The sequence below is a fragment of the Phaenicophaeus curvirostris genome, chromosome 5 (genome assembly GCF_032191515.1).
Source record: "Phaenicophaeus curvirostris isolate KB17595 chromosome 5, BPBGC_Pcur_1.0, whole genome shotgun sequence".
Classification (NCBI taxonomy): domain Eukaryota; kingdom Metazoa; phylum Chordata; class Aves; order Cuculiformes; family Cuculidae; genus Phaenicophaeus; species Phaenicophaeus curvirostris.
The window spans coordinates 31,738,726-31,862,239 of record NC_091396.1 but is presented as its reverse complement, the minus strand read 5'-3'; the positions used below and the strand labels follow the sequence as shown (position 1 = coordinate 31,862,239).

At 39.9% G+C, this 123,514-nt stretch overlaps 1 protein-coding gene across 5 annotated transcripts; it reads left to right on the top strand.

Moving 5' to 3' along the window:
* Positions 1 to 10,420: 10,420 nt before the first annotated feature.
* Positions 10,421 to 106,064, top strand: PCNX1 (pecanex 1). Of its 5 annotated transcripts, none has more exons than XM_069858194.1 (36): positions 10,421 to 10,771; positions 18,951 to 19,159; positions 24,997 to 25,102; positions 28,083 to 28,128; positions 29,053 to 29,142; positions 30,789 to 32,489; positions 45,670 to 45,799; positions 50,281 to 50,465; positions 58,905 to 58,995; positions 60,696 to 60,753; positions 62,766 to 62,983; positions 64,068 to 64,221; positions 64,947 to 64,979; positions 65,986 to 66,157; positions 70,584 to 70,694; positions 71,192 to 71,283; positions 72,537 to 72,646; positions 74,344 to 74,449; positions 76,163 to 76,255; positions 77,755 to 77,905; positions 79,155 to 79,296; positions 80,252 to 80,429; positions 80,823 to 80,931; positions 81,527 to 81,656; positions 82,757 to 82,815; positions 83,632 to 83,847; positions 84,270 to 84,523; positions 85,494 to 85,724; positions 87,083 to 87,183; positions 88,867 to 89,017; positions 90,583 to 90,813; positions 91,181 to 91,455; positions 93,181 to 93,422; positions 94,504 to 94,940; positions 96,318 to 96,458; positions 101,118 to 106,064. In XM_069858194.1, exons 1-36 carry the CDS (start codon positions 10,619 to 10,621, stop codon positions 101,256 to 101,258), a joined length of 7,047 nt encoding a protein of 2,348 aa, XP_069714295.1. In that variant the 5' UTR covers positions 10,421 to 10,618; the 3' UTR covers positions 101,259 to 106,064. The 5 variants fall into 5 exon arrangements, with proteins under 5 accessions (XP_069714295.1, XP_069714294.1, XP_069714297.1 ...); XM_069858193.1 differs by having other exon boundaries at positions 45,667 to 45,799; XM_069858197.1 differs by lacking the exon at positions 10,421 to 10,771 and adding an exon at positions 20,868 to 20,924 and having other exon boundaries at positions 19,082 to 19,159; positions 45,667 to 45,799.
* Positions 106,065 to 123,514: the final 17,450 nt, after the last annotated feature.

Here is a 123,514-nt window from a genome sequence, read left to right as displayed (position 1 = left end):
AAGAAGATGAGGTATTGTAAAGGATAAGCTTTCAGTAATGCAATCTCTTTTTCCTGCAGACTACACAAGGCCAAACATGCTGCCTGTGCAGCCACCTCCTACTGAATTTCTTTGAAGGTCAATCTAGCTCACTGAATTTGAAGGATTTTCTGGAGACATCCTACTGAACATTTTAAGACTGGAGCTGACATTCTTCTATCGCCCCATTAAACTCAGTCCCCTGTAATTTCTTTGTTGTAGTTATGAGCAAATCTGAGAACTTAAGCACTTGTCTCAAAGTTTATGAGATGATGAGATTCAGAGAATCAGGAGATGCAATTACCTAGTGAGAATAGCATCCGACAGAAGCTCCTATCTGGCCTGCCAAACACATAGAAGTCTTTCTGAGAAAGTATGTGTTGTTTAGGTCTGTTGTAAGGAGTAAGGCAGAAGGGAGGCTGGTGAGAATTTGTATTATTAGAAGCTCTGAACTCTTTACTTGTAAGACTCAGATCCTACAGACTTTCTGTGTTAAAAAAAAATCTAGTTGTGTGCAGTTTTCCTGATGTCAATTGAAGTAATAGTTAAACAAACATGCTTTTCAAATATAGCTTGCAAGATTATGCCTGAAGCTTTGACTTCCGGGTTTTTTTTTAAATGTTCTGCTTATTTTCCAATGTATGTCATTTGAATACTTACAAAAAAGCATTTAATTATTTTGCTACCAACATAACTGTAAAGCAGAATTGTATACCAGAAGTTCAAAACAGAGTCCAAGAGTCAAAATACCTCAGCCACCTGTGCTTAATTTTGCTGTTACCACAGTAAGACTGTTTTTCATATGATTTGTGTAACACTCAGTATTGAATTAAGTCTTGGAAGTACATTTTCTACTGCAAAATAGCTTTTTGTGGTTAAAATATTTCTTGCAACAAAACCTCTTCTTTTCATGTCATGTCACATGCTGAAACAATGACAAAAAGATAAATCACTCTAAACCTAATTTTAACTGCTGCAAATTTTCTAATACGTTCACTAATTTCTGTAGTGTTTAGAACACTGTATTTAACAGCTATAGGCATACAGCTTACACATCTCTGATGCAATCTTCTCTGGCATCTCTGGGTTCTATACACAGCATGAAGCAGAGTATAAATCTCTCAAAAAGAGTTGCCCACTCCACCCTTCCTTTGTTTCAAACTCAATTCTGATTTTTTTGCCTTTAGGGTTATTTTTAATGTTAGATCATTTCCATTGTATATTTCCAGAAAAAGTGCGTCCAGGCCATTTTGCAGTCTTCATTGTTCTGGGAAGGCCTATGAAAAGGTGAAGATTATATGTTTCTCCAGCATATGTTGTCAGAAATATGACTGTCACTAGCATCATACAGCTATATCTAATTCCTTTGCTCTGTAACAGTTTTCTCACTGATAGTTTTCATTGCTTAATCCATCAAAGATTTCCCAGGGGCTAAGTATATCTTTCCATGCTGTGGACTAGTAAAAAATGCACCAATGAAATAGACTTATGCTATTAATATGGGCAGTGCTCTGGAACCCAACCTTCAGCCCAGAGCCTGGCAGTTGCACAAGGCATCCATACAAGCAGCCTCAGGAAACATTTGGATGTCTAAAGTTCTCTAAGGATCTGTCCGGAGGGAAGATGCACGAAACTGCTCCACAATGGGCAAAATCCCTCATTCCTAAGGAAGAGATCAGGAAGGAGTTCTGGAAATGCTTGCTGCCCATGGATTCATACTCTCAGAGCATCTCCTATGGATTTTTCCATCAAAGAAACAGACAAACAAGCAGTGTTTATAGAAAAGCCTTTTGTCTGGTTGAGAGTTGGAATGAATCTACCTGCAGTACTGTGAACTCCATCACTACCGTGCTGTTCAGGATTTGTTGTTGATGTGAAGTAGGTAACAATCTTATGTGATAAATAAATACAGAGGAGGAAGGAACAGCTTCCCCATTACCTTGTCTCTGAACCCACAAATAGCTCACTTGCCTAGTACTGACTGCAGACCCTGTCACAGTTTGTACAGATGCTCCTTATGTCAAACATCACTCTGTTTAATGGATCAGGACCTGGGTGATCTGGGTGCTGGCTTTGTCAATGGTTTATGTCATGATCTGGAGTAAATCACTCAATTTGCAACAGTTTCAACACCTATTCAAAGGAATTAAGGATACCTCCTTTACAAGTCTCTTTCATCCACAGATAAAAAAACTATATCCAACAGATGCATTAGTACCCGTGCCACTTGACAGGTAACATGTTGTTCCAAATAAGTGAACCTATTTTAAAGTCTGCTTCTCTTGGCTGTGCATTGTTCCCTACTCAATAAGGTGCCACCACGCCCCTGCTGTTGATAAGGATCATCAGGCCTTACCTGTATGGATGAGGGCAAAGAATTCTCTCAGCAGGTCTTATGGACATAAAGATAAACGTAAAAAGTGAAATGCAGTCTGATGTAAAAACAGGCTGAATACTGTCAGCTCATGCAGCTGAAAGAATATTTGCATGAAAAAACATGCTGTTTGAGAACCTGTGGTGTATCTACATATGCGCATGAGCATATTGGTCTATATACATGTATATGTGTGCTCTGTGTTCACAGGGACTATTTCACTGTGCTACAGCAAAGACCTAGCTGAAAACAGGGGCTGCAAGAAAAGGCTGAGTTGAATGTGTTCCTGTACAGCTACAAATTTCTTTTACAGTAAGAACTTCCTCCTAACTCAGCTTAATATGAAATACTGTTTATGGAGGGTAGGCTAAAACCAGTTGCCCACCGAATGGATGCAACAAATCTATTCAGCCAGCAGGGGAGGGAGAAGATCTTTGTAGCTGCTGTTGTTTTCCTGACAAATAACTATGCCACCTCCAGCTGGCTGTCAAAGACCATTTCTTTAAAATCCATATGTCCTCTCTAATAAAGCTGCCATCACACCTCCTTCAAGCTTCCCTCATTCTGCTGCAGTTATGCCTGATATCTTCTGGTTCATGCGGTGGTACAGCTGTAGGATGATGACTTCCTTAAGGTAATGCTTAGAGAAAACATGGCCTACGGAAAAAGGAAAGATTGTCTGGGACAGCCTGGGTCTGTGCCTCTGTGATTCCTGGAATGTTACTTGCTGGGAAGCTCATACAGATTTTCTTTTTAAATAACCCTTTAAAGGGTTGTTGGAATCCAAGTTACTTTAGATCTGCCATAAAGTGGCAGTATTTCAGGGCACTCCCCCCATATTAATCATTTTCACATTCTGAAATCTGTCAACTGTACCTTCAGGCATTGCCAATTCAAGCAAATACAAAAATAGTAGCCACAACACCTCAGGGCATGATTTCATCAGATCTTATATGCTAAGCAGGTCTTACCTGTTCAGTATTTATCTGAAAGACCTCCAGAGAACAGAAGGAACACATGGAAGGGGCAGATCTTGTGAGGCAGCTGAGATTTCTTGCTGGTATAAATCATAGAACATCTGGGAATTTAAACATTGGTTGCTTAAAAAATAGCACTGCTTCTGCTCTGACTGACCTATATTGGTGCTGAAGCAGCATGTGACTAGAGATGTTACCTTCCAAAAGGGATTTAAAACTGAAATTCTGCAGTTCTTTTCTCAAATTCAGGTTGTTGACTATGGCCACATTCCATCTCAAGGCAATGAATTACATACTGTTTCCAATAGTCTTGAATGTCAAAATTATTCTTCACACCTCCCACTAAAGCACACAGTCACTGCCATATTCCACTTCAGACAAGGCTGTATTCAGTGAGGAGTCTTACATACACAGTTAGCAAAGAGTTGAAATCAGACAGAAACATAAAGTTAGTTTTCTGTTGATTCAGAATGAAGCTGAAATCCAAGAGAGATCTAGGAAAACAGCCAAAGTCTGCAGGGCCTCTCAACTAATCTGCCCAAGTGGACCCTGATACTTTTATGAAATCCAGTTCCATGAAATTGTAGGGGACATATCCCCTACAACATTGTTGCCTTGCAATGACACCAGTTATTCTACAAATTTCCATAGTTCCCTATTCATAAGCCAGTCACCTTAAGACTACTCTCCAAATTCTGCCCACGTTTCCTCCTTGGGTTCCTTCTTTTAGCCTCTTTTCATTACCCAGAAAGTGGTAGGCATTTGATATTTTTTATAATTCTGCCTCTGACAATGTACATTAAACTGAAACCCTCTCCTAGGCAAAGAATGACCAACTGAAAACGCTTAACTTTCTTAGAAAAAAAATGGCTAAAAAGAGCCATAAGAGAGAGGAAGTTTTAAAATTGAGAAGATAGTCTTAGGGACTCATTTGCATGCTGTGGGAGCTTTATAGTTCAGACAGAGACTTTAACAGTGAACAAGGACCTTAAATAGAAATTTATCCCAGCGGCATCCTGAATTGTTGTTTGGTACAAATTTCTTACAGTGAGGCATTGCTGTGCTGTACTTAAAAGAATGTGGTATAAATGTTGCTAAAATACTGTCTGCTGGGTGTTTGGGTAATCTAATTTTAGCCTTGTTTATTATGTTTCATCTCCATGGTGTTTTTAGATAATTCTTGTACTAGTAATGCTAGCAAATTCCTCCTTTTCAGAGAGACCTTGTGGTCACTGGGACACTGATGACGCTTCTCTGTGTGATTTCTACATGGACATGTTCACACAATTAGGTCCTGTAATGTGGAAGTGGATGATGCCGTCACGGGTTTTTTGTAAGAAACACTAATAGAACTGTCTTAAGGAGGAAAATTCATCTTAAAACTGCACTGTCTCTAGCAACGGTACTGCTAAGCCTTTCCAATTGCTTCTTTTCACCCATGCTGAAGCAGCTGCGAGAGGTTAGAATAGTGAGACTGGGGCCCACATATCTGCTGAAGACAAACAGCAGAAAATTGTATAAAGATGATTTCTAGATAAAGAAAGAAAAGGACTGAAGTTGAAGATGCTGTTGTTCTAGCAGCAACTTACAGAAGGTTGCTATCAACAAGTTGGTAAGAATTCTTTTTTTTCTTAGCTGTCATGGGACTTCTTTGTCTGCTTGGATCTATTTTAAATGGTTTTCCCCTTTCAGCACTCCCAGACAATAAGAAACTTATGTAAGTGCTCTTCTTTGGGGCGAATCCTGCTTTGGTCTGCTTATTTTGTCCTGAGAAAAATACACGGCTCAGAGAGCGTATGGAAAAAGCTTACATACTCAAAAGGTGCAGCAAGCAGCTAAGACAAAATGCACAGGCAGGATTAATAGGACTGTGAGCTTTGTGGTTCAGCTACGTGTAGAGAAGTAATTAGCAACCTCCACCCAGTGAATTGATCTCTCTCTAAGCAGCACTGTGAAGCACTGTGGAGACTTATATTAGTCACAGGGATAGCTGCAACACACACCCCTTCAAAAAAAAAAAAGAAATCCAAACCTTTCTTCCCCTTTCTTGGTTTGTGAGGGCAAGAACTATGTTCTCCCACACTGAGAGAGAGGGAACAGTTTGGCCCACCCCACGAACTGTTGCGTAGGGTGTATCCCCAAAGGGCAGGTGGATCCGGGAGTGTTTGGTGCTGTGGCTGTGAAAAAGGTGGGTGCAGGCTGCAACCTGGCACACAGCGGAGGCTGCGAGATGTGCTCTGAGCAGTGAACCTGGGAGCACAGCAGGGAGAGGAGGTCTCCTGCGATGTTGCCTTTCTGCTGGTAAATTCATGCATGGTCTGTACTGAAACTCTAGATAATAGGCATATTTTCCTTGCTGTTTCTAAAGGCCATATTCCAGTTGAGAGGAGGGGTAATTTACAGGAAGGAGTTTCACAGAATAATTTCATTGTGATTCCTTGGTGTGCAAGGCTGAATCTGGTGTGACTTTTCTGTTAGAAAGGGAGTGTGGTCTGTGAAAAGATCTAGCTCTTGATTAATAGTTTGTTTAAAAACTGTGCAAATAGCAGATTAACTGCCATCAGATACTAACATGATGGTAATGTGTTCCGTGGAGTCCTGCAGTTGTCAAAAACCACTGTACTGTAATTAAAAGCAAATCTAGAACAACCTCCTGACAGGTTTTATAAGAAAATGAGCTTTCTCACAGTCAAACCAGGCTAACAAATACTATTGTAGAATGACTCTGTTTTCTATCACCCTTGTAAACAGGCTTATTTCTCAATTCTCACATGAGATAGTAAAATACATTTATCACCATTTATGACAATGTTCCAGATTCAGATAAACCCTATTCTAACCAGGCACAATTAGAAGGGAATGGAAGGAAAAAAAGTCAAGACTTAAAATTATGCAGAGACTCTTAATGCCCAAGTAGCAAGTATATTTTTAACTATTGATTCTTCAGGAAATCAAGACAGGCATGCTTCTCTCCCAGGATGATCAATTATATAGAAAATCGACCTTTGTAATTTTCTGTCTTTCTTTTTGGAGCCCGAGTGGCTGTTTTATCCAGTCCACAGTAAGTAGTATGTGTCAGCAGGTTCCAAAAATTTGGATTGAAATGCTGTTAACTATAGATCCTGAGACAAGGAATCGATAGGAAGAAGTAAATAAAAGTTGGTAGTGAGCCCCCAAGGCCTAGTTTGTCAATCCTCATCTGAAAACAAATGCTGTATCCAGCAAGGAGAGAAGCATTAACCCTCATGATTATCAAGTGAGTAAATCTGTGTTTTTCTTATTTTCTGCTGATTGTTTTATTAGCTCCTTACACCTTGGTATTACACTGTGATGACTACTGTAACAAAAAATTACAAGCAAGTGACATTCATAAGTTTGTTTCTGGACATGAAAAAAATCATTCAATTTAGGCAAAATATTCTTTTTAACTTTCTGTTTCACCTCTTGTCCTAATTATCTAAGTCCTGCTCCCATAAAACCTAGGAATTCTCTTGATAACTAATTTAAAAATTATAATTTTGTGCATCCCACAAAAGATGTCTGGAGGGAAACTGCAGAACTTAATTCCTTTGAATGGGAAGATAAGAGAGACAAAAGTACTACTGATGGTGCAAAGCATGCTGCAATATTATTTTTGGAAATGGCAACATGTTGAAACATTTCTGTGGCAGGTTTCAGTGTTTTGTTAGTGTTCTGGTGAACTTCTGTTCTTGCAATATCGCGCATTAGGAAAAGTGTGCGCATAAGGCTGGACAAGAAATGGTGATTAGTTTATCCATCTGAGCATTTGGTAGAACCTACATTCTACTGTGTGCCACACATAGTATTGCCCTGATTTCGCAAATGTCCTTTTAACCCACTGGATTGTGGCATGAAGTAAAGAAAAATATTGCTGAATACAATTACAAGATTATTCCTCCGTGGCCAAGTCTGAGTCAAACCAGCCATATCTATAATACGATGGCATACCCAAGAAAGCCAATAATATTAATTTGCTACAAAGTTTCCACAATAGCCTGAAGTTGTAAAGAGGGCGCTTGACTGTATACATATGTAAAGTATGTGAGAGAAGATGGAATTAAAGTATTGTCTGGCTGCAATGAGTTACAATTTCAAGTTGGTGTCTGCCTGTGTAATGCTGGCTTCAGTAGCAAATGATTCCTTTGCTTTAGTCTTGGCATACTAAATGGCATGAGAAATGCTGAAAAAAAAAAAAAATTGATCACCAATAATTTGATTTAATGCCCCTTCTCTCAAGTATTTTATCTAATAAATTCTTCACTGATGTCATGCTCTATTTTTATGAGCACAGACTTTTCCTGTACAGAGAGTAATACCCATCCAAAAGAAGTAGTGTAAGACTTAAGTAGAGCACAGAAGATAAGCTAGTTATTTGTTGGATTGCAGAGGTTAGATGCATAGATTGAGTACACTGCTGTCACTTTCTATCCAGATGTGGACTGCTTGTTTCCCTTAAAAGCTAATAATGATTTTTTTTTCCTTACTTCATTAATGAGGCCTGTGACTGGGCTTGGTATCAATTTTACCTTTGGGCATGGATGGATTCCAATAATGTTATTTCCCCATCTCATGTCCTGATGTTTTCAGCCTGTTTTCATTTAAATTGCTAAACAATGAAAATTAATTGTTCTGTGTAGTTTACTGGATGCATTCTAGATCATCCCACAATGAAGGTGTTCTTGAACAGGCCTATCCGTGCTAAACTAGGTTATGCTGTTTTGGATCAGGGCTGAGCCTGTAATATTAATGTTTTTTTCCCTCTGTTTGTTTTTTTGCTTTAACACCCCCCTTCCCCCAGCCCCTCCCAAAGCCTCTGTCACTTCATGGCTGGTCCAATGACTTCTTAGGAGCAGGGCTGGGGAAGCAGCCATAAGCTTTCACAGTGTCCAGCCTCTTGCACAGGGGCACTATTTAATGTGAATCATTATTATGAGGCAGAGGCTAATCTGTCTAGATTTAATCAATGGCTCCTAAACTGAAGCATAGATGTTTTTAAAGCATTTGCTGCAGCCTTCAGACACATTACGAATTAATGTCATTCCTCTTGCCTCACCTTTGTGGAGAAGGTGAGCAGCTTTTATGTAACATTCATAAAACAGCTGCTGGAAGAACTAACACTTCATAATCTTGATCCTTACAGTATCATAGTATATTTCTGGATAATACATCCTGAAAACTTCATCTTTTAAAAGCTGTATTTCTAATTTTACTTTTTAATGGCATTTTGGCAAATGATGTCATTGAAATAGGCTTCATAGGTTTAATTTTTCTGAGCCTACTGTAGCTGGTGAGGCTTGGCTTTATCCCAAAAGTATAAAGGGAACTCCCCCTCCCCATCCATGATAATCCTCTGTAGGTTTTCTCTGTTATTTCTCTGTTCTCTGTTGTTTCTCTGTTTCCATAATCCTTTTTCCTTTCATATCTCAACTCTATTTGACAGTGAAAAACTGCTCCTTGGCAAAATAAGTCTTGTATCTGAAAAGGCACAGTCTGAAACAATGAAGTTAAAAATGGTTTATTTGTTTATTCTGGGGGGAAAGATCCACCACGGATGGGGCTCTGTGTCCATTCCTTCTCCCTGCTTTCCCACAGGGAAACAAAATATAGCTCATCTACATCTGCTTTGAGTCAGTCACTTTTGTCTTCTGGTTTTCCAAGAATAGCCAAATGCTGCCATTGGTTTGCTAACTGTCAGGGAGAAAAACACTGTGGAGACCGTGGCATTAATGCAGTCTCTTGAAAACACCAGCCCAAATGCATGCTCATCATAAGTCACGACTGAGTGCTCGGGCCCTTTCATACCTGCAATTCCCCCGCAGCAGAGACCCAGAAGGTGCTGTTCTCTCATTTCCTATGTGCTGGGCAGGGACAGTAACTGAGTTTCGGGACAGAACCTACGTAGGATCTTCCTGCTACCACAGTGACAGTACCATACTGTGCCCTCAAAGCTACTTTTTTTCCAAATACAACCAGTCGGGTAATTTAATGAGGGATCCTCAGCATTATTCATTCCTGGGGTTGGAAGGAAGGGGTCTCCCCATTCCTCTGCTCAACAGCACTCTCAAAGATCCTTGACTAATCTATCCCTTTCTATCTGATGCATGACTGAGATGTGTTTGTCTAAGAGATCATCTAAAAGATGATCAGAGGGTTGGAGCACCTCCCATACAAGGACAGGCTGAGAGAGTTTGGGTTGTTCAGCCTGGAGAAGGCTCCAAGGAGACTTTATAGTGACCTTCCCGTACCTGAAGGGGGTTACAGGAAAGCTGGGGAGGGACTGTTTACAAAGGCTTGTGGTGACAGAACAAGGGGGAATGGGGATAAACTGGAAAGGGGCAGATTTAGGCTTGATATAAGAATGTCTTCATGATGAGAGTGGTGAGGCACTGGCACAGGTTGCCCAGGGAAGTTGTGGCTGCCCCATCCCTGGAGGTGTTCAAGGCCAGGTTGGACAGGGCCTTGTGCAGCCTGGTCTAGTGGGAGGTGTCCCTGCCCATGGGAGGGGGGTTGGAACTGGATGATCTTGAAGGTCCCTTCCAACCCAACCTATTCTATGATATCAGGGAAAAGTTTTTCACACAAGGAGGTCATCGGGCCCTGGAACAGGCTGCCCAGGGAGGTGGTTGAGTCACCATCCCTGGAGGTATTTAAAAGACGGGTAGAGGAGGTGCTGAGGGCCGTGGTTTAGCGGCAGGCACGAATGGCTGGCCCGGATGATCTAGGAGGTCTTTCCCAGCCCAGTAGCTCTATGACTGCCACCGCCTCCTGCCCCGACACATGAAGGCGCCCGGCGGGGGGCCCCGGAGCATCCCTCGCCCGGGCTGGCCCCTCCCTCCATTTCCCAGGGCGACGGGCGGAAGAAGGCCGCGACCCGCGCCGCGTCCCTCCGCGCCGGCAGATGGCGCTGGCGGCGGCGCCCGGCGGAGCGCCCGCGCGCAGGCGCAGTGTCACGCACCTCCCCCCTCCCCCGCCCCCGTCCCTTCCCCCGGCGGCGGCGGCGGCGGCGGCGGCGCGCGCGCGTCCCCTGCCGCAAGGGCTGCCGGTCCATCGGCGGCGCGGGGGCGGGCGGCCGGCCCGGGGCCCGGACATAAGATGGCGGCGGCGTTGCTGGGGAGGCGGCGGCGGCGATTGCGGCCGTGCGGGCTGTCGCGGAGCGCGGGCGGCGCGCGGCCGTGCCCCGGCTCGCAGGGTGGATAGAGCGGGGCCGCCTCGGCCGAGCGGGGCCGCCATGGGCTCCCAGGTGCTGCAGATCCTGCGCCAGGGCGTGTGGGCGGCGCTGAGCGGCGGCTGGTACCAGGACCCGCACCAGGGCGCCGGGGTCAACGCGCTGCACCTCTACCTGTGGCTTTTCTTGCTCGGCTTCCCTTTCACCCTCTACATGGTGAGAGCGGGGCGGGAAGAGTGGCAGGGGTGGAGAAGGCCGGGTGGGAAGAACGGCGGGGTGGGGAGAGGGGGAGGAGGAGGTGGGGGGGGGGCGGGGAGCCGGCCGGCCCGGTTCAGAAACGGGGCGCGGAGGGGTTTGGGGTTTTTTCGAGCCCTTCGCCTCCCTTTTGCTGTTTACTTCCCTTCGGAGTTGGTGTTAACTCCGGTCGTTTCCACTACAGACCAGGAAAAATGGGTAGTTTCGGACTAATCCATCAGATATAGCCAGTAGCTCTGTTACTTTCTCTTCTGACCTTTGTGCTCGAGGTCTATAACCTGGAAGTTGATTTGGCCGTAGTGGGGTGCTCCGTGTGCTGGCTGGCAGCGCATCTGGACAGTGTTAGTAACAAGAAGATGCTTTGGCTTTATTTTCTCCCTTGTGTCTGGGCTTCAGTGTACTTGGTTTGGTGGGAAAACTCCCGTTGAGTATGTCTTTGTATCTGACGATTCTGTCAAAGCTGTTAAAATACTGATCTTTAAACCTAGGAACTTTCTTCCCATCTGGACTTCAAAACAGATATAGGAGAGGCATGACTGATTGTGAGAGAAGGGGGCAGTTTCCTGTTGGCCAGTGCTTTTATTTCTAAGTTGTGTGTAATTTATGAAATACTCGTATTTCATTTCAGATTTCCCTGTAGAAAAGGGTAATTGTGCTAGGTGCATTGTGACCAGATTTGAGCATTTGCGGTAGAAGGTAACTTGCAAGTCTGCTGGGTCCAGATCCTTTGCCAACTTAAAATAGAAACTACGTTGTGAAAAAAAAGTGACGTAGTGAATGAAACTTGGGAAGTAAAACTCTACGTGAGTGCAGTTGCAGAGACTGAGAGCTTTGGGGTTAGGCATTTGCTTTGTTAAAAAGCAATTTGTAAGATTGCAGTGTGAGACAGTTAATACTAAGAAATAGCTCATGTGGAAGAGGAGGCTACAGCCCTGTATACTGTAGTTTTTAATTCATATTACTGTGTATTGCAAAAAGTAGCTCCAAGGCTTTTTGTTTGAAAATTTTAGGCTTCTGGCAAGGAAACCGCAGGCTGAGACAAACATCATTTAAAACTGGAGTTAATGTAACAGCAGCTAGATAAAACTTTAAACTAAGCAGAACCTCTCTGTAAAAACTGAATCTAGATCTCTGTGGAATCCCACTGAATATGGGAAGAGGAGAGTCCTTTTAGGTCTCAAATGTAACTTTTTTATTTTGGAGAAGAAGACTTTGGCTTTGGCAGACCAGTCTATTTCATTAGTACTGCCTTGCTGAGAAAGCTGTTCATAAAGATGTGGGGAGCTTTGTCATGCATGCACAGGAGACTTTTGAAGCTGGGTGAGGCTGATCCGTACTGCACATAGGTCTTTTGACAAATGATAAATCTGCACCAGCATTTGAGTTTCCTGCTGCTCTTAAAGCAGCAGTTAAGCCTCAGTTTACCATGCTATAGGGTAAACCTTGGTGTTGCTCAAAGCTTTTTCTTTCCCTATGCAAAGGGAAAAGGCAGGCCAAAGACAGGCCAAAGCAAGCTGCTTTGGTTTTGTTGAGGTCTGAGAAATTATCTTCCTTCATAGCTCTGGACAAGTTAAAGATGCAACAAAAGGTGCCAACTTCCCTAAGAATAAGTATGGAGATTAGTCACAAGTTAAAACAGATTGAATCATATTTGGCTGTTTTCCCTCTTTCCACCCTCTGCAGTTTTAAGTGTTGTCTAGACATAAGCTAAACAGGCAGAACCATGATGGTCATCTTAGATCTTTACCATCTCTTAAGCTTGTTTACAGAATAAGAAGCAGTAAATGTAGCATTGCTGTAGGGGCATAGATAAATAAGCAGAACTTGCTTAAAAAGTCTTAGGTAATGATAATCTGAATTCTGAGCATGGCTCACTGGTGTGTAGGAGGGAGTTTCTAAGCTAGCTTTAGATGACTTGTTGCTGGCAGACAACCCTGTGTATTTAAGAAAAACAACAAGATATATAGAAAGACTTAGAATGCTGGCAGATTTTGTATTACTTATTAAACTTCCTCACATAAGGAATTCCAGAATCATAGTGTTGCTTTGATGTATTGGAGCAGCAATAGTTATTCCTAAGTTGATTTGTAGCAACAAAGGCATGAGGATCTCCCAAGAACTGTTTGTAGCTGGCTCTTGAGGCTGAATGCATTTTACAATAAGCTAATCACTTTTTTTCCCAAATGCTATTTAACCCCCAACAGGAATGGAACACTTAATCTCTTTTAGATATGGTAGTTTAGATGCACTTATTGATTAGAGATTTGCTTATTGCACCTTATGTTGCTAGTCTTTTGTCTGTGCATTTCTTTTATTGATCCTGTGTTTTCAGAATGGAATCTAGTAATGGTTGTGGTCAGCAAGTAATACCATAAGTCTGTGTGTTTCTTTGCACGTGTATGCCAAGTGCTGTTATGGTTGATGGGTTTAATGCATGGTGCAAGCAAACTGAAGAAATTGCAGTAGAATTCAGCTAGCCTTTCTTCCTTGATCCTTCATTTGCCTTCTGAGCTTAAGCATGTGAAAGGGGACCTATAGTCTGTGTGACTTGAGACAGATGTACACATAAATGTTTCTATATTGCAGTTCTGGATATTTTTCCCTCCTGTATTTCCTTGTACCTCATGCTTAACCTTTCCTTGTCTGAAGTGTGTCAAAAAGAAAAGTATAGATAATGAAGGAATTGGGGTGTAGAGGAAGAGAAATGTCTGCTTGAGTGAAGCAGCTTCACTTCGTACTTCTGGATCTGTGGTTTGGCAGCATGTGCGCTTTCTAGACTTGTTAAATCTATCCTGTTTGAATATTTGTATTCAGTAACAGACTCAACTGTATTTGTTGATCTGCATATCTGTTGTAAGAACTGATTCCCGTTTTCACTATAATCCAAAGCTCAAGTTGGGAGAAGAAAACATGGGGTGACTGTAACACTAAGCTACAAAATATAGTGGTAGAGTTGAAAAAAATACCCTAAATGCAGAGGCCATGTTGTGCATTAATGTTGGAAGGGGGAGGGGAAGAGAGAAGGCTGCCAAAGCACTTCCCCTAGTCGGACTGCTGTTTCAGCCCCACCACGTGCACAGAAGGGGGTGAAATCTTGACTCCAGTACTTGGAGAACTTTGCCAGTGACTAAAGAGGAGCCAGGACTGTACCTTACGTGGGGTGATGGGTTCATATGTACCTACAGAACTTGCCTAAATGAGCTTAACTTCAACAGACAAAAGTTCATTTAATAGGCACTTGATTTTTCTGACTTGTGTACATAGTTATAGAAGTAGGTCGTATAAATACAGCTTTTAGTGAAGTTTCTGAAACTGGTGTTGTTTCTTAAACTAAGTTTAAGTACTTAAAGTTGAATGTATGATGAGAATCTGTAGTATCCTGCCTTGCTTTAAGCCACGTCTAGTTTCTTAGCTACTCAAGTTTCATTTGTACACCTTGAGGTTTCAGTTATAAACTAAGTGACTTGTAACTGAACATGCTGCCTAATAGCAGCAGTTCTCAAGGCCTTTGGATGTTCATAAACAAAAAATAGTGACAAAACTACATTTGCTATTTCTTGGTCTTTCCTTTTCTCTGATGTTAATAAAAATAAAATACTTGCCTCAGAGGGTTTGAACTTGAAAGCATTTTACAAGACAACTTCTACTGCTTAATGAATGTTTGATATCACTTTTATGTAAGGACTTGCAATCTTGTTTGGTTTGGGAAACTTCACTGTGAATGTTCTTAATGGGTAACACCTACATCTCTGTTTTGAAAAGAATCTAAAAACTTCATTGCATCTCTTGTGTCTAGCTAAAGCTAAATGTGATTAGGAAAGGTCTATATAGTCTTTTTTAATTCATATGCAGCACAGCCTGTGATCAGTGAATCTAGGAGTGCTTAAAACTTTTTCATAAAACATGTACTGTGATACAACTTAGCTGACCTAACTGCCAGCAGCTTTCAGAAAGGACAGTCCCACTCCTCAGCTGTACGTTCCTGTATCTTACGTTTGTCCACATGTATACTATGGATTTCTGAAGTTGTCTTGAAAAGTTTTTAAATTTGGTAAGTTATTCCTGAGGGAGAAGTCCCTTCTCCCTCTGTCTCTGAGAGTACTACTTAACTTCCCTTTAGATTTAGGGCAATGCTTCCAGCTAGGAGTTTAATGGTTGGTTTTGTTCAACTGTTAGATGACTGAAATTTTCAAAAGAACATAGTTGGGGTACATGTTTTTTGTGTGGTCGTGTCTACCTCTTGCCTCTTGTACAAGAACTCAGTTGTGACTGCTGCTGTTTAGTGTATGTTTTCTTTTGGTGCCAACGGAAGTGACTAGATGATGTACAGTAAAATGGGATGTTCTCTGAAATGCTGTTGCAGCTATGGACTTGTTAGCAGACACCAGCTGGCTGCAGGCTCTAACCTGAGGATTTTAGTCTCTTGTGCCCAATACAAATACTTGTGAAAAGAACCAAAATGAGATCTAGCTGTGAATTTGTAGGACTTGAATTTGTATTCTGATTTTGAAGATGGTATTTTATAGAATGCTCAGTTATGATGACGAGAGGTATATGAGGTAAAATGTCAAGCATAGTTTAAAATGGTAATCTCTTTAAAACAGTAATCACTTTTTAACTTGCCATGGTTTATGGAGAGAAGATTCCAAACAAAAGTTGAATGCCTCTGAGTCTGGCCGAGAAACGTGGAAAAAGCACCAGTGATTTAGGTTAAGTTGTAGTAACTCTTGCTGTTGAGACTGGAATGCAGAGGAGTTAGAACTGTAGAATCATAGAATCATTGAGGTTGGAAAAGACCTCCAAGACCATCAAGTCCAACTGTCAGCCCAACACCACTGTGTTGCTAGTACCATGAGTAGCACTGCTCTTCTACAGCATGAGACTTGCTTTCCTGTCTGAATTTATATTTTGTTGGACATGCTAAAACTTCTTAAGTTCCCAGACAATTTGCCCTATTCAGAGAGGAATAACTACTGATAAGTATGAAGAATTAAAAGTAGTGAGTTAGCTTATTTTTATCTTTCTGCAGTGCTGTGGAAATGGAATGTGGGGGGAAAAGCACTCTTTAATTCTTTATTAGTTTTGCTGCAAGTTACATGAGGTGTTTTGGGTTTTTTCCATGCTTGTTCTTAAAGCTTGCCTTTACAGAACAGATTGTGTAGATTTTGGATTCCACAAGATAAACTCGATATGCTGTGTGACATCACTGCTGATGTAGTGAAGGGGAGAAATTGAAGAGCTCTCTAGATAAAGAAGTGTAGGCATCTCTTTTATAGATTGACTTTAGCTTTTATCTGGTGTTAAACTGACTCTTCTGGTAATGCCTTTCGAACACTACGTGCTTGTAAAGGAGGGGATAGTTGAAATTGTTTGTGGTAGCAGACTGCTTAGCAGGTACAGGAAGTGCATATGTTTTGCCAAAGTTAACGGGCTTGCCCTTGCCTGCAGGGAGCTAGCTGCCTGTGAAGTTCTTGGAAGTGGAAGCACTGCATTTCTGGAGGAAACCCTTGTAGCATTGCTTCAGGGGTTGTATGGTTGCCATTACCATAATTGTGGCTCCTGGTTGCTTACTGATGATGCTTTTAAATATCTTTGTTTCCTCCTCCTGAGGTGGTTCTTGATAAGTAAATCCTCCTATCCTTTAGGGTCTTGTCCAACCGAGCACATGAAATCTAAGTTAGAATATCTCAGCTTAGTTTGCCTGTCCTGCTTCATGTTATGTTAGGTGTTAACTTATTTTGAAGGAGAAGGTACGTTAAACTTGATCTCTTTAAGAAAAGAATCCTAATAAGTAACCTGTCTCTTGAGTGATTCAAGACTCAATTATTTATACTTGTTTGGCTTTAGAAATGTTACATTAATTGATTGTTTTTGCTTACTGCCAGAAGGTGAGCAACCAGATGAAGGATTGGTTTTGCTCTGAAGTCAACAGTCAACGCAGTATTTAGAAATGTTCTTTATTTTATACTCTTTTAGTACAGTATTTTGGAGATCTCATCAAATGGTGGTTTTTGCTGAATTCATGGCTTAAATTGCGTGATGAGCACTACCAGTTTTTAGGACTAATAAACTCTTGAAAATGTAGAAATATTGATGTTGTAATCTAATCTCTTAGAAATGGCTAAAACTAGCTTGATGTATAGAGTAAAGGGCTGTCTGCCTTATCCTTCAGTCATGTTCCTTTCTCATTCTGAAGGATGAGACTGAGGCTTTGGTCACCATAAAGACTGTTGTCTTGCAATGATCTGTATAGGGAGGGTGGCTAGGTGTACAAAACAAGCTGGAATTCTCCTTAGGTTAGGACGTCTAAGAAGACAGTTGATTTGCTCTTATCTACTGAATTATGTTTATGATGGGTAACAAATGCTGTTTAATTCCAGTTGTCATAGGTCTGTGTGTGTGTATGTAGCCGACTGAACATGAGCCAGCAGTGTGCACAGGTGGCCAAGAAGGCCAATGGCATCTTGGCTTGGATCAGAAATGGCATGACCAGCGGGTCCAGGGAGGTTATTCTCCCTCTGTACTCGGCACTGGTGAGACCGCTCCTCGAATGCTGTGTTCATTTCTGGGCCCCTCACCACAAGAACGATGTTGAGGCTCTGGAGTGAGTCCAGAGAAGAGCAACAAAGCTGGTGGTGGGGCTGGAGAACAGGCCTTATGAGGAATGGCTGAGAGAGCTGGGGTTGTTTAGCCTGGAGAAGAGGAGGCTGAGGGGAGACCTCATTGCTCTCTATAACTACCTGAAAGAAGGTTGTAGAGAGGAGGGTGCTGGCCTCTTCTCCCAAGTGCCAGGGGACAGGACAAGAGGGAATGGCCTCAAGCTTCTCCGGGGGAGGTTTAGGCTGGACATCAGGAAAAAATATTTCACAGAAAGGGTCATTGGAACAGGCTGCCCAGGGAGGTGGTTGAGTCACCTTCCCTGGAGGTATTTAAGGCACAGGTGGACAAGGTGCTAAGGGGCATGGTTTAGTGTTTGATAGGAATGGTTGGACTTGATGATCCTGTGGGTCTCTTCCAACCTGGTTATGATATACTAAAGGCTGTTAGAAAGACTAGAATGCTTTTCTGTGGAAAGTCGTTATTTGTAGATGAAGACCAGGAGTTAATATATCACTTTGACTGTCTAGGGAAATGGCAAAATTATGTATCTGAATAAAAGGTGAATTAGAAGGGCAGAAGCCTTGAATTGAAATCTGAAGTTTAACTAGTACTCTGAACACTTCTTTTAAATAGCCATTAGGACACACTTTCTCAGTTGCTGAAGTGATCTGTAAAAGCCATGTGAGTCTTGGCTCAGTTGCATGAGAAGTCTCAACTCAAAGTGGAATCTCAAAAGTTGAATTCAAGAATAAGTTTTTCATGTGGCTTCTGGCCACCTTTGACACAGCTGAAGTTCTCTTCTGCCTCTCCATGGACATGTTATGATCTAGCACAAATCTTTGTGTTGTGTGGTCTTGCATGTTATTGTGGACTGCTGCTCAGATGTGCCCATTGCAAATGTAAACAACCATTTTTGTATGCAGATAGGGAATAGTTTGGCTTGTGACAGAGTATCTTGTCATGCAAGAGTAGCTGTTGGAAGCTGACAAGCTAAGTGAAAACATCAATAGTGTGTAGTTAAGGAAGTTCTCTGCTATCTGCCTTGCTGTCAGGCTTGCATCAGTTTTTCCAAAATGGACTTAGTACTGCATACTAGCTCCGAAATAAGGTCTTGTCCTGTACTTTGCGTAGTTTTCAACTTGCTTAAAATCTTCCCATCTCTTTATTTGTAACAACTAATCAAAAATATTGCCTGTGGCACAAAAATCATAATAGCTCTAGGTTGCCTGGTTTAGGTCTCGCATTCCAATAGCCTGGAAAAAGAAAGAACAAGAGTTGAACTTGTTTCTCAAGTTCCAGTGATAGGTCTACTTAGCACGCTGCTATGATGCTTTGGTATCTTTAGTCCAAGCGTTCCTTTTGTCTGTGTTGCTAGGCTTCTAATAATCTCCCCTACAGACAAACTTTGTGTAGTGTGTTTGAACTTTCATTTTCAGTATAATCAATATTTTCTGTATGAAACGGTTAAACTCTAGCTTTATGTGTTCTTAAGGATGTTTGACCTTGTGTTCATTAACTCTTTCTTACTCTCTTTTGAAAGGCCCTTCCTTCTTCCATGATGATAGTAGCTGTCTACTGCCCGGTGATAGCAGCTCTCTTTATCGTTTTGAAGATGGTGAATTACCGTTTGCACAGGGCATTGGATGAGGGAGAAATTGTGGAGAGGAATGCCAGTGAGTGTATGGACAGAGGTGCAAAAACAGAGCAAAGCAATGTTTTGGCCAAGAGGAAGGACAGCAATGGGCCCAGGTAAGATGTCTGCTGATGTTTGTATACTGCTTCAAGTGATAAAAAAAATCCTGTCTTCGTCAGATGTGTAGCTGGAGTGGTGGTTGAAATAAACACTGAGAAATCTAGATGTAGACCTCTGTAGTTCAGCCAGACTTTAAGTCTGGTCTTTAAAAATGAACTTATTTATATATTAGGTGTGAAAATGATGGATTCACGTGAATTTCCTGGTTCCTTCCCCCAAAGGACTTCCAGAACAGTATGGAAAATGCTGGAAGCATTGAAACAATATCATGGAAAATGTGTGCTTATTAGTTCAGTAAATACTTGATGAACATAACTGGTACAAGTCACCTTATTTCAGCAGTGGACTTAGTTTTGAAATTCTAGCTGTCAAAGAGCACATACTACATGCTAGGTCTTTTATCACTAAAAGAAAAATCTGATCAGGCTTCAATTTGCTTCGTTTTGCAAAAGCAAGAGTTGGATACAATGCTTGCTTCCAGTCACAGTATTACTTCAGGAGAGCTGTTGTGTGTATTTGAAAATTCTGGATTTGCTCAGTAATGAAGGTGGTCATTCTGAAGTATAGTCGATAGGAGATGATTCCTTTCCACAGATCATCTTTGCTGTTGCCAGTGTAAAACAAACCCCAGAGATTTTCCTCCTGTGACCAGACTGTTTGGAGAAAGAAGAGGAAAAGATGACTCATCAACAAGGCCAGCCTAACCAGTCTGATGAGACTGTGGATGCGTTATGAGCTCTATTATCAAAGCCTCTGTCTGGTTCCAGATAATTGAGGCCATCTCATGTATGGAATAAATCAACCTTGAACTGTTAGTTCTTAAAGAATTTCTCTTGTCTATGTTTCTGGTACTAGTAACCATGATTACTTTTCAAAGTTTGGGCTCCTGAGTCTTCAAAGGTTGTGTCATTTAAAAACAAACAAACCAACCCCCCAAATAAACCTGAAACTTATGTGGAAACTCATGGTATAAGGACAAGAAGCCTCTTGAGTCCTTTTATCAGGACCCTTAAAGAAGGTGTTGAAATGATGCTCTTTTGCTTCTAGGCTTAGCTTTTTAAAGGACTTTCTTGTGCATATGGTGTAGCTTCTCATGAGTTGGATCTTAAGTTCTTCTCTATCTCCTCTCATCTCTGGTATTGTTAGCAAAAACATCATCTTGGGTTTCTTCCAAGTTGATATGCAGTAACTTCTCGTATCGATCTTTTATGACCTGACTCTTTTTCCATGTTGTGTTTGGTAACTGAACCTGCTGACTTTAATTTTGACTCCAGTTAGATCACCGTATACCTTACTAAAGCTGTATTGAGCGATTTTGGCAGTACGCTTGCCTAAATGTGTATTAATGCTTATTCTGCTTAATAAAATTCATTCAAGTAAACTAGTGGTCTGTTTCAATTCAACCTTTCTAATGCATGTTTTAGATGTGAACCTTGGATTTTTTGGGCTTTTTTTTTTAAAGCCATGTAGCTTTTGCTCCCAGAACTAGCCAAGATTTGGCAAGGGGCTTCTTTCCTCTAGTATTGTGAGTTGCTTCTGGATGGTTCAGAACTTCTGTTTTGTCTAAGGAGCAGTTGACGTGGGACAAGTTACTGCATTATAATTATTTGTAAGCTCAGAAGTAGAGGTTAGTTTGATGCTGCGTGTCCTGCTTGCCAACTAAAGTTCCATTAACTTTTACATGATCCTTGTTCCCACTTTCAGGTCTCTTAACTAGAACTGGGAACAAGGTCAATGCAGAAATTACGGAGGTACTTTTTGGTAAGTGGGATGTACAGTATGTACTAATCTTTGCTTGGAAGCTTACAAGAACTCTGGGGTAACATTCAAACCAGTAGAGGGGATGTAGAGCAAGTGTTTAATATTGAACTGTCACTGCCTTAGTAAGTTAAATTGGAACACTATTAAAAAAGCGTGATTTGGAAGACAGTGTGTATGTAGGGCGTGTGGTTTGGTTTTTTTTTTCCTTGAATTCTGTTCTCCTAGCTTAAGGCAGATATAGGGTGTATCTAAGTAGAGTTACTACATTAAATATTTGCATAGTCAGAATGTTAATTTTGGTAGCTTAGGCTACAGCATGTGTTACCAAATAAATATATGGATAGAATAGTGTGCAAAGCTGTCCTAGAGTTTTCACCCTGCTGTACACCCCCTCCTGGGGACCACTTTAGATGTTTAATATTAGTATTTTTGAAGGATTAAGCAATAGTCTGGTATCCGTTCAAAAGTTACGTTCAGGATTGTGTTTAGCTTCTAATAGTGGCTCTTCTTTTTTTCTGAAGATAGTTATCTGCGAAATTATGCTCTTGGATATTTGACAAAAATTTGATGTGCTGTCATTTGTAAGTTTACATGAACTGTTCATTTATCTTTGTTTCACGTTGGTTTGTGAATAGCATCAAACTATGAGGTTTTTAATCTTTTCATAAAACTTCTATGTGCTTAAGTGAAGAACAAGTCACTATTCCTTAAATGCTTTGTTTTTCCTCATGTTTATACATCTGAAATTCTCTAATCCATGTTTTTGGAAACTCAGTCTTAGATAGGAATGTTACTTGTCTTCTGTAGCTTCTAGTGCAGTTGCTGCTTTCATTCTTAAAAGGGTGTTTGTAGTTCTTCTGTCAGTTTTTATGAAAACAGATGATGGGGATACAGGCTTCTAATCTCACATAACAGGTAGAAGGAACAGTGCAAGTGTGATATTTATTGGTCATCACTGGACCCACATAGGTACCTTAAGACACATTAATCAGCCTTGCTTTTAGGGGGCCGAATACGGCTTTTTTTCTTGTGTCAGTAACTTCTATGGTTCAAGTTACCATAAAGCATTAGGCTGGTGACAGTGCTGTTGCTGATCTCCATCAGCAAAGGAGAACTACATGAATTTCATATGTATTTCTTCTACAAAATAAAACTGACAGCAGGAGGATGTTGCTTTTTTGAGTTACTTACGGTCTACTTGAAGTATGAGCAAGGTAAATAATAAAAAAGTAATCTTTCTAACTCTTGCCCTACCTTTTGCTGTTTCTTCTCCTCGTAGCTTTCTGTGGCTGGCAGACCTGTTCTTGAGCTTGGAGTTATTTAGGCTTTCTGAGTCTATAATTAGTGTTTCAAGCCTTAACTTCTCTCAATACTTGAAACTGTCATGGTCAAGCATTTGCTGTACGTGCTGTGGTCCTTCTGTATTTTGAGAGCAGCCTCCTAACTAGTCCTGCTAATTACCTTGCAAATCAAGGACAGAAGGTGTTCAAAAGAAAAGGGTAAAACTCTCTCTGCTTCATCCTGAAATCAAATTTGTTCATTCCAAATTATCTCTGGAAATTCTAGTCTGAATATCAGATTTCTGTAGTCAGTCTGCTAAAGTCAGGTTTTAAACTTCTGATTTCACGTCAGCTTATGGCCTCTTCAGACTTTCAGTTAGTCTCTGACACACTAGTGTAATAGAGCTGCAGATGGTGATTTTTAGGTAGGACAGTTACCAATAATTAGAAATACTAGTTTTTATTTGTTTTGCACAGTCTCTGGATCCTCTTCAACAACTGTCTTTGTTGCCTGTAGCTAGTTGTAATTTATGCAGTCGTCTTGATTTCTGTAGTAACTTCACTTTATCTTTGCTTGAAATCTGAAAAGCATAGCACTTGTAAGGTATGAAGTCGGCAAACTAAGAAACTGTAGAACTTAACATTGGAAAGGAGCAGCCACAACGCTAGCAGAAAATAGCTGCTAAGGGATTCTACATGCTGTTGTAGTCCAGGTGCTTATGCATACAATGATTAATCCTAGAAATCTGTACTTCCTGCTTGTTCATGTAGACTTAGTTTGTTGTTGTTTGTTGCTAGCTTTTGTAAATCCATTTAGTGTGTGCTGTCACAGAGTATAGCAGCTATGAGTAGAGTGGTGGTGTTGGATTGTATTATTGCTTATGCTGATAAATATTGGTTCACTTTTAGACAAAATCGCCTCCTTTTCCCAGGCTGGCTAACTACCCAGTTGTGAATGAGAGGTTGCTTGCATTGACTTGTTTTTTTACTTCATAGGGCATACTTGAGTTGGATGCAGTGTTTCTGAATGAACTATTCAAACAGGAAAGGAATTTAATCTTTTTGTGAAAGGCATTTTTTGTTCTATCTTCAGTTGTCACCGTAGTGTACCCTGAACTGAAACATAAGTGAGAATTTTTCAGTTTAGTTGTTTAACTTTGTCCTTATGTTCTTTAAATGCTTACGTAAGTAATACTGTGGCTACAGCTGGTGGAAATCATTGAAGCTGAATTCTTAACTTCTCTTCCCTGTCCCTCCCCATCCCTGCTCCCTTACCTGCTTTAGGATAATTGACAATATTGGGTCAGAGAGGGTGCCAGAGAGGGTGCTTATGACTCACTGCTGAGCAGTATCAAAATATTTGGTTTTCACTTCAGTTGGCTGGTGTCAGACCCTGACTGTTCTGCTAACTCATGGCTGGTTGTCTCTTAATTAACTTATCTTTGCTGAAGTAATACATTCCTAACTCCAAACTGTCTTTTTGCTGTCTCTTAGATGTAGGAAAGTTTAGGGACCACTTGTATGATCTAGAATGGTTGCCAAGGTTTTATCTCTACACCTCTCTGAGATGACGACAGCTTGAAATGTGCTGCAGAATGAATGATGTTTCAGGTCCTTAAGTCTACTGTTTGCTTATAATATCCTACGTTGATGACCGTGTATTACAAAAATTATTAGGTGTTGGTCTTATTGCATGAGACTTTTCTATGTGACTAGCTGTCTGTTAATTAAATCCAGCAGTGAGTGCTTCTGTCCATTTCTTTCCCCTATTCCAGAGAGGCTGTTTCTTTAGTCCAGCTGGAGAATGGTTGTGTGAATGTTTTCTCCAGCAGAATGTTGGAATGGACTTGCCACAGCTCTGAATCATTGATTGCTGGGGAAGTAGTTGTTTATCTTAGAGAAGGGGAAGAAATCATCAGTGTCTGAATTACACTGTGGTTACTTCTATTCAGAAGTCTTCCAGATGGAAATGGTTGATGAAAGCTGTGTTGGGGGACAAAAAAGTATGCCTCAACTTCTCCCTCTTTTTAACAAACAACACTAGCTTGGATCACTGAGCTGTAGTCCCCAATTCATTTCATACCCTGTTATTCTCATAGACAGTTCTGGTGTGATTTTGTTTCATAAATACCCACCTTTGACAAGCTGAATTAGGTGAAGTCACTAGATGTATAGAGCCTCAAAATATTTCTTGGTAAGGTATGTAAATTTTTTGAAGGCAAGTTAGTTTCTGGTAGGGAAAAAAAGGTTTGCAGCCCTGGGAGAGATACCATCTCCCTGCAGGTCTCTGCCTTTCTAGTAACTTTTACTGATAGAGTGTGGCTTTCTTGATTAACCCATCCTTATTTTTGTTCCTAGATCCAATCTAGAGGAAAAGATTTGGAGTCCTTTCCCTTCTTTTTGGAAGAATTCTATTTAATTCTTCTCGTATTTATTGATCTCCAGATATTACAGTTGGACAGATCATCTGGAAGTTACATGTGTGGACAGAGAATTTAATATACCAACATTTCAAAATGCGTTGTAGGTCTTAAGTCTTGATGATTGTGTTGTCTGGTAACAGTGGGCTTTACGAGGTAGCAGCTTTTGACAGTATATAGAGTGCTCCAGCTCACTGAGCTTCCTGTATCAAGTGGGCAGTATTCATCGGAAGGTACTGGGATATATTTCACCCCTTGATATTTAAAAAGGGAAAAATTGTTTTGAACATGCATTGAATGTAGACAGACAAACTTCTGTTTAACTGGTAGGTTAATGTTCTTTTTTCTGTTTTCCTTTTATGTGTCTTTCAGTGACCCTGGTGGAGGGATTGAGATGTCAGAGTTCATACGAGAAGCAACTCCTCCTGTTGGCTGTAGTTCACGCAATTCTTATGCTGGGATAGATCCAAACAACCAGGTAAGAATTAAAGCCTCTGTGGTTGCTGCTTTGGTACTGCTAGCTTTGCAATCTGCAGAATAATCTTTGTCAATTTTTTTGCCTTGTTATTTTACATTTTTCTGTTATAGTAGGATAAGCAACTTACCTTTCTGTATTTCTTAACTGCTTTATTAGGGTGGTGTTGTGCTCTTCCAGCTGCATAGCTCATCTTGTGTTCATTTTAAGAACAGCTGGGTTTTATATGGCACCCCACTGTTCCATCGGAAAATATTCCATTTTGCTCAGTTAAGTTTCTTTTGATTTATTAAATCAAAATAGCTCTTAGCTTTGTCAGGTAAGTACCAAGACCTACTGTGGTTGTCTTCTTGCTTCCTTTTGGTATCGGTGAGGAGTTAGCTTAAGCTGTAGCTTCATCCCTATGTTCTAACTTTATTTTCCTCCTTTACTTCTGTTTGACCTGTCATTTAGATGCTTAATTGGCAAACTTCGGTTATGCTTAATTTGAGGAGGCTTCTGTTAAGTAGTCTTAGAACAGATTCATTGTTGATTTTTCTATTTCAATGCTAAATGACTTTATGTAAGTAGCTATTCCTGACAGTTCAGACTCTGCAGTTAAAAATGTTAATTTGCTGAAGTTCAACGCAAGATAAACTGGTAGAAATGGAAAGACTGAAGCTTTTTATTTTTTTATGACCTCTGCAAAATCATCACTGTTTTGACACTTCCACAGGAGTAAGAAAAAAATCAATAAGTAGGGGCTGCTGCACAGCAGACAGAGGTGCTGAAGGACTTGGCTCTATTAGATTTTAATGCAACTTCATTATGCTCTAGTCTTCTGATTTCACTGGGGAAGTTGTTCTGTTTCCTGATTGTCTGCTAGATTTATGCATTGAAATTTCATAGCGCTGGATATCCTGTTCCTTTTCTTTGGCTTGTGATGTTTAGCCAGTTGTGGTGTCTTCCTTTTTGCCAGCTGTTAATGAACACAAGTAGCTTGACTGGATATGCTGTAAGGTTGTGTTGACAATGGGCAATGCGGCATCATATTAAAGATATAGAAGCTGGTTTTGAATGACGTGGTGGGATATTACAATACCAAGTTCTTCCAGTTAGGTCTTGGGGCAAGCAGTATATTATGTAGTGCAGTGTTATGTTAATTTTGGTGTTCTATGTGAATAATGCTCCGTTATGTAGCACAGATACTCTAAGAGATTCTCTCCTTTGAAAAGGGTGGGTATTTGGTAGTGTTGAAAGGAACAGGAAGCGATGGTCCATGTAGGAATGCAAAACTAGGCTGGGGATCATGTTTGACTGGTCTTTGGAAAAAGAATTCCGAACACTTGTAAGAGTTTTAATGTTAAAGCGTGTGAAGAAGCTGTGGGTTCTTTCCTGACAATGTAACACAATTAAAGCTACCATGAAAGGAAGTACAGTGTTTAAAGTGTCTTTATGCTGGTAAAATGGCTGTATGCTAGTCCCCTGTCTTTTGGCAGCATCAAAAGAGTATATGAACAGTAAGCATCTGAGTTGTTCAGTTATTTTGTGCAATAGCTTTCCCCTGCTGATGCATTTGCATTCAAGTAGAACATTCAGCAAGGCATGTTATTGAAGTGAGGGGAAAGAAAAGTTGAGACTCTTAAGCAAAGTGGCTGACTAAAAGCTCTGGTTGATTTTTTTTTTTTTTACATTACACATGGCAAAGTCATTGTTCTTATCTAATAAGGCTGAAGAAAATCAGCATACATCCTCAGATTATCTTAAATTTGCTGTGCTTACAAGGAAGACTTGGTAGAATTACACTTTCTTTTCGCCAGTCATTTGAACGCTAGCAATTTTAGAAAAACATCATCCCAATAAGTGTACACTAAAGTCAAATTGCTATCATTTTTATGTATCTTGCATTCAGATTTTGCCTTTGAGTGCTCTTCTATTTTATTTCTGAGTGTTTTAATTATTTGACATAACAGCATTTTTGTGCTATTTGGAGCGCTTTGTGGTGGTATGGGAAATATTCTTGAAGGAAAGACTGTTCTCTTTAGTACCTCTGCAAAAAAAATTTGTGTCATGTCAAAAGGCAGTCTGCAAATTTAAATGGCTTGCTAGGTTTCATATGAGGAGGTACATGCCTGCTGGTTGGCCTTTGAACATGGCTGAACTGCCGATTCTATAATTTAGAAATCTGATTGTAAATAATATCCAAGAATAGATCAAAGAACACTACTCTTTTCCACTAACCAGTTTACTTGCTTTGAGGTAACTCTAATGTGTGTACTCCAAAATGGTCTTCAAAAGAAAAACTGCATTTGCAGGAATGAGGGAGGAATAAGATACAATAAAATGATTAGGTTAAATTGGTTTAAGTTTATTTAGCTGCCAACAGGGATCATCCTGCCCCATCCCCTGTTCACATTGTTGCCACTTTCCACATACCACTGCTTAGGTTACCATGTTGTTAGATCAACTCTGGCAGATGTGCAAACTAATCCTGGTAAAAATAAAAAAAAAAATTTTCCAATGGGAACAGTTCCTGGATTTAGCTTGATGTTTAGTATGTTGAGCATATAAGTTTTATATTAACAGAGTGTTTTCTTTAAGCATTTTAGGCAGCCATGATCCCTGCATTAAATATTCAGTTTTACAACAGCAGTTATTAATGTCCCACCACACTACTAGTTTTGTTTCCACATCAAATATTTTTAAGGTTTTCCTAGTTTAAAAAATGTTTAAAAATCAGCATAGTAAAATCTTCCAGTATATTGACTGTAAACAGAATAATGCAGTGATATGTAGTTCAATGCAGAACTGGATGCCTTGTCATCTCTGCAGTGGGAACATTCTGAGTCAAAAATTATTTTCCAGTGCTGTGCTGTTAGATGCTTTTATGCCTTTGAAAATCTCTCCTAGGTGTATAGGCAACTGCATGCATTGCAGTAATAAGAGACAACAGTTGGGCAATTCCTGAAAGCTTATATCTTTTCATGTAATTCCTTGTTTCTAGGTTGGATCTGGGTTATCTCGTCTGGGAACAGCAGCAACTATCAAAGGTGAGTTTGGGTTTTTTTGGCTGCTACTTAAGACTTCCTTGCAGTAGCCCTTAGATAGTTAGTGTTTACTAAGTTGTTTCCAAATAGCATCTAAGTTATTCATCTTCAGAACATTATTGTGAGCAAAGGACAGCGTTTACTAATTGAAAGAAGTTGGAGTTGCAAGTCGAGTCTAAAACTTAGAAGAGGATATCGTAGAATCTGTGCTCTGCTTTCTGCTTAAAAACAGGTTTTTCTTTTGCGTGTAAGTGCAGAGCGATAGGGTTGGTTTGAGGGAACTTTTTCCTCCTGTTTTGAGTTCTGTGCAACCAATTGCCCTTCTGGTATGGTTTTCCAGTAACTTGATTACTTCTAGTTGCTTGGTATCTAGCAGAAGTATTGTCCAGGACAGCCTGTGTGAACTCCTGAGATGAAAAGATATAGATTATTTGTAATATGGAAAGTTGCTGTCTTGTCTTATTATTTTCTTATTCTTGCCTTACGAAATTTACAAAAGGAAATTAGATGTCATGTCTGTCACTCTTCTGATTTTTCCTTATTTTTTAACTTTATAAGTATTTTGTTACAGTCTGCCCACTTATTTTCACTAGCAAAAATGCAAAAAGGAATATTCCAATAGATATATCTTAAAGATTTTTTTTCTTTTTTTATTTATTTCCTTTGAGATCTATGTAAGATAAATTTTCAGTTCTTCATGGGAGATCTGTGTAGTTGAATGAATTTCTTGTGTACAAAATATAAAAAGGAATAGGCAGTATTTATCTCTAAAATGTGAGAAATCTTTTTTTACTGTAATTATTACTTGCCTTCAAATGAAGAAATAAGAGCAAGTATTTTATGATTTTATGACAGGTGAGAAATCTACCATGTATGTAGATGTGTGTTAATGCTTTGAGTGCTAGTACTCTTCTTTAAAATTCACAGGAGATACTGACACTGCTAAGACCTCTGATGATATCAGTTTAAGTCTTGGACAGAGTTCGAGTCTATGTAAAGAAGGGAGTGAAGAACAAGGTAAAATTTCTTCTTCTGCATGTTAAATGTGTGTATTTTGTTACCAGAGACCCTTTCCTTAACATGCTAAAATAAATTAATGCAGTTTGATAGATTCTAAGAAAGCTTATCGTGAAACTCTCCATTTCCTCTCTTAGTTACTCCAAAGTTCCTGGGATGTAGAGCTTAAATACTTGTCACTGTTCTTTGGTTGTGTGTTTCTTGTTTTGGCATCTTACAGCAGGTGATATTTAACATCATCTTACTGCTGGAAGATAGCTAGCTTACCTGTTTCTAGATAGTCTTTCTCCTGCTGAAAATGACCTGGGATTCATGGACTTCATTGTAGACTAATTTGCTTTGCCTTCCACTACAACCAAGCAATTTATATATGTATTTTGGTTTTGTTTTTTTTAAATCAGGCATGGTTTTCTGTAAAGTAAATAATCCTGTGCAGAGTTCTTTTTCTGGAACTATAGACTGCTTCTAATATGCAAGCTATCAGTCTTGCATTTGTTTTTCCTAGTGTGTAAGGAAACTACGAGCTTGTATTCTTCACTTGTCTGTTTTTGTTTCAGATCTCATTTTTTCATTTAGCTTTATTGCCAGGGAAAACCTGCTCAGACTAAAACAGGGCATAAAACTAGGGAAATCTGTTTTCTGGTTTTGAAGTACCTTGTGATTGGCAGGAAGTAAACTCTGGGAATGCTATATGTTTTGGCCAGTCTAATTAGACTGATGGATCCCTTCGTTACTGCGTAATTCAGTGCAGAAAGTATGTTTAAAATAGAGAATTACGGGTGGCAGTGTTGTTGTAATAGGCAGCAGGGTTCTACTACTTTCAGCCGAGTAATGGAACTATTTGTGAAGTTTCTCAAGTTACACATGCGCAAACAAATGCTACAAAAATTTAGCAGTTGTGATAATGTAACTTGGCCTCTAGATCTTCTGGTTTTAGTAGCAAAAAAGGAAAGTAGCCTGACTTCCATCAATAACTGCAAGTGGACACTTTTACAGGACACTGTGATGGATAACTACTTCTCTGACCAAAACCAGCAGATTGCTAACAGCATATCCTCATAATTTGCTTAAATAGCATGCGTTTTAGAGTTAGTAAAACTCCATGGGTCATTTTGTTATAATGCCAATAGACCTGTGCCAGTGCCTCGCAAGCATCCTTGCTAACTGTGAGCTTACTTGGTATCTGGTAGGGAAGGTGATTTGCGGTTATTTTGGTTTTTTATTGTCACTTCAAAGTTAATGGGGTTTATTCTGTTTTCTGTCATAGTATTACAGTGTATGTGAAACAGTTTAATGCATGTAGGATATAAAATAAAAGGCAGGGTGCCCTTTTATAGTTTAGAAACTTTGGGGTACTTAAAAACATTGAGACACCTGAGCAATAGAGGAGGTTGGGAACTTGTCAGAATCGTGTATTTTATTAGCTGCTAAGATTAAACTGGTGATGGTGGTTACTTTTTCATAGAAGCCTGTCAGGTTTGCCCAGATGCTAGGAAATACTTTAAATGGTAATGTGATGCAAAGTACTTGCAAATCCATTTTATCAGTTTATTTGCTTTATCTGATACAAACAAGAAGTTGTAAAGCAGATTGTGTAATTTACATGAATGTTCTACATGAGTGTTTTTAAATATGTACTTCAACAGATTTGGCAACTGATCGGAAGCTTTTTCGTCTGGTGTCGAATGACTCATTTGTCTCCATCCAACCTTCATTATCTTCTGGACAAGATTTGCCAAGAGACAGCAGTGAAAAAGTGTGCCTCTCGAACAGCCAGCTTGTGGACCAGCCTAAAACCAGTGCATGTGACACAGAAGCAGCTTCACTTGTAACTCTGCATTCTCACTCCTACAGGAAGGATCATAGACCACGAGGTGTACCAAGGACTTCTAGCTCTGCTGTTGCTTTTCCGGATGCTTCGTTAAATGACTTCCCACTCTATCAGCAAAGACGAGGACTAGATCCTGTCAGTGAGTTAGACGCTTCCAAGCCCCCTTCTGGATCCCGAGAGTCCTTGGCTGAGAACTCTTGCATTTCAGGAGTTTTTCAGCTAGATGACATTCTGAAAAGTAGTAGTCCTCAACCATTGGCTAGGAGTGGGAAGAGCAAATCCTTAAAAGCAGACAAAAGTGTGGACAGTCTGAGAAGCCTGAGTACTAGAAGCAGTGGTTCAACAGAAAGCTACTGCAGTGGGACTGATCGTGACACTAACAGTACCATCAGTAGCTATAAAAGTGAACATACTAGCTCAACGCATATAGAAAGTGTGTTGTCAGAGCACGAGGAGGAGTCTCCTAGAGAAGAGAAAAAGGACGGTAAGAAAAACGACTGTGGTGTTGACTCGGAGGATGACAGTAGTTCTACTACTGACAAAAGGACTAGTAGCGAAAGGACTGCTGTGGAAGTGAGTGCTAACAGTGGTGTTCAAGAGGCAAAGGGCTCTAATGAATCTGATGAGATGCACAGTCAGAAAGGTCTTGGTGCCTCTGCCTCAGAAGAGGCCAATAAGAACCCACATGCCAATGAATTGACTACGCAAGCTGACAGGCCACTTTTGAAGGCTGCTGAACAAAGAGATGAGCAGAGTGAGAAACTAGCTGTGTTAGTAGATTCAAGAGCTTCTAAAGAAACAAGTGGAAAACAAAAAGAGGGAGATGTTCGACCAAAATCTTCTAGTTTAATACATCGAACAGCCTCTACCCACAAGTCCAGCCGGAGAAGGACAGGAAAAAAGCGGGCTAGTAGTTTTGATTCAAGTCGGCACAGGGAATATGTTTCCTTCCGAGGTGTATCTGGTACTAAACCTCACAGTGCTGTGTTTTGTCATGATGAGGACTCCAGTGATCAAAGTGACTTGAGCAGGACTTCGAGTATGCAGTCAGCTCACCAGTTCAGCAGTGATAGCTCTTCCAGCACCACCTCCCATTCATGCCAGTCTCCTGAGGGAAAGTACAGTGCTCTAAAGACCAAATATGTTTCTAAGGAACGTGGGGGTGCAGACCCTGAAAATGCTCACAAAACCCATGTAAGCTCTGAAGGAGTTGGCAAAAAACGGTCTACACGTCGGACTTCTAGCACGAACAGTGCCAAGAATCGTGCCAGAGTATTAAGCCTGGACAGTGGTACTGTAGCTTGTTTAAATGACCCAAATAGTTTAATGGCACCAGGTAACATAAAACAGTTAACCACTTCAAAATCTGATTTGGAAGCCAAAGAAGGAGAGGTGCTAGATGAGCTATCTCTGTTGGGAAGGGCTTCACACTTAGAGTCAGTCACTCGTTCTAGGAATAGCTTACCGAGCCAGGTTACGTTTCCTGAAGGGGAAGAGCAAGAATCAGCAAGTGGGGGTAAGTAAATGACCTACCAAAAGTACCTTGCAGTATTGCATTGTCTGGTATCTTAAGTAACTTAAGTTACAATTACACTTAAATGTCTTCCTGTTTCTTTGTTCTTGCCTAGTAAAACTGACAAAGCATTTCCTTCATAATCTTATGGAAGATTTACAGAGATGGAGTTGAACTCAAACAGATGTTATGAAATCAATAGAGGTGTTAGTTTGTAACTGACAATCTTTGTTAACCGGAGCTGTATCTTAAAACTATAATTTATGATCAAATTGGACCTGCTCTGTTGTGTTAGTCAAGCTGCAAATTATGCATACTACTTTCAGATAAAAATAGTCTCTCTTTTTATTGTTAACTTAAAGATTGTGCAGTTCAGAAAATTAGGAACACGGAAGTGATTGAAGTTACTGCTTCCTCTAAGTTGAGCTCTCTGGCGTGGCTTGAAGTGTTATCAAAAAAACCCGAACAAAGACCCTAAAGCCTTATTGTGCTGCTTAGTGTTGTGTGTTCCTATTATAGTCTGGCAACGAAGCTGAATTCTCCTAGGGATTTGATTTTGCTTAGCCTTGCCATTGTTGGCTAGACAGTGTTGTTTACTTTAGGGTTGGATTTTTTTTGTCCTCATTATGAGAATACAACATTCCTGTGCTGGAGAGAGGATTGTGGTTTCCTCCTACTTTTTATGACTGTTGCTGTTTGGGGTAAAGGGAGTACGTAGTTTAGCTGTAGTATTTGATATTAATAGAGATTAATAGGGGCATTTTAAAATAAAAAACTTGGAGCTTCTAATTTTTATCACCTGTGATGGTATTTCAGTCTTTTCTTCATTAGCCACGTTGAGTTCCTTAACTGGAAGTTTTTCATGTCATGGAAGGTAAGTGGGCTTATAGTATGTTTTCAGAGCAGTATGGGATTCCTGTCTGGCTTCTGGGACAGTGTGAGGGGTATACCTACCAGACAGTCTGGATGTTGTCAGCTAAGCACACAAATGCTTCATAAAATTCTGTGTTAGATCAGAACTGAGATATTTTTGTCATACATGTATCTGTTTTATATACCATAAATAGTTTTAGGCAATTGTAGCAAATCTTCTGTCCTTGTAAGAAACACCTAGTAAATAAGACTGCTGTAGCAAAGTATAGTGACTCTTACATCTTAAAAGGAGATACTTGCAAATCAGTGAGATGAAATGACTAACAGTTCTCCCCGCACCAACACTGACATAAGAGCAAACTCTGAAAAATCAGTGCAATTAATTTCTGGGGGGAATAAAGGTGTGCTATGCTGAAGTTCAGCTGCATTTTGATTTCTAATGAAATCTGACTGATTTACAATTAGTTCAGACCTATTTAGGAGCCTTCACTTTAAGAAAACCCCAAACAATTCTGTATTGGTACTTCCTATATTTCTTTTACTCCTAGTAACAGAAAAGCAGTAGCTTTAATGAAAGAGTGCAGGTTGCTCTTTAGCAAGCTACTTAATATACATTCTTATTATGCCTTGTTAAAATGACAGCTGCTCTGTATATCTTATGAGAGTAATTTGACTAATAAAATGTCTGCTTTATATATTTACTATTTTGACTTGATACTCTCCTTAGTGTAGGATTTAATTTTATTCTAATTTGTGTAATTGCACCTTGAAACTGTTAGATTTCTCTTCTTATAGACAAAGGAGGATTCATATACCTTACCTACAGAACATGTCAGATTTTATACACACTCAGCGGTTGTCAGTAGTCTGAAGAGTCAGTGCATGACTGATGCTGTATATTGCCAAATATTTTTATTGTTTTTTAAAATGAAATGGTGGGGAAGGACCCCCCCCTTAAGGTATTTAAAAGCAGTCTTAAAGATGCATATGTGTAGCAGCTTAAGCAGGGAAGCAATGCTGTCTTTCTTGCTGGACTGTTCTCCTTGGTTTCCCTTTAAACTTTATTTAGATACTGGTAATTTTGATTTTTTAGCTTTTTTAACAAATGGTGAGCCCTCAGGTATACTTGCCCATGGGTTTTACGAACTTTAGGAAGCAATATGGATTGAGGTTCTCCAGACTTGATGACATCTTATCATAAGTAATACTTACTGTATCTTGTTTCTTATTACCAATAAACCAGGAAATATTTTCTTTATGATAATAAGAAATAAATGTTGGTCTGCTTTTTTTTAAAAGCAGAGAAGTTTAACTTTTCTTCAGTATTACTTCAGTATTTAAACAGTCATGCCTACCATCAAGCCTAATTTTCAATTTTTTTATTCATAATCAGTCTGAATAATTCCTTCATGTTGTCCTTTGTTTTTACTGTTTTGTCTTTTATGTGCTTCTGTTGTGTTTTGATTTTTTTTTTTCCCAAATGCATAGCTTACATTACAAGTTTCTTTAACTATGGCATTTTTCTTTGGTCTTATCTGTGACTAATAGTAACGAGATAAAAATGTTTAACTTATTAGAATCTGTTGCTTTATATTTGGTATTTCCTGCTATTGACTTGACTTCTCCTTTTGGGAGTGCTATTAAAAACATACATGTACAATATAAATATACATCATATGTGTGTATGTGTATGGAAATGAATTGAGAAAATTAAGTGATTTAATTTACATGTAGCGGATGAATTGCAGAATAAACTTCATTCAGATTTTAGTAAGGTGAGAGGGTATTGGTTGGATGGTATTCTAGAAGTCTGGTCTATCTTCCTGCTAAAAGGGTTATTTTTATAATTTTATATATGTATTTTTTTAATTTCTGTGATTGCTTATGGTAACTTTCTGAAACAAATAATTAACAGATGGAAACTGGATAACCAAAAGACTCCATTTATACTGCCTCTTTTTCAGTCAGCAGCTTTCAGTTCTTGTTTTTCAGATGTGACTTAAGTCAGTAATTGAGTTTTGTTTTAACTTTTAAGTCTTTGCAGAGTAAAAAAGTACCTTCTTGTTTGTGTAACTGCTAAAATGCGTTTTGTAATGGATTTGGCTTTTAGTAATCTTTTACTGAGCAGGACGGTATATGAACTTGTGTGTATTTTACTGCTGCAGATAGAACACAGGAGTTTCATTTCTGTCTTATTATGCCAGGAAGTGGTGAATGACTCACTTTTTACAATATAACTTGTGCATTTGATTAGAAGCTACAGTTCATTAAAATGCAGACCAAGAGCACCTGAAAATTCTGTAATTAAATACATGTGGTGGATGTATAAGAAAAAAATTGAAGTTGTCTAATATTAGTTATCCTTGTTTAACTACTTGACCTCTAAAAATAACTAGTGAATTGATGGGTTATGGGTTAGATGAAGTTGTTAAGACAACTAAAAGTTTGCCTAAAAATTTAGTGATATTTTAGAAACCCCACCTCAATACTCTGATATGCCTGGTTTGTCAGATGTATGCAGTTTCTGGATTTGTAGAGGTTTAAAGAATGAACATAATGCTATATAAGTATGACATGATGTTTTGTAAAACTTGAGCTGGCTGGAAAAGGAATTTTCTCACCCGATTCTGTATTAACTGTAAAAGATGCACTCTTTAAGTTACTACTCTTTTACAGCTTGCTGTAGTTTAAGGTTTACTTATTTATTTAGTTTAAGCTCTTGAGTTACAAGCCCTGAGTACTGCTGGTGCAAAACTGCATTACAGGTAGAAACAGGTTCCTTTAGTGCATCATCTACAGATAAGTAGATACTGTACCTAAAATTCTGCAGGGCTGCTTAAGGGGTATTCAGGATATTTGAGAAATGAGTGCTGCAACATTACAGCATATACCAAAAGTTAAAAAGGAGGCAAAATAGGAGGAGATGCTTCATGTAGTTTCCACGCCCTCCCCCCCAGCCTTGAGAATATTAGTTACAAAATTTGACCCTGGTTCAATTCTCTCAAGCCTCCCAAAGAAAACAGAAGCAGTAGTTCTCTTAAAATACTTTGCATTGCTGTGAAAGAGAGTTACTTTACATGGCTTAGATTTGGTAGTGTGTTTACAACTACTTCTCAGTTTTTACTTGATTGGGAAACATGGTTTGATTTTTGTGGAAAAGTAGCATGTGTTGTATTTGCTAAGTATTCATCTCAAACAGGAGGTAAATAAGGATTTTTGATTCTTGGTATAAATCTGCATCTGCTAACTGAAGTTCACAAGCCACTTTGTTCATGTGCCTTTGTAGATGTATCTGGATTTTTATGCATACAGCCAAGAAAGTTCTGAGAGTTCTCTGAACTGTACTGAAGTGCTAACATTGCTGCCAAATGTAGCTGAGTTGTAATTCCAGAATATATGAAAGTTGGCTACTAATTAACATCTGGTGTCCTAGTTAATAGAAGCTTATTCAAAGCAAACCTGACTTTCTGTGTATGATGTACTAATATAGATAACCACTTATGCTGGAAAAGCTATGTGTTCTAGAGACTGAAAGCATCTCTTCCTTGAGATGAATAAATTCAAATCCAAATTTCATAAAGGTTAATGTAGATTATGAACATTTGTCTGCTGCATGAACATGCTACTAGCTACTGATGACCAAACCCTTGTATATAGGGACTGTTATTGGGCAGGATATCAGATTGGGTCATAGCTTTAGCTCTTTGACCCTTAGTCCATCAATGTGATATTCAAGAGCTCTGTGTGAGTAACGCCTAATATTTTAAAAAGTGGAATAATTCAAGGGGGAAGTGCAATGATATATAAGAACAGACTTGTAGTTTGGCATTAGTGTAGAAATTTGTAAAAATGTTTGGTTCAGAATTCAAAACAGATGGTTTCATTGTCTTGGTTATTCCCTACTTGACAGTGTTTTGCTTTTCAGATTGTTGTAGTGACTGGTTTGACGTAATAGTAAATATTTCTCTGACCTAGTCTCAGGCTTGTTTTTGTGTATATCCCACCACAACACTCAAGTCTTGGGCTTTACTTCCCTCATTTCTCTTTATTCATTTATTTTTTCTTTTTGTGACAAGGTTTCCATCCTGAACTGTATATGGTTTTCCTCTGCCCTGTTTTCTCATGGAGGTTTATATCTTGGTGATGCCCCTCTGTGTCCTTCATTGTTTCTCTTTTGCTGCCCACATTCTTCAGAAAATGGCATTAGTGATGTTTTTCATTAAATACCCATGGTAATTATAATACTATAAGCCAATACTTTGCTTTTCCACCAGAGAACTATAAGATACCTCTGTAATTGTAGGTCTTATAATGTTGCATGATCCATGGTGATTAACAGCAATATACTGAAAATCTGGATTGAATGGACTCCTTTCTACCTGTTATCTTACAAATACTGTTTTTAAAGTAGTGTTAGGGCATATGAGTATAAACTATGAATGCCTTGGCCAAGAGGAGAGTGGTGGGTTTAACCCATAAATGTATGTGAGAAGCATGGCTATTCTTAAGTTTTGAGCACAAACCTGATAAAGATCCTCAGTACAGAAGAGGAAAATTTCAGCTCTTTGGTTTGCTAAAAAGTACGTTCAGTGTTAGAAGGCGGATTTTGTTGTGTATATGAATGCATGAACCATAAACTACTCATTTCAGCTGTCACTGAGAATTAGGGTTGGTCATTACAAGTGGTTGAAAATAGATCACAATTTCTGATTTGATATGGAGAGAAATGTCATATCCAAGCTCTCAGGTTCCACACACATGTTCAACAATGCTTAACCTGACTAACGTTCAAAACCATCTTTTCTTTCCTGAGAGTGAGGGGCATGGTTTCCATTGTGTGTTTTGGTTGTGGTGTTTTGTTGGTGGTTTTTTGTTTTGGTTTTGTTTTCCCCCAGTCAGAAGGAAGACTGAAGTTTGACTTTTTTACCTTGAGGTTTTCCATGTGGCTACTTGACCTGTGTGTTACATTAATACCACATCTTTCCAGGAATCTTCTTACTTGGGAAGAATGTATCTATATTTCAAATTTCCTCTGAGGCTGTGGGTTCAGTGTTTTTGCCTAGCAAAAATGAAGTGGGACATGTTCATGCAATAAAACCTGGAAAATCTGCTTTCTAATCTTGTGCTTCTTCAGTTTCCATCTTCTAAGTTTGGGTTAGAAGCAGTGATGTATACATGCAGGATGATGTTGTAAGTGTTTTGGCTTGTATGTGTAAATGTTCCTGTTCAAAAGAAAATATTTGCATTTTATGTTTCTTGAAACTATTTCTGTTGTACAGCAATTATATAGTTATAGTGTAAAACTTTTCAGTCTCCAGTTCTGCTTAAAACTGTGAGGAACTAGAGGTTTACATCAAAATCTCTTGTGTAGCATAGAAAGAGAAATTGTGGAAAGGCCTAACCTGGGTAGTTCAACCTGTGTTAAGATCTACTCCTAGCTCTTTTGCAAAATGATGTGAATTACTTGTTGTTTTAGAATCTTTTCTTCAATGAATTTCAGTTGTTTCATCAGGAAAATGTCATTCTGAACATTTAATGATGAAAAACCTTCATGACTTTGCAACTGTATAACTACTAAGCTGACCTGTTAATTATCAGAAATGTAATGAAAGTAAAAAAAAAAAGATGAGTTTGAATAAGTGTGTTCATACGTACAGTTACATTAACCATTACAAAAGTCAAATTATTTCCTCTTTGAAATTAGATGGTATTATAATTAGTAATAGCTGTGGGCAGGTTAAGCTCACTGCAGAGTTGTCATTAGGTCTCCACCTCTTGTTTTACTGACCTCTGGTACGTAGGTTTGATTTGACTTGTGCACTTTGAACTTCAAACCTGATTTTTCTGTTACTAAGAACAGATAAAGTTGGGTGCTCAAATTCACATGACAACAGGCAGAAGGAATGTATACTTGGATTTCTTGATATTGATGTAGTGTTTTAACATTTTTTTAGAATAAAACAGAAAACCAGAACAGACTTCAACAAAAACTGTAAGCTGAAAGGCTTGTCTTTACTAATTTAAACTTTCACAGTTCCTGCTTACTTTAACCTATGTTATCTCACCCTATTTGATCTGGATTTTGTACATGAGCATAGATGTTGGATCTTGCTTTTCTGTTTAGAGCAAGTGATGATGCAGCATCAGAGAAGTAAGTGATGATGGTTTAGTTGTAGTTTTAAACATCAAAACATGTTTAAGGATTAAAGGAAGCTTACTTATATTAGGAGAAGGCCATTTCCCTCATCATGAAGCAGCTCTTGGAGCATGATGAGGGATAATTTTGGAGTTCTATCTTGCATCCTATTGGTTAACTCATGAGCAGCTGTGCTGCTCCTTCTCATTAAAGACAAGTAGAAACACAAATAATACATTTTAACATAAGTGGCTTTCCATACTAGTATATTTTCTAAAATCCTGTGTGTTCTTTAAAATGAGAAAAAAACCACACGTCCGCCCCAACTAAAAGAAAACCAAACTTTGCTCAGTTTAGCTTTCCACAGTTCAAACTGTCATCTTTTCTGCTCAACTGGTTTTCTTTTACTTACGCTAGTCATGGTTTCAACATGTAGCTGCTTGGGATGTTGCATAATGGTAGAAGACCCAGAGCTTCTTGGGCTGAAAGGATCTGCAGTCTTTTGAAAAGAACTCAGACTTGTTTAGTGATCCTGAATGTCGCTACTTTCAGTGAGGAAAAGTATTTGCAAATGTGCATTGAACAAAAGTTTTAGATGTATCAAAAATCCCTTGATAGACCAGGTAAGAAGCTACACCAAAATCTGCTTTGATTTTTAAAGGTTAAAGTGAAATAGAATCATGGAATAACCAGGTTGGAAGAGACCCACAGGATCATCGAGTCCAACCATTCCTATCAAACACTAAACCATGCCCCTTAGCACCTCCTCCACCCGTGCCTTAAACACCTCCAGGGAAGGTGAATCAACCACCTCCCTGGGCAGCCTGTTCCAGTGCCCAATGACCCTTTCTGTGAAGAATTTTTTCCTAATGTCCAGCCTAAATGTCCCCTGGCGGAGCTTGAGGCCATTCCCTCTTGTCCTGTCCCCTGTCACTTGGGAGAAGAGGCCAGCACCCTCCTCTCTACAACCTCCTTTCAGGTAGTTGTAGAGAGCAATGAGGTCTCCCCTCAGCCTCCTCCAGGCTAAACAACCCCAGCTCTCTCAGCCGTTCCTCGTAAGACCTGCTCTCCAGCCCCACCACCAGCTTTGTTGCTCTTCTCTGGACTCACTCCAGAGCCTCAACATCGTTCTTGTGGTGAGGGGCCCAGAACTGAACACAGGATTCGAGGAGCGGTCTCGCCAGTGCCGAATACAGAGGGAGAATAACCTCCCTGGACCTGCTGGCCATGCCATTTCTGATACAAGCCAAGATGCCATTGGCCTTCCTGGCCACCTGGGCACGCTGCTGGCTCATGTTCAGTCGGCTGTCAACCAACACCCCCAGGTCCCTCTCCTCCAGGCAGCTTTCTAGCCAGACTTCTCCTAGTCTGTAGCACTGCATAGGGTTGTTGTGCCCCAAGTGCAGGACCTGGCATTTGGCCTTGTTAAACCTCATGCCATTGGACTCTGGCCAGAGGTCCAGCCTGTTTAGATCCCTTTGCAGAGCCTCCCTACCCTTCAGCAGATCAACACTTCCACCCAGCTTAGTGTCGTCCGCAAACTTGCTAAGGGTGCACTCGATGTCTTCATCCAAGTCATTGATAAAGACATTGAACAGGGCTGGACCCAGCACTGAGCCTTGGGGAACCCCACTTGTCACTGGCCTCCAGCTGGATTTCGCACCATTTCCCACCACTCTCTGGGCCCGGCCATCCAACCAGTTTTCCACCCAGGAGAGTGTGCACCTGTCCAGGCCAGAGGCTGACAGTTTCTCAAGCAGAATGCTGTGAGAAACTGTGTCAAAGGCTTTACTGAAGTCCAGCAAGACCACGTCCACAGCCTTTCCCTCATCCAGCAGCCGAGTGACTTTGTCATAGAAGGCGATCAGGTTAGTTTGGCAAGACCTGCCTTTTGTGAACCTGTGTTGACTGGGCCTGATCACCCGGTTCTCTTGCATGTGCTTCATGATAGCACTCAAGATCACTTGCTCCATGACTTTCCCTGGCACTGAGGTCAGACTGACAGGCCTGTAGTTCCCTGGGTCCTCCTTGTGACCTTTCTTGTAGATGGGCACAACATCAGCCAGCCTCCAGTCCAGTGGGACTTCCCCAGTCTTCCAGGACTGTTGAAAGATGATGGGAAGGGGTTTGGCCAGCACATCCGCCAGCTCCTTCAGTACGCTTGGATGAATCCCATGGGGCCTCATAGACTTGTGGGTGTCTAGTTGGGCAAGCAAGGCTCTAACCACCTCCTCTTGGATCATGGGAGCCTCATTTTGCTCCTCTAACTCCTGGGTTTGTACACAGAGGGAACAACTTTCTTTACAATTAAAGGCTGAGGCAAAGAAGGCATTAAGTACCTCAGCCTTTTCCTCATCCCCTGTCACTGTTGTTCCTTCTGCTTCCAATAGGGACTGTATGGTCTCCCTAGTCCTACTTTTATTGTTAATACATTTATAGAAAGATTTTTTGTTATCTTTCACAGACTTTGCCAATCTGATTTCTAGTTGGGCCTTAGCCCTCCTGATTTGTTCTCTGCACGATCTCTCTTAGCTCCTGTAGTCCACCCAAGATGCCTGTCCCTTCTTCCAATGCTCATAGACATTTTTCTTCTTTCTCCCTGCTCAACCAAGCTGTTTTTTTCCCCCAACAGCTCTTTTTCTGGAACACGGGAACATGACTTCTTACCGTCCTTGCCTGGCCCAGGCCTGTCCCCTCTTCCAGAGCCCATAAACGTTTCTCTTCTTGATATCACTCAAGATCTCTCTGTTCAACCAAGCTGGTTTTCTCCCCTGCCGGCTCTTTTTCCGGAACATGGGGATGGCTTTCTCCTGAGCTGCTAGGATTTCCTTTTTGAAGAGTTCCCAGCCCTCATGGGCTCCCTTGCCCTTAAGTACTGTCTCCCATGGGACTTTGCCAACCAGCCTTCTGAAGAGTTCAAAGTCTGCCCTCTGGAAATTTAATGCCACTGTCCTACTAACAACCCTCTTCACTTCACCTAGAACAGAAAACCCTATCATCTCATGATCACTTAGTCCTAGGCGTCCACCTACTGCCACATCCCCCACAAGGCCTTCTCTGTTCACAAACAGCAGGTCCAGGAGGGCACCCTCCCTTGTTGGTTCATTTACCAGCTGTGCAGGGAAGTTGTCTTCCATGCACTCCAGGAACCTCCTAGACTGCTTCCTTTCTGCTGTATTGTACTCCCAGCAGATATCAGGCAGATTGAAGTCTCCCACAAGAATGAGGGGCATTGATGAGGGGCACTGATTAACCCCAGCTGTTTATAGAAGAGGTCATCAGCTGCTTCTCCTTGGCTGGGTGGTCTGTAACAGACTCCCATCACAAAATCTACCTTCTGGTGGGCTCCTCTGATTTTAACCCACAGGCACTCAACCTCCTCATCACCACAATCCATCTCAATGGAGTCCAAGTCCTCCCTTACAAAGAGGGCTACCCCGCCTCCTCTCCTGCCCTTCCTATCCCACCTGAAGAGTTTGTACCCCACCATAGCTGTACTCCAGTTACATGAGTTGTCCCACCACGTTTCTGTGATGGCAATGACATCATAGGCTCCTTGCCCTATGACAGCTTCCAGCTCTTCCTTCTTGTTCCCCATGCTGCGTGCATTGGTGTAAATGCACTTCAGCTGAGCTGCCGAGCCTTCAGCCCTCTTAGAGGGAACAGAGTTCATTCCCAATTGCCTGGTAACTGGAGTAGCTAGCTCCAGAGTGCCTGTATCTCCCTTAGCACCCTCAGGTGTGTTCTCCCCCGCTTTCTGTGTGGTAAGGTACTGGTGGTCCTCACCAGCACACCCTCTCTGAATCACCATTGCCCCACGTCCAGGCTCATTCCTGTCTAGCCTGGGCTCAACCCCCTCCCCCTTCACATCTAGTTTAAAGCTAGTTTAAATAATAAAAAGATAACAAATGCCAGAACTATTTGCCTCTGCAGCTTTGAATTTATTCCCCAAGTACAACTGTTTTTTTATTTTAATCTTAAAACATACTTATTTTCCTCACAGGACACTGCTTCAGTTGGTGCTTGAGGTAGACTTGCTTTTAATGATAAATTGGGGCTGTGTAGGAAGGAGTGCTAGTGTTTCTGTAATCTGGGCTTTAGTTATTGCAGAAGGTGATGCTTACTGAATAAAGGCTATGAAAGGAAAACCAGACGTTGTCACTAAGTATGCTGCTTTGCAGAAGTGCACTTGAGTACTGCTCTTCCTAAGTAGTTGCAAATCATAATTAAGGTGTAATAGTGATATTTACAATCTTAATGGTAATCAAGATGTCTGTTTCAGTTAAAACTAGTCACTGTTCATTATTTCATGGTGCCTAACTATGGCCTGATTAGCAGGAATGTGTGGAATTGCTTCTGCATCTGAAGTCAGTGGAAGCTGTTTTGAGTACATGAGATTCATATGCTGATGTATACACTGGAAAAACTGGGCTTTACAAATCGGGCAGTTTTGACCTCTTGTTTACTTAATCCACAAGAAAAAAAATCAAGATTCACAGTATTTGCTATAGTGTATTTCACTTTCCCAGTGCCTCACGTACGAGAGCTATAAAGAAATTTCTGAAGAAATTAGATGGTGTATTAAAACAAATCATGAAGCGCAAGAGAAATTTGTTGAATTCTTACTGAAATACACAGAAAAGGAAGGGTTATCTATTCATGCTCAGTGTAACAAAAACATGGGTGGAGGAGCAAGGAGGAAGTAAGCAATCCCCCAGTTTTCCTGAAAATATAGGAAAGGACTGAATTAAGGATGTCTTTAATTTTTGACATTTTGGTAATGAAATACTTGTAACTTTAATGTTGGTCTTAAAATGTATCTCTTCATGTAGCTTCTTCAGTTTTTAAAGCAATCTACTGATGAAGTTTGGTATACAGTATTCACTTGATAACCTGTGGTTAATAGGTGGAATTAGACTCTCGTGCTGTGCAGTCTGTATTGCTTGAGCTATGGCTGTAATACACAGTGGAAATGGGTTTCTATTACCTGTAGAACAGCATTAGAGTCTTTACTGGTAAGTTTTGGAAGCTTAATGACAGGAATGTTGTAACTTGAAATGTGCTGAAGGGAACATAGATTACTTTGCCTGTGGTCTTCCATGAAAAAAAGCATTTGCTCCCTTAGTATTGTTTGGTGGTGTTTTTTTTTTCTTATTTTGGCTTGTCACAGTCCTTGGTTTTCTCACTCTAGTAACAGGAGTCTTGGCTACCAAGTTGTGACTTCCCATTCAAGTTTGTGATTCCCTTCTTGTATTGATTTCATGTTGACATGGGTTTTTATTTTTTTCCCCCTCCTTCACTTGCCTGCTAAAACCTATTTTCTTTGTGTTCCTTTCATATGATCTTTCTAGTGCTCTGCATTCAAATTAGTAGCTTCCTTAGCTCAAGAGGAAGACTCTGAGATAAAAGCAGTCCAAATCCAAAATTGTTCAGTCTGGGAGGTTTAGGTGGATTTTGGGGGTTATGTGGGGAAAAAAAAATCTTATTGACCCCCTTGAGTACATACAAACTGTTTTTAAGAGAGTTTCTTCGGACCAAACGTTCTCGTTTATTTTGGGAAACTGAAATAACAAACCACCCAACTCTTAAGTTTTTCTGTCACTTAATCTCAATCCTCACTCCTCCAAATCATAGTGCAATTAGTCTAAAATGGGCAAAATGTATCCCTTGGTGCTTATGAAGAAAGAGAGGAAAAGCAACCCTCTTGGCCTCTGGAGAGATGTGATAAGGTGAACCTCAGCTCTGTGTATTTGACAGAAATTATGAAGTTGAGAGAGAATATTATGATGAGGACTAGCAGACAACTCTTCTAGGTTGTCCTTGAGGTTTCTCTTTTAACTCTTCATTAAATGAGATAAAGGGTGAAATTGGTCTTGTCTCTTCCTGCCCTGTGCAGTGAAAGAGATTTGGAACCTTCTTGCAACCTTCCTGTCTGGAGATTAGTAAGCCATGTATTGGAGAACACCCACCCCTGCAAACACCTGAATTTTTACTAATTGTGTTGTGATCCTGTCTTGAAGCAGGTTACTTGAACAGTCAGTGCGTAAGGTACTTTTGTTGCAAATCAAGTTGATTAACTTGGGGGGGGTCAGGGGGGAGAAAGGAGTCTTAAGTTACTGTGTACGTAACTAGGATGGGTTTTTCTTTGACCTAAAGTCTGTCTTGATGCAGCAGCACAAGCCAGCGAGGAGACTGTCACATTTCGTCGTGAACGCAGCACATTTAGGCGTCAGGCAGTACGACGCCGGCACAATGCAGGGAGTAACCCTACCCCTCCTACATTGCTCATCGGATCACCCCTCAGGTAGGGTATCTAAATGTTCCACCATATTTAGTATGCATGCAGCAGACCACTTCTCTCCACACCCACCAGTATTGCCAGAAAAGCACTTTTTACTTCCTTCCCCACCATAACCTCCTTGAGCTGTCACTGCATGTCACTGTGGGCTTGTTGAATTGTGCATGTATATGTGGCACTATCTGCAAAATGACCAGGATAGATAGTCTTAACGTGCTATAGCTGATTTCAGATTGATAAAGTGAACTAATGGTAACAAGCTTAGGCTGAGTGTTTTTTGTCCAAAACTTCAGAAACTTATGTTCAAGTAAGGAATAAAACCCAAGAGAATAATGTTCACAACTTCTCTTTTGGTTTTGTTCCTTCAAGAAAGTAAGCATTAGGGACTAGTACTGTAATAATTTTTCTTGTCTGTAGGTAGTGAAAGATAAGCATAATAAGAAAATGGCAGAACTTTATAAAGAGCTAAATCATACATGCAGAGGTTCCAGATCTAAAATAGAGGTAAACCATTGTATGAACATCCTACAGCTCATTACAGCAAAAGAGAAGCAACGAAGTAATAGCAATGTCTTTGAGGGTGCTCGATATTGCTCAGTGTTAGATCTACTTGTGTGGCGGTTCTCATGCCTTGGTGATGTTTAAAATGTACTTATCTGTATATCCCAGGAGTTCCCAACCGTCATTGGTCCATTTGTTAACAGTACTGAGCCTGATGATACGTAACATACAGCAACTGTTTGAATTTGTCAGCTTGTACAGTAGAAGCAGTAACCACAGTAAATTTTTGAACTTGCTATTTAGGTCTTTGTGTCCTGTGGTTGCTTATGGTGTTGGAGAATCTGGTGAGCAGAACATTGCCTGTAGAGGAAGGAGCACTCCTCCACTCGGATCAAAGTAATTCTTCCAGTTACATGACAAACATGCAGGAAGAATTGCACGTGTTATGTATTCTTAGGGATCTTCCTTCATATGCTAAGCTACTTTTTAACATTAGCAACAGTCTGCTTTTGTGTTTCTGGAATGCTTGTGTAACTTCTTTAACCAGAAAAAGTTGTAGAAACTGAGCAAATTAAAAGGAAATACTATAGAGGATGGGGGATGAGTTGTCATCTTTGTGGCACCCTGAAATAATGAAGGACTTAACTTGTAAATTTTCTTCAGGCAGGAGGATTGCAACAGCGGTACCAAAAATCTAACAAGTTAAGGCTTGATTTCTGCTACTGAAACTATGAAGAGTGGAATACGTAGCAGTGAACACATTGTTTCAGATAACCTTTTGTTAGGCTTCTGGTCTTGCTGAACATAGCTTGTTCAGCTTTTGGTGATTTACTTTATAGTGTGAGATGATGAAACTGTCATTTTTGGTTGTTTTTTTTTTTAAGGAGGGTAATATAGTTTTGTGTATAGGCTCATAAGAGGCTGTGCAAATGAGAGATCCTTCACTGTGCACTAGCTAGAAAATGGTTAGTTTTATTTCTCTTAGGTAGGAAACAGGGTAGATAAAGGACACTGTTTTAAATTGAGGCTGACAGCTGCCATGTTTTCATGTGCTAGTGCAATCATTAAGGTTCCCTTGGTGTAAGATGGACTTGAGTGAGAGATCATGAGGAAACAGAAGTTGGTGGAAGTAACCTTTTAATCAGTCAAGATGTTCAGGGGTAAAAAAGTGAATCGGATATTCTAGCTTTATTTCCTCTGTGTATCTTCCACTTACCTATTTTTTTTCCTTTCTAAAAAAAAAAAACCCAAACCCAACCGAACACAGTACTTTGTGTGTCATTATGTCAAATATTCTCAGAAATGCCTGTATTGTGAACATATGCCCAGAATTGAATAATTACTGAGGTTTACTTTACTCAAAGCATTGTTTGTGATGCTAAATGACTGTCCCTTGGAGTTAAATTGCCATAGTCCAACCAAACACATAGGTGCTTTCAGACTTGTTTGACATAAATTCAATTTGAACTACCAACTGTGAAATCTATCTGAAAATTTGTGTTTATTACTGTTCCGATTTCTAGATGTATAGTCTGGAAAAACTTTCCTTTATGTAAGTAGCTTAATTTTTCTGTAAATTCTATGTATTGTTAGAAGAAGAAACCCTTAAAGATTGGAAAAAAGAAAGAAAAAAAGTCTGCATAAGAAAGAAATGTGGAGAAACAGTTTTTGGGGTTTTTTTTAGCCAGTTACCACCAAGATATTATCAAAAGATCACTGCAACTGTACTGGCAATATTTGTATATGCTAGTGGTGAGCTGTGTTGGTCTGTTTTCTGATATTGCTAATCCATGGTTACAGTTGTTAAACTTCTAACAGTATTAGATTTACTAATCTTTACTTGTCCTGGTGTTCTTTCTTTCTTATTCTTGCCAGCAAAACTTTAATCTCCTAATCTTCTAACTCTGGCATAAAGATGGTAATGGGAATGCTCCCTTAGTATGTGTTGATTATTTATTTTTGTTTGTTATTTAATTTCCTATCCGTTATTGAAGTTATTTTTCACTTCCTCCATGGAAGGTGACATATGTGTGTGTTTGGCAGTGGTAAATGAGTAAAACCTGGTTTAGTAAACTTGCTGGTTAAATGCTAATTTAGGAGAGTACTTTGCCTGGTAACTTAAAACCCAAACAAACCCCCAAACCCACCACAAAAACCATGGGCCACAATTGCACTTTTGAGCACTTCAAACAAAACAATGCATTGGCCTCCCATGTAATCAGTGGTGTATGCACATGTGTGATCCCAGACCATAAGTGGCTTCTGGAAACAATTCTGTTTCAATAATTATTAATTAGACAGAAAATAAATGTGTATTTTGCATATCTGTGCAGTCTGTTCATGCCTTTTTTTTTGGTGACAGATATGGATAACCACTGAAAAGGCATCTTTGTTATATGCTCTTTGATATGTACCTACTGTTTACGGGAAAGCAGCATTGTTTAGCATTGTTCTGGTGTTGCTGATAATACTTGAGAGACAATGAAGGCTGGCACATCTATGATCTTCCTTAGGGCTTCTGTTGCCATGGAGCTCACTGAAAGCCCAGCGTACTGTAGTAAAACACTGAATTTAAAGTTCAGATTAATACATAGGAGTTGCAGGTTTTTTACCTCTTGAGCTGTGTGCACGTGTGCTTTATTTTGCGTGAGCTTTTCTTGACACCTATTCTTATACTTGTATCCATATTTTGTTTTCCAGTGGTGCTCTAACAAAAGAACTGAAAAGCAGATGTTCTAGAAAATATTGTTAAAAGCAAGCACATCAGATATAACCCCTCAACTCTTAGTAAGATCTTGCTTTCTCAGTTGCCTCACTTGCCAACTGTAGCATCATACTGTAAGCAGTAAAGTTTTAGAAACAACAGGTGAAGACTGTTTTTCAAAAGATTGTTTAAGAGATTTTCTGTAGTCTTTAAAATATACTTTATTTTATTTCTTTATTGTAAATCTTTCTTAATTTCATCATATCCCAAAGCTAACAACAATGAAGTGCAACTTCTATAAATTCTAATCTTGCAAAATAGATGCAATATATAAATGCAAATAAACATGATGTATTCTGACACTTTGCCCTGCTTAATATTAAACAAGCTATTAAAAAACCCCTTAAATTTATTAAATAGTTTTATAAAATAGCTCTGCAATTAGAAGGCTGTGAAGAGGAGAATTAACTTTTTCAAGCATTGTCTATTGATATGGCTGAAAAGTTAAAAATTTCTCTGAAGTCCAAGTTGACTTTTAAAACTGGTTTTCCTGGTATAGGTATCTGTCTGGGTGTATAAGAATTTCTTTGTAGTGGTAGTACTGCAAAGAAATTACTTACTGGTAATAAGGGTTTGCTGTACTGTCAAGATAACTTCAAAATAAACCTAAAACTTTTGCCAATTTAAGCATTCTTTAATATGTTAAAAAAAATTTTGAATCCAGATGTCTAACTAGTTATCTACAAGGTGTCTGGTAGTGTGTGGACACTAACAAAGCTTAAAGACATTTTCTAGTTCAAATGCAGATTAATAGCAAGAAAGGTGATGTCATTGTGACAAAACCCAAAAAACTCAGATGGCCTTCTAAACAGTTGATTAAGTTGTATCTCAATGAGCAAAAAGAATTCTGATTGTGAGAACCCTGGAATAGTCACCACTGTTTGTAGGTGATAATTTGGGTTAGTCTGCAGTAATTTGCTTTTGCACCCACAACTTAAGGCTTGCAAGGATATACTTAAGGGGTGAATTTGGGGAGATACTAGAAGGCGGTACGGCTTCTAAGAAGTAGGAAAGGAACTATGTCACTAGAGTACTGATGTAGCTAGTGTCCAAAAATATTCTGTTATATGGACCTCACAGGTTATCTTTAACCCTAATAAGTGACTTCTTAATGCTATACTCAAGTTTTTCTCTTCAAACTACGAAGTCTTGTTTTGCTTCACTTCGGGCTGTTTTTTCTCTTCTTCCTGGTAATGTGTCCCCAATCCGTGTTTTCTCGTAGCCTTCAAGATGGTCAGCAAGGCCAGCAGCCCTGCTCCCAGGTCAGAATGCAGTCCCACCCCCCTTCCCAGGCAGCTGTGCTCAGCGCTAGTGCCTCCTTGCTGGTGAGAAATGGGAGTGTCCACTTAGAAGCATCACATGCCACTGCATCTGCTGTAGGCGGTAGCAGTTTACAGGATGAACTTGGTATGCAGGCCTTATGTAACCTTGGTGACATGGAAGTTTTAATACAGCAGATATATCGGTAATAATGTGGTGAAAATTAGCTAACCGTAGCTTTGTTTCTAAAACCTGAGTGCATTTCTTAGAGGGCCATATTGCTCATAAATTCCTTGCCTTTCAAAATAGTCTTTCCAGGCTTTTCCTCCAACTAATGCATGATGGGAAAAATTCTAAGGATGCATAGATATAAGTAGTGATGGTGTGGGAGCTTTTGTGACTTAAGAAATGTAACACGTGTAAAACAAGTTTTCTAGCATTGTCACAGGTAGTTGGGTGAAGAGTGATACAAACTGAGGGATTTCTGAAAAAAAATTTGTTTTGGTCCCTAGTAATTCTTGATCTTCAAATTTTACATGAATCTTGCATAGCTGCTGTTTAAAAATAAATGCTTAAATCAGAGTGCTTTATTTTTCATGTGCACTTTAAGACCTTGAAAATGGAAGAAAATCTGGACTCTTTTATACTATAATTTCATGGAACCTTATAGGGTCCCTTTAGTTCTTTAGGGTCTATTTTATGTAGTATTCTTAACTATTAACTTCTTTGGAGTTAATACAATTGCTAAGGAGAAGGAAGTTAAGATGGTCGTATGTGACAGACCTCCTGTGACGCAGTAATGCAGGGGCGGATGTGGAAAAATTTCTGGCGGGATCTTTGCAGCAATCTGTACATGGCCTGGATTACTTATGACTTCAGCGTTAATATGGAACTCCTCCTTGAAATATTAAAATGGGCATCTTTAGAACTAACAGCTATTAGTGCAGCAGTTACTTTGAGCAGCTGTCAGGTGTTATAGCTTAAAAGCTCATAACACAGGCAAAACATTTGTTCAGACCTTACTGTAATCCAGTACTGAAAGATAACTGGATTGTCATCTTACTGCACTAGTGGAGAGAACTTTGAGAGTTTTTAGGCTGTGATACCCCTTTAAATATCAGATAGGCTAACAGGTTGCCATTACTCTGCACCATATAGCTGCAATATAAGGAAAAAAAATAATGTAAGCAGAACTGAAAACAACTTTGACGTTCCCTGAGGTGTATTTTAAAATTCAGCTACGGTTGTACTAAAAACACAGTCTACTTAGCTGATGACTTTTGTTTTGGAGTCTGTAGCTCTACTAGTTTCTAGACAGAAAAATTGAGACTTGGATCTCAATGCTTGTATGTTACTGCTGAGCTGTGAAAGCTTATCACATGACGCTACAGATTTCTTTAATTTGGACTCCTTTTGTTAGATTACAACCCTGAAATTCAGGGATTCTGGTTGTATCTATCCAAGGTTAATGTTGAGATTTATTCTTAAAGCCATCATTGTTGTGTTTGAAGGAGTTGGTTCATCTCACCCAAAATAATATGGTCAGATTTTATAGAATTCAAGGTTTAATACACAACCTAGTTAAGTCTGAGTTATTTAAGAACTTTGTTTCTACTACAGTGTAGTAACAAAAGTGGATCACTACAGAAATTCAGTGTTGCATCCAGACTCTCTAAAAAAGCATATTCGTTGCACTAGGTGTGTATTGGAGTCTTCTTAAATGTATACACTTATGTTCTGAAATTGTTTACTGTGCTTACAATTATATAGGGCAGCACACGGTCTTTGGGAGGCACAGAACTTCCAGGATTGCTCAGTTGAAACTCTCACATATAGTAGGGATTTATTCCTGATTTGAAGCTCTGAGCATCTTTTTAGGAACCTTAGATGTCTTAAAGCAGCTATTATAGGCAAGATCTTTTTGTTATATTTAGGGAAATAAATTTTTCCAGCTACTTTGTAACCGGTTAGTTGTGGGGTTTTTTTTGGTGTCTTTTTTTCCTGTAGTTAGATTTAAGGAAAACAGGGCAGTTGTATTACTTAATCTCTAAGGCTGTTGGTTTTGCTCTGTTGTCCCAAGGTACCTTAGATACCTTACCTTACAGGAAAAGATGACGCTGTTACTTTACCTTAGATTGTGTGTGGTTTGGGGGTGGTGGGAGGATAGTAATTTGTCTGGGTTTGGTTTTTTTTCTGATTTCTGATTTTTTCTGATGCTGATCAAAGCTGTGCAGAGGATATGATCAATTCTTTGTCACTGTGCAAAATGCTGTGGCTGCCCAGGGCAGAAAAAGTATTGAAAATAGAGGCTGGGTAAAATATATGGAAACAAAACCCCTTTTACAGCAACTGGAAATAAGTGACGCATGTAGTAGACGGGGTTGTGTAACTGTACAGTGCATATAAGAAACTCTTGCTGAAATTCTGTTAGTGTATTCCAGCTCTTCTGGAAGGCTAATAGGGCATGTGTTAATTTACATTAAAAGCCCTGATATTTAGAACACTCTTTCTGGCACCAATGCAGTGTCTACTTGTACGTTAATTCTTTCCATTTACACGTTGATGTCAAGCTGCAGCTCTTCATTATTTATTGTAAAGATTTGTCTGTTAATTTGATTCTGTTGGCTTATTTTGTGAAGGATGAACCTTACTGCGTTATACCTAGCCTGCATCTGGTCTGGTGACTGTACAGTTTTAACTGGGCATTGTTGTGAGAGTGATGTGAGACATGCTTTCAGGTATTATCTTTAGCCTTCCAGGTTTGGAGAAGAAAGATTTTTATCAGTCGTCTTGTTTTGTGAGGGATGAGGATGTTTTGTGAAAGGATGGAAAAGGAGCTTAATGTGGAGCAGTAATCATGAAGTATATCACAGCAGGAATGCAAGACAGAAGGGAGAAGTGGCAGACGAAGTGCCACTTATATAGGTAGGATTAGTGTAATATGAATCCAGAAAACCGCAAGATGCGTACCATGGCTTAAGTGAACGGCATTCATCAGAGCGCGCTGTAGCAGTACTGGTGCTTTTTCTTTTCACAAATATCTTATTCTTGAGATGTGAAGGCTATAGATTTTACAATTTGTGAAGTAGTTAGGAAACCAAGTACTGAGTTACCAGAACAGGTGCCTGGTTTCTGAAACTGGGGTAGAATAACAGTCTCTTGTCCTCAGCTAGGATTTATTTTTTTGAAGAATATTGCTTTTGTGATTAAAGAGAACAGGTCATCTGGAGCTTTACAATAGAGTTACACTGTGATGTTGGACTTCTGGTTGTATTACTTATATGCAAGTGATGATCTTTCAAATATATTGAAATAGTTTAATTTATGAAGATGGATGGTCTTGAAGATCAAAACTTCTTTTCTGAATATGACTACGCACTGATCACTTACTTGATTAAAACTAATTTAGAATTAGTTCCCTAATACCTTCTTATAATTAAGTAGACTTAATTTATGGGCAAGTATTTCCAAAGGTACAAGTAGAAAATAAATATTCACTTCCTATTTTTCCTATTGAAAATATCAGTGTTGTAGTCTGTGGAATTGTGCATTTTGAAAAACTTCGTATTGAAATAAATTACTTCAAAGTGTGCCAGCTGAAAACTTTTAAGTAAATCTTTATACTGCAGCTGGTGGTAAAATTTTTGACTCTTGGAAATGATGGCTCCTTGCGCAATACAGGGTATTTGAATTCTGATGTCTTTGTTTTTGCTCACTAGGACTTAAATATTGTTAAGAGTAGTAACTGAATATATCTCAATGGCCTAAAAATGACATAAGCTTCAACATGTCAAAAAGTGCTAGTCATTTTTGGAAATAGTTTGAGTTTTGAAACAAAGTAGTATTTATTAGATGAAAAACTGGGAAATGTGCTGAAAATAACTTTGCTTAGGAAGCCATCAGGACACTATTTTAGTTGGATCCTGAGTCTTCCACGTTTCATCTGTGTAAGCTCATCAGCCTATTGCTTTCATTGATTCCTGTAACTGTGGGAACACCAGTTTGTACAGCGTGAACTATTATGTGCTGTCTCTGGGCTTGGTGACGAGATGTTTTTGTCTTCCAAAACAAGGAAACTTGTTTCAAAGGAAGTGGTATTCCTTTTTTCCTCTTGACACTAGAACAAGAATGTAGTTTGGATTTGTGTGCTTGAGTATTGTTGGCTTGGTTTTATTTTTGTAACCTGGTCCAAATAGGATATTATTTGGGTGACTTGAGTTTGCTAAGAACTTGGAGCTCTCCCCTTGAGTGTTTGTGTCAAGTTACAAGCATTTCTGCTTAGTGGACAAACATGCTATTGGCTCTAATCTTGATTTGAAAAGTAAAGTTTTGAGATTGCCATTTCTTCACAACTTGATAAAACTACAGTCCTTAGAGAAAGCAGCTTAAAGTTTTTTCTTCATTGTGATGCTGTTAAAAGTATGTTGGAGATTACTGCGGGGGAACTAGGAATGTGAGAGAAAAGCACTAGGGTAACTGGTATAGGTATATCCGTACATATTGAATCCTGTGAGCGTTTTTGAGTGCTGTGATGAAGCTGTTGCTATCTTGCACAGTTAGAAAGTATCTTTTTTTGATGGGTCTGTAGAGCTGAACCTTTGAATCTCCAATCACAGCTCAGGGTTTGCATCCTCGATGTCATCGAATAATCTTGTCATTATTTTCTGCTTTGGATGAGTTAGGACTTTTCTGGAGAACCTTTTTATTTTAAACAGGGGAGAAAAAGGAGCAGGGAAGCAACTTCTGTTTTATTGAGAAGCCATGCTTTTCCTGGTGGTGTTAACCTTCAATAAGAAGTTTGTATAAGCAGGAGGGGTGAATTCCAAGTATGGCAAAGCCTGAGTCTGTAGTTTGTGTGTAAACAGTTGGAACTAAGTATTTCGTCTGTATGCTCTGTCTCTATTAACCAGGTTTGTTTTATCCCAGCAGAGCCATGCAATGCTTGCAGCAGCAACGTCAATGCAGTAAATTTCGGCAGATTAAAGGGGAGTTGCACGTGAGGGAACTGTAGGTGTTTTCTGACATGAAGAGGTTTATGCTAAGTTTTTTCATGGCTTTAAGCTGGTTTTAGACATTTGACGTGTTGCAGTTCAGCAAACTTCTCTTGCAACAATTGAATCTCATATATTGTCTCAGCCCAAGAAAATGGGAAGTTGTATCTTGCAAATGATTTATTCTAATTCCTGTGACTAGGATTTCATTAGTTTAAAATTCCAGGCTTTCAATTCAGTAGTGCAAAAAGATAAAGATGTTTAACCCAAACTCGCTTGTCTCCTAAGGACTGGGTTGCATGGAAGATTTTGTGCATAATTCTGCCCGTACTAGAACCTCAAGTGTATTAAATGATACCTTCATGTTTGCTGTTGAAAAGTGGGGGGTTTTTTATTGGTGCAGTTGAGAAACAGTTCTATGTAACAGAGGTTGTTTATTAGTTCTGGGGAGGAGGATTACTAATGCACTACTTGAATTTTAAACTTCAGTAACAAGTGTTTACTATACTGCATTAAAACCCAAAGGATATTTAACTGAAGGTCTTAGTTGTTGGGTCTTAGTTGTTGGGTCTTAGTTGTTGGGTCTTAGTTGTTGGGTCTTAGTTGTTGGGTCTTAGTTGTTGGGTCTTAGTTGTTGGGTCTTAGTTGTTGGGTCTTAGTTGTTGGGTCTTAGTTGTTGGGTCTTAGTTGTTGGGTCTTAGTTGTTGGGTCTTAGTTGTTGGGTCTTAGTTGTTGGGTCTTAGTTGTTGGGTCTTAGTTGTTGGGTCTTAGTTGTTGGGTCTTAGTTGTTGGGTCTTAGTTGTTGGGTCTTAGTTGTTGGGTCTTAGTTGTTGGGTCTTAGTTGTTGGGTCTTAGTTGTTGGGTCTTAGTTGTTGGGTCTTAGTTGTTGGGTCTTAGTTGTTGGGTCTTAGTTGTTGGGTCTTAGTTGTTGGGTCTTAGTTGTTGGGTCTTAGTTGTTGGGTCTTAGTTGTTGGGTCTTAGTTGTTGGGTCTTAGTTGTTGGGTCTTAGTTGTTGGGTCTTAGTTGTTGGGTCTTAGTTGTTGGGTCTTAGTTGTTGGGTCTTAGTTGTTGGGTCTTAGTTGTTGGGTCTTAGTTGTTGGGTCTTAGTTGTTGGGTCTTAGTTGTTGGGTCTTAGTTGTTGGGTCTTAGTTGTTGGGTCTTAGTTGTTGGGTCTTAGTTGTTGGGTCTTAGTTGTTGGGTCTTAGTTGTTGGGTCTTAGTTGTTGGGTCTTAGTTGTTGGGTCTTAGTTGTTGGGTCTTAGTTGTTGGGTCTTAGTTGTTGGGTCTTAGTTGTTGGGTCTTAGTTGTTGGGTCTTAGTTGTTGGGTCTTAGTTGTTGGGTCTTAGTTGTTGGGTCTTAGTTGTTGGGTCTTAGTTGTTGGGTCTTAGTTGTTGGGTCTTAGTTGTTGGGTCTTAGTTGTTGGGTCTTAGTTGTTGGGTCTTAGTTGTTGGGTCTTAGTTGTTGGGTCTTAGTTGTTGGGTCTTAGTTGTTGGGTCTTAGTTGTTGGGTCTTAGTTGTTGGGTCTTAGTTGTTGGGTCTTAGTTGTTGGGTCTTAGTTGTTGGGTCTTAGTTGTTGGGTCTTAGTTGTTGGGTCTTAGTTGTTGGGTCTTAGTTGTTGGGTCTTAGTTGTTGGGTCTTAGTTGTTGGGTCTTAGTTGTTGGGTCTTAGTTGTTGGGTCTTAGTTGTTGGGTCTTAGTTGTTGGGTCTTAGTTGTTGGGTCTTAGTTGTTGGGTCTTAGTTGTTGGGTCTTAGTTGTTGGGTCTTAGTTGTTGGGTCTTAGTTGTTGGGTCTTAGTTGTTGGGTCTTAGTTGTTGGGTCTTAGTTGTTGGGTCTTAGTTGTTGGGTCTTAGTTGTTGGGTCTTAGTTGTTGGGTCTTAGTTGTTGGGTCTTAGTTGTTGGGTCTTAGTTGTTGGGTCTTAGTTGTTGGGTCTTAGTTGTTGGGTCTTAGTTGTTGGGTCTTAGTTGTTGGGTCTTAGTTGTTGGGTCGGAAAAAACACCCTAACAAGTGAACTTTCTCCTTGTGCTTTCTTAAAGGCCTATGGCAAGTATAATTTTTGAGAGCACAATTTTTGTGAGCACTGTTGGGGTACTGAACTCTGATGCATGCTGTATGTGACTCTTGAACTATGTAGCGGACTATCTTGTCAGAACGTTTGGTCTTAGCACAGCTGCAGTATGTCTGGTTGGTCTGAAGTGCCGCCTCTGAGGGTAGTAAGTTTTGTGAAGGTGTTTTCAGCATACCAGTAGTTTTCCATAGTTTCACTGGTTTTAATCATCCAGTGTGAGGTTTTTAACCTTATTGCTTTCATACACTTCTAAACTGAACTTTGTTGTTTATGGGTCTGAAGAGAAGTTGGAGGGGGACCACAGTGTAGTTTTAAAAAAGAGAAAATAAAAAAACACACTAACAGAAGCAGGTTATGCTCTCACAGAAAGGGAAAAGATTGGAAGCTGTGATCTTGTTAGGTGTTTCTCCTGAGACTGCCTGTTATCCTCTATCAACAGAAAAAAGACTTGCAAGACGTGCAGCTGAGATGTCCACAGTTCTTGTCTCAGATATTCCAAAGTGGGGTTTTTGTTTTGTATAAGCAGACCTTAAAATACTGCATGCTTTGCATGGTGGCTTAAGAATGGTTTTGAGCTAGGAGTGATGGATAACTTGGCAGAACGTTTCATGTGAGATCCCAATTTCAAAATCAGCTTCCTCCATTCAGAGCTGACATATATTGAACCTGACCCTCGGGGGATATTACAGTGCTTATTTCTCTGATCAGACCATTGCGGGAGGAGGGCACTGCGAAAACAACATATTTTGAGTAACGTAATTTATCTTTTGAGGCATAATTTCTGGCTACTTCTTTGTTAATTATATGTTTAGGAATAGCTCGATATTGTTTATTCAAAAAGGTTTTAATAAGAATTTTAGGAAATTATGGTTAATGGAGTTCCAGTAACTCCAAATGGGTTTTCTGAGAAATTGGCTTGCAGTCCTCTGTTCTTAGTGAAGCATTTGCTTCTGGCTTGCAAAATAAATCTCGGCCTGCCATTCTTTTTCAAGTTTTCTAGAGGTATAACTTAGGAAGCCTCTCTGATCACTTCTTTCACTCTTTGTGTTTCTTTTTAAATAATAATGTGCCTTTCAAAAGAATGTTATTCAGGACACTCCAGGAATCTGTCTTAGCCAAATGCTCTGCTTCTTTAATGCTGATTACAAATGATCTACTGATTGTTCTTCTGGAGGTGGGGGGGCTTGGAGGAAAAATCTGAAGTAGCTGGTCACTGCAAGCTGTCCTGTTAATTCTCTAATTGAGTGGGAGGAGGCTTACGTTATGCTTCTGTTCTGTTAATGGTGACAGAATTTAATTCAGTATTGCAGTTTACTGTATATATGTCATGTAAAATGGTATGGAAGAGGACTGAGTAGCTCATGTCTCGTCTGCAGTGGTGAGACATTAATGTGTAATCACACTTTTGTGTTCTGACTGTGTTGTAAATTTAGATGTCTAAATTGATATCAATAGTATGTTAATAAATAGAAAGTATCATTGTTGGGATGAAATATGAAATTTTGACCTGCTCTTGACTTTCTTTAATAGGTAAGTTCAGTTCTACACTCTACGAGACAGGGGGCTGCGACATGTCACTTGTGAACTTTGAGCCAGCTGCAAGAAGAGCATCCAACATCTGGTGTGTGTGAAGGCCAGTCAAGAGTGATATTCATGTCTTACTGCAAGAAAATACTTGATTTTAATTTTAAAAGGTTATTTAGTATGGACAACAAAAAATCAATATAAAATGCTATCCATGTACCCTTACTTTTAAAATCTGAGTGAGTTCTTTTTTTACTCAAAGGTGACACTAACTGCATAGTTCATCTTCTCCATTTAAATGTCTTGGAAAATGAAGACTACTATTAGATTAAGCATTAAATATCCAAACTGAGAACTTGACAAACATGTTTATGATTGGGTTATAGAAAGCCTTTCTTCAAGGATTTAACCTAGGTTTTGGGAGAGTAGGTAGCTATTGACCAGAATTACCATTAATGTATCTACAAATGAACTTCCAATTGTGAAGCAAATGTAAACTGATAAATTTGTTCTGAAGTTCATAGATGGCATGAAACAATACATGGAGGTGTTAACATGTCTGAGGTTAAATTTGACTTACAGTTGAAATAGCCAGCTACAAACTGGAAAGCTCATCCACTACTGGAAAGATGCCCTTTCTTTCCCTGAAGGGACAGGAGGCAGAAGAAAGAAAAACAACCCTAAACCTCCCATGTGCCCCGCCTCGATACGCTTCACTACATAAAACTGCTCTGAAGCTTTTGTCATGCTGAATGCTACGAATTCCCCCCATGCATAGGTGGATTAACTATTGGAATTGAGTAACAAATATGAAAGGTCCCATCTCCAAATCTTTCTTGTGAAAGTGTGCTAGTGCCTTTTGTAAAGTTGAACTTTGACAAAAAGTTCTGTAGTCCTTGCACGAAGTTGCCCATGCCTGCCTCTGCTGCTTTGCATGTTCCAGATGCAATGGCTTTGCTGATGGCTGCTGTTAGGAAGTTACATGTGCTAATGGAAGGAACGAACTGGCCACATCCAAATAGCCAGATCTTGCCTTCAGAGAATATTTGAGTTTCAGTGAAGTAAAATTGATAACAAAGAATGTTTTTATCTTAAGGCAAGAAACTGAAGGGAAGTTGCATAAATTTGATACAGGTTTTACAGCCATGTGATTTACATGGGAAACAACCATCCAAAAGCTATGCAAAACTGGGGGAAAAAAGCAATGGTTGGATATGGACTCCCATACAGTAAGAGAAATTTCTCCTCATCTCTAATGAATGGAAATCGCAGAGGTTTAAGTTTATTTAAAGTTAAGTTTTTCAAAATCAATTTAAAATCAAGCAATTTGGTATACTTCTGTTATGTACACTTTTTGGCAGTTTTGAGACCTTGGTAAAAAGGTAATATTAACAAGAACTCTGTACGTCAACACGTAACAGACCACACTCCTTTAGTGATGTGATGTGTGTTTACACATCAGTAGCTAGCAGATTATAATACAGTTTTGGGTTTGGTGGAATAATTACTATCATGGTAATCCTTGTTAGGCAACTTAGGGACTAGGTGTTGAGAAAATTACATTGAGGGTAAAGGTAAAGAGTCTCCTGATTTACTGTAGCTAAAGAATTTATCACAGTACACAAGACTAAGTGGATACTTGTAATTAAAATACGTGATTGAAGGGAAAACTTAGAGAAACAGTTTTAGCCAGAATTTACAGGGAGTAAACATTAATTTGGGACACTAGAAAATTAGAATGGCCTGTTGAAATAAAATGTAGTTTTATAATCTGAAGTCTTTCCCCTGTTCTTATAGTGACACGGACTCTCACGTATCGAGTTCTACCTCAGTTCGCTTTTATCCACATGATCTAGTAAGTTTTTCTTACTTACTTTTAAAGCATGCAAAAAATCAGAAGACTTTCCAGTTTTGTAGCACTGATTAATCATCCTATGTGGTAGTTCTGTTTTCTTAAAGACTTTTTATCTGGGTTTAAGTGAAGATAAAATATTTATTGTTCAGTGTTTTCATATATATCTATATATTTACACACATACAGAGAAATTAATCATTCTGCATAGTACTTTAAGTATAAATGGTTTCCTCTGACCCAAAGCATAGTGTTTTTCTAAATCACGTGGAAACTGGTTTTTATGAGATTCTTGGACAGTTTTCCTTCTATGCACTAAGTTTAGCAGGCAGCAGAATAAACTTCATGTTCTGACCAAGAGAAACTTCAGTAATTTCTGAAAGGAATTTTAAAAATCTGTTGTTGGAGTCTGTATGGGATTAAATCATACACGGCAGTGACAAGGGAAAAAAGTGAGGCTCACGCTGTTTCATACTGCAAATAGCTTTAGAATTTCTTAGTTTTGTAATCTCAAACCTTTTATATTGCTGTCAAGTTCAGACTTCAGAATTAAGAGTACAAATATGTCGAGTATTGCTGTGTCATGAAAACAGTGCAAATGGTCATGATTCTTAAGGTCATGATTCTTTAAGCTAGGAAGGCAAAGTAAATTAGATTTAAGTATCTAATGACCTAATCAAGAAGGAAAATGAGATATGGATTCAGCATTTGGCAGAGAGAACAAAAGATCTCCATTTTCCCAACCATGCTTTTGATCAAGAATGTGCTCTTCAGATGTCTGCTAGAGGGGCTTCTTTTGCTTTCTACCATCTCCCTCAAAAATGTTGCCTTCAAAAATCTGCATTATTTGTTGTGTGCTGTTGGCTTGCAAGTATGGTCACATTGGAGGGTATGATTCTGCCTAAGGCAATCTCCTGTTTATAAAAGCTTAACCCATGTACCTTAGTGGGAATTCTCACTGAAATTTATTCTTAGTGCAATGAGTATTTTGTTATGATGACTCTTACCTTCCAAGAAACCAAGTCTCTAAAAGGTTGTCAAAAAATTCATCTGTTTTCTGACACAGTGATAAGCATGTTTTGTATTTTTGCAATGCCTGTAGAAAGGGGGTGTTCCTGCTACATGTTTTCATTAATATTTTTCTAAGAAGGAGAAGCTTGCTGAGCATAGTTATAGTAACTGTAAAAAAAAAAACAACCAACCACCAAATTTTGACACTGAAACGGTGAAAAGCGTCATGAGTGTTTAAATTTTACTAATTATTTTGAAAGTTTATGAAGAGAAAAGGACAGTGCTTTAAGATGTTTCTTGGCCTGTTAATGATATTTATGAAGTCGATTAGGTGACAAAAACATACTGTTTTAACTTTCCTTCTTGAGTATTCTGCTTAAATGTCCTTTGTGGTTGTTAGTACTACTATGTTATCTAGAACTCTAGAGTGACAAACTATAAAAATAAGTGAGAAATACAGTCAGTCATAAATTCTACTTGACTAGTTAGGGCAGAGCTTTTTTTCAGTTTCTGGGTATATTCTGAATACAGCGAATTTGACCACTAATGCGTGCATATGTTGCTGTGTCATGCAAAACCAACCATTCGGCATGGGTGTGCATGCAGATTAGCAGATTAAGAAATAAGTTGTACTTCATTTAAATGCAGAACTGGATTCTTCTTCTATTATGTTATTCCTGTTCACATATCAGTTTACTTGTCTTCAAATTTGAAGTTTTCAGGGTAAATGGGATAATGTGCTTGGAAGACATGTTCATGCTTCATTTGAAGTAAAGCATATGCTAAAATGCCAAACAGTTGTGCTAAAAGCAGAGTTAAATGCTGCTGGTGCTATTCATTTCCCACGATAAGGACAGGAAAAGTAAGTAGAAGCCTCAATTGACAGTGTTCAACATATTACTTTAAAGTGAAACTAAATTCTGGCCTTTTTTTCCAAAGCAATTTTCAGTAGAACAGAGTAAGAGAATAAAAATGAGCTTTTGTTAATACTGACTTTCTTTTAGCTTTCTCTTCCTCAGATCAGATTGAACAGGCTGCTTACCATGGATACTGATCTGCTGGAGCAGCAAGATATTGACCTGAGCCCAGACCTTCAGGACCACATGCAGCCTCAAGAGGAAGCAGCTCAAAAAGTCAAGCAGTACTATCGCTTTTGGATTCTGCCTAAGCTTTGGATTAGTATAAATTTTGATAGATTAACTCTTCTGGCGTTATTTGATAGGTGAGCTCCTCGTATGTTACTAGACCTCAGAAAGTAAACATTAAAAATGTTAACTAAGCTGCAAGTAATACAGATAAAGCTTTTATTAGGGAATTATACTTATTTACTGTACTTTGAAAGATGAATGAATAATACAAAGTGTCGTTTTTGTAAATTAACGAAGGCCACTTCCCTTTTTCCCCAGCAATGCCAAAAAAAAAAAAGCCTAAACCAAATTAACTTATTTGAATGGTCAGAAAGAGAGGCTATTAGCTAATTTCTAATCCTAGACAAAAACCTCCTCCAAAAACATAATTGAGAGGGTCTAGAATTTGGCATATGAGGTCCAACACAAAAAAAACCCCAAAGACTGTGCCTGGAATTCTTTATTTAACAAACTAAGAAAATCAACTCCTATCACCTTCAAAATAGTTCCTTTCTGAGTTGACACACAGCTGCATACAATGCTGCCAACATTCAAAGCAATTCCAGAGATCATTTTTTGAAAGGCTGTTGAGGATCTGTCATTTTATTTTCACACTTTCTACTAACAAAAAAAAAAAGTGTTTCTTTGAGCACTGACTCGATCTTTGGGAAGAGGGAGTCAGGTCTGGTAAACAGGGTGAGTGCTTAAGCACAGCCATGTTTTTATTAGCTGAAAAGTGTTTCACAGAGCCTTCTTGGCTGACACACACCAACATTTTCTGACTGAGGGTAAGAAACAGTATCTATTTGTATCTAGTGAAGTGAGAGAGTTGAGCCTTGTCTCACTCTGACAGGTTAGAACATGTTCTATAACTATCTCTTTGTGTCTCCCCTCCCACTCTTGGTTCTTGAGCTATAGGGTTAGTCTCAGTTTTTTGTGTCGGACCTCTTAAGATTATGCTATTCAGGAAGCAGGGGGAATTTACCTGCTGTTTGAAAGCATTTTTCCAGAGAGTCATCTAATTTAAAGTGTAACCTTTTGTTCCTACTGCATTTACATAGTGAAACAAAATGAACGTGATGCTCTTTGCAGTTACAAGCTTTTTTATATAGACTATTTTGATTTTAATACTTTCTCTCTCTTCCTTCCTCCCCCTTGCCCCACTTTCCTCTAATACAGGAATCGCGAGATCCTTGAAAACGTTTTAGCTGTCATCCTAGCTATTCTAGTTGCATTTCTGGGCTCTGTACTTCTTATAGAGGGCTTTTTCAAGGATATTTGGGTCTTCCAGTTCTGCCTGGTAATAGCCAGTTGTCAGTACTCGCTGTTGAAGGTATTCTAATTTCTATCGTGGTTTTCTATAAACAGTAGAAATAAGTTTGGTTTGGTGTTGCAGCTTAATTAGAGCTTTAAGGAAACAATTTTGTTTATGGTTTTAAAAGAAATAAGTAAACTTCAGCTTCATGGAAAGCTTGATGGGTAATCGTACAAGGTCACTTCAGGGGAATGGCTCTGCATACGTTTGTTAAACAGCCATTTATTTGTTGTTCTCATGCACTTTTTGTTTTTCCAAAGAGGACACTTTATAGGCTGTTCTCAACCACTAAGAAACTCTTAAGTTTTAATGTTAGATTGTTTTTTTTTTTAGTGGATACGCCTCAGTGCATTCATATCAACCAATTGTATATGAGCCTATTTTTAATCAGTCTTAATTTTTATTAGACAATTGTTCCTATTGCTGTGATTTAAGAGTGACTATTTACTGATGATTAGACTGTTAGGGTGGAAATTAGTTTTCAAATTTAAGAGGATAATATTTTTTATGTTTAAAAAAGGTAGAAGTTCTAAGAACTAGGTTTGTTTTAATAAAACATTGGTTATAGACATTTAATCTTTGAACTCATTTTATAATTCAATATATTGTGCTTGTAAAAGGCTGTAGAGCAGCTGAATAACATTAATTGTAGGTATTAAAAGAGCTTTAATCAGGGAAGTGGGGGAAGGGGAAGTAAACACAATTAGTTGTAGATTGGGTAACTTTTTCCATTTTATTTTCAGAGCGTTCAGCCAGATTCTTCTTCCCCTAGACATGTAAGTACATGGTCATGTGTCACTGTTTGATTTGGTCTTCTTGGCTTTTCTCTTCTGTACCTTCTGATAAGGCACAAGAGACTTATGTTGCCTTAGTGTGCAAGAAGGAAACTGATGCTGTCGTCTTTCCCCCCACCCCCCAATATACTTTGTATTGAGTCAATCACATCCTTCCATTTAAGTGTATTTTTTGCTATAGAGACGTATCATTATAGGTTTATTGATAAATCTTTAATATTCAAGCAGTTGTACTCAGAAGTACTCTGTGTTGTAATTTGCTGTTCTGGTATGAACTGACACAGCTTTGATTTTTCTGTTCAGGTCTTGCAGAGCATTCAGTTGCCCTAGTGTATGTACACAGCCTTATTTTTTCACTCTAAGCTGTGTATGCAGTGCTCTAGTGAGCATCAACATTGAATGTTAATGCAAGTGTTTATGTGCTTGTTGCACAATATGTTTATATTCCATTGTGCATCTGCTAGATTGCCAAGACTCTATTTTTGTTATGTCCCAAGTAAGATATGAAAAAGCATTATTCCTCTGCATCAAGTCCTTCATACTATTTGAAGTATTCAAGTTATATGTTTTCATGAACGCAAATACAGGTTTGGTTTTTTTTTTTCCCTAGTAGTATCTGAGTAATAAACTTCCAGTTGCTTTTTCTTGAAAATTGATATATTTCTGGCTTATGATTTCTACTCAGAATTTCTCTGGTATTTAGTGCTGCAAGGAACATACTATGAAACTCAGGGGAGAAGGGTAAACATAGCTTAGTTTAACTTAACTGCTATGTCCTCATTATATCAAAGCCACAAAAACCCAAACCTAAATTTACATCATTGCAAGGCACTGCTTTAAGGATTTTATGAACAGAATTTAAAGGATGTTACAGCACATTTAATTGAAGAAAAATGATTAATTTTGATTCTGAAATTATCTGTAGCAAAAGAGTAACTATTACTTTTTCTGCTAATAATGAATCAAATATTCTTTTTTTTTTTAACAGGGTCATAATCGTATCATAGCCTATAGTAGGCCTGTGTATTTCTGTTTATGTTGTGGTCTTATTTGGCTGTTGGATTATGGCAGCAGAAATATATCTACAACAAGGTTCAGGTTGTATGGAATGGCTTTCACCAACCCATTACTGCTGCTGTCAGCCAGGGACTTAGTTATAGGTGAGTGGCTTTTTCATGGATTTGAATTGTTTGCTTTATTGTGATAGAAATTTTGTTTGTAACGCTGCCCCCTCTTGCTGTAACAAACTGCAGAGATGGTGACTGCTGCAGTGTCATAGGAAAAATAATTAAGAAAATCCATTTTTGTCCTCATCCCTTAACCTTCTTCTTAACCTGGACCTGGATACACTCCCCCATGCTTAGACCTAGCTGCTCGCTAGTTGCAGGAATGTTTTGATTTACCTAGTGGAAAGTGTCCCTGCCCATGACAGGGGGTGGAACTAGATGATCTTTATAGTCCCTTCCAACCCAGACTGTTCTATGATAGAAGGAACTATTCTCTGTAGAAGGGCTTGTGCCAAATGGTTAGGAGTTATCTTAAATTTGGGTATTTGTGTTTAGCAGTTGGGTAGAGCAGTATGAATGCAATTTTTAAAAACGCTGCACATAGATGAAATCTTATTTAATGTGTCTTTTCTCAGGACAGGTCTATAAGCAATGCCAAACATTAATATTTTGACTATAGGAGGTACTTGTGCTATATTCAGAGTAGCACAGTGCATTCACAGTACTGTGGCAATTAAGTCCCTCCCCACTTCCCTGTTTCCAAACCAACCTAAAAAACCAAACAACAACAAAAACCCACTTCTAACCAACAAAACTTTCTCCCATTTACTTTCAAAATTTATCAGAGTGTATTGGAAATACTAAGTTATGTAATCTCAGGCAGACTCCGTGAAAAGGAGAGAGAACATAAATATTTTAAGACTGTCTTATCATGGGAACTTTGTGTGTATTCTTTAATGGAGCAAAGTTATTTCGGTAGTTGTATTTGAATCACCTCTCTGGAGGGGAAAGAAAATGTGTTAGAATTAATCTACGTTGAACACATGTGCCTTTCTGTTGTGCCAAAATACCTGTGCGTGAAAGACTACAGCAATTAAATGTTATGACTGCATGCCTCTACTCTAGTTCTTGCACAGTCTTCTGGCCAAGAAAGATTGTTTTAGATTTTACTTTGTTTTTTGCTATTAATTAATGAGCATTACTGACTTGAGCATTTTGGCAATTAGTTTTTATTCCTTTATTTTAGGAGCATACTGAGTTTCATACCTCATGTTTCCCTCTTCAACTTCCTGCTAGTAAATCTGCGTGTAAATTTAAATGTCTGGAGGAGAAAGGTCTAAGCCTCTTATTTATGAACAATGTTATCCAGGCATTTCCAAAGGTGCTTTTCTACAGAATCTATGGATCTATTGTTGCCCTGGCTTGCTTCATGCTGTATTTGTGATAGAAAAAGAAGACAAGACAGCAGATACTTTGATTAATTCAAGTTAAATAACTAATTTAATTTCCCTTTATTCATGCTCTGTCAATTCCAGAAGTATTTTCTTCCTTTTCCTATCACCTTGAGTCATTGCCATAGTGTATACCTATATCCCCATAAGGTAAAACTTAAGTGTATCTATGTAGGTTGTGTTCTATTGTGGAAGTGATATGCTTTTAAGAAGTGTCTAAGAGTCTGTTCCAATTTTAAGAAGATGTGCTGGCATTTTCAAGGGGCTGTGTCTGTTTGGGGATTAGGGTTTAAATTCCCTTGTGTTTTACTGGTCTTCTCGGGTATCTTGTGCCAGCTTATGTGGTTAATATTTCTTTGCAGATCTACCAGTAAAACATCTGCCGGAGCAGCTGTCATTTCTTAAACCAGAATAAAAACCTACACCACCATACCCCCTCCTGCTAAACAACACAGCAGGCCATTCCCCTACTGTCCCACCCTTGCCTTTGGAGAAACCCTTAATTGCTGAAAGACTGTTTCAAAAAAAGCCTTGTATATACCCCAAAGCAAGTGGGCTGCTAGCAAACATACTTTGTTAGCACAAAATAAAAAAAAACCAAAACAAAAAAAACCCAAAAAAACCCCAAAAAACCCCAAACCAACAACTTGGCTGCCTTTTTTCCACCTTCCCAGGCGTAGCTAATAGAACAACACAGGTGCTGGGCAAGGCGGTCTGTGTTCAGATAACATAATTGCTGTGTGTCCTTGCCAACAGACAAGTGAGGACTAGTATAAATTTTTGTGTCCCACGTGTTGAAGTTGATAAATTGGTCTAAATCTCCTCCATATTTATAACTTTTTTTTACCTAAGTGGTTCTCATTAGAAAACAATTCTGTTATGGACTCAGAAGCCATCAGAAATGGCAGCTTTTTCTAAGTTGTGTATTCCCAGATCTGTTTTGTAATTATGTTTTTAATGGCCCTGAGGTAGTTCAGCGTACAGGCCGTCATGAAACAGTTTTTTAACCTGTCAGCAAGAGAACACTTCATTTGCCTCCTATGTAGATTTCCTTGAGTAATGATTTGAGATAGAGGTTTGACTTGAGAATCCTGAAAAATTTCTTTCAGGTCCTGAGTAACTGATGCTTAGTCTTACATTTCCTGATTTCTGTCAGTAAAAAGATTCAGAACTCTGTTTTTCTCAAGTCCTGAACCTACTTATTTAAAAAAAAAGTTAGTAAGCTAACTTTTCCAAGGAGTAGGGAAAAATAATTCCCAAGATTTTTGGTCTCTGTCTTACTGTAGATATTTCTAACATGATATACTTGAGTATCCAAATATTCTGTGGATACAAATCATAAGCTTAGAATTGAGACTTGTAATCTTTACAGGATACTTAAATATTGGTTTCTTTTGTTCATTGAAGCTACAAGTTAATAAGGTTACAGAAAATTCTCCCTGTACTGTCAGATTTGTTCGCCAGGGTTAGTTTTATAGTTTGATCCTTCTGTCCCCCAGAATCTAGAACTAGTAATATGCTTGTGAATCAGTCTGAACTGATTAACAGTTGTATAAAAAAAAAAGTAATTTCTGCATCTTTTCTTTTATTACTTCAGGTGGGAAGTAAATGATATGCGCAGATTGGGTCATACCATTCTCTGTATTAAAATTAAGTGGCATTTGTTTATCTTTGCATTCTTAAGTTCTATAATTTGCAGAGGTTTTAATGGTTCTTAGTTACCCATTTTCATTTAAAAAGTCATTTAGGATAAGAACTTTTCAGAACTGGTGTGGGAAAATGAGTACAATTGTCAGGCTTCGTTAGTGGCAGGAAAACCAGGGATGAAATGCTTGGCCTCTCCTATGTGAGGGTGGCTGGTGTGAGCTTGTTCCTGTAACTCTGGACCGGCAGTTAGGTTTGGGTAAGCCTTTTTTACCATGAGTGAAAACTTAGAAATTTATAATCTATGCTCCTGACTGATATTTATTAAAAAAAAATGGAAAGCCTGAAGTGCACCCTTAGCAAGTTTGCGGACGACATTAAGCTGGGTGGAAGTGTTGATCTGCTGGAGGGTAGGGAGGCTCTGCAAAGGGATCTGAACAGGCTGGACCGCTGGCCAGAGTCAAATGGCATGAGGTTTAACAAGGCCAAATGCCGGGTCCTGCACTTGGGGCACAACAACCCTGTGCAGTGCTACAGACTAGGAGAAGTCTGGCTAGAAAGCTGCCTGGAGGAGAAGGACCTGGGGGTGTTGGTTGACAGCCGACTGAACATGAGCCAGCAGCGTGCCCAGGTGGCCAAGAAGGCCAATGGCATCTTGGCTTGTATCAGAAACGGCGCGACCAGCAGGTCCAGGGAGGTTATTGTCCCTCTTTACTCGTCACTGGCGAGACCGCTCCTCGAATGCTGTGTTCATTTCTGGGCCCCTCACCACAAGAAGGATGTTGAGGCTCTGGAGAGAGTCCAGAGAAGAGCAACAAAGCTGGTGAAGGGGCTGGAGAACAGGCCTTCTGAGGAATGGCTGAGAGAGCTGGGGTTGTTTAGCCTGGAGAAGAGGAGGCTGAGGGGAGACCACATTGCTCTCTACAACTACCTGAAAGGAGGTTGTAGAGAGGAGGGTGCTGGCCTCTTCTCCCAAGTGACAGGGGACAGGACAAGAGGGAATGGCCTCAAGCTCCACCAGGGGAGATTTAGGCTGGATATCAGGAAAAATTTCTTCACAGAAAGGGTCATTGGAACAGGCTGCCCAGGGAGGTGGTTGATTCACCTTCCCTGGAGGTGTTTAAGGCACGGGTGGAGGAGGTGCTAAGGGGCATGGTTTGGTGTTTGATAGGAATGGTTGGACTCTATGATCCAGTGGGTCTCTTCCAACCTGGTTATTCTATGATTCTAATAGCCCTATATTCGTTTTTACAGTAATTGAAGTAGAATGTATCTTCTGACTGTTGGTTTATATAACCTCTCTCTTCAGTCAGTTCTGAGTCATTGAAATAGAGATTTACATCGTGGATATTTTTCCTTAGAAATAATAGTAGAAATAATTCAGTGTTGTTAAGTTAAACGTGTGCTTCCAAATGTAAGAGTACATTACCATGTTATGTTTTTCATATTCACCACTTATTCACCTGTTTCTTTTTCCTCTGTAGTGTTTACACTATGTTTCCCTATAGTGTTCTTCATTGGTCTTCTGCCTCAAGTGAATACATTTGTGATGTATCTCTGTGAACAGCTGGATATTCATGTCTTCGGTGGTAGTGGTAAGTGTTTATGTCAATGGCAAAAACATTAGATGAAGAGCACCCATTAGATTAGTAGGCTGTAGTTAAAAAATAATGATTACATTGTTGGTGTTCTTACTCTCTAAATATAGAATTGTAATAGTATTTTCAAGAAGGCTAAAGGTTTTTCTTTCATTATTGAGAATTACAATTACTGTTCTAGTAAACCTGTTGAGGAGTATACATTCTTCCTCAACTGGTTTCTGTTGTAGCTGTTAACCATTCCCCTGGTAGTGCTGTTGAATGAGTGAGGAGGTAAATAAAACCACATAAGTTGCTCTTTTTTAAGAAAAAGAATAAAACCAAAACAACATTTGGAGAAAATTAGTAGTTTCTTTGAGTTGGAATTTTTTTTTATGTTAGAGGGGTGTTGCAACTAGGGGGCTGGTATCTTTCTTAAATGATCTGACGTATTTTGTGTTCAATTCTAATTACATAACACTGTTTAATTATTCTTTCTTTTCTATGACATTCAGCTACCACAAGCCTGCTTGCAGCACTTTACAGTTTTATCTGTAGTATTGTGGCAGTAGCATTGTTGTATGGACTGTGCTATGGTGCCCTAAAGGTGAGCAAAATTTTAGATAAGGCATACATTACTGTTTTGGGGTTTGTTCTCTGCTTCATTGTATCTTAGATACTTAAATATGCAGAAAGTGAGTTAGAAATGTTCATGTGACTTGCTACAGTTTTATTCTTGCTCAGCTGTGAGGTCAATAAAGGAGATGTAGTGTAGGAGCGAAGCGTAAGTATTAGTTTGGAGAAGTGTATGGTTTGTGCCGGCACTAACAGGCTGGTTCTTTTGGCCATAAACATGTGACATTTACCTTCAGTTCCATTCTACATTGGTTCTTGAAAAAAAAAAAAAAAAATCACGTAAGTGGCTTGTTTCTATCACAGTCTTCATATATTGGTTTGTTAACTTCTTAGGATGGTTCATGTGAAGATGGGTTGGTTTTTTTCCCCAGTGCTGAAGACCAGAAACAGTCTTTTCAAATTTATCTTTAGTTGAAAAGAAACCAGGAGATTGTTTGTAGTGTCAGTGAAAATGTGCGCTTGTCTGAAAGGTGGAGGAAGCTGACCAAGTGGTAGTAGAAAAAACCCCAAATCAACAACTCTCTGGCTTGACTTGTACCATTCTGTTTGAAAACAGTGTGGTGTTGGTTCTATTTGTTGGTTTCTGGTGTGTGCCAATAATCAAATGCTTTCCGTTCGCCATTAACTCTAGCATGTTTTTCTTCCAGCTCAGAACTGACTGGCTCTTTTCTACTCTGTTGCAGAGAGTAGAAAATTGCTAGAGGGAATATTCCCATGGTGCTGTTACCTGCAGAACATCATTAGCTTTCTGGGAATTTGTACATTCTCATTAGCCTTTTGTAAACACATCTGTTCAAGATAAACTTTAGCAGGAGTCACTGTCTCATCATTTCGTATCCCATAAAGAGATGTAAAAATAAGGTTTAATATGAATTCGATACACTAGAAAAAAAATTAAACTGGGCAAAGACATCTGTAACTTTCAAAATTAAGATGTGACTAAATAGTAGTCTCAAAAATGCAGGAAAATGTTTGTACGGGCTATGAAAACTTATGACCATTTAATGGTGAACATGGTGTAGGCTTAAGAAATGTTTGATGTATTAGCATTTCTGATCTATGGTTGGACATAGGTAAATATTGAGCGATATTTTTGTACTAAAATTCCTGTTTTATTTTTGTGGATTTGTAGTTAATTTTTCCATTCTTTTACTACGATATATATAATTGTTGTATGTCAAATGTGTTACATACTTTTTATTAATATTTCATTTCTGTTTCCAGGATTCTTGGGATGGGCAGCATATTCCAGTTCTCTTCTCCATTTTTTGTGGTTTGTTAGTGGCAGTATCGTATCATCTCAGCAGACAAAGTAGTGACCCTTCTGTGCTTTTGTAAGTGACTCAATTCAGTTTGTGTTTCTTCCCTAAGGAACAATCAAGTCGCAAGGGAATATTATAATAGATATTAGATAATAGTACCGTTTGAACTGGAAGTCACCAGCATTATGAAAAGTAGCATGATATTGGTTCAGTAGTTAGAAATCCTCAATTCTTTCACCCAGTTCCTCCAAAGACAACCTTTTTCTCGCTTCTTACAGACCACTTACATGCCGAAATCTGATTTAACTGCCTGCTAATAATCTCCAAGATGCTAGTCAGGTGCCTTTTTCTTGCTGGTCCCTGTTTGCTGAATGACCTGGACCCATTCTATATTTAAAGAAGTACTCAAAGCACTAATTTAACCTGAAGCCTGTACATGGATTTTTTGAACAGTTTTTCTCACCTAATTTGTTACTGTGTTCTTATATTGAATGTACGTCCAAAGCACTTGTTCAAATAAGTTCTTCTCAGGTGCAAAACACTAAGGATCTGTTTGGGTGTTGAGCATTCCTGTCTATCATAGGGAAATAAGTATTCATGTTGCTATTTTGAATTGGAGTATTGAACTGCTGATGAGAGTATTTCTGATTCAGTTAACAATTCTGTTCCAATAGGAGAAACACCTCCCAAAGAATAGCCGATAGAGGCCCAGTTGCATACTTAGATTAGACAGAGCTTGAACTTTGATTTATATTTAGCCATAATGTTGGATGAATATGGAAGGCAGTAGTCTGAAGCAGATAATGAGGGGCCTTTTCTGTGAGATTAATGATTTGTGAGTGTTTACGTAGAAGGCCAATTCTTAGTTTTGGGTTGACAACTGAACCTTGTCCTGTTACTTCTTAGTTCAGGTGACTTTACTCAGTTGGTTTGATGTCATCCCTAGATACTTGTCCTTTTCTTTCCAAGTACTACAGTCTGAATACTTAGGTTAGACTGGCAGGTTCACTTGCTTAGTCAGGTGTCGCACAGTTGAGCATTGCTTTACTTTGCAATATGTAATTGCCTTTGAAGATCTAGGGTTCATTCTGTAGTGAACTTCTTATCCATAAAATGAACTAACATATATTTTTGTACCATATAGTGTATTGTAAGAAAAATCACATTGAGGGGTTGTGAGATACTTAGGTATGGCCAGCAGTGCCACATATGGTCTTCTAGAAGCTTAGGTACGTTTTTTTGGGCTCTAGCACCAGCAAGGTCTGCTAAGAATTTAGTGGTTATGTCAGCATAGCTAATTCATTATTTAATCAGTGGTATACATTTTTTTTGTTGTTGAAGTTTGAATGAAATTGAGGAGTTCTTGGTTTTCTAATTGGCTTTGACAAAAGGGCAGCTTCTGAACTTTGCACCAAGTTACATTTCTGATTCAGTTATTTGTGAACTAAAGTTTTATTTCCTGAATATTAAGAACTCCACTTAGAATTCAGTATTTTTTGGTTACTTCTGTTGGTACTGGAGAAACTGCTGTTTGAGTGACATGTGGCTACTCATCTTTAGTTGTGGTCATCATGTGCAACCAGAGAACTAATTATTTTATAAAATTGAGATCCCATGTTTGTAAATTTGCTCAGCTATGTGAAAGCACTAGTATGCCAGAATTATTTTCTACTCATAGTTAACTTATAATAGAACTTTTGACTTCATTATTATTATGAAACTACATGGAACAATACATGCTTTTCAGTGGGTTCTTTTTTGTCTTTAAGCTCTTTAGTGCAATCAAAATTTTTTCCGAATTCTGAAGACAAGAACCCTGAGGATCCTCTATCTGAAGTAAAAGATCCTTTACCTGAAAAGCTTAGAAATTCTGTGGTAAGTAGGCTTTTTAATTTTTTTTTTTTTAGTTCAGTCTAAGTATTTACTTTGTTGGCTTGTGTAGCATCAATCTGGATCTTACTTAGCTGACAACATATGTTAATTACCATGATGTTGATTAGAATGAATAGCAGGGTATTTCCTTGAAGTCTGCAGATGAAGCAATGTGTTATACTGAGAGTATAAAGCTTATAATGCAGTTTGAGTTAAGGGAGGAATGTGAGTGTATTGGAATTCCCTGGTGTGAATTCAGTGAAATATCATTGAGGGTTTTCTTTTAGCTCATATTACTAATAATAAATGATACTTGTTTTTATGCCAAAGTGGGAAAGAGTTAATGGTGGCAGAACTACATTAGCTCGTTATTTCTAGTAATTGTGAACAAGAGCTTTGTGTGACTGTTCCAGAAGCAGAAAATAAAAATGGTGCAAGGCACTGTTGGGATTTTAGTGGGGTGGTTTGTTTGCTTGTCTTTTTGTTTTGATTTGATTCTGTGGTTGGCTGGTTAAGAGCAGATGTAACTTGTTCCATGCACACACATTGGATTTTTAGTAGAAATTCACTCTAATTATGAAAGTAGTAATGCTTAAACATTATTCTCCTTCACATGGTGGAGTAGTAATTAAAGTGTTTAAGAAGCTTAGTATTTTTAACTTCTACAAAAGAAGGTTGAACGTTCATTTAACCCGATGTAGGGCTTGGCTGTAGGGGAATAACTGTATAGGTGAGTTTCTCCTAGTGCAGCAGGCACTAACATGACAACTGCAAGTAAATATTTAGAGCAGAGAAACTGTAGTTTATTTAATGCTTAACAGGAAAGAATGACCACAGGAGGTGCAAGCTGCTCTTCAGCTCTCTGACTGTGTTGTTAGTAACCAAGGAGGCAGGGAAGCTGAAGAATACAATTCTCTTTCAGTGTTTTTTGAATCAGGACTTACTCATTTAAAAGAAAAAAAAGTTCTATACCAAGAAGCTAAGATCTTGCAGCGACAATTGTGTGTAATTATTTGGCTGATTTCAGAGTTGTTAATCATTTAATGGTTTTCTGAGCTGAAATTGCGTTTAGAGTGAGAACAAGTCTGAAGTTGGAGTGGTAGTGGCCCTAAGTAGGCATTGCCCCCTTGTGACCAAGTCTAGCATTACTCATTTTGTGATTTCCACCAGCCACCCTTGCCCCTTGTGTTATCAACAGCTTCTGTTCATTTTGTAAGGGTCACAGAAAATTCAGACTCATTCCTCAGGGTCGTTCCCTTTTGTAGGGAGATGGGGGTTAAAGAGCCTAGTTGTTCCACCTAGTCATTATTTCTGCCTAGGCAGCTGTCTTCCAGAGCTCTTAATTATCTCACAGGCTAAGCAATTCTTACATCATAAATGGGAAATTTATTTAGCCCTTCCAGCTTTATCATCAGTGCTGTATGGGGGTCCTTATATACCCTCCACAGTCCAGAATGAGGGAGAGAATATGTTGTGTATATTTATTTCTCCTGCCCCACTTCAGGTATGTATCTTTCCACTTAACTTACTTGAACTAATGCTCTTAGCTGTAAGATTTATCTTGTGAACTTTGATAATTTCAATGGAAGTAATTAACAGTGGCATAATTTGAATATCTTTTAAATTATTTCAGTACTACCTCTGATGGGCTGTAAGAATCTCAAGAGGACAACCAAAGCTGGTACTTCCTAATAATATTTTGTTTTGACTCCCCAGAGTGAACGACTGCAGTCTGACCTGATTGTGTGTATAGTCATTGGTGTACTCTATTTTGCAATTCACGTCAGCACAGTATTTACAGTTTTACAGGTAAGGTGTTTAATTGTCTGCCATTTGTCTTCTTCATACAAATACTGAGTTACAATGCTTATTCTGGTAGTGCATGGGCCTCCTGACTTGCTTTAGATGGTCTTCAATCATGTGCTTGCCACACTGTATGTTTAAAGTTCTTCACATTCCAGTTTTATGTGCTTGAGAACTCTCCTACTCATGCTCTTATGTAGTTTTCTCATGTTCTGGATTTTAATTTTAGTCTCTAACACAAAATGCCCCCTTTAGCCTCATCTATCTCAGTTAAATAATGTCAGGATCATTTTGGAGTAAGGAAAAATGAAACTTTTTTTTAAAAACAACTTAATGTTTGATTCTTAGAGACTGAGAGGCTGAATCTTGACTCAGCAATTGCATGCTAGAATGGCTGTTGGTAGACCAGAGTATAGGAGAATACCCCTTTACTGGAAAGTTGGGGTTTTTCTACAGGTCTTCAAAAAGCCTTTGGGTTTTTTACTTGTCGGTCTAGTGAATATTATTTCTTTGGATACTTTCAATGTCTGCATGTCTATAAATATAAAATTCTAAATAAAATGCGACCAGATCCTGTGCTCTAATTTGCATAAGTAAAGGCATTTGCCTAAGGAGTTGCAGTTAGTAAATTTCTTATTTTGGTAATTCTGTAATGGAACCATTGGTTATCTTATTAACAGCCTTATGTCAGGCAAATTCAAGTTTCTTGCATGTATTTTAGAAGGATTTTACCTTGTTGTTGCTGCCTGCAGTTAGAAGTAAAAAACTAATTTTACAGAGCATGTTTGCTTAAGCAGCTTTAGGTTTTCAGGTGAATTGTCCTGTAGTTTTTTTTCCTGAAGAAAGTATCCTTTTATGGTATGGTTGAAATTCAGCGCTCCTCCTAAACGTTGCTTTCTTCCATATTTGAGTAACTTGGCTATATGCTTTTTGCTGGTTGTATAGTTTGATAAGCTTAGGCTTCACAATTTCTGAATCAGGGGCTTATAATAAGCTAATATAATCCTAATTTTGCTATGACAAATCTAGATATTTGGAGGAAATTTTAATGTGTAGAAAGCATAACTGAAAGTGTGTGGCCTTGGTGCAGGGCTGCTTATTCACCTTCTTAAGAGAATACAAGATTAATGATTTGTTTTTTCTTATGCTTGTGCCTCCTTTTATGTGATAGATGAAAATAGAAATTGAGTTCAGCCTTGAGAGGATAATAGCTTTATCATTCATAAAATAAAATGCAGATGGATCAGAAACAATGCACTGTTCATGATGGTTACTGTACTATTTATATTTTAAAATGCTTGCAAATATGTGAAAATTTCTTAGAAGAAACAAGCATTTATTGTTTGATCTTAGAGTTGGTAGTACAGTTTCTCATGAAGAAATACGCTCCCTGCTTACTATTACAGGAGCATCTGCCTAGATACTGGAGAAGGTATTACATTATTAGTGTCTCTGATTTTGTTTATAAGACACAATCCTTAATTTATTCTATTATTTTTTTTTAGCCTATTTTAAGTTATGTTCTCTATGCATTGGTGGGTACAGTGGGCTTCGTGACCCATTATGTTCTGCCTCAACTCCGAAAGCAACTTCCTTGGCATTGCTTTTCTCACCCGCTGCTGAAAACCAAGGAATACTATCAGTATGAAGTTAGAAGTAAGTATCATTCATGATATGTTTTTGAACTTGCTGTAACTGTTGACCAACTTGTGTTACTTGTTGATACTCTTAATCTCTTTAATTTATTATTCTCACCACTGGCGTATGTAATGACATCTAACCTAGAAATGTATTTTCCTCAGATCATCATGCTTTTTCTATAACTTTTTATGTATCTCTTAACTGATAATGATAATGTATTACATGTGCTAATGCTATCTCAGAGCGGTTCCCTTAAAGTGCTATCTTCAAAATTTTAAGTTGCCAAGTTTGTGCTAATGTTTGCTGTATTTTTTGTGAAGGTAGAGTAGGTTTCACTAGGTATTTGTTCAAGATAGTAAATTTTCAAGTGTTTCGGGTATGATGATTGCTCTTGGAGATTTCATCTTGATGTGGATTTGATTCTTAATGGTGGTGTTGACATCTTTGAAAGTAGTACAAGTGGTGTACTAATGGAAGAACATGCCAGTCTTGCTAGGTGATCTGCCTAGGCGTGTGCTTGCAGCTTGTGTTAGTCTGTTTCCATGGAATGTTGCCCTGGAGGCTGCAAAAACTATGAAGTGTGGATAAAAGTAGCAATACATGTTGAAATTTCCACTGTTGGAAATTTCTTACTGTTAACAGTAGAGTTGGTAGAAATTTCTACCAAGCATTACTTGGAAACAACTGAAGAAGTTTCAGATTGTTACCTCCTGTCTTTGTAGCAGCTATACAGTGTCATCTTTTCATTGATGTCTGAAACGTGGGTCTTGTGAGTGTCTGGCTGTAAACAGGAATAAGTATGTATCGTAATTGCAATATGATGCCAAAGTCTGTTTGGAGGAAGAAGTTTTTAAGTCTGACACTTGTGTTGAATTGTGTTGTGGTGAATTATGCGTACTCATCCATATTGTAGAGTTGTAAGCCAGAAACCTTTTGGTTCAAATATGGTTGGAAAACATCCTTTTGCATGAGATGAAATGTAATCTCCAACAGCATCATCAGTATCAAGGAGCAGTAAGCAAGTAGCTTGCAAGCTGTTACATTTTGTATGGATGTGTAACCCTGCAGAAGTTCTGCTGGGGCTACAGACAGTGGCTTAGAAGGGACTTCCTTTATTTCCATTACGTAAAACTATTGAAGTCCAATGTGGGAATATAGTTCGTGTTCAGCTCCACAAATTACTGGAATCAAGGAACTAGACAGTGCCATCTAATTTTTTTTATACAGCTTGATCTATCTAATTGTTTTTAATATATCTTGATAGATGCTGCACATGTTATGTGGTTTGAGAAACTTCACATTTGGCTCCTTTTTGTAGAGAAGAATGTTATCTATCCACTGATAGTTCTCAATGAGCTTAGTAGCAGCGCTAAGAACATTGCTAGTCCAAAGAAACTGGATACTGAGTAAGTAGAAAAGGCTATCAAGTCATCTGTCTACTGTGGTGGGAAATAAAATAGTGAGTTCTGGCCTCAGCGGGAAGGCAGTTAATCTTATTGCCTTAAAACGAAGGCAAGGAAGGATTTTTTCATTTTTTTACTCAACAGCTCTTATGGAACTAAGTTAGCTTGCTGACTTAAACTGAATGGAGTATTATAGTGTTAAGCTAGGACACGCCCCCCCCAAAGATAAATCCTTCAGTTCGTAGCATCTACTATAAAGATTTCATGTTGCAGACTTATCCAGTACTATAATATCAGAATTTCCTTGTTAATCTTCAGAGTTTGTACACAATACAGATCTGTACTGTGGACAGTACAATTGGTTTCATTACTCTTGTCACTATTAGACCTTTGTGAAGAATGTTGTATTACTTCTAATGTTACTTTTATAATGCTTTGAACTATCTGTTGCTATCTCTGAACAAGGATGTAAGCTTGTCATTAAGTTGCAGTTCCCCAAATATAAGCTAGAGCAGTGTAGTCATGCAGGAAATATAGTCCACTGTTCATTAATCTCTTGCTGATTAGTATGTTGCTAACACTTTTGCATCTCAATATTCATAATGTAAATTAAAGACCAGGTTTCTCTTTAGAGTATAAGGATATCTAACCTCTGATTTTTAAAAATTTTTTAGCAAGACTCTTGCAAGTAATGCTGATCCTTGAACATTGATTAGCTTGAGAATACTGGTAGGAAGGCCTAAATAGTAACCTTAAAAAAAAATAAATAAAAATCAAAAAATCTGAAGATGTTTTTAAACAAAACAACAAACCAAACCTACCCACCCCCCAAAGGAAACCAAAATCTAAACCTTGAGTTTGGAGAGACTGGCATTACATGACAGCAACAGTTTTAGGCAGTCTTTAAACTCCTTTCAGACAGCAGAAATTAACTGTTTTATGTGAATTTCTTATACAGGTTGGGTGCTTTAATGATCACAATAGCTGGCTTGAAGCTACTGCGCTCATCATTCAGTAGCCCAACGTGCCAGTACGTCACTGTCATTTTCACAGTGCTCTTCTTTACTTTTGATTACAAAAGTTTTACTGAGACTATGCTGCTAGATCTCTTCTTCATGTCCATACTCTTCAGCAAGGTAACTTTAACTCTATTTCTAACTATTTCATGTTATCCAAAAGGAAAATAGATAGTCCTAACTGACAGGCGATATTCGAGATCATCAGTCCTATTGGTACTAAAATCAAAATGCTATAAAATATTCAAGACTTCCCTTTCCTCAAGCCCTTATTTTGGGAAGCATGTGTAACTTCTAAAACACCTCCTGAGATTCTGTTTAGACTAATGAAGTGCTTTATTACCTTACTTGCTTCATTATTGTATCATTTTTGTAAGTCTCAGGGCTTCTGGTAGACCAGCAAGAACCCTAAAGTGACCAGTAAATTGTTCAGGATATTTGTGTACTGCAAAGCATGTTGTTTCTCATCCAAATCACTAAATATTTCTTTTTTTTTTCTTTTTTTTCTTGTAGCTTTGGGAACTCTTTTATAAATTGAGATTTGTATATACCTACATTGCTCCTTGGCAGATCACATGGGGATCTGCCTTTCATGCTTTTGCCCAGCCCTTTGCTGTGCCGCGTATCCTTTGAAAATGTGGATTTTTTTTTTTCCTGATGTCGGGTATTTATAACTTCTGAATGTTGCATTTTAATGGATTGTGTTATGGGCTAAATCTGCTTAATGAACAGGTGTGTCTAGTGACTGTTTATGCCTGTTCTCTGCTTTGCTACAATGCTACAAAATATTCAGTAGCAGATGTGACAGAACTATATTCCTATTGTGAAAGAAACACGTCTCAGGAGTTAATTCATTCTGAAAATGACACAACTTTTCTTTGGATAGTCATTCCTGTTTTTCAAGGGTCACCAAGTATTGTTTTAGTTCTTGAGTTTTGCATTTTAAGCTTTGAATGTGAGTGTTGAGTTAGTATTGTCTGTAGAATTTTGAGAAGCGCAGTGACTACCATGTCTAATGCCAAATTTTTACCTATTTCTGTTTTTAAAAACAAAAATAATCCCACTGTTGCTGGGATATACTGTATAGATACTTTGCATTTAAATTCTAGAGATCTTGTTTTAATTACTGTTGCAGTCTATTTCAGGAACTATCGCAGAAGCTTGAGGAAAAAATTAGTAGTTGTTGCTTTGCTTTCCTTAATTTTGTTCTCCTACAGACTCTGCGATGTTATTTGTCCAAGCAGCTGTTTCAGCTTTCTTTTCTACTCCACTGAATCCTTTTCTGGGAAGTGCAATATTCATCACTTCATATGCCAGGCCTGTCAAATTCTGGGAAAGAGACTACAAGTAGGTGAAATAAGACCTTTAAAGTTTGTGTAACTGCAACTAAGGGTGTTGATTGATGTGTGTTTGTGGGGTTTTTGGTTTTGGGGTTTTTTTGGGGTTTTTTTTTTTTTTCCTCTCCAGGCTGCATTTTTTTTTCAGGAAAAACCGAGTTTATAGCACTGAAAGCTTACAAAAAACTTGTTTCTGAAATACTCTAACATCTGTTTTTATACTAACATTTGCTTTATCTTTTGAGTAATTTCTGCTTAGAGGTATGCAGTCTTGGTGATATTTTTAAATATAATTACTGTTGTGAAGTGAAATTTTAAAGAGAAAGTGGATTCACGTACAACAGGGTTTTGAGAGGCAGTTCATAAACGTATTTGTGTTCGTTATTGCTTGTTTCACAGCTAAAACTGGCTAACCTCAGTATAAAAACCTTTAAATCTTTTTTGTTTAAAGCGGGATCAGTAATAGAAGATTCTTTGTGTCAGATTACACCACCTTGTGTTTTATTTTTCTGAAGTCCACTATTGTTGGTGGAGTATCAGACTGGTGAAATATTAGTTAAACAGCTTAGTGCAAAATGAGCAGATAGTTCCAGTATTTATGAGCAGTAGTTTTTCACTTCACTGCCTTGTTGCTTTTTTCCCTTTCAATGCTACAGCAGTTTAAATACAGTATTCCAAAACTTACCTGAAAGGGTTAAAGTTGAAACTTTAGGCAATGAAATAATAACCTTTGAACGTTGCCTTTCAGTAAAGTCTACTGGAATGTTAGCTGTGCTGATTTAATTTTTAGCTTTAGATGTGACCAATAAAGTTAAAAGACCCTATCTAAGAGACTTACATATGCTTATATCTAAATCTAAAGATTATTCTGTGGCTACATGTTGTGGACAAACTTTAAGTATTAAATCATAATGCTATTAGAGGCAGAAAATACTTTTGTGTGTGAGAAGAGCAGTAAATTTGCATATAGAATTATTCTAAAATAAGTTTTTAAAACTATCAGAGGGAATACTCTTTAACAGTTTTTATTCTGCTAGTAACTTCTTACCTTAGATTTTTCTTACAGTAAACAAGTTTTGTGTTAAAAATGCTTTATTTTGTTGCTTTCAGCACAAAGCGTGTAGATCATTCAAATACAAGACTGGCTTCGCAGCTTGATCGAAATCCAGGTAGCTTTCCTGGTCTGATTTTGGTGATTGATATTGGGGTTTGTGGGGTTGTTTTTTGGGTTGATGTTTGTTTGGTTTTGGTTTGGTTTCTTTTTGTGAGATATTAGGTTTTATTTGGGGGTAGTGGTGGTTTTGGTTTTTTTTGTTGGTGGTGTTTTGTTTTTTTTTTTTCAAATGTAAGTGGCTTTTGTAGTATTTTTATAGGACTTGTGATAAGTTTTCTCTAGTTCTGCCCAGCCTTTATAGTGTTCTGTCTACTGGTTTCTCCTACATCATCTCTTGCTATAATCTTTAGACTCCCCCTACTAGTTTTTTCTTGTTTTCTGCTTGGCTTTATGTGTATCTGCTGTACATGTGTGTCTGCTTTACATCTGTCATTATAATCACAGTATGCATTACGCTGGTTTGCTTTTAATTCTTCGTAAGTAATTAAAAAAAGCTGAACATTATTTGAGGGCACCTCAATGTCATGATAATGAGATCAGTATAACAGTTATTACCGAGATAGTTCTGTGTTCATTTGCTCTTACACTTTGTGTGGAATAGATTGCTGGGACATTGATGAGTGGAACCGAAGGAATAATTTGGAAAATGAAGTGACTAAGAAGGGGAAAAAATCTGGGCAAAAAGACTACATGTGATGTAGCATTTGTTTTGAGTAGCTGTCTCTTAAGAAAAGCAGGGCGGGAATGTGAAGAATGACCTTGAAACGTTGTTATCATTAAAAGTGTAGTATCCAATGTAAAGGTATAACTGTTGTTCAAGTCTGATTTTTCTGCGAATTCAGATAATGACCCAAGTCCAATCTGCTTGCAGGTTCAGATGATAACAACCTGAATTCCATCTTCTATGAACACTTAACCCGTTCCCTTCAGCACAGCCTATGTGGAGACTTACTGTTGGGTCGATGGGGAAACTATAGTACTGGGGACTGCTTCATCCTAGCCTCTGACTACCTCAATGCACTTGTACACCTTATAGAGATAGGAAATGGCCTGGTCACCTTCCAGCTGAGAGGACTCGAATTCAGAGGTGTGTGGTACACTTCCTTCCTTCCTGTACTAAAAGTTGGACTGTGTTTAGGAAACTTACAAGTTATTTTTCAATTCAATCCTGTAATTTAATTGCTCTGAAATGGGCTGTAGGGCCTCTTTATGCCCCAGTCACTTGTCAGGAAAACTAGCTTGCTTTAGCAGAGTTGATGCTAAGTCGCTCTTTCTGTTTTAGTCCGACATGGCTACCATAATTGATTGTTAGAGATGTTTATCTCAGGTGCGATCCTAGAGTGATAAATGAAGCCTTCCAAATCTTACATGTTCATTGGCAGATAGTTCAGTGTTATAGAAACATACTTGGAGATGGATTGGTTTCTAAACGCTTTTAAATATAAGGCAACATTATAACAATCATATGAAGTGTTCAACTCTTTATGCTTTTCTCTGTTTTCTCCAAAGGAACTTATTGCCAGCAACGAGAAGTGGAGGCCATCACTGAAGGTGTAGAGGAAGATGAAGGTTTTTGTTGCTGTGAACCAGGCCACCTTCCTCACATGCTTTCTTTTAATGCTGCCTTTGGGCAGCGTTGGCTGGCTTGGGAAGTGCTTGTGACAAAGTATGTTTTGGAGGGTTATAGTATCACTGACAACAGTGCGGCTTCCATGCTTCAAGTCTTTGATCTCCGGAAAATTCTCACCACTTACTATGTGAAGGTCTGATTCAGATCAGTACAACGTTTGGGGGGAGGTAGACTGAATTACCCCTGGGAAGTGCCTAATGTCTTGATCTTCTAATGCCTTTCATATGAGGATCATAGAAAATATGATCCAAATTATACATGTCTGAACATCTTCATCGAAGGAGGAAAGAGTTTGCTGTACTGATGATTACTTGGTATTCTGATGCATGAGCAGGACAATGATACTGTAGTCTAGAACAAGAGAGGACACTTTCTAGCTGCAGCTGGAGTAGAAACTTGAAAGAGGTTACACAAATGCAATAGCTGTATTGTAAATGAGAAGTTAAATAGTGTGTTTCTCTTGGAGAAAGCCAAGCTGCTGCAATCTTAAAAAGCTATCCAAATCCATCTTTTCTTGGTTTTCTTTGTTTCGTTTTTAAAAAAAGTACTGCCCTGTGGTTGTAAGAGGACCTTAGGCCTCAGATTCCCTCAGATAATCAGTTTGGTAATTGATGTTTCATAAGCTCCTGTCTTTCAGAGAGCTGAAAAATTACAGGTTAAAATATTTCCAAGATATTTATTCACACACACAAGTTGTTGTGTTCTCCCCCTAAACACAAGGGTGTTAAACTCTCTGGTCTTTTATTTACCATTTTAATTCTTTAGAAATTCACTATCTAAGCCTCCATGTTAACTAGATAAAAATTATTCTGTTTGTGAGGGAAAAGAAAAACAAACTACAGTGAGAGTCCTTTCCCATCTGTTTTCCTTTCCTTATTCCTTTGGTGCATGCCTTGGAAATCCTGACAGTATTTGAAAAACATGCCTGTATACAAACCTGTATTGTGTTTTCCAAATTTGTTACATTTGTGAGCTGAGTAAATGCTACTGTTTTGTTCATTACTGGGTAAATAATACCAATGAGTTGAAACAATTGGGATTTTCTGGTTAGTTTTCTTTTAATTGCAGTACTGACTCTATGTTTTTAACTACTACTATTTCAGGGAATCATCTATTATGTCACAACATCCCCCAAGCTAGAGGAATGGTTAGCTAATGAGACAATGCAGGAAGGACTACGGTTGTGCACAGATCGATATTATGTTGATGTAGACCCAACATTTAACCCCAATATTGATGAGGATTATGATCACCGTCTAGCAGGGATCTCAAGAGAGAGTTTCTGCATGATATATTTGAACTGGATAGAATATTGTTGCTCCCGAAGAGAAAAGGTAAGCATGAACATGTAAGAAAAGCCTTTCACTATTCTAGGATGGGCTCATGTCATTCCCTGCTAGTTTTACTTATAGGCTACTTTAATAATCTTTTTTAAAATAAAGATTTACAATTGAAATATTGATTTATAGCTTACTAGTTCTGATCTTCCGCTCCTGAGATGTGAATTTAAATAAATTCTCTAAGTAGCATATGATTTAACCTGTTTTATTAACAAATTCTCGTTTACAAACTCAAATGAATCAGTTGAGTCTTAGGCATTTATCTACATACAAAAGGGTATGTTTACAGAACTGATGTTTTGTGCTTTGATGTCAGTGTTTATAAACCAGCCCTAACTTAAAAAAAAAAAAACTCTAAAGAAAACACCCCCACTCCTAAAAATATTTATTGCCAGCTTATAAGACTAAATACTTTAATGGTCATAATATACAATTCCTTTGGACCACTGGACTTGTTGGCTTGTGAAAATGATCATCCTGTGTTCAGCCCTTTTTCTCTTTCCAAATCCTTCCACATTTTAAATAGAAATGTTTAGTATGTATGTAGATGAAAGCTTTAACTTCTTACTGTTTACAAAGAAACCTGTATGTAATTTAGTCCAAGTAGCATTGCCTTTGAGATTAAGGAGAAGTTGAGATGAAAGAAACAGGAATATAGTGGTAATGTATGCATTTAATGAAAGATCTGAGTCTTCAGAGTTCATCTTTACTTTGGAGGTAGAAGATGAATTAGAAGCCCGTTGTAAGAGGTGTAAGATATAAAGTGTTCTGCAGTCACAGGACAAACATCAGCTGAAGAAAACTGAAGTCATAACCTTGTGAACTATGTTGTGTAGATATTGAAAATCAGATTTAATCTCTTCATATGAATGATACTATTACCTAGGGCATAATATACCCTATGCAGCTGCTGCTGGCTTTGAGCAGAAGGGGGTTTCCCCCAAATAAAGTGTAGGCTGGGTAAGTTAACTTAAAACTTGGAATTATGTGCTCTTAACTGGTAAGTGAGAATATTTTTATCTTAACTAATTTTGCTAATCAACATTCTGCATAGAAGAAACAGGTTACATGAGGAATGTCGCATACATCCCTTTTGCTTATAATCTATCTTATTTTAAATACGGTATGTTTGTGTCTGCCTTCAAATGTATTTTGCATACTTGCAGAACTTCTAAAAGAATTCCTTATTGACAGTGTGAGCAAGAGTAACTTGTGTGCTAGGTACATGCACACACCTGAGTTATGTACGTTTTTATGTGTTTAGGTCTGTTTACTCCTCCTGGCAGAACCTTTTTTCAGTAGTGGTTTGTCTACTCAGTTCACCTCACTCTTCTGTTTTGTTTTATTACAAGCCACTGGATTCAAGTAAAGACTCACCCCTGGTGACGTTGTGTTATGGACTCTGTGTTCTGGGGCGGAGAGCATTGGGAACAGCTTCACATCATATGTCTAGGTAATAAAATATTGTTATAAAGCTTTCCTTCCTCAAAACCCTACTGAGTTCCTGGGTTAGATATTAGATGAGTACCTCTTCATAGCAGAAACGCGTATTTAATGTCATCTTTCGCAAAATTGGGCAGGTATGCTATGCAACCTGTCTTTGATATAAACAGCTAGTGAAACGTAACTGAAGAACAGCAAATGAAGGAACTTGAATTTGAGCAATTTGTTTTATCAAACTAAAGCAAGATGGGAACTATAACTGCTAAAAACAAACAAACCAGCAGTTCTAAAAGTAAGCTCCATTTCTTGCTCCAAGTATGTGCCCTATATGGAAACAGGGGAAAGGAGAGCACAACTGCTTGAAATGGAGAACATGTTTATCAGGGTGGAAGTTATGTCAGAACATTATGATAAGTTTCAGTTTAGCTGTATCTGTGGCATGAAGTTTTGTACAAACATCCTTGAGCGCAATCCTGTCATCGTATGGCAACCTCTTGCAGACTGATAGCCTTAAGTTACTTTGGAAAGCCAGTGTGAAATCACAGAATCATAGAATAACCAGGTTGGAAGAGACCCACCGGATCATTGAGTCCATCTATTCCTATCAAACACTAAACCATGCCCCTTAGCACCTCGTTCACCTGTGCCTCAGACACCTCCAGGGAAGGTGAATCAACCACCTCCCTGAGCAGCCTGTTCCAGTGCCCAATGACCCTTTCTGTGAAGAATTTTTTCCTAATGTCCAGCTTAAACCTCCCCTGGCAGAGCTTGAGGCCATTTCCTCTTGTCTTGCCCCCTGTCACTTGGGAGAAGAGGCCAGCACCCTCCTCTCCACAACCTCCTTTCAGGTAGTTGTAGAGAGCAATGAGGTCTCCCCTCAGCCTCCTCTTCTCCAGGCTAAACAACCCCAGCTCTCTCAGCCGTTCCTCATAAGACCTGTTCTCCAGCCTGTTCACCAGCTTCGTTGCTCTTCTCTGGATTCGCTCCAGAGCCTCAACATCCTTCTTGTGGTGTGGGGCCCAGAACATAGTTGTATGTTTCAGGGAATCATGAGGTGATGATTTCAAAACAAAATAAGGAAGCTTAATTAGATGTGGATGCTATTGGTCGTTTGGGTGCTGACTGTAAAACCTATTCTACTTCACCTTTGGGGAAACTGACTAATTCTTCGAAGCACCAGCCAAGAGCAAGAGTGATCAGAGCACGTTTCTTTTAAGTTACCTTAATAAAAGGGAGCAATGCCTGTGGGCTTGAGGAAGTTGTCAAGATTTTTATTCTGTACTAGAAGCAAGCACAACTGAAACTACGTATTCTCCTTAACTGGTCCGTTATTCCCTGAGAAGTTTTATCATTAAGAATCTTCTGAAATAGTCAGGCGTTCCTCACAGTGTTCCTGCTTACTTAAGTTTGTGTAAATAGTCTGTTTATGTGGTTTATTTATTACCCATTCAGTGCACATAGACATATAGTGTCCAGGGTTTGCTCGTAACATCTTTACTCATATCTTCACTTCTTCATGTCTTATACTGTAAGTTATCTGGATAAATAAGAACTGTGTATCTTTTGGTATTGCTAAGTATTTTCTGCTCTTGTCGGTGATGATAATCGTGGATCTGGTTTTATTTCTAACAGAAATATTTAGGCTTTTTCTTTTTTTTTTTCTTTTTTTCTTATTTTTTTTCCCCACTGACAGTAATCTAGAATCTTTCTTGTATGGCCTGCATGCCCTGTTTAAGGGTGACTTCCGTATATCTTCAATTAGAGATGAATGGATCTTTGCTGACATGGAATTGCTGAGGAAGGTAGTGGTTCCTGGAATACGGATGTCACTTAAGCTGCATCAGGTGAGAGATTACACAAATGATGTGTACAGTTCTTTGTATTTGTGTGGGTTTTTTTAAAAAAATTAAGCAGCTGGGAAGGAAAGACAGGGAAGAGAATAAAAGGACATGCAAAAGAGATGGACAATTGAAAATGAGGGAATATTTTGTCCTTGGTTTCATTATAGCTTATCTGGAAGGTGATGCGGAAGAGAAGGGAATGCACTTTACATTTAGAGCTTGAAAATTAATATCAAATGTAGATCAGAGAACATGTAAAACCCTGTTTCATATCTGTCTAGACAGAATTCCCTTATGAACAGCCTCCAGTATTTTTCCTGTCTCTTCCCCTCTCCATGTCTATGTAATTGGCTTAAAAGGTTATCATGACAATCAAAGCTGTAAAGCCATCTTCTGCAGTGGGAGTTTTTCTTGTACTTTTTTTTTTTTTCATTTGAAGCATTGTAATAAACAAACACTTTGTTACTCGTTGGTCCCATCAGTAAGGTTTCAAGTGAGAATAAGAAGATTGCATTCCAGTAAGCTGAAATTAGGGCAGGTCTTTATAGTGAAGTGAGGGTGAAGCAACAGCCTTAATTTCTGTCCAGTATGTTTCTTATCAAAGCTCAGCAAGTACAGGAAAGCATGTACTGAGAGATAAGCACTCTGTGAGGGCAAAAGTTCTATAAAAGAACAAATTGCTTGAAAATCAAGTAGGCAAAGTTTAATTGCAGTTTTTTAATAATTTTTTTTGCCTTTATTGAAGAGCTTAGAAGTCCCCCAAAGATGGCAGTGGTCAAATTAACTCCTCCACATGACATGAACTCCTTGAATTTAGCACAATGTGTATAAGTGCTAGGAGTACATGTAGCAAAGTAGATTAATTACAAAATCATTGTTGAAACCAGCAGAAGTACAGCTTCAACAAATCTGAACTCTTTTTGGTATATTTAGGTAACTGTGCAGAACAGGGTTGAATTAAGTTGGAGAATGAAAAGTGAGAAAAATACAAGTGTCTCTAACAATCTGTAAAGTATGATTTTATTCACTTGCAGTGCAATAGCATGTTGAAGCTTCTGCCAGTGGTGTTTCTATTTGACTGGCAGTAATGTAAGTTGTGTGATGTTATCTGATGCTCAGATAGTCTGTCATCAAGTAATATTGTGAAGTTTTAAATAGGAAATAAAGATAAACCTTATGGTTTTCTTCTTTCTTATATAGTCTCAATGAATAATGGATGCTTTACTTAAGCATGTTTACGGTTGGTGACTTGTGAATATGCAAAGCAGCTAAAACTAAGGTTTTTCAGCGTGCAGTATGGAATGTGCTTAATGTACTATCAATAATAGGTCTTTCCAGTAGTTTTGGGTTTTAGTTCAAAAAGGAAGCAGGTATAAGCAAACAGATCTAATCTGTTGGAAAAGAGATTCTCTTTCACAATGCTCTTAGGCATCAATAGTATCAGATATCTAAACTTTGTGTAAGGCACTGAGTCTTCTAAGTGTTTGAGGTGTAATATGTTTGATTTGTATACGTAGTTACATCTGAAATCTTACTCATATCTATTGAATGTGTGTTCTTGGAAACAGGATCACTTCACTTCTCCAGATGAATATGATGACCCTTCTGTTCTTTATGAAGCCATAACAACCCATGAAGAAAATCTAGTTATAGCACATGAAGGGGACCCTGCTTGGCGGAGTGCAGTTCTTTCCAATTCTCCTTCCCTCCTTGCTTTGCGTCACGTGATGGATGATGGTACCAATGAATATAAAATCATTATGCTGAATAAGCGATATCTCAGTTTCAGGGTCATTAAGGTAAGCTTCGTGTGTTTTCCATAAGTGACAGCGTGTTGTGGTATAGTTTAATAACAACTCAAATCATTACTTTTTGTTATTGATATGTCATTACTAGGGCTGCTTCTTCTCATGTAGTGGAAATATTTTAAGTCAAGAATTGCTTTTCTAGTTAAATGTCTTATTTATCATCCTCTTCCTAGACTTGTTTTATTCTCATTGTTGCAGCCTGTGTCCATGAGTTCAGCCTTTTCAAGTAGTGAATATAAATACTTAGTTTGCAGTGTACTGTTGCATACGCTTATGAAGGCTTAGGTACAGCAAAGCAATCATCATACACGCTTATTGTTAAACTTTGTGACGCAACCTTTCTACTTGGCTTTTGCAGGTGAATAAGGAGTGTGTGCGTGGCCTGTGGGCAGGACAACAGCAGGAGCTTGTCTTTCTGCGTAATCGTAATCCAGAAAGAGGAAGTATCCAAAATGCAAAACAAGCTCTGAGGAATATGATCAACTCCTCTTGTGACCAGCCAATTGGATACCCAATCTATGTCTCGCCTTTGACTACTTCCTATTCAGATAGTCATGAACAGCTTAAGGAGATTCTTGGGGGAGCTATCAGCTTGGGAAACATCAGAGACTTCATAGTGTCTACATGGCACAGGTGAGCTGAGGAAATGAGTTATCAGTGTGTGTTCATGCTCTCATATTCCATTAACTAGTCTTGTATGTGCCCAACGCAAGATAATTTATTTAGTCACAAAAAGAAGTAGGCCTGAACTTCTATTTCAGCTGCAGCTTTAGTGTATAAACAACTTCTTTGCTACAGGATTAATCTTCTAGGCATATGAGAAATAAGCCACAAACTATGTAAATGAGAGCTCAGAAAAAAACAGTAGAGCAAGTCTACATGGAAGAACTAGAACTTCAATTCTAATGTCTGGCCTGATGATGAGAGACAATGAAACTTCTGTAGTTTTTTCAGTACCATCACTTCTGCAGTCTATAATACCATCTTCATAGAATCTGGACAAATTGGTAGGTCTCCTGTCTGACAAACATTTAGTGTGCAAGTACAGATATTAATATTGTTTGGGTGTGCTCATACGTAGTTACACAAGCTTCAGCTGTTGTTAAGAATTTCATGAGGGCTTAAAAATAACCTGTATGTCAGAGCCAGAACAAGTAGCTGGAGTGATTATAATGCAGTCTTCCTTCCATGTGAGCCCTCAGTAGTGCCGTACAAACTCTTGCTGTGCTATGTTTTATAGACCATGAGAACTTTTACTGTACTCTGGCCCCTTATGACTGTGGCTCCATAAGCAACAGTGGCTGATTTGTGGCATTCAGAAATGTGTATCCCAGTTCCCAGCAGTACCAGGAGCTGGTGCTGTAGTTAAAACAGTCCTGTGGCTGTTCTGGTGGTCATATTTACACTCAGGTATCTACAGCACATCAGAACAGAACATGCTGCTTCACCCCAGCATTATACCACACTTGCTACAGTCCGTGCTATTTGTCTTCTCTTGCCATCTGCTTGTCCAACACATAGAGGAAACAACAGGTGAAAGTATGACACGAAACAGTACATGGATCCAAGCTGTGCATGCTTTGGGATTCTGTATCCCAGGGGCAAATAATGCTAGAAAGGAATGCTCGAAGTATTTCCATGTGATGGAAAAAAGGAATAGTGAAAATTAGGAACTGAAGGGAAGAGGAATGTGCTGTGGTTTTTGTATCCATCTGAAGTTTATAAATACAAACAATACGGTGAAAAGCCTGTACATACACTGGAAAGTGGCTAACCTGCTGTGTCTGAACGTTCAAAATTTGTGATACAAATAATTGCAAAATGTGCTTCAAACAGCTGAATGTGTTAGTGAAGGCAACGTGAAACTAAGTACATCAAAAAGAAAAAATACCCAACAAATATTCTCTTCCTGCTCATGTGAATAGACAAAAATTTTACAGTATAAGAATACACATAAGCTGCTGTATTAAGTAACACGAATTTTGCCAAGCTGTTACAAAATAACCAGGGTATTCTACTAGTATTTTACATTTATGTATTTTATATTTAGAATTTTATCACTGTATTGTACCTCAGAGGTGCCTTGATTTTTTTCAAAAGCTACTTTTTGTTAGTATTCAACTTACCATAAATGTTACTTGAATAGCTGTCATAAACAAAATTGCAGTCTCTTAGAAAGCAATGTTTATACTTGCAAAGCATATTCTGAGAAAATAAAGTCAAATTTTACTTGATTTCTAGGGACTGCTATTGATTGTGCCAAGTAAAGCCTTTTGCTTTTTGTCATTGTAAGGCATTTCTTCGAATCCTGGCGATTAGGAGGTGTCACTTAATGTGTCAATTGCATTATGTTTTCAGACTAAGGAGAGGTTGTGGAGCTGGCTGCAATAGTGGTGGAAATATTGAAGATTCAGATGCTGGCGGTGGAGCTTCTTGCACAAGTAACAATCCAACTATAAATGAGTCACAGAGCAGCATGTCGCAAGGAGGAGGGAATGCAACTACAGGGCAGGGACCTGGAACAGTACAGCACCCTCCTGTTGCATCTCATCTTACAACACTTCCTGCAGCTCATCCACCAACTCATCCCTCTACTCTGGGTAATGTTAAAGCAACAATTTTATATAAGTACAATCCTATAGCCAGAACTGGCCTTTCAGCTCTTTGGATCAGGCCTAAGTTAAAAGAAAAAGCAGACTTAAGTGACTTAACTAGGTAGTGCTAATACCTGCTGGATTCATCTCCAAACTAGAGTACTAGTTTATGCAGTGCAGGGTTCTCCGACAGACATGTAAGCAGCAGGGCTATAGTTGTGCTGGCAAAATAGATCAAATAACTCTTTATAACGCATCTGTATAGACTGAATCTTGTTATTTTTGTCACATTGTCTGCAAATGCTAAACTTGCAATTTTTTTTGTGAATGTCTTTATATTTCTTATTTATGTGGTGGAATGGATTCTTTATTTCTGTAATGTTTTAGCCAAATCCTCTCCAAGATTCTTTATCTATCTGTAGTTGGAGCGGTGATAAACAGTAGAACTGAGAAAAAACTTACCAAATACTGCCTTTGTGCACAAAGAACTTAAGTGTGTATAATTGAATGAACTATTTTTTACACTATGTAATTAGGTCCGTTGATTGTGGAGAGTTATCTCCAAGTACTTAGTGTAGGAAAAGCAATGACAGCAATGCTCAAACTGCAGTTCCTGTTTTTCACTTTAAGTGCATTGAATTTTTCCTGAATTTGTTTAAAAACAGCTTATCCTCTAGCAAATTTTTGGTCTACTGTTTGAACGGCCAGTCAAGCACAATAAGAAAGAATATTTTGAATATATTTGAATATTTTGAATATTTTGAAACATGGACATTGCTACTTGCTTTCATGCTTTAAGTATGGAAAACTTGAGTATTAAGCAGCAAATTGTTTATGCAGGAAGAGCAACGCTGAAGCATTTTTCAAGCTGCTAGTCTTGCAGGGATTGTGAATTGAATAGAATATAAAATTCCAAACTAAGGTGAATGGAATTTATTTGAAAGCCCTGCTATATGAAATATAATGGAGGTATGTTTTAGATGATGTTGATTAGACCCATCAATTAAGTGCTAAAATGTGTATCAGAAATCTAATGTGTGTGGGAGTCTTTATCAAACTCTCCTGATTCTGTATCTTTTACTTTTAGGCACCAGTCACAGCTCTCACTCTGTGCAGTCAAGCCTTGTCAGACATTCCCCTGCCCGTGCCTCAGTAGCTAGCCATTCATCTTATTGCTACGGCAGTCGTCACTCATCTCTTCGCACATCCACAACAGGCTTTGTGCCTTGTCGGCGCTCTTCCACCAGTCAGATATCTCTTCGTAACCTCCCATCATCCATCCAGTCCCGCCTATCTATGGTGACCCAAATGGAACCTACTGGCCAGACTGGGGTCAGCGCGCAGCATGGACTGCCCTCTTCTAGCAGCTCCAGCCAAAGCATCCCAGCCTGTAAACAGCATGCCCTTGTGGGCTTTCTAGGGACAGAAGGAGGGAGTAACGCAACTGAAACTCAGTCAGGTGGTAATGCAAGCCCTGCAAATCAAATGCAAGCCAAAAAGGATGACGTTATTTACAGAATCCAGGTGAATAGTCCAGAAGAACAAGTTAACCTATTCTTCCACGTGCTTTTGTTAGTGTTACCTTGTGTGTTGTTGAAGTCACTACTTTTAAATACGCATGCAGTCTGGAATGTCTTTGTATACATTTGGAGACCTAATGCGAGGAAAAGGTTTTATGGAGAACCAGTCCTCCTGCATACTAGGCATTCGTGTTTACATTACTTAGATGTTTTGCTATAGTGCAGCTTTGAGAATGTCAGCTGAGCTCATTTCCACTTCATGCTTAGTTTACTTTTATTCATTACAACATATAAAGCTAAACAGCTTCACTTGCAGGCAGAAAGCAACTAGCTTTTTTCTTTCAAACCAAGTAGATTTTCTGCAAAAGTAAGTGTAAAAATACTCACTTTCACATTCACGTTCATATTCATTCATTTTCATATGTGTTTATTCTGGGTTCACTGAGCAAGCAGACTGTTAAATTAATGACATGACTTTACTTGTTTTGTGAAAATCCACAAAATTGTATTCTTGATATTGTAGCTTTTAGCAGCCCTGCATATGTGTGTTTGGCAGTATATTAGTGGGAAACATCCGGAAGTGTACTTAGTAGGATAAATCATAACATGATTTTGTTATCACCTCATTTTGTTGTAATCCTTAGTAAACTGCATCATAATGGGCAAAGTTAAATTAATTTTGCAGGGCTGTCTTACTAGGTTTTGTTTGCAGGCAAGGGCCCTTTTGTGAAATTGCTTCATTCCTCTGTGTGAGGAGGATAGAGGTGACGTTGGCATGTGCCCTTGGATAGTGGACATTGTGGTTCTTCTTGTCCTTAAATAGGAAGAAGTTTTCAGGAGTTTTCTCCTGCTGCCTCAGTGGAAAGGCCAGTTTACTTCAAAACGTGGGATGGGTCTCTCCTAACCGTGTTAGCCGATAAATGTTAATAGTTCTTCAGCTTAACAGTAAATGCTCCAGGACTGTTTCTTAAGATATTTGGTAAGAAGAGATGAGCTAGTTTTAAGTGATGAGCTGTTAATTCTTCCCTGCTCCTGGACCATGTGCTCTCAATGCTTACTTTGTGCCAGCTTGCCAGACCCTGCCATGAGCCAGTCTAACAATTGACAGAAGGGCTGGAAAGGGGAACCAGAGCTGCTACTTCAGACAGCAGTCAACTGGTATATTGTCAGTTGTGTCTGAAACCATAGCCTGATATCCAAATTCTGTGCCGATAAGGCTTTTCCCTAGCCTGGTAGTGTGAGTTTCCAACATTAAAATTGTTTAGAAATTTATTTCTGTGAGTTTAAATCAGTTCTCTGGAAGTATGCAAACAGTTACAGTTTATCTATTTCTCTTAACTTTTGGCTGCACTAACAGTCAAAACTCAATTCCTACTTATAGTTAATGGATCCCAGTCAAGTACTGGAAGGGATCAACGTGTCAAAAAGGAAAGAGCTGCAGTGGCCAGATGAGGTGATACGGCTAAAAGCTGGAAGAAACAGCTGGAAAGACTGGAGTCCTCAGGAAGGCATGGAAGGCCATGTAAGTTTTGCTTAGAAGCTCACAAGCTGATCTTTAAACAGGCAGCGTCTTGATTCTATGGCAGTCTGTCTAGATGTCAAGGCCAAAGATAAATGTGATAGTAAGCCTGATCAGCAGCTGCCCTCCAAGTTGCTGGAAGAGCAGGTCTTGAATCCTCATTTGAAGCAGAGGGATATTTCTGCAACTGTGTATCCAAAAGATGCAGGATGATGGTTGAGGTATTGTCAACCACCTCTCCTTCCTTGCCTTCTTCTAGCTCTTGTCATGAACTCTCAGGCATTGCACTCATTCATCCAATCTTCTTTTTCATGTATTTAAGCTGTCAGCCCTTGATGAAATATGGGTGGTGAATCTACCAATAAGTCCTTAATTGAATGGCTAACAGTATTTGCTTCTAAATTATTCTGATGAAAATAGAGCCAAGTGAGACTGTCTTAAATGTCTGTTTATGTAATAGGTATGTGGTTGATGTTTCCCTTCCATTAAGAAGGAAACCTGCTATAACTGAAACTTAAGAAAGCGTGTGACTTGAAGCTGCTCCTCCCTTTTCCCTAGGCATGTTTTATCAGCATTTTTATAAAAATTGACTGCAGTAGTTAGGAAACTGATGTCCCAAAGTAGGTGCTCTTTAGGAAGAAAAAAAAACCCAGCTCTGTTTTTGGGGGTCTTTCATTTTTACTGAGGCATACAATTTTTAGACTTTTGTCTGTAAAGTTTGCTCTGGTGAGTATTCTTTCAGCAATAAGTACTACAGGGGAAGAGTCACTGACATTGTCTGTTGGGTCATCAATACAACTGTATTTTCATATGTCAGTTCATTAGAACTTACTTTGCTTACCTCAATTGGAGGTGTTATTTATTGGACTTAGGAGCTGGACTTCACTCTCTGAAAGTCCACATCCATATCACTGTGGATGTATGTACAAACTTCTGGTAAGAAATGGCAATATGCTGATAATGTAGTGGATGCCAAATCTACCTTGATATTAATGTGAATGAAGGGCCCTGGGAAGAAATTCCTTCCACTAATTATTGTTTCATAGTTGATGGTTCACTCTTAATATGGTAGTGTTACCTTGTAGGTAACGCCTAGCAGTTGAATGCTGCTTGGAACATTCATGGTTACGTTGGGCTTAGATGTTTTGTTCTTGGAATTTGCTTGTTAGCTATTGCAGACCAAGCGTTGTAAAGATGATGATGATGTGAAAAGATGCATCGAAATACATCCTGTTGCCTGGTATCATTGGGCAATTTTTATCAGGAGTGTGTTTTACAAACTGGAATGTGCTGACCTGTACAGAGATTGATATTACAGAAAGATTAAAACAAGAGGGTTTGAAGGGCAGAGTAAGCTGCTGTTCTGAATGTTTCCCATCTATTTTTGGTGCAGCATACTGGCAGGTTTTTTTAGAAGACCATATTATAACCTAAGAAGAAAGGGGAAAAGCGCTAGATTATTCTATGTGTGATTAGGAGGAGAGGATTGGATTTGATGACAGTTTTCACTGCCTGCTTCAGCTGCCCCTGGTTAAATGTACTAGTATCAGTAAGGCCATTAGCTTTTAGGGACAGTCTTCCCTTTTTGATCCTGCAGCTGCAGTTCTTTCTGCAAACAGACAGACATAATTATTACTTGCTGAGATTTGACCTATCAAGCAGTTTACCAGCCAAAGCCTTGTCACTACTCTCAGTATGAAGATTGGCTTCAGAGTCCTGCTACTTACTACCCATGTACCAGTAATTTTAGCGACATTCTGAGTGGCTTGTAGATTTCCCTGTTGCATATCAGGTGGAAAGAAGCACTAGTCGAAAGCAGAAGTAAGTGAAGGAAGGATTCAAAAAGAATAATAGACAGGAAGAAAGAGAAAATAGATAAGAAGAGACAGTCACGTTATTCCTGGGGTTTGTGCACGGGGATATTGGAAAGGCATTGAGGGATCAAATCATGACAAATTTGAGAGTCATTGCACTAGGGGATATGTGTATTCGTATCTGGTTTCTTGAATTGTATAAAGCATCAAAATGTATTTTACTGTGGTAATGAGTGAAGAGTAGGATGTGTTGGACCTGACGATATGACCCTTAGTTAATAGTCAGCTAAGGGTGATATTAAGGGTGACGTCTATGGGTGAATTTCTGAGCAGTACATCTCAGTTGTTCGGAAGTTTTCTACTACGTAGAAAAAAGCATTTTTCCTAACTTTGCTTTTTATTTTGCTGAGCGTATGGTATAGGATGTGTAATAAACAAAGATGCAATAGGGTTTCATCAGGGAAATTTAGCATCTTTGTATGGTGGCTATTTTTCCTGGACTTTAAGGTTAAGGCATACACTGCATTGTTCTATGATACCTGGCTCTGGCATGCAGAAGAACCTTTTTCCCCCCAAGAGATTCTTGCCTCCTCTTGACTATCCAGTGACATAAGTTTACGTATTACCAGTCATTTATGGGCACCAAATCAATGTCAGTCACAATAGAACACGTGATATAAGTGAGTGTGGGGAAATAGAATCATAGAATAGATAGGGTTGGAAGGGGACCTTAAAGATCATCTAGTTCCAAGCCTCTGCCATGGGCAGGGATATCCCGCTAGACCAGGCTGCCCAAGGCCCCATCCAGCGTGGCCTTGAACACCTCCAGGGATGGGGCAGCCACAACTTCACTTGGCAACCTGTGTCAGTGTCTCACCAGTCCCACAGTGAAGAAATTCCTCCTTATATCAAGCCTAAATCTGCCCCTCTCCAGCTTATACACATTTCCCCTTGTCCAGTCACCACAAGCCTTTAAGAATAGTCCCTCCTCAGCTTTCTTGTAGGCCCCTTTCAGGTATTGGAAGGTTGCTATAAGCTCTCCTCAGTGCCTTCTCTTCTCCAGGCTGAACAACCCTTTCAGCCTGTCCTCGTATGGGAGATGCTCCAGTGCCCTGATCATCTTTGTGGCCCTCCTCTGCACCCATTCCAACAATCCCATATCCTTCTTACATTGAACAACTCCATATCCTTATATTGAGGATCCCAGAACTGGACACAATACTCCAGATGAGGTCTCACAAGAGAGGAATAGAGGTGCAGAATCATCTCCCTCACCCTGCTGGCCACGTTTCTTTTGATGCAGCCTAGGATACAGTTGGCCTTCTGGGCTGCGAGTGCGCGTTGCCGGCTCATGTCACATTTCTCATTGACTAGCACCCCCAAGTCCTTCTCTGCAGGACCGCTCTTGATCAGGTCACCCCCCATCGTGTACTGAAAATGGGGGATTGCCCCGATTCAGGTGTAAGATGGTTGCAGTGATTTATAACCTATGTACAACTTGTGCATATACACAGCTTTAAGGAGCCGTAATATTGATGCTTTTGGGATCAGCCACTAGCACCAGCTTTTAGTTGGACAAGTATGTAGTACTTGGACTTTATTGGGAAATCTCTTGTGTCTGGATATAGAGTATTCCTGTCATCACTCCACACAGTGGCATAGAGAATTTGTTTGCACGGACTTTGAAGTCAGACTTGTACAGAGCACTTAAATATCATGCTGGTGCATCAAACAAGGGGGGACTAAAGATGCCATGCTTCCCTGGCTGAAGGATTCTCCCCGTTGATGCTGTGTAGATCTTATGCAGTGGACAAAGCTGAGTCTCCTTCACCCAGTGTTAGGGAAATTGGCAGCTATTAATTGGATATAGTGAGGGTTAAGGGAGTCTCTCAGATTTGGTCTTGGAAGATGAGGTTCTCTGTGCTTTTCTGTGTTTTTTTTTCCCTGATCAGTATCTTTAGAACTGTTCTGTCCTCAATTCTGTACAAGTTAATTCAAGTTGCTTTTAACTTTACCTTGTCTTGATTTTAGGGTTCTTTTCCCACATCTGGGAGATTAGAGATAATTCTGTTTCTGTGGAGCTGGGAATGCCCAAAGACATGTTACTGGAGCATCCTTGTGTTTCCTCTGGGGTGCCCAGAAGTTAAGGTGTTTTTCAGGAGGCAGCCAAGCAGACGTTCGCTTGAACAAGGGCCTATTTTGAAAAGGGACTTTCTGGTGTTCAGTATCAGGCAGCATATCTGGAAGCAGCAGATGAAAGTACCTTAGATCTAAGGGAGTATGGTATAGTAGTTTGAGGTACTGTCTCTGAAACCCTTCCTTTTTGTAACAATTTTTTGATTTTTAAATTATCTCTGAATAACTTAATCTAAAAGATCAACCTTAAATTCCTGGTGAGTAGGGAAGAAAATTAGGGCAAAGGATTTGACTTAAAGGAGACAACAGTTTGCACCTAACTCCTGATAAACAACAGTTTTGTGCCATTATATGCAGCAAAATACTATGGTATTTTAAGACAATTAGAGCTAGAGCATCAAAATATCCCCAGTCCATATGTGTAGATTGTTTTCAATTGTTAGACACTTTAAATGAACCATTTGTTTCAGATTTGGGTTAAGTTTTGTTCCTGCTGAAACTCAAATCAAAGGCTATTTTGTTCTCAGGTAAACTGCAGATTTTCAGCAAGACTTAAGGAGTGGTTTATTTGTGGGTATGCTGTCAAGGAAAAATGAGCAACTAAATCAGTATAGAATTTATAATAGCGCTCTGTGTGCCCTGTAAGGATCTTGATATGCCAACTATTCCTATGGAACTTGATGTTTTATTTTTTTTTTTTTTCCCTCTCCAGGTGATTCACCGCTGGGTGCCTTGCAGCAGAGATCCAAGTAGTCGGTCCCATATAGATAAAACCATCCTGCTGGTTCAAATTGAAGATAAATACGTTGCTGTTGTTGAAACTGGAGTCCTTGAACTTGGGGCTGAAGTGTAAATCTTTGAGACTGAAACTTCCCCTTCTCCAATGGTTCAGAAGAGAGAAGGGTCCAGAAGAAGCAGCTCCTAGGACATGAGACTTTGGTCCAGTTGTAGGAAAGGACTTGAAACTCAGTTTTGTCTAAGTCCCTTTCCCCAAATAAACAAGTGTAAGAAATTTTTTTAAGTTGTTAGCTGCTGAAGGAACATTTGCATGAAGGATAGATTTGTTGAGACATATCTTTTTGTTTATAAATTTTGTTTATGCATTGCGTAATGCTTTAAATCAACAAATTTTTCAGTTCTAAGATCAGAGCACCTCATATTTTTCTAATTGTTTTGCCAAAAATTGCCATGTCTTGTCACAGAGTGCGTGGAATTCATCCACCTTATTTTAAAGAAATTGACTACAAATCTTCAGTTTGGTGAAACAGTGTAAAGATTTCAGGTGTGGCAAGAAGAGACTGAACAGATGTATAGATTCTTATTCCTTATGAGCTAAACGTTAATGAGAACTGCACTAATTTTTTTACAGCAATGCACTAAAAACAACCCTGAGATTGCTGAGAACATTTATTTATATATATAAATATAAGTATATAAAATACCGTTATTTAAATTGCCTTTGGGATTAATCCCCTCCCTCTCCATATACATGTTGATGGTAAGGGCTGTGCCATGGGTTTGATTTTGTTCTGTATTTCGTACAAGTGCATTTGCTGCATCCTCTTCACAATAAATGATAAAATAACAAATATTATAGACAAGCACCTGAGTATCCCTGTACTACATCAGACTACTGTGGTGGCAGTGGTACCTCAAATCTGTACAACATGTCTAGCTTTAAAGTGGACCCCAATATATTACCTTTCACCTGTCCTCCCTTAACTAGCTATGGCTACTTTGCTTTTTTTACACCAAGAGCTGGCAGTGTTCTTTCATTTGTTCTTCTCTGTCAGAGACAGCTTTTTGAGTTTTGTAGGGGGAGGTGCAGGTTCATGATTACTTCATGGATGCTTGAAGAATTCTGGGTTTTTTATTCCATCCAATTTAAAAAGAAAGAACAGCAACAACAACCCCTCCCCCCGAAACAAAACGACAAAAATAAACAATGAAACAAATCCAACAAAAACTTGACTTCAACTTTTAAAGAGCTTTTATAGAAGGCACAGCCCTAAACTTATATCACTTTTACCACCTTGCCTTTTCTTTCCCTTTTCTTTCCCTTTAGTCTTCATTCTTTTCTATAACTTGAATTTTATTTTCTGTGATTATATATATTCTATGTAAGTGTAATTTGAGTATTTATGACTGTGAAGTTGAATTATTCATGTGTTACATATCCTAGGTTTTATTGTATTTTTTTTAAAGTGTGTATTCAGGGAAACAAGTAACTCAGAACTATGATGGGAGTGTGAGAAGGAAGCTGTTTTTTTCTTGACTTGCAGTTCCTGTAACTCACTTCTCTTAATCCATAAGAAAGAAATGTACCTGTTGTGATTGTTTCCTGTTTCTGACCTGTAGTTACATAGGACTCTGTGGGAAAACCGCATGAGGTCCTAATTTTTGGGAGCAGCCATCTTCTTCCCAGTCACTTCTTATTCTTCGTATGTAACGTGACCAGAAGAGATTTCTGATGAACTGCAGAGGTTGTTGTAGTTATTTCTCGGACATCAGAGAAACCTTGTCCATTATCTACCTAGCGTAAGATTAAAGTTATATGGGATGAGGAAAAAAGCAAAGAGAAACAGCTACCCAAGAAATACTGGTTTTCCAATTCAAGTCACTGTACGCCATCTAACCATGAAAGAGTGAAGTCTATTTGCCTGGTAGCTAGTTGATTCTTGATACTGTTACCAGTGAATTATACTGGGACCTTGGTTACATCATACGCTATGCAAACTCGTACTCAAAATACTGTGTGTCTTACAGTTGTGTATTACTATTTGGTTTATGCATATGCAGCCCCATTTAATCTTGGTATAAATGCACAGTTCTGGATCTGCCACCATTGAAATAATTTTGCTGTTCCACGTAGTTTGTCATATGTGCACATTATAGTGTAGTTGAATTCATCTCCTGCTTATCTGAATATGTACCATAGATGAACCTTCTTCAGCAGTCTAGTCACATTGCTGTCAGCAATGGAGAAAATGTATGCATTTAGAATTGAAGATGTTTTAGTTAAGTTTTTTTATTCTGTGTCCTTTCCTTCAGGTAATTACAGAGTTTCTTGTATCACTAGAATTATTGCTTAGACAGAGGAATTTGTTTCAAAGTAGGCTGCCATTTGATATTAGTTGCATGAGGGTTTTTTCCAGTACCTAAATCTTGAGGTACACAAATGACTAAGAACCAAAATATTTTTTAAACAAACAAAAAAATCCAGCCAAACAAAAATAACAAAACTGAACTTGTCTGAAGCTACTTTCAGTATGTTAATCCAGGCTCAGAACAATCTCTTTCACTCTGCTCAGGGTGAGTTTATGACAATGTCCATTGCTGATGACAGACATTAACATAAAAATTCTGGAGACTATTTAACTGCCTATAATTGGATTAACAAACAGAAGATGGGGAAAAAGGAAGGCTTTATTTAAGGGGCAAAGAGAACTGGTGGATTTTTTTTTTTTTTTTTTTTTCAATCTCAAGGCTTTTGGTGTGGATTTTAATGTGGCCAGTTAACAAGTTAATACCTTCTTTCAGATATTCAGCGAACACCTGTTGTGAAGCCACCTAGTTGAAATTTTGCTCTTCTGTAAGGCTTTGGAAAATGCAACTGTTTTTTTAAGGATTTCCTATGTTTTGAACTCTTCAGGTTCATGCGTGATTGTATGTTGGTTTGTGCAAAGTTTGTGTCTTGATTTCCACTATGCAATGTTCTCTTCTAACCCCCTGCAGGATGGATCTGTATATGGAAACTGCTCTTCTAGATGGAGATTATTTCATCTGTTCTTTTCTTGTCTTTGGCCTTAGTCTTGGTGTATAGTATTTTTCTTCTGTTGTGAGTATAGAAAAGATGGGCATTTTTTAACTAGTCCTGTCAGTCCAGATAGAGCCCAACTTAGAGCAGATTTTCTTTTTCTTTCTAAGCTTTCATGAAAACCCGTTATAGGTGAGTGCTTTAACTCTGTCCACTTGCATTGTGTGATATTCTCTTGCCACAAGAACATTCCAGTCAAGTCCTGTTGTTTCAACTTCCAGGTAGATCCCAATCTATTTTGTTTCTCTCAGATCTCTTTAAAGGTAGTATCTGTTTACATATGCAAGGACTTTGTGCTCCCTAAAAAAAATACTTAATTACTGAAAAGTGCTTGAAAACCCCACTAACCAGATTATGTTCATTGATAGAAATGGCTGGTGCCTATTTTTTTTTTTTTTAAACCTCTTCCCATTTCACCTCCCTGTGAAATCTTTTGGAATGCTCTGACCCTAAAACATACACGCACCACCACTGATGACACCCAGACCTTCTGCACTGTATGATACTTGTGATGAATTCTGGGGATGTCTTGTGACTCAGCATTTGAGATGATTTCAGATTTGAGGGTAGAGCAAAGGGGAAGGTGATGATAGTGATTGTTTTTTAGGGTAACTCCATGTAGGTTTGTTGGTACTACAGCCCCTTTTCCTGGGACATTGTCATGTTTGAATGGTGATCTCTGTTTTCGGGTCAGCTGTGTAGTTCATCACCAGGCATTCCTTACTCCCATGTTCACCACCCCTTTGGGAACTGAAGAACTCTTACGAGAAGCTGAGATGACTGGCGAGGTGAAAGATGAAGACTTGTGTGGCACAGGTCCATGCCTTTGGCTGTTTGGCATGTGGCTGTAAAGCTTTGTCTGCACTTGGGTGAGGCAGGAGAAGAGATGCCTTAGGATTGGAACCAACTTCAGATCGTTTCTCTGATAATGTGCAGAACACAGTAAGACCTAGGAGTGTAAATATAAAGACATGGCTTTAAAGATCTTTCTTCATTACAAAACTCTCCATTCACGAAGTGGAGCAGGATAAGATTGTTTCTTACCATTAACAATAGCTTTCAAATATTCAACTGGCATTGGATGTGGGGTTATACCACCATAGGTTTTATGTACTTAATTTTATTAAGGAGTTTTATACCTATTATATAGGCATCTTTTCTTGTCTGGCTTGATATTTGATAATCTAATGCAGTACATTCAGTGACGCTGGACTTCAGAAATTATACTGGTAATTACTGGTGCCTTAGTAAAAAAGAGGGCACATAACACCTTGGTGGAAAGTAAAGCATGTGGCTTGTTTCACCCCAGCATGATATGTGTATTTCCAAAAAGGTGATTAAGATGGCTGCTCCAAAAGATTTCAGGAGTATGCATACATCACTGGGTCACAAATGTCTGAATATGAGCAACTTTATGGCTTCTGGTATGTACAGGTTGAGTAGATAATCCCAATACATCTAGTCTACAACTCTGAAAGATGGCAATCAAATAGCTGGAGAAGTTATCTTATTACGCAGACACCCCCAAAAGCTTGACAATAAGCTGCTGGTTAGGAAATGGAGGGAGAGGGGAGTAGAGTATAAATGAAAGGATGGCTTTGTTTTTTAATGGACAATGAAAATATATATTGCCTCTACCAGCAAATGGATAGCTTGCCAGGGATAGGGATACATGTACCTGCGTGTCTGTGAGTGTGTGTGTCTGCGTGTGTTATTGGAAACGGCCTGTAAATATTGTAGCTGTTTAAAATGGAAAAGGCGGAGAGTTTTTTGCAACATGTTGCAGCAAAAGGACAGTATTGACAGTGGAGAAACACTGAGAAATAAAAAAATCTTTTTTAACTTGTTGTCATTTATTGCAGTATTACATTCTCTTATGGTGTCACTCTCTCAAATTCCCTGTAGTCACTGTTTTAGGTTTACTCAACTCACCTTTTGATGCAAGATTCTCATATTTAAAAATTTTCTCTTACGAAGTTGTAGTAATAGAAAGGAGAACCTCAGCTATTCCTGTTAGACTGCCACCATCATACCCGATTTTAGGCTTTTACATTAATAGTGCCCTGTGCCCTCCCTTCTACAGTTAAAATGTTTTTCTCTTGTCTTTGCTGAAGGAGTTTCTGTATTTATCATGATTTCTCTTATCTATGAATCTTTTTTCAAAGCCCAAATGTAATTGGTACTGTCTTTATGCTCAGTGAGTTTGTATTCTTCATACCTCCCAGGGAAATATTTAACTAGTGTGGTTTAATCAGTGATTTCTAACTTTCTGCTGTCCTTGATCTGATAGCCAAGTGCAGCATTGTCTGAAGTCCTGATGAACACTCTGCTTGCATCGTGGTTTAGCTGTGGCCCAGCCTGATTGGCAGTGAAATGCAATGATCCTAATTCCCCCCCAGGGAAAGGGAAACGAGACAGAGTTGTGGGTTGGAAACTAAAAGTAGAACAGCTTTAATGAAAGATTATTAAGAAAATATATACAAATATATAAAATTGCCCCTGTCCCCCGCCCCCAATGACTGTGTACTCACAGATGCTACAGAGCAGGCACAGGGAAAAGGTCCCGGGCTGGACTTGGCAATGGGAGGTAGCTGGACTCAGGAACTGGCTTCAGGAATGTGTGGATCTAGCATCTGGGGTATAAAGAGGCAAGGTCTATATCAGACATAGCCATCAAAGAAGGGGGCTTGACCCTTGTCATTCCTCAGTTTTGTATGGAGTGTGACATATGTGGGATGGAATACTCTCTTGGGCAATTTGAAGTCACCTGTCCTGTCCTCTCCCTCCAGGTGTGACCCTTTTTTTTTTTTTTTTTACTCCTTTAATTTACAGCATTCTGCTGGCTTGAGGATGACCTTGGGTTTTACTGGAATAAGTATAAGCAGCGGTCTTTGCACACCAGGCATGTAATCGCTTCTAGAGAGATACATTGAAAACCATGCGATTAACTTTCAGAAAATGAAGTTGCTTAGATGAGGCCTACCTGAAACGTTAGAAAATTAATTATGCTTTGCCTCAAACCAGAACTGCTTACATGAAGCACATGTTGTTATAGCAATACTAATTTAAAAATACTTATTTGCCATCTGTACGCTGTCTCAAATTTCTTCACATTAGTACAGAGAATTAGAACAATGTCCTGTCCCTCTGAATTAGAAGTTGATTTTTCAAACACAAAAATGGTGGAGATTTATTCATTAGACGGCTCTGGGTAACTAAAGACTGAAAGTTTCCTCTCTTAAAAATCATTTTTCTTATGGAGCTTGCTTCTTATTTCATGTACAAGGTGACTTGACCAACAGCTTCTTCAGGCCTTAACTTATGGACAAAAGACTAAAGTACAAACTTTGTACTAAAGTACAAAGGAAAAACAAGTCAGTTTTATGAAAAGATAGTGAGTCTAGTACTTACAGAAACCAGCTGAGGGTTCAGCTCTGTTTTTAACACTGACAATATAAAAAAAAAAAGCAAGAAGCCCTCCTTTTCCAAGGCAAATGTCAGCGCTGTGTTGGTGTGGCACAGGAGGAGGCAGGTTTATGCTGTAGTCCTGTTTCTTGTTGTTGCTGTTAGCCTAAGGACTGCAGCTGCTGAAAACTGGGGTACCTGAGCTTTGGTTAGTGGTTGGAGTTCATCTACCAGTTTAGTTTTGCCTGGGAAGAGTCTGTTTCATGTGTTCCAAGATTTGTATCCGTGTGAGATGATGTCTGGGAACTGGAAGCAACCGAACCTTTGTTCCAAAAGCATACATCTAGTCCGTGCAAGTGGAATGGCTTGCCTTTCTTGCTATACCAAAGTGATCCTGTATTTGTTTTTAATTGTGTTGCCTATGAAAAATATTTCTTTCATAGAAAGAAGGAGCTAGTGACTGAGCAGGTGATGCTTTGCAGTGGAATGCTGCCTCCCTTACTTTAGAGCATTTCTTAAATTTGTTTTTTGACTTTTTTGGTTGGATCAGCTTAAATGGATTTTGCTCTGACTCATTAGAACGTTGTGGGGTTGGTTGGTTCATTTGTGTTTGTTTATTCTGCTCATACTTGGGCAGAATACCTTGTGGTATTGCAGCACTAACGACATCCCACGCCGATGATACAGGGCACCCAAATGTGGAACCCTTTTCTGGAAACTCGAATTACTCAAGAAGTGAGCTCATGCTATCAAACTGATGTGCAAGAGGTTCGTTTTACCTTTTTCTCTGTAATTCTGTTTTCCGGTCTTTGCTTTGTAAGCAGAAAGCACACCAAGCTCTGCTGTGACTGTAAGCGAGAAAACTTAGCATGGGCAGGTGTTTTACCTGGGTTATTTCCTTTCCTTTCAGCCCGTTTGTGCGCCACTACACTTTTGTCACCAAAAAGTCAGGTTATTTCAGACTTCCAACCATTGAGAAAGCAGTAGGAGCTCTGCTGTCCGAGCAGGGTGGAGTTGCAAATGTTGAGGCCCTGGAGTGAGTCCAGAGAAGAGCAACGAAGCTGGTGAGGGGGCTGGAGAACAGGTCTTATGAGGAACGGCTGAGAGAGCTGGGGTTGTTTAGCCTGGAGAAGAGGAGGCTGAGGGGAGACCTCATTGCTCTCTACAACTACCTGAAAGGAGGTTGTAGAGAGGAGGGTGCTGGCTTCTTCTCCCAAGTGCCAGGGGACAGGACAAGAGGGAATGGCCTCAAGCTCTGCCAGGGGAGGTTTGGGCTGAACATTAGGAAAAAATTCTTCACAGAAAGGGTCATTGGTCACTGGCAGAGGCTCCCCAGGGAGGTGGTTGATTCACCTTCCCTGGAGGTGTTTAAGGCACGGGTGGAGGAGGTGCTAAGGGGCATGGTTTAGTGTTTGATAGGAATGGTTGGACTCGATGATCCTGTGGGTCTCTTCCAACCTGGTGATTCTATGATTTATCTCACGGAGGGGCAGCGGGCAGCGCTGTGAGGCTCTCGGAAGCTTCTCTGCCCTTTCCCTCGCGGCAGAGGAAGGAGCCCCGGGACGGGCGGGGGTTGGCCTCGAACTCGCGTCCCCAAGGTGCCTCCCGTGGCGCGGCCGGCAGGGGGCGCGCGGGGCCGCCCTTGGGGCGCTCGCCGGCCGCCCTCGAGCTCTGGGCCTGCAGGGAGGCGCCTTTCAATCCCCGCCCGCCTCTCTGCTGTTTTAGCCACCCTTCGCGGTTTGTTACTGGCTTTTTTTTTGTTTGGTTTGTATTTGCTTTTTCTTTTCTTGTTGCTGTTTGTTTGTTTGTTTCCCGTAGTAGTGCCGGTTTAGTCTTGTGCAGCCCGATCTAGTGGGAGGTGTCCCTGCCCATGGCAGCAGGGTTGGAACTGGATGATCTTTAAGGTCCCTCCCATCCCAAACTATTCTACGATTCTATTCTCCACCCCCTCCCAAAGCATCCAGATGTTTCTGCGAAGCCCAGCAGTGCTCGCACGTGATGAGTTCGTGCTGAGTCTCCCTGTTAATCCCATAAGAGGAGATCCTGCAGCAGGCAGAGAAGCCGCTGCAGCTTGTGGCCTTGTGCTGGGGCTGCCGCCTCGCCCCTGCAGCGCCGGGGAACTGACACTGCTCTAAGAAGAGAAGGCTTCCCTCCCTTACTCCAAGTGGGAATGCAACCCCAGCCTTCCCACTCTTGCAATGGGAATGTGCCAAGGGGCAGGGCAACACTCCCTCCAGCAAGTGCAGAGCTTGAACACTTCATTTATAGGGATCTCACAGTCTGAAATAAGGTACCTAGAATGGAATAAGGTACCTAGAACTTATGGGGGTGCTATGTATAAATATTGATGAGTTTCCTACGACAACCAATGGGAAAAAGATGCTGGAAAGACTTCATGTGCTGTGGGAGCAGCATAGCCCACCTCCTTATAGCAGCATTGCCCGCTGCTCGGGGCATGATGTATCTCAGCCCGTCCTCCATCCCGCATCCCCGGGAGATGATGCATCAAGGCAACTGGGGCTGGCTCCAGACCTGCCCTGATGAGGCATTCCGAGAGGAACAGCAGCGTGTGCCCCACCATGTGCATCCCTAGCACGAAGTCACGGCTGTTTTCCAGGAGCCCTGCACCACCACTAGCTCTGCTGCCGGCTGGCTTTGCTTGGGTCTGTGTCCTTAACTCCACAGACCAGGGCAGGGATGAATGAGTTTGATTTGGGATTTTTTTTTGGCATTGTTTTATAATGTTTTTTCATATGTAAAAAAAAAAATAGAAGGAAGATGCCCACCGAAGCAATAAATTTCTTTGGTTATCAGTGATCCTATGGCCAGAGAAAGAAAGAGAAGAACAAACAGCAAGAAGAAGGAAGAAAAATAAATAAATAAAGTGCAAATTAATTTTGAATACAATCCTGACTGAGCAAACACCAGTCTTGGAAACTACTAAAAAGGTCATGGTAGGCCACTTCTTTCACTGCAGTGTTTTGTACTTTATGGTGCATTGTCACTCTCACATGAAATTGCAGATTAGACCTCTGCTCAAGAGCACAGTGTCCCTCCTCCTCCTCAGTGCTGGGATGAAATGGCTGCTGTCTCCACGTACAGCTCTTGGAAATGCACAGCTAACTCCTGTAACCCAAACGCATGTTTGTACTGCAGCTGCTTGAAATGTAGGTTGATGAGGATCAGTGTGGCCCCTGCTGCTTGTTCAGCCCCTGCATCCCTTTCTGCTGGTATGGCAGGTTTAACTGGGTGTCCTAGGAAGGCGTACTGCGAACCAGCTTGGAGTTCAATAACTGATTTTCACTCCTGCTGTGGAAAGAAATCTTTGGGACCTGCACCCTCATGAATCAGTCCTGCAAACCTACCTGCTCCCTCTGATGTGCGTGCCAGAAAACGCAGGCAGGAAATTGTCACTGGTAGGTAAATGCTGCCTTTGTAGAAAACAATTAGCTGCTCTGTCAGTGGAGCGTATTTTACACCTTTGCCTGCTGGACACAGAGAGCCTGCAGTGGTGTTCTCCAGCAACAGGCACCATGCTAGCCCTCATCCTTTTTCACTGGGGGAACATCAGATGTTCGGAGCACACCAGCTCCTCCCCCTGCACTGTAACTGTGATCATATGTTAACGTTTTCTCTTAACCAATGTGTGGAGTGACCAGCCCTTGATGTTCCTTGACACCCACTGAGACACGAAGCCAATGCTGTTCATGCCTCTCCCTGCCAATGCGATTGCGTGCCCCATCATTCAGATGTGCGGAAAACAAGATCGGGAGCAGCTTGTCCCTCTGCGGGCTGTAAGATGTCAGCTTTTTCTAGACACAGCAGCACTCTGATGGACTAGGAGTAATTACAAATTACAGCTTTGCCTCTTCTTGTCATCCTTGCTGTTTTCTGTTAATGGGGCATTTTGTTCCATCAATGCATGTTGTGTACATCTACAAGACTAGGGCTCTTTCCTCCCTTGGAGCTGCGAAGAAGTTAGCCTGGTGAGGCTGGTGGTTACCAATGGCCTGGCCTCTCCCAGGCTCCCTTGCCCAGCCACAGCTGAGCCCAGCAGCTTGTGTTTCTTACTTTCTCAGGATCGTTTCTATGAATGTCAAGGTGACCTGCTTGCTGCACCCTGGTTTAAATGCTCTTCACTCACCTTGGCCTAAGGCCAGGAAACCTCTGGACTGTATCTTCCTGCAGCAGACTTGTCTCTTAGCACTGAATCTGTGAGGATGATCCCTGAAAGTGACTCCTGGATAATAATAATTTGAAAAATGCCTTGTACTTCAAAGCAGGTTATTTTTTTGCTGTTGGGAAATGCTTGGGTAAGGGTCCCCTGGCCAGCCAGGGATCCTCTCTGCCACCCAGAGAGCCTGGATGTGTCCCTGGAGCTACAGCCCTGCTCACCCAGCTCCACCAACACACCCTGCTGGCATCGATTTCTTCCAGGGCAAAGTGCGTCGGCCTAGTGCTGCCATGGGGCCAGCTCGGCAGAAAGAAGGTGACCCAACTACAGTAAAAGCAGCAGCGCCAAAGCATTTACTGGCAGCATCTGTGCCGAACCTTCCTTCCCTGGTCCAACCCCACAGCTGCACATGCTGCGTCCACCTCCCCTGCTGGTCCCTCTGCTTGTGCTGCCCACCAGCAGAACCCATTACCATGCCTGCCAGCTCACAGGGAGCCATGGATGAGGTTTGAGAGTTGATTTGCCTTCTCTGCCTCTTTTTTTTTTTCCCTCTTCAGTTCAGCATGATGCAGGGTGCGTTAGGACTGAGGAAGCAAGCACCCGTGAAAAGAGTCAGCTCTAACACCATACGGAAGTACTATTGCCTGAGATCTCTGAGTCAAGCAGGCAACCAGTGCACAGTGAGGTCTTTCATCTGCTGTGCCAACCCTCCAGCCTAGGTAAGGATGAGCTGCTGCCTGGGAGCTTGTGCCTGGATGACGAGTGTGCTGTAGGGGTACCTGTGCGGTAGCATCACAGCATGGTTTGGGCTGGAAGGGACCTTCAAAGATCATCTAGTCCAATCCCTCTGCCATGAGTAGAGACACCTTCTGCTAGACCAGGTAGCTCAAAACGCCATCCATCCTGACCCTGAACACTTCTAGGGATGGCGCATCCATGACTTCTCTGGGCAACCTGTTCCAGCCTCACTACTCAGCATAAAAATTGTCTTCCTCGTGTCCAGTCTAAACCCCTCCCTCTTTCAGTTTCAAACTCTTACCCCTTCTCCTGTCACTATAATCCTTGGTAAAATGTCTCTATCCTCTTATAGGCCCCCTTTATATACTGAGAGGCAAGCTACCTGCCGCATGTGCTGGGAGCTCCAGACAGCAAAAAGAGTGTTACCTCCTGCAGAGCTGATAAACAACTATGATTGATGTTAAACAACCAAGCAGGATCAGCCCAAGGGCCAATTAGTTGAATGTCCTGTACAGATCTGCCTGGGCCTTGCCAGCACTCCAGCTTTGCTGCCACAGCAGAGGTTGGAGACATTTGGTGTCCCTCATGTGTGCCGGGAATTGCTGTGTGCAACCAGCCAACTTCCTCGTGGATAATAATGATTGAAAGTGACCTGTGTAATGAATAATTGGCTCAGAGCTGATGCTGGCCATAATTATGAGTTAATCTGTACGTGATGTTACGTTGCACGGCTTCCTAGCTGTTTTCAACACAATTGGTTTTCATTATGGAAAATGTGTCTCCCTGCAGGAGACAGCAGTGGTGCTGGCAGTGCCGTGGGGTGAGGCTTCGTCTCCGGCATGAAACGCACTATGTAAACACAAATAAATGTTAAGCATGGGGGAAGCAGTACTTTTTCCACTCCTATGCCAAGCCCAGAAATGTGTGCTTACCTCTCCCTGTGGCCAAGGATCTGTCAGCACCAGGGGGAGGAAGGAGGGGGAGACCCCTTCGCCTCTCTTGCCCCTGGCCATTGCAGCTCCTCTGGAGAGGGAGCAGACAGGCCCCTCCCATGCTCCTTGTCACCCCTTGCCACCACTGGTCCCCTCACTGCAGGGAAGGGGTGAATGCCACAACGCTGCCCCTGGGAGGTCTTGGCACAGGCATGGCTGGAAGAGTGTACAAGGGTCCATCCTCTGGCTGCCATCTTGTGGTTTAGAGGCATGCCATGACTTACAGCTAAGTCATTCTCTGGTTTGTTAAAATATTTAGCAGCGACTGTTCTAGAGATTACTGGTGAATGATAAAAAAAAAAAAGAGCAAACCAAAAAAAAAACCCCATACAGATGACTTTTACAGTTGGGTTTGGTGTACCAGTACTCCTACACCCGCATTTCTCTCCCACCAGGAGCCAAATTGCACAGCTTTATGTAACAAGCTATATAAAGAGCTCCTCAAAGGAAGGTGAAAACACTGCCTACTCTCATTGCCCCCAGCACCCCTGCCCTCCCCCAGGGGTGTGGGCTGCTCACGCCCACCAAGTGCTGTTGCTTAAAGATGCCCTGAGTGCCAGCTCCATGGCTGATGTGTGCCCAAATGTCTAAGGTGTATTGATCCCTATCTGTGCCCAGGAAGTTGCTTATAGCTCTGGTGTGTCACTGCCGAAGGTGTTTTTGTGGTCAGGGGTGAGGGATGGAGAAAGAGAAGGAGGAGTTTACAGGCACCATATGAAGCATAAACTGGGCAGCATGTTCTGGTTGAGAGCCTTTGCTGGCCTGGCTGCAGAAGGCAGTGGGGTAGGGTGACAGATGATTCAGCCTTGTGGCTGGTCTCTGAGCCTCTCAAAGCTGTTCAGAGGAAGTCCCTGCTTTGCTAAAGAGATCCTAGGATGCATCATTCTATGTTTGTGTGTATATACAGAGCCGTATCCTGGGACGTCTGCAGCAAGGTAGGCATCACACCAGGATTTGGGCAGGAAGTATGCGGGTTTCATGAACTGGAAGGTGGCAGAAAATTGTAGCTGTACTTTAGTGCTTCTGGCTGTGCTCAGCTCAGGGATTTGCCATGGAGCACTCATATCTTCAGTGGCGACTGTTTCCATTTTCATCCTGCGAACAATTGATAAATAATGCCTGAGGACAAGTATGGTTTTACCAGCTCTCTCTTTCTCATTCATAAACACACAGATGCTCACCTTTCCTTGCCCTAACTGTTTTCCTCGCTGGTTTTAAATGACAGCTGGGAGGATGTGAAAGGTGGCACTGAAGGGAACTATGCCTCAGTCGTGCACATAATTACAAAACAGTCATGTAAAATATATAATTGCTTGAACAAGAGCTGCTTAAAATGTGAATTCTGACTCAGCTGGGAGCTGCTCTAGCAAGGGCCAAGGATGCTGGGGGAGAAGGTGTCTGTGCAGAGGTTAAAGCTGAGCAGCAAGGCACAAGGATCTGGATTGCAGTCAAAATTCTGCTGCTATGGTAACTTTTGGATCATTTTAATCCTTTCCACTTCCCTTTTCAGATCTTCTCATAGGTGAAAACTGTTCTATCCACCTCATGGGAGAGAAGAGTTGTGGGAAACAATTTCTACATATATGTCATGCTATAACATTTCTCATAATACTGAGGTTGATGGAAGCTTTGGATTTTCTCACTTTTGGAGAGAGGCAGGGTTTCTGAACCAACTCACTCAACACAGAGCTAGAAGCCAGCTGAGGAAGCAGCCCAGCTGCACAAGTGCTGCCATGCACAGGGGTGTTGGAAATCTGAATGCACAGCCTTGAATTTTTTAGCCCCTTCCCCTACAACAGCCAGAGCCAGAGCATGGTAGGGGAGTTCTCTGAATCATAGAATCGCCAGGTTGGAAGAGACCCACAGGATCATCGAGTCCAACCATTCCCACCGATCTCTAAACCATGCCCCTCAGTACCTCATCCACCCGCACCTTAAACACCTCCAGGGAAGGTGAATCAACCACCTCCCTGGGCAGACCATTCCATTGCCTAATGACCCTTTCTGTGAAGAATTTTTTCCTTATGTCGAGCCTGAACCTCCCCTGGTGGAGCTTGAGGCCATTCCCTCTTGTCCTGCCCCCTGTCACTTGGGAGAAGGGGCCAGCACCCTCCTCTCTACAACCTCCTTTCAGGGGTTGTAGAGAGCAATGAGGTCTCCCCTCAGCCTCCTCTTCTCCAGGCTAAATAACCCCAGCTCTCTCAGCCGCTCCTCGTAAGATTTGTTCTCCAGCCCCTTCACCAGCTTTGTTGCTCTTCTCTGGACTCGCTCCAGAGCCTCAACATCCTTCTTGTGGTGAGGGGCCCAGAAATGAACACAGTATTCGAGGAGCGGTCTCACCAGTGCCGAGTAAAGAGGGAGGATAACCTCCCTGGACCTGCTGGTCACACCATTTCTGATACAAGCCAAGATGCCATTGGCCTTCTTGGCCACCTGGGCACACTGCTGGCTCATGTTCAGTCGGCTGTCAACCAACACCCCCAGGTCCTTCTCCTGGCAGCTTTCCAGCCAGACTTCTCCTAGTCTGTAGCACTGCACAGGGTTGTTGTGCCCCAAGCGCAGGACCCTGCATTTGGCCTTGTTAAACCTCATGCCATTGGTCTCAGCCCAGCGGTCCAGCCTGTTTAGATCCCTTTGCAGAGCCTCCCTACCCTCCAGCAGATCCACACTTCCACTGAGCTTAGTGTCGTCTGTAAACTTGCTAAGGGAACACTCAATGCCAATGCACTTCACAAGGGTCAGGAGTAAAGCCTTCAGAGTGATATAAACATGCCACACACATCAGCGTAAGTCCAATTGCCCATGACAGGGCTGGAGGCTAGAAAAGGGTTTTCTGTAAGAAATGTCTGCCCAGGAGAAGGGGATCTGCTTAGGCTTGTTTCACCACAGGAACAGTGTATCTCAGAAACTCTGCTCTGGACCTCCTTCCCCATATCACTGCTTCTCATTTTTCCCTTCATCTCCCTTGTTGTACCTTGCCATAATCTAGATTAATTGCACAGATCTGATCTTTTATGCTTGTACAGATCCTCAGACAATATGGTCTTTGAATGTTTATCATAATACAGTTGTTTTAGGGCATTGGCGTCTGTTCAGATTTCCTGGGCAAGATTATAATATTGTTTAGATCACTTTTCTTCAAATATGAAAGTATCCGTAATGCAGGCTGTGTTGGTAGTGCAGACTAAAGTTTTTTTTTTCAATATGTATGAGATTTCTTCCTGTGCAACATGGGAACCTTTGTGAAGTCAAACACGAAGTGAGTCATAACTCCCTTATAAGCCCTCCACAGACAGCCCTCTCCACTGGCATTAGCTCAGTGCTGACTCCCCATTACGCCACTTGCAGAGAAGTGGCTCTGTGGGTATGTGTGTGTCTTTCCCCCTCTCGCCACCTGCCCCTGGCTTTCCACAGTAATTGCTACTCTTCTCTGCTCCCAGAAGCACAGGGAGATCTGCAGGAAATTATATTGCTAATTAAGCTATGGAAGAGATTACAGAAGCTCTAAACTATAAATACTCCATCTGTGTTAAAAACCACTGACATGTATTGTCATTGCTGGTTGGAAACCAGCGCAGCCAAGGAGGTAGACAGGAACTTTGGGGAGCAGGAAGCACAGGCAAAGCACTCTCAGAGGTTCTTTGGCCACTGCCCCCAGATTCAAGTCACAGTGTCACAGCAGCAGGGCATCAGGATTGCAAGCAAAACTGTGATTCTTCATTTATGTGTTTTTTCTAAATGCAAATTGCATCAAGTTGCCAGTGTCATCTGTAAGATTTTTATGTAATGTCATGCTTAAAGTAGTTTTCTAGCAGCAATGTAGTATGTGGTGATGGGATGAAGCTGAAACGCCACTCACAGATGCTGCAGCAGCATCACCCATGAAGGCATGTGACAGTGCATGAATTCACCCCCACCCCACTGTCACAGACTCACTGCAGCTGTGTGGAGCATTGACCTGAGGCAAAACCTTCTGCCAGTGACTGCCTGTAGCAGCTCTTTGGTGCCTGGCTCATCCACACTTGACACCTGTGAGTCCTGCCCAACTGGAAGGGCTGTGGGATCCTTTCAGAAGGACAAGTCCTCAGGGTGCTGGTGTGGGACAGGTGCTGTGCTGGGTCTCATCCGTGTTACTGGACCACTCACCAGCTGACCATTCCACCTCAACACCTGCTTTCTGCCTGACACTGTCACACCACAATGTGCCTGTGCGAATCTGTACTTCATGTCGTCATCTGAGTTCCTGCCTGTAAAATCCTGAATTGTCTGCAGAGGTGTTAAAATCACTTCTTGTAATTTTGTACTGAGGCAAGTGGCTGAAGAGGGAGAGCGGGTGCTGTGAATGATGCCTGCAGCTGAGCAGCCCTGGTGAGGTTTGCCTTCTGCCAGTGCATTGACAGACTGCACCTAGGCCACAGGTTTTTCTTTGCAACCAGAGTAATCAAAACGTTTTGCATTTTTGATGGAATTTTAGATGTTCACATTCTTCTCAGGCAAGAGATTTAAGAAAAACACCAAATATTCAGAGAGACACGATAAACCTTGAGACTCAACAAGACTGTGTATGCAGAAAAAGTATTTTTTTCTAGGTCATGGAAATGGGTTAATTCAGCACTTACAGGTGCTGAAATCCAGTCCACAGAAGCATTAGGCAGAAAATTCCTTACAGTACTTGAAGTGGGCCTACATGAAAGCCAGGAAGGGACTGTTCACCAAGGCTTGTACTGATAGGAATAGGGGCAATGAGTATAAACTGGAGAGGGGCAGATTTAGATTAGACATAAGGAGGAATTTCATCACCATGAGAGTGGTGAGGCACTGGTACAGGTTGCCCAGGGAAGCTGTGGCTGCCCCATCCCTGGAGGTGTTCAAGGCCAGGTGGGATGGGGCCTTGGGCAGCCTGGTCTGGTGGAAGGTGTCCCTGCCCATGGGAGGGACGGTTGGAACTGGATGATCTTTAAGGTCCCTTCCAACCCAAAACATTCTATGATTCTATGAAAATGTAGCTAGTCACTACAGGTGCCTCTGGTCACTACAAGGGGCTCTGTTCAAAGCTGTGATCCACCAGACCTTTGCCAAGATGCTGAGATGATGAATGTGAAGAAGTTTAGGGCCATTAACCAGAGTCACAGGAGATGCTGGCAGCATTCCTTTCCCCTAAAATGGTCCAAGCAGCACGAGATCAATTAGCTAAAAGACTGTACTTTTTCTTATGATGGGGCATGGGCACATCGATACGTGCTCAAATAAGCTCATGTACCATTTGGCTCTGCTGTGGTTTGGTAAATCATTCTGTTAGATGGATTCTTTATCATCAAAAAATATTATGCTAAGACCTACATGTAAAAGGACATATGTAAAAGGACACAGTCTAGATTAAGGCATTTACAGAAAGAAAGCTGTGCTTTCCTCCTTAACTTGGTCATTTAGTGACTATTTATTACAATGGTGCTTCATTATTCAATTATGTTTCTCTGGCATATGTTTCTTGCCTAAGGTGCTGGATGTTATGCAGTGAATGAAACAGAGCATTGGACAGCCCATTCTGCCTAAAGAAATGGCAGGTGTGAGAGAATAATGCTATAATCAGCTTCAATTTTCATTTGTGTACGTCAAGAAGCCAGATCAAAGTGCTTCAAGCAGATTTCATCTCACCTCTGTTAGCACTAAAGGGGAACTTGCACCTTGCAGCTGATGTGATCTAGCAGCTCTCTGTTGCCCTCCCTCTGCCATGGCTCCCAGGCAAGAGGTCCTCCTGCTCCCGGTTTCTGCTCCCCTGGGACTTGGGGAGGTTGCTTCTGCTGGCTCAGGGATCAGAGCCAGCTCAGCAGGCTGCCAGGGCTGGTATTAATGCAAGGAGGGAAAATTGGACTTTTCCATTCCTTGGCAGCAAGTTGTTAGATCATCTCAAGCCGTAAATAATACTAACCACATCCTCTAGGGAAGGTCTTTATCCAGCAAGCATGTTGCCCAGGAAAACTGCTCTTGGTTCTTAATTAACTGCCCAAGCTACAAAACATAAACTGACTTCTGTACAAAATAAAGTCCCTGCAAAATGGAATTCCACGCTTGACATGTCCTATCCTAGATGAGAGAACTGTTTGCCCACAGAGTTTCTCTGGGCAGCCCTGGTACAGCAGGATAAACACATTTTAGAGTTGGAAGGAACCACTAAAGATCATACAGCTCCAACACCACTGCAGTGAGCAATGACATCTTCAACTAGATCAGGCTGCTCAGCACCCCATCTGACCCGACCTTTAGTATTTCCAGGGATGGGGCATCTAGCAACTTTCTGGACAACCTGTTCCAGTGTTTCACCACCCTCATCATAAATAATTCCTTCTTTGTAGCTGGTCTGAATCTGCCCTCTTTTTATTTAAAGCCATTACCCCTTATCCTATCACAACAGAGCCTAGTAATAAGGTTGTCCCTATCTTTTTTTTTTAAGCCCCCTTTAAGTACTGAAAGGCTGCAATAAGATCTCCTGGGAGACTTTTCTTTTCTAAGCTGAACAATCCCAACTTCTTCAGCTTTTCTTAATAGGAGAGGTGTTCCAGCCCTCTAATCATTTTCATGGCCGTTCTCTGGACCCATTCCAGCAGGTTCATGTCTTTCCTGTGCTGAGGGCTTCACCAGAGCAGAGTAGAAGGGAAGGATCACATCCCTCGACCTCCTGGCTGTGCTTCTTTTGCTATAACCCAGGACACAGTTGGCCTTCTGGGCTTCGACTGCATATTGCCAGCTCATAGAATCATGGATTCTTTTAGGGTAGAAAAGACCTTTAAGGTCATAAAATCCAACCATGAACTTAACACTGCCAAGTCCCACTAAACCATGTCCCTAAGCATGATGTCTACATGTCTTTTAAATACCTCCACAGGTGATAAATCAACCACTTACCTGGGCAGTCTGTCTAATGCCTGACAACCCTTCTGTCATGAATTTTTTCCTAATATCTGATCTAAACCTCCCCAAAAGGCCATTTCCTCTTGTCCTGCCACTTTTCACTTGGGAGAAGAGACCAACACCCACATCACTGCAAATCCCTCTCAGGTAGTTGTAAAGCATGATAAAGTCTCCCTCAGCCTCCTTTTCTCCAGATTAAACTACTCCAGTTCCCTCAGCTGCTCCTCACAAGACTTGTTCTTGGACCCTTCACCAGCTTTGTTGCCCTTCTCTGGACATGCTCCAACACTGTTGACAGGAGCATGGAATCAAAACGCAGAGATCAATGTGATCAGCGAGTGTTCACTTTATTGAGCTTAGCTGTTTCTTTATAAACCCTTTTTGGTTACACAACTGGGTGCCCACAAGGGTATCTACAGTGTATTATTGGTTAAAGGTAGCTGTACATAAGGCTATTACTAATATATTATTGGCTAAACTACTGCACATGCTAAGAAACCAAGTTATACTAAACTTAACTATGTTGATAGTTCTCTTCAATTGTTTTTCTTTCAGCCGGTGCTTGTTCCCACAGAAGTAGCCACTACATTCCTCCCAACTGGCCCCTGTTGATCTTTCGGCTCTCTCTTTCAAGGCCTTGTTAGAGTTGTTCAGTATTAAACAATCTCACAGCATCCAGGCCTTGTTCTCTGTAAAATGTTCCAACACAGCACCTCAGTGTCTTTCTTGTAATGAGAGGCCCAAAACTGAACACAGTATTCATAGTGCAGTCTCAGCAGTGCCGAGTACAGGGAGATGATCACTTGCCTAGTGCTGTTGGCCACACTATTGTCCATCATGTCCAGCTTTTCATCCACTAGTATCCCCAAATCCTTCTTTACAGGGCTGCTCTAGCTCCCTCATCCCCGCAGCCTGAATTAATACTGAGAGTTACCTGACCGAGGTGCAGGACCTTTGCTTGTCTTTGTTGAACCTCATGAGGTTCACATGGGCCAGGTTCTTGAGCTTGTCAGGGTCCCTGAGGCACCATCCTCTTTAACTTCCCACATTTACAGGTTATACAGATCTATGCCTGCTAAACCCCATGTGCTCCACTGCCAAAACCTCTTAGCGCTTTGGGAATATAACAAATATTTCAATATTGTAGTGCTGTAGCATACTTTTGCACTTTTATTTGATGGCTTGTAAAGAAGCTTTAACAAAGCTGAATATCAGAGGATGGGTGTTCAGTCTCATAACAGCCTATATACTCAGGGTGCCTTCACTTTCAATACAAACCTTTCTTCCAATTTTTCTCTTTAAGAAGCTCGCAGCTGTGCTGTGGAAGGATGAACAACCCTCACCTGCCCCATGCCATTCCACTTTGGTAGGCTGAACTTAATTCCCTGCTTTTCTGAGCATAAATTAGAAAAAATGATGGTCTCCAACAAACCCAATTACTGAATGTGCTTATAAAAGCAGGAAAATATCCTAAAGCAAATGCTACACATGCTGGCATGGAAAACCATGGGTTTCCTAATGCAGTTGTTAAAACATTCTCCTCAGTCTGGACCCACAGAGCATCAGTAGCTCAAACCCAGCCCACCATGATCTCAAACAGGTGTGTCAAGATGAGCAAATTCATAGGTCAGAGCCCTGCTCAACAGTCCCCTGTGAGCCAGTTTGAGGGACCCACCTGCATCCTGACAGCCATCAGCACTGGCAGGCGGGGATGAGGATGGTTCCCATGACCACCCTTCAACAACTCCTCTCAGAGAAAAGCACTTTTGGCTCTTGGGTAACAAAGCCAGTCTTACAAGGCACATGGTGTTAGTCCAGGCCGAATAGCTGATATGAGTGTGTTCAACATGTTGTGCGTGCACTGAGACATCACCTTTTTAATGACACAGGCTCTTTTTCTTCCAACAGATCTCTGCTTCTTTAGGAGTCCATGAGTCACACTAGGAGAAAGAATTACAGCAACACAGAAAACTGGCCATTGTTCTTGTGTTTGAGAGTACTCATATCATTCTGCTAATAGAGAAAGTAAATTTGCATGATTTTGGACATGAAGATGTACTAGGATTTGGAAATAATTTATGTGCATTTTGTCAACACTTTAAACTGAATACTCTATCTAATTCCTTATAGTTTGAGTCCTTGGGCTTTATAAAGCTAATTCAAACATGATGTTAGCATAATACAAGCGGTACAAAAGAATAAGGACTCCTGCTCCCTCACACTGGGCTTTAACTGGGACTTCCACAGGGGCGTATTTGGTTCACTTGATGGAAAGATTTAAGCCTATTCAAATGGCTTTGGCCCAGGTACCAAGAGAAAAAAAAGGTCTTATTCTTCTTGTTGTACTCGTAATAAAACAAAATATCAAAGAGTAAGAAAATCTGAGGTAATTTTGGCATGTCAGATATCAATACCATTAGTAAGTAAGCCCGTATGTCTGTTAGTCTGGGTGTGAGAGTTTTTTCTTTCCCTTGCTCCAAGGTGACGGCTAGTTTGGAAAGCTGGGCTAACGTCTTCCATGCAGATAAATGCTGAAGATAGCATTTCACAGCTGTTCTCTCCTGAGACCTGAGGTCAGAAAGGGATGATTTATTTCCACCTGTGAAATTCCTGGGTTTGCTCTCTGAGATTGCTTTTTCTCACTGGTGCCTGAAGTAGTTATGCCACTTGTGAGTGAGATAACGATGAAACCATACGTACTTGTGGGTTTTATCACTAGAATCATACAAAACTCCTTTCAAATTCCCAAAAGAACTACTTGTCAGGCTGAATATTCAGCCCATGTCTCTTAGAGAAGCACTGCCATGAAGGGCAGGATGGTAACAGTGTGTGTGAGGTCGGACTAAATACAGTTGCCACTTTCTGAGAAAAGGGTGTTTATAGCATGTTAATACTAAAAGAAAAGGAAAGCCTTGAGCAATAAATCTTCCTTGGGAAGGACGTGGCATGGCTAGATAGGGAGGGATAAGGACATGCTGTCCTAATTTATGCCATAGAAGTGCAGGGAGAAGCACCAGAACAAAACCTGTATCTTCATTGCCCTGCATGACCAGCCTGCCAGGGCTGCAGAGATG

Coding starts and splice junctions, on each gene's coding strand:
- PCNX1 (XM_069858193.1), top strand. CDS start 10,619: ATGGGCTCCCAGGTGCTGCAGATCCTGCGCCAGGGCGTGTGGGCGGCG. Junction 70,695..71,191: donor TCATGTCTTCGGTGGTAGTG/GTAAGTGTTTAT, acceptor TATGACATTCAG/CTACCACAAGCCTGCTTGCA. Junction 87,184..88,866: donor GCTTCACATCATATGTCTAG/GTAATAAAATAT, acceptor CCCCACTGACAG/TAATCTAGAATCTTTCTTGT.